Source organism: Molothrus aeneus, chromosome 14 (assembly GCF_037042795.1).
Source record: "Molothrus aeneus isolate 106 chromosome 14, BPBGC_Maene_1.0, whole genome shotgun sequence".
Taxonomy (NCBI): Eukaryota; Metazoa; Chordata; class Aves; order Passeriformes; family Icteridae; genus Molothrus; species Molothrus aeneus.
The window spans coordinates 11,290-132,199 of NC_089659.1; the positions used below are offsets into that span (position 1 = coordinate 11,290).

Genomic DNA, 120,910 nt, shown 5'->3' on the forward strand with positions numbered 1-120,910 from the left:
AACAGTACTTTACCACTCTCCTGCCTTTTCCATGGTTATTCTATTGGAAAAGAACGAGTTTTGGACAACTACCTTTCATTCTTGCCAAACTCTTTGCAGACCCCGTGCAAGCTTTAGAACAAGATTTTGGATGTTTTCTTCCCTGGCAGAGTTCTCCTTGCAAGATATGGTGGAAAAGCTTTTGGCTGAGTGTAGAGCGGCAAGACACGCAGAAGACGCAGATACGCAGCTCTCCGAAGCTAAGTGCCGGTCCCGGGCTTCTTTCGGCACAAACCGCTCTCAGGAGCTCCCTGCGCTCGCCACAATGCTCTGTGTGCGAAGAAGCCGCTTCTTCGCCTCCGGGAGAATCGGCGAGCGGCAGCTTCCCAAAGGCGAAGATGCAAGCTGCAGCACGCAGGCACAGTGTGGGCAGCCTTCAGACTTAGAGAAAACAGTACTTTACCACTCTCCTGCCTTATCCATGGTTATTCTATTGGGAAAAGAACGAGTTTTGGACAACTACCTTTCATTCTTGCCAAACTCTTTGCAGACCCCCGTGCAAGCTTTAGAACAAGATTTTGGATGTTTTCTTTCCTGGCAGAGTTTCTCCTTGCAAGATATGGTGGAAAAGCTTTTTGCTGAGTGTAGAGCGGCAAGACACGCAGAAGACGCAGATACGCAGCTCTCCGAAGCTAAGTGCCGGTCCCGGGCTTCTTTCGGCACAAACCGCTCTCAGGAGCTCCCTGCGCTCGCCACAATGCTCTGTGTGCGAAGAAGCCGCTTCTTCGCCTCCGGGAGAATCGGCGAGCGGCAGCTTCCCAAAGGACGAAGATGCAAGCTGCAGCACACAGGCACAGTGTGGGCAGCATTCAGACTTAGAGAAAACAGTACTTTACCACTCTCCTGCCTTTTCCATGGTTATTCTATTGGAAAAGAACGAGTTTTGGACAACTACCTTTCATTCTTGCCAAACTCTTTGCAGACCCCCGTGCAAGCTTTAGAACAAGATTTTGGATGTTTTCTTTCCTGGCAGAGTTTCTCCTTGCAAGATATGGTGGAAAAGCTTTTGGCTGAGTGTAGAGCGGCAAGACACGCAGAAGACGCAGATACGCAGCTCTCCGAAGCTAAGTGCCGGTCCCGGGCTTCTTTCGGCACAAACCGCTCTCAGGAGCTCCCTGCGCTCGCCACAATGCTCTGTGTGCGAAGAAGCCGCTTCTTCGCCTCCGGGAGAATCGGCGAGCGGCAGCTTCCCAAAGGCGAAGATGCAAGCTGCAGCACACAGGCACAGTGTGGGCAGCCTTCAGACTTAGAGAAAACAGTACTTTACACTCTCCTGCCTTTTCCATGGTTATTCTATTGGAAAAGAACGAGTTTTGGACAACTACCTTTCATTCTTGCCAAACTCTTTGCAGACCCCCGTGCAAGCTTTAGAACAAGATTTTGGATGTTTTCTTTCCCTGGCAGAGTTTCTCCTTGCAAGATATGGTGGAAAAGCTTTTGGCTGAGTGTAGAGCGGCAAGACACGCAGAAGACGCAGATACGCAGCTCTCCGAAGCTAAGTGCCGGTCCCGGGCTTCTTTCGGCACAAACCGCTCTCAGGAGCTCCCTGCGCTCGCCACAATGCTCTGTGTGCGAAGAAGCCGCTTCTTCGCCTCCGGGAGAATCGGCGAGCGGCAGCTTCCCAAGGCGAAGATGCAAGCTGCAGCACACAGGCACAGTGTGGGCAGCCTTCAGACTTAGAGAAAACAGTACTTTACCACTCTCCTGCCTTTCCATGGTTATTCTATTGGAAAAGAACGAGTTTTGGACAACTACCTTTCATTCTTGCCAAAACTCTTTGCAGACCCCCGTGCAAGCTTTAGAACAAGATTTTGGATGTTTTCTTCCCTGGCAGAGTTTCTCCTTGCAAGATATGGTGGAAAAGCTTTTTGCTGAGTGTAGAGCGGCAAGACACGCAGAAGACGCAGATACGCAGCTCTCCGAAGCTAAGTGCCGGTCCCGGGCTTCTTTCGGCACAAACCGCTCTCAGGAGCTCCCTGCGCTCGCCACAATGCTCTGTGTGCGAAGAAGCCGCTTCTTCGCCTCCGGGAGAATCGGCGAGCGGCAGCTTCCCAAAGGCGAAGATGCAAGCTGCAGCACGCAGGCACAGTGTGGGCAGCCTTCAGACTTAGAGAAAACAGTACTTTACCACTCTCCTGCCTTATCCATGGTTATTCTATTGGAAAAGAACGAGTTTTGGACAACTACCTTTCATTCTTGCCAAACTCTTTGCAGACCCCCGTGCAAGCTTTAGAACAAGATTTTGGATGTTTTCTTTCCTGGCAGAGTTTCTCCTTGCAAGATATGGTGGAAAAGCTTTTGGCTGAGTGTAGAGCGGCAAGACACGCAGAAGACGCAGATACGCAGCTCTCCGAAGCTAAGTGCCGGTCCCGGGCTTCTTTCGGCACAAACCGCTCTCAGGAGCTCCCTGCGCTCGCCACAATGCTCTGTGTGCGAAGAAGCCGCTTCTTCGCCTCCGGGAGAATCGGCGAGCGGCAGCTTCCCAAAGGCGAAGATGCAAGCTGCGGCACACAGGCACAGTGTGGGCAGCCTTCAGACTTAGAGAAAACAGTACTTTACCACTCTCCTGTCTTATCCATGGTTATTCTATTGGAAAAGAACGAGTTTTGGACAACTACCTTTCATTCTTGCCAAACTCTTTGCAGACCCCCGTGCAAGCTTTAGAACAAGATTTTGGATGTTTTCTTTCCTGGCAGAGTTTCTCCTTGCAAGATATGGTGGAAAAGCTTTTTGCTGAGTGTAGAGCGGCAAGACACGCAGAAGACGCAGATACGCAGCTCTCCGAAGCTAAGTGCCGGTCCCGGGCTTCTTTCGGCACAAACCGCTCTCAGGAGCTCCCTGCGCTCGCCACAATGCTCTGTGTGCGAAAAAGCCGCTTCTTCGCCTCCGGGAGAATCGGCGAGCGGCAGCTTCCCAAAGGCGAAGATGCAAGCTGCAGCACGCAGGCACAGTGTGGGCAGCCTTCAGACTTAGAGAAAACAGTACTTTACCACTCTCCTGCCTTATCCATGGTTATTCTATTGGAAAAGAACGAGTTTTGGACAACTACCTTTCATTCTTGCCAAACTCTTTGCAGACCCCCGTGCAAGCTTTAGAACAAGATTTTGGATGTTTTCTTCCCTGGCAGAGTTTCTCCTTGCAAGATATGGTGGAAAAGCTTTTTGCTGAGTGTTGAGCGGCAAGACACGCAGAAGACGCAGATACGCAGCTCTCCGAAGCTAAGTGCCGGTCCCGGGCTTCTTTCGGCACAAACCGCTCTCAGGAGCTCCCTGCGCTCGCCACAATGCTCTGTGTGTGAAGAAGCCGCTTCTTCGCCTCCGGGAGAATCGGCGAGCGGCAGCTTCCCAAAGGCGAAGATGCAAGCTGCGGCACACAGGCACAGTGTGGGCAGCCTTCAGACTTAGAGAAAACAGTACTTTACCACTCTCCTGCCTTTTCCATGGTTATTCTATTGGAAAAGAACGAGTTTTGGACAACTACCTTTCATTCTTGCCAAACTCTTTGCAGACCCCCGTGCAAGCTTTAGAACAAGATTTTGGATGTTTTCTTTCCTGGCAGAGTTTCTCCTTGCAAGATATGGTGGAAAAGCTTTTTGCTGAGTGTAGAGCGGCAAGACACGCAGAAGACGCAGATACGCAGCTCTCCGAAGCTAAGTGCCGGTCCCGGGCTTCTTTCGGCACAAACCGCTCTCAGGAGCTCCCTGCGCTCGCCACAATGCTCTGTGTGCGAAGAAGCCGCTTCTTCGCCTCCGGGAGAATCGGCGAGCGGCAGCTTCCCAAAGGCGAAGATGCAAGCTGCAGCACACAGGCACAGTGTGGGCAGCCTTCAGACTTAGAGAAAACAGTACTTTACCACTCTCCTGCCTTTTCCATGGTTATTCTATTGGAAAAGAACGAGTTTTGGACAACTACCTTTCATTCTTGCCAAACTCTTTGCAGACCCCCGTGCAAGCTTTAGAACAAGATTTTGGATGTTTTCTTTCCTGGCAGAGTTTCTCCTTGCAAGATATGCTGGAAAAGCTTTTTGCTGAGTGTAGAGCGGCAAGACACGCAGAAGACACAGATACGCAGCTCTCCGAAGCTAAGTGCCGGTCCCGGGCTTCTTTCGGCACAAACCGCTCTCAGGAGCTCCCTGCGCTCGCCACAATGCTCTGTGTGCGAAGAAGCCGCTTCTTCGCCTCCGGGAGAATCGGCGAGCGGCAGCTTGCCAAAGGCGAAGATGCAAGCTGCAGCACACAGGCACAGTGTGGGCAGCCTTCAGACTTAGAGAAAACAGTACTTTACCACTCTCCTGCCTTTTCCATGGTTATTCTATTGGAAAAGAACGAGTTTTGGACAACTACCTTTCATTCTTGCCAAACTCTTTGCAGACCCCCGTGCAAGCTTTAGAACAAGATTTTGGATGTTTTCTTTCCTGGCAGAGTTTCTCCTTGCAAGATATGGTGGAAAAGCTTTTTGCTGAGTGTAGAGCGGCAAGACACGCAGAAGACGCAGATACGCAGCTCTCCGAAGCTAAGTGCCGGTCCCGGGCTTCTTTCGGCACAAACCGCTCTCAGGAGCTCCCTGCGCTCGCCACAATGCTCTGTGTGCGAAGAAGCCGCTTCTTCGCCTCCGGGAGAATCGGCGAGCGGCAGCTTCCCAAAGGCGAAGGTGCAAGCTGCGGCACGCAGGCACAGTGTGGGCAGCCTTCAGACTTAGAGAAAACAGTACTTTACCACTCTCCTGCCTTATCCATGGTTATTCTATTGGAAAAGAACGAGTTTTGGACAACTACCTTTCATTCTTGCCAAACTCTTTGCAGACCCCCGTGCAAGCTTTAGAACAAGATTTTGGATGTTTTCTTTCCTGGCAGAGTTTCTCCTTGCAAGATATGGTGGAAAAGCTTTTGGCTGAGTGTAGAGCGGCAAGACACGCAGAAGACGCAGATACGCAGCTCTCCGAAGCTAAGTGCCGGTCCCGGGCTTCTTTCGGCACAAACCGCTCTCAGGAGCTCCCTGCGCTCGCCACAATGCTCTGTGTGCGAAGAAGCCGCTTCTTCGCCTCCGGGAGAATCGGCGAGCGGCAGCTTCCCAAAGGCGAAGATGCAAGCTGCAGCACGCAGGCACAGTGTGGGCAGCCTTCAGACTTAGAGAAAACAGTACTTTACCACTCTCCTGCCTTATCCATGGTTATTCTATTGGAAAAGAACGAGTTTTGGACAACTACCTTTCATTCTTGCCAAACTCTTTGCAGACCCCCGTGCAAGCTTTAGAACAAGATTTTGGATGTTTTCTTTCCTGGCAGAGTTTCTCCTTGCAAGATATGGTGGAAAAGCTTTTGGCTGAGTGTAGAGCGGCAAGACACGCAGAAGACGCAGATACGCAGCTCTCCGAAGCTAAGTGCCGGTCCCGGGCTTCTTTCGGCACAAACCGCTCTCAGGAGCTCCCTGCGCTCGCCACAATGCTCTGTGTGCGAAGAAGCCGCTTCTTCGCCTCCGGGAGAATCGGCGAGCGGCAGCTTCCCAAAGGCGAAGATGCAAGCTGCGGCACACAGGCACAGTGTGGGCAGCCTTCAGACTTAGAGAAAACAGTACTTTACCACTCTCCTGTCTTATCCATGGTTATTCTATTGGAAAAGAACGAGTTTTGGACAACTACCTTTCATTCTTGCCAAACTCTTTGCAGACCCCCGTGCAAGCTTTAGAACAAGATTTTGGATGTTTTCTTTCCTGGCAGAGTTTCTCCTTGCAAGATATGGTGGAAAAGCTTTTTGCTGAGTGTAGAGCGGCAAGACACGCAGAAGACGCAGATACGCAGCTCTCCGAAGCTAAGTGCCGGTCCCGGGCTTCTTTCGGCACAAACCGCTCTCAGGAGCTCCCTGCGCTCGCCACAATGCTCTGTGTGCGAAAAAGCCGCTTCTTCGCCTCCGGGAGAATCGGCGAGCGGCAGCTTCCCAAAGGCGAAGATGCAAGCTGCAGCACGCAGGCACAGTGTGGGCAGCCTTCAGACTTAGAGAAAACAGTACTTTACCACTCTCCTGCCTTATCCATGGTTATTCTATTGGAAAAGAACGAGTTTTGGACAACTACCTTTCATTCTTGCCAAACTCTTTGCAGACCCCCGTGCAAGCTTTAGAACAAGATTTTGGATGTTTTCTTCCCTGGCAGAGTTTCTCCTTGCAAGATATGGTGGAAAAGCTTTTTGCTGAGTGTTGAGCGGCAAGACACGCAGAAGACGCAGATACGCAGCTCTCCGAAGCTAAGTGCCGGTCCCGGGCTTCTTTCGGCACAAACCGCTCTCAGGAGCTCCCTGCGCTCGCCACAATGCTCTGTGTGCGAAGAAGCCGCTTCTTCGCCTCCGGGAGAATCGGCGAGCGGCAGCTTCCCAAAGGCGAAGATGCAAGCTGCAGCACACAGGCACAGTGTGGGCAGCCTTCAGACTTAGAGAAAACAGTACTTTACCACTCTCCTGCCTTTTCCATGGTTATTCTATTGGAAAAGAACGAGTTTTGGACAACTACCTTTCATTCTTGCCAAACTCTTTGCAGACCCCCGTGCAAGCTTTAGAACAAGATTTTGGATGTTTTCTTTCCTGGCAGAGTTTCTCCTTGCAAGATATGGTGGAAAAGCTTTTTGCTGAGTGTAGAGCGGCAAGACACGCAGAAGACGCAGATACGCAGCTCTCCGAAGCTAAGTGCTGGTCCCGGGCTTCTTTCGGCACAAACCGCTCTCAGGAGCTCCCTGCGCTCGCCACAATGCTCTGTGTGCGAAGAAGCCGCTTCTTCGCCTGCGGGAGAATCGGCGAGCGGCAGCTTCCCAAAGGCGAAGATGCAAGCTGCAGCACACAGGCACAGTGTGGGCAGCCTTCAGACTTAGAGAAAACAGTACTTTACCACTCTCCTGCCTTTTCCATGGTTATTCTATTGGAAAAGAACGAGTTTTGGACAACTACCTTTCATTCTTGCCAAACTCTTTGCAGACCCCCGTGCAAGCTTTAGAACAAGATTTTGGATGTTTTCTTCCCTGGCAGAGTTTCTCCTTGCAAGATATGGTGGAAAAGCTTTTTGCTGAGTGTAGAGCGGCAAGACACGCAGAAGACACAGATACGCAGCTCTCCGAAGCTAAGTGCCGGTCCCGGGCTTCTTTCGGCACAAACCGCTCTCAGGAGCTCCCTGCGCTCGCCACAATGCTCTGTGTGCGAAGAAGCCGCTTCTTCGCCTCCGGGAGAATCGGCGAGCGGCAGCTTCCCAAAGGCGAAGATGCAAGCTGCAGCACACAGGCACAGTGTGGGCAGCCTTCAGACTTAGAGAAAACAGTACTTTACCACTCTCCTGCCTTTTCCATGGTTATTCTATTGGAAAAGAACGAGTTTTGGACAACTACCTTTCATTCTTGCCAAACTCTTTGCAGACCCCCGTGCAAGCTTTAGAACAAGATTTTGGATGTTTTCTTTCCTGGCAGAGTTTCTCCTTGCAAGATATGGTGGAAAAGCTTTTTGCTGAGTGTAGAGCGGCAAGACACGCAGAAGACGCAGATACGCAGCTCTCCGAAGCTAAGTGCCGGTCCCGGGCTTCTTTCGGCACAAACCGCTCTCAGGAGCTCCCTGCGCTCGCCACAATGCTCTGTGTGCGAAGAAGCCGCTTCTTCGCCTCCGGGAGAATCGGCGAGCGGCAGCTTCCCAAAGGCGAAGATGCAAGCTGCAGCACACAGGCACAGTGTGGGCAGCCTTCAGACTTAGAGAAAACAGTACTTTACCACTCTCCTGCCTTTTCCATGGTTATTCTATTGGAAAAGAACGAGTTTTGGACAACTACCTTTCATTCTTGCCAAACTCTTTGCAGACCTGCGTGCAAGCTTTAGAACAAGATTTTGGATGTTTTCTTTCCTGGCAGAGTTTCTCCTTGCAAGATATGCTGGAAAAGCTTTTTGCTGAGTGTTGAGCGGCAAGACACGCAGAAGACGCAGATACGCAGCTCTCCGAAGCTAAGTGCCGGTCCCGGGCTTCTTTCGGCACAAACCGCTCTCAGGAGCTCCCTGCGCTCGCCACAATGCTCTGTGTGCGAAGAAGCCGCTTCTTCGCCTCCGGGAGAATCGGCGAGCGGCAGCTTCCCAAAGGCGAAGATGCAAGCTGCAGCACACAGGCACAGTGTGGGCAGCCTTCAGACTTAGAGAAAACAGTACTTTACCACTCTCCTGCCTTTTCCATGGTTATTCTATTGGAAAAGAACGAGTTTTGGACAACTACCTTTCATTCTTGCCAAACTCTTTGCAGACCCCCGTGCAAGCTTTAGAACAAGATTTTGGATGTTTTCTTTCCTGGCAGAGTTTCTCCTTGCAAGATATGGTGGAAAAGCTTTTTGCTGAGTGTAGAGCGGCAAGACACGCAGAAGACGCAGATACGCAGCTCTCCGAAGCTAAGTGCCGGTCCCGGGCTTCTTTCGGCACAAACCGCTCTCAGGAGCTCCCTGCGCTCGCCACAATGCTCTGTGTGCGAAGAAGCCGCTTCTTCGCCTCCGGGAGAATCGGCGAGCGGCAGCTTCCCAAAGGCGAAGGTGCAAGCTGCGGCACACAGGCACAGTGTGGGCAGCCTTCAGACTTAGAGAAAACAGTACTTTACCACTCTCCTGCCTTATCCATGGTTATTCTATTGGAAAAGAACGAGTTTTGGACAACTACCTTTCATTCTTGCCAAACTCTTTGCAGACCCCCGTGCAAGCTTTAGAACAAGATTTTGGATGTTTTCTTTCCTGGCAGAGTTTCTCCTTGCAAGATATGGTGGAAAAGCTTTTGGCTGAGTGTAGAGCGGCAAGACACGCAGAAGACGCAGATACGCAGCTCTCCGAAGCTAAGTGCCGGTCCCGGGCTTCTTTCGGCACAAACCGCTCTCAGGAGCTCCCTGCGCTCGCCACAATGCTCTGTGTGCGAAGAAGCCGCTTCTTCGCCTCCGGGAGAATCGGCGAGCGGCAGCTTCCCAAAGGCGAAGATGCAAGCTGCAGCACACAGGCACAGTGTGGGCAGCATTCAGACTTAGAGAAAACAGTACTTTACCACTCTCCTGCCTTTTCCATGGTTATTCTATTGGAAAAGAACGAGTTTTGGACAACTACCTTTCATTCTTGCCAAACTCTTTGCAGACCCCCGTGCAAGCTTTAGAACAAGATTTTGGATGTTTTCTTTCCTGGCAGAGTTTCTCCTTGCAAGATATGGTGGAAAAGCTTTTTGCTGAGTGTAGAGCGGCAAGACACGCAGAAGACGCAGATACGCAGCTCTCCGAAGCTAAGTGCCGGTCCCGGGCTTCTTTCGGCACAAACCGCTCTCAGGAGCTCCCTGCGCTCGCCACAATGCTCTGTGTGCGAAGAAGCCGCTTCTTCGCCTCCGGGAGAATCGGCGAGCGGCAGCTTCCCAAAGGCGAAGATGCAAGCTGCAGCACGCAGGCACAGTGTGGGCAGCCTTCAGACTTAGAGAAAACAGTACTTTACCACTCTCCTGCCTTATCCATGGTTATTCTATTGGAAAAGAACGAGTTTTGGACAACTACCTTTCATTCTTGCCAAACTCTTTGCAGACCCCCGTGCAAGCTTTAGAACAAGATTTTGGATGTTTTCTTTCCTGGCAGAGTTTCTCCTTGCAAGATATGGTGGAAAAGCTTTTGGCTGAGTGTAGAGCGGCAAGACACGCAGAAGACGCAGATACGCAGCTCTCCGAAGCTAAGTGCCGGTCCCGGGCTTCTTTCGGCACAAACCGCTCTCAGGAGCTCCCTGCGCTCGCCACAATGCTCTGTGTGCGAAGAAGCCGCTTCTTCGCCTCCGGGAGAATCGGCGAGCGGCAGCTTCCCAAAGGCGAAGATGCAAGCTGCAGCACACAGGCACAGTGTGGGCAGCATTCAGACTTAGAGAAAACAGTACTTTACCACTCTCCTGCCTTTTCCATGGTTATTCTATTGGAAAAGAACGAGTTTTGGACAACTACCTTTCATTCTTGCCAAACTCTTTGCAGACCCCCGTGCAAGCTTTAGAACAAGATTTTGGATGTTTTCTTTCCTGGCAGAGTTTCTCCTTGCAAGATATGGTGGAAAAGCTTTTTGCTGAGTGTAGAGCGGCAAGACACGCAGAAGACGCAGATACGCAGCTCTCCGAAGCTAAGTGCCGGTCCCGGGCTTCTTTCGGCACAAACCGCTCTCAGGAGCTCCCTGCGCTCGCCACAATGCTCTGTGTGCGAAGAAGCCGCTTCTTCGCCTCCGGGAGAATCGGCGAGCGGCAGCTTCCCAAAGGCGAAGATGCAAGCTGCAGCACGCAGGCACAGTGTGGGCAGCCTTCAGACTTAGAGAAAACAGTACTTTACCACTCTCCTGCCTTATCCATGGTTATTCTATTGGAAAAGAACGAGTTTTGGACAACTACCTTTCATTCTTGCCAAACTCTTTGCAGACCCCCGTGCAAGCTTTAGAACAAGATTTTGGATGTTTTCTTTCCTGGCAGAGTTTCTCCTTGCAAGATATGGTGGAAAAGCTTTGGGCTGAGTGTAGAGCGGCAAGACACGCAGAAGACGCAGATACGCAGCTCTCCGAAGCTAAGTGCCGGTCCCGGGCTTCTTTCGGCACAAACCGCTCTCAGGAGCTCCCTGCGCTCGCCACAATGCTCTGTGTGCGAAAAAGCCGCTTCTTCGCCTCCGGGAGAATCGGCGAGCGGCAGCTTCCCAAAGGCGAAGATGCAAGCTGCAGCACGCAGGCACAGTGTGGGCAGCCTTCAGACTTAGAGAAAACAGTACTTTACCACTCTCCTGCCTTATCCATGGTTATTATATTGGAAAAGAACGAGTTTTGGACAACTACCTTTCATTCTTGCCAAACTCTTTGCAGACCCCCGTGCAAGCTTTAGAACAAGATTTTGGATGTTTTCTTCCCTGGCAGAGTTTCTCCTTGCAAGATATGGTGGAAAAGCTTTTTGCTGAGTGTTGAGCGGCAAGACACGCAGAAGACGCAGATACGCAGCTCTCCGAAGCTAAGTGCCGGTCCCGGGCTTCTTTCGGCACAAACCGCTCTCAGGAGCTCCCTGCGTTCGCCACAATGCTCTGTGTGTGAAGAAGCCGCTTCTTCGCCTCCGGGAGAATCGGCGAGCGGCAGCTTCCCAAAGGCGAAGATGCAAGCTGCAGCACACAGGCACAGTGTGGGCAGCCTTCAGACTTAGAGAAAACAGTACTTTACCACTCTCCTGCCTTTTCCATGGTTATTCTATTGGAAAAGAACGAGTTTTGGACAACTACCTTTCATTCTTGCCAAACTCTTTGCAGACCCCCGTGCAAGCTTTAGAACAAGATTTTGGATGTTTTCTTTCCTGGCAGAGTTTCTCCTTGCAAGATATGGTGGAAAAGCTTTTTGCTGAGTGTAGAGCGGCAAGACACGCAGAAGACGCAGATACGCAGCTCTCCGAAGCTAAGTGCCGGTCCCGGGCTTCTTTCGGCACAAACCGCTCTCAGGAGCTCCCTGCGCTCGCCACAATGCTCTGTGTGCGAAGAAGCCGCTTCTTCGCCTCCGGGAGAATCGGCGAGCGGCAGCTTCCCAAAGGCGAAGATGCAAGCTGCAGCACACAGGCACAGTGTGGGCAGCCTTCAGACTTAGAGAAAACAGTACTTTACCACTCTCCTGCCTTTTCCATGGTTATTCTATTGGAAAAGAACGAGTTTTGGACAACTACCTTTCATTCTTGCCAAACTCTTTGCAGACCCCCGTGCAAGCTTTAGAACAAGATTTTGGATGTTTTCTTTCCTGGCAGAGTTTCTCCTTGCAAGATATGGTGGAAAAGCTTTTTGCTGAGTGTAGAGCGGCAAGACACGCAGAAGACACAGATACGCAGCTCTCCGAAGCTAAGTGCCGGTCCCGGGCTTCTTTCGGCACAAACCGCTCTCAGGAGCTCCCTGCGCTCGCCACAATGCTCTGTGTGCGAAGAAGCCGCTTCTTCGCCTCCGGGAGAATCGGCGAGCGGCAGCTTCCCAAAGGCGAAGATGCAAGCTGCAGCACACAGGCACAGTGTGGGCAGCCTTCAGACTTAGAGAAAACAGTACTTTACCACTCTCCTGCCTTTTCCATGGTTATTCTATTGGAAAAGAACGAGTTTTGGACAACTACCTTTCATTCTTGCCAAACTCTTTGCAGACCTGCGTGCAAGCTTTAGAACAAGATTTTGGATGTTTTCTTTCCTGGCAGAGTTTCTCCTTGCAAGATATGGTGGAAAAGCTTTTTGCTGAGTGTAGAGCGGCAAGACACGCAGAAGACGCAGATACGCAGCTCTCCGAAGCTAAGTGCCGGTCCCGGGCTTCTTTCGGCACAAACCGCTCTCAGGAGCTCCCTGCGCTCGCCACAATGCTCTGTGTGCGAAGAAGCCGCTTCTTCGCCTCCGGGAGAATCGGCGAGCGGCAGCTTCCCAAAGGCGAAGATGCAAGCTGCAGCACGCAGGCACAGTGTGGGCAGCCTTCAGACTTAGAGAAAACAGTACTTTACCACTCTCCTGCCTTATCCATGGTTATTCTATTGGAAAAGAACGAGTTTTGGACAACTACCTTTCATTCTTGCCAAACTCTTTGCAGACCCCCGTGCAAGCTTTAGAACAAGATTTTGGATGTTTTCTTTCCTGGCAGAGTTTCTCCTTGCAAGATATGGTGGAAAAGCTTTTGGCTGAGTGTAGAGCGGCAAGACACGCAGAAGACGCAGATACGCAGCTCTCCGAAGCTAAGTGCCGGTCCCGGGCTTCTTTCGGCACAAACCGCTCTCAGGAGCTCCCTGCGCTCGCCACAATGCTCTGTGTGCGAAGAAGCCGCTTCTTCGCCTCCGGGAGAATCGGCGAGCGGCAGCTTCCCAAAGGCGAAGATGCAAGCTGCGGCACACAGGCACAGTGTGGGCAGCCTTCAGACTTAGAGAAAACAGTACTTTACCACTCTCCTGTCTTATCCATGGTTATTCTATTGGAAAAGAACGAGTTTTGGACAACTACCTTTCATTCTTGCCAAACTCTTTGCAGACCTGCGTGCAAGCTTTAGAACAAGATTTTGGATGTTTTCTTTCCTGGCAGAGTTTCTCCTTGCAAGATATGGTGGAAAAGCTTTTGGCTGAGTGTAGAGCGGCAAGACACGCAGAAGACGCAGATACGCAGCTCTCCGAAGCTAAGTGCCGGTCCCGGGCTTCTTTCGGCACAAACCGCTCTCAGGAGCTCCCTGCGCTCGCCACAATGCTCTGTGTGCGAAAAAGCCGCTTCTTCGCCTCCGGGAGAATTGGCGAGCGGCAGCTTCCCAAAGGCGAAGATGCAAGCTGCAGCACGCAGGCACAGTGTGGGCAGCCTTCAGACTTAGAGAAAACAGTACTTTACCACTCTCCTGCCTTATCCATGGTTATTATATTGGAAAAGAACGAGTTTTGGACAACTACCTTTCATTCTTGCCAAACTCTTTGCAGACCCCCGTGCAAGCTTTAGAACAAGATTTTGGATGTTTTCTTCCCTGGCAGAGTTTCTCCTTGCAAGATATGCTGGAAAAGCTTTTTGCTGAGTGTTGAGCGGCAAGACACGCAGAAGACGCAGATACGCAGCTCTCCGAAGCTAAGTGCCGGTCCCGGGCTTCTTTCGGCACAAACCGCTCTCAGGAGCTCCCTGCGCTCGCCACAATGCTCTGTGTGTGAAGAAGCCGCTTCTTCGCCTCCGGGAGAATCGGCGAGCGGCAGCTTCCCAAAGGCGAAGATGCAAGCTGCAGCACACAGGCACAGTGTGGGCAGCCTTCAGACTTAGAGAAAACAGTACTTTACCACTCTCCTGCCTTTTCCATGGTTATTCTATTGGAAAAGAACGAGTTTTGGACAACTACCTTTCATTCTTGCCAAACTCTTTGCAGACCCCCGTGCAAGCTTTAGAACAAGATTTTGGATGTTTTCTTTCCTGGCAGAGTTTCTCCTTGCAAGATATGGTGGAAAAGCTTTTGGCTGAGTGTAGAGCGGCAAGACACGCAGAAGACGCAGATACGCAGCTCTCCGAAGCTAAGTGCCGGTCCCGGGCTTCTTTCGGCACAAACCGCTCTCAGGAGCTCCCTGCGCTCGCCACAATGCTCTGTGTGCGAAGAAGCCGCTTCTTCGCCTCCGGGAGAATCGGCGAGCGGCAGCTTCCCAAAGGCGAAGATGCAAGCTGCAGCACACAGGCACAGTGTGGGCAGCCTTCAGACTTAGAGAAAACAGTACTTTACCACTCTCCTGCCTTTTCCATGGTTATTCTATTGGAAAAGAACGAGTTTTGGACAACTACCTTTCATTCTTGCCAAACTCTTTGCAGACCCCCGTGCAAGCTTTAGAACAAGATTTTGGATGTTTTCTTTCCTGGCAGAGTTTCTCCTTGCAAGATATGGTGGAAAAGCTTTTTGCTGAGTGTAGAGCGGCAAGACACGCAGAAGACACAGATACGCAGCTCTCCGAAGCTAAGTGCCGGTCCCGGGCTTCTTTCGGCACAAACCGCTCTCAGGAGCTCCCTGCGCTCGCCACAATGCTCTGTGTGCGAAGAAGCCGCTTCTTCGCCTCCGGGAGAATCGGCGAGCGGCAGCTTCCCAAAGGCGAAGATGCAAGCTGCAGCACACAGGCACAGTGTGGGCAGCCTTCAGACTTAGAGAAAACAGTACTTTACCACTCTCCTGCCTTTTCCATGGTTATTCTATTGGAAAAGAACGAGTTTTGGACAACTACCTTTCATTCTTGCCAAACTCTTTGCAGACCCCCGTGCAAGCTTTAGAACAAGATTTTGGATGTTTTCTTTCCTGGCAGAGTTTCTCCTTGCAAGATATGGTGGAAAAGCTTTTTGCTGAGTGTAGAGCGGCAAGACACGCAGAAGACGCAGATACGCAGCTCTCCGAAGCTAAGTGCCGGTCCCGGGCTTCTTTCGGCACAAACCGCTCTCAGGAGCTCCCTGCGCTCGCCACAATGCTCTGTGTGCGAAGAAGCCGCTTCTTCGCCTCCGGGAGAATCGGCGAGCGGCAGCTTCCCAAAGGCGAAGGTGCAAGCTGCGGCACACAGGCACAGTGTGGGCAGCCTTCAGACTTAGAGAAAACAGTACTTTACCACTCTCCTGCCTTATCCATGGTTATTCTATTGGAAAAGAACGAGTTTTGGACAACTACCTTTCATTCTTGCCAAACTCTTTGCAGACCCCCGTGCAAGCTTTAGAACAAGATTTTGGATGTTTTCTTTCCTGGCAGAGTTTCTCCTTGCAAGATATGGTGGAAAAGCTTTTGGCTGAGTGTAGAGCGGCAAGACACGCAGAAGACGCAGATACGCAGCTCTCCGAAGCTAAGTGCCGGTCCCGGGCTTCTTTCGGCACAAACCGCTCTCAGGAGCTCCCTGCGCTCGCCACAATGCTCTGTGTGCGAAGAAGCCGCTTCTTCGCCTCCGGGAGAATCGGCGAGCGGCAGCTTCCCAAAGGCGAAGATGCAAGCTGCAGCACACAGGCACAGTGTGGGCAGCATTCAGACTTAGAGAAAACAGTACTTTACCACTCTCCTGCCTTTTCCATGGTTATTCTATTGGAAAAGAACGAGTTTTGGACAACTACCTTTCATTCTTGCCAGACTCTTTGCAGACCTGCGTGCAAGCTTTAGAACAAGATTTTGGATGTTTTCTTTCCTGGCAGAGTTTCTCCTTGCAAGATATGGTGGAAAAGCTTTTTGCTGAGTGTAGAGCGGCAAGACATGCAGAAGACGCAGATACGCAGCTCTCCGAAGCTAAGTGCCGGTCCCGGGCTTCTTTCGGCACAAACCGCTCTCAGGAGCTCCCTGCGCTCGCCACAATGCTCTGTGTGCGAAGAAGCCGCTTCTTCGCCTCCGGGAGAATCGGCGAGCGGCAGCTTCCCAAAGGCGAAGATGCAAGCTGCAGCACACAGGCACAGTGTGGGCAGCCTTCAGACTTAGAGAAAACAGTACTTTACCACTCTCCTGCCTTTTCCATGGTTATTCTATTGGAAAAGAACGAGTTTTGGACAACTACCTTTCATTCTTGCCAAACTCTTTGCAGACCCCCGTGCAAGCTTTAGAACAAGATTTTGGATGTTTTCTTTCCTGGCAGAGTTTCTCCTTGCAAGATATGGTGGAAAAGCTTTTTGCTGAGTGTAGAGCGGCAAGACACGCAGAAGACGCAGATACGCAGCTCTCCAAAGCTAAGTGCCGGTCCCGGGCTTCTTTCGGCACAAACCGCTCTCAGGAGCTCCCTGCGCTCGCCACAATGCTCTGTGTGCGAAGAAGCCGCTTCTTCGCCTCCGGGAGAATCGGCGAGCGGCAGCTTCCCAAAGGCGAAGATGCAAGCTGCAGCACACAGGCACAGTGTGGGCAGCCTTCAGACTTAGAGAAAACAGTACTTTACCACTCTCCTGCCTTTTCCATGGTTATTCTATTGGAAAAGAACGAGTTTTGGACAACTACCTTTCATTCTTGCCAAACTCTTTGCAGACCCCCGTGCAAGCTTTAGAACAAGATTTTGAATGTTTTCTTCCCTGGCAGAGTTTCTCCTTGCAAGATATGCTGGAAAAGCTTTTTGCTGAGTGTAGAGCGGCAAGACACGCAGAAGACGCAGATACGCAGCTCTCCGAAGCTAAGTGCCGGTCCCGGGCTTCTTTCGGCACAAACCGCTCTCAGGAGCTCCCTGCGCTCGCCACAATGCTCTGTGTGCGAAGAAGCCGCTTCTTCGCCTCCGGGAGAATCGGCGAGCGGCAGCTTCCCAAAGGCGAAGATGCAAGCTGCAGCACACAGGCACAGTGTGGGCAGCCTTCAGACTTAGAGAAAACAGTACCGGGAGATGGAGAGACCAGCTGCTTCTGAAGGTGGAAGAAAAAAGCTGCAAAGTACCGGCATTCTGTCCGAAGCTTTCACATTTATAGAAAACAGTACTTTACCACTCTCTTGCCATTTCCATTCACATTATATTCAAATAGAAGGGGTTTTGGACAACTATCTTTTCCTTCTTTCAAAACAGTCTGCAGACCTCCGTGCAACTTCTAGAACAAGATCCAGGATGTTTTCTTTACTGGCATGGTTTCTCCTTGCAAGACATAGTGGAAGAGATTTTTGCTAAGTGTTAAATGACAAGACTCGCAGAAGATGGAGATACGGAGCTCTCTGAAGCTAAGCGCCGGTCCCGGGCGTCTTTCGGCATAACCCGCTCTCCAGAGCTCACTGCGACCAGCACAATGTGCTATGCGCAAAGAATCCGCTTCTTCATCATCCTAGAGACAGAGAGAGCAGCAGCTTTTTTAAAAGTGAGGAAGGAAGCCTGAACAAGCCCTGTATAGTGAGGGCAGCTTTTAAACCTAAAGAAAATCGTACCTTGCCTTTTCCATTAGCATAAATAGTCGAAAAGAAGGGGTTTTGGACAACTTTCTTTTGCTTCTTGCAACCCGCTCTACTTCCTTCCCTTTCTCCCTCCACTTTGATGTTAATTTGCAAACTGTCAAGTAGTTACAGGAAAACACTCTTCTTTAAATATAATTTTGAAGCTTAGAAATGAAGAAATAACAAAATTGGCTCAAAACAGTTCATTTAAAAACAATTTGAAAGTGAGAATTAGCTATTGAAAAGTCAAAAATACAAAACTGAAATGATGGAATGGATGCTTTTAAGGGATATTCTTTGTATTGCTGTGATACAAACGAGGATCTCAATTTTTACACCTTCTAAAAACACATCTGGAAACTTACTACTTTCCGTGACAAAAATATTTCCAAAACAAGGAAATTGATTTATGCAGATGAAAATATCATCTTCCAAATAGTCATCATCAAGTCCAAAAGATTACCCTGCTTTTACATATTAAGCTTTATGGCGATTTCTATTCTCACACAAACACAGAAGAATCTTTTAAATTACTAGAACATCCTTAAAAACAAATTAACATTTAAGAAAAATGATCCAAAAAAGAGCAGGAAATTATATACATCCACACTTATTACATGTTGGTTACTAATATTGGCTCTAGTTTTTTGGCGATTACACTTCCCGTTCACACACGCAGATACCCCTCTTCCTCCTGCACTCAGATGTGTGATATTGGGTCTCAAAAAATGGACTATTTTGTCTTACATTGGTCTTGGTTTTCGCAGTCAAAGGGTTTTTTACCGGAAGGAAATGTGCTTCTGTCTGTTCGAATTTTGGAGGAGGGGAGAGGACAACTTTCTTTTCCTTCTTGCTGAAAACTCTGCAGGTATCCATGCAACTTCCAGAACAAGTTCGGAGATGTTTTATGTACTGGCACATTTTGTCCTTTTGAGATATAGAGGAAAAGTTTTCTGCTAAGATGTAGGTGGCAAGAGACAGAGAAGATGGAGATAAGGAGCTCTCGGTAGCTTACTGCCGGTCCCAGGCATCTTTCGGAAGAATCCGCGTTCCAGAGCTCACCACGACCGGCACCATGCTCTGGGCACAAAGAAGCCGCTTCTTCGCATTCGGGAGACTGAGAGAGCGGCAGCTTCTTTAAAAGCGAAGAAAGAAGCCAGAGAACACCTGTGTAGTCTGCGAAGCGTTCAAAACTATAGAAAACAGTACCTGAACACTGTCTCTACTTTTTCATTCACATTAACGTTCGAATGCAAGGATTATTGGGCAACTCTCTTTGGCTTCCTACTAAATACACTGCAGGCCTCCGTTCAACCTGTAGAACCAGATGGGGGATGTTTTCTGTTCTGGCACAGTTTGTCCTTTTGAGACATAGAGGAAAAGCTTTTTGCTAAGATATAGGCAACAAGAGATGCAGAAGACAGAGATGCAGGGCTCTCTGAAGCTAAGGGCTGGCCCCAGGCATCTTTCTGCAGAAGCCGCGCTGCAGAGTGCACCGCGACTGGCACAATGCTCCATGCGCGAAGAAGCCGCTTCTTCGCCTCTGGGAGACAGAGAGAGTGGCAGCTTCCGAAAGGTGAAGATCCAAGCCACACAACACTAGGATTGTTTGCGCACTTTTCCAGCTGAGAGAAAACAGTACGTTACCACAAATCCGCCTTTTCCTATAACATTACCATTCGAATGGAGGGAGTTTTGGACAACTTACTTTTTCTTCTTTCTAAACACTCTGCAGACCTTCCTGCCATTTCAAGAACACGATCGGGAATGTTTGCTCTACTGGCAGAGTTTGTCCTTGCGAGACATAGTGGAAAATCTTTTTGCTAAGATACAGGCCACCAGAGACGCCGAAGATGGAGATACAGAGCTCTCCTTATCTAAGGCCCAGACCCGGGCGTCTCTCGGCAGAAGCCGCAGTCCGTAGTGCCCCACGACCGGCACAATGCTCTGTGTGGACAGAAGTCCCTTCTTCGCCTCCACGTAACTGAAAAAAGAAGGACAAGCTTAAACCTCAATTGTTTAGTGGTTTCGGCATTTCAGCCGGGTTAATAGTGCCATTCGTTACGGCAGTTGTCGCTGCTGGGCAAGCTTTGACTCCCCCTAATAAGTTGGGATGCTGGATGGTCAAACAACTAAAGGTAAGTTCAGCAGTTTTAAATCAGTTGCTCAGTGATATAGATATCATTAGACATGGCAAACTGCAAAAGAAAACTCCTATCGATTTATCATTGTTAGCACATGGGTACGAGTCTGAGGATTTTGAAGGAATGAGTTGTATGAACATGTTTCACCATTCTGCAGTCATTCACAGGAAACTCAAACAATGACAAGATAACATGAAGAAATTGAGTGGGAATGAATGGGGTTTGCATGAGCGATGGGGAAGAACTGGATTTTTGAAAGATCTCGTAAAGGAAGTTTATTATTACTAGGAGTCATTATTATATTGCTTTGTGTTATTCCATGCATCACAAAACTGGAGAGCCTCTTGGAAGAAAATATGGTGGAAAGGGTTTGGCTGGTGCAAGAAGAAGAAGAAGGGGGAATTGTAGCAATGTATCTGAACCACTTAGACTACAGGGTGCACCAGCCATCCTGCTTGGAACTGTTCTTATCAGAATTTTCTCAGGGCCCTCTGGAATTCATCAAAGTTACTAAGACATAAGCCGTGCTAAAATAAGAAAGAGAAGCTGAGAAACCAAATTCAAAGACGACAAGAACTGGATAACGAGGGGCAGCAAAGCACCTGGACTGTAACCAAACACGTCTTCTGAGAAGTGCATGCAGAATGCGTGAACAAGACAAAGGCACCAATAAGAAATGCAGGCCTAGAGATTTAGAATGCAGAGATTTTGAATGTGTAAGTGCATCATGTCAACAATCAACGGCTTCTGCTTAATTCTCTTGCTCCGTTGTCCAGGAGTCCTGAATTTCCCACTAGGGATACTTACTAAAAGTGTTCCAATTTTCATGATAGATTTACTGTCTAGACGATGAATAATGGGAATAATTCTTTCAAATCCTTCACTTACTGGCATCTGTATGTCTCATCTTTTCCTGATTGAACTGGTGGCTATACATTAGTTATGACTAAAAGGGAATGAGTTTTAAAGATCTGTTGCAAGGAAATAGATTGGTAGCTCTACTTCCATTTCCATTGTCTAAGAAGAACTCCGATTTGTTTTGGACTTTTCATAGACCTCTGACTAGATTAGCATTTGTCTTTGATTGACCCCATAAATTTTAGGCTACTAGGCTTGACCAATGAATAGAAAGGGGAAAGTCACACAGCTTAGGTAGTTCCCTTTTCAGCAACTTCTCAGTAGTAGGGACATTTCTGCCCACAAGTTTGTTACTTCAGCTAGCAGATTATGCTCACTCCAAAAGAAGGTGAGAAGTTTGCTTCCCTAAATGGTCCAATAATTCTTCCTGCTTCTTTGTGACTCTTTTGTATGACTGGATTCTGTATTACTGGAGTTTGTTACAAAAAGTTGGATTAAATGGCGTGCGTCCGCTCTTGGGGGCAACAGTATTTCGCCAATAGCATCTAGGCTTTTATCAACCTGAGACTGAACAGACCGGACACTTAAAACAGTAAATACTGCTAGTTCAAATTCCATTTTTAGACTAGTCAAACCGAATGGTAAACCTGCATCAGTAGGGAGGGACATTGAACTTTCATTTTTTTGGAGAGAAGCTAATGAAAAAGTTTCACCAGAATCAGAGCAGGCTGTAAAATAAGAAAAGCATCATGAAAAGAGGCCAATCCTATCCTTTTAGTATTGCTAGTTGTGATTGGATATGAATGAAATGTGTCAACTCTGTGTTCCTGGGTATCATATCAGTAACAGGTACATCAGCTACTGTAGTTCTCTCCTAAAGCCAAGAACAGAATCCAAAGAATTGTGATTCCATGGTCACAATTCACCCTGTGATGGTGACAGGTGAAAAAGGAGTGGAAGGTGCATGGGTAAATTAACTTGAATGGCTTATCTAAATCAGCAGTCACTGAAGACTTCAACAGGTCAGTTGCCCATGTTTTAATGATTCTTTTAATCTTTGGTCATGTTTTTCTTGGGATTCTTTTAACCTTTCCCCATTAATTCAGCCTCTGCTCTCAAGCCTTTGCTGACATTTCAAGTATCTCGACAAGCTGGAAATGTGTTGTCTTTATTTATCATGTCATAATTCCCTTCAAAGGGTTGTTTGCCTCAAGTCTCATTTTTGCTGGTTTTCTGCTAGTTCATTGTCAGAGGGCAGCAGGTGCTTTGTAAAAGCAAGTACACAATCCTATAGCTTGCTTTTCTTTTGATTTGGCCTGTCTAGAAAACTGAATGACTGAACATTTCCGACAGGATTTTCTCTCCCCATTATGTTTCACCAGAAGGGCAGATGCAAATCATCTACTTAAACTCTTGGCACGGAAGAAATTAGTGGTTTGCTGCTGCATATAGGTAGAAGCTTACAAAAGGAAGGCCTTGGGCTGAGGCCCGTTACTTTGGCTAAGTAGAAAAGGACTATGCAAAGGTGAGGCTGCTGAATTAGAGGTAGAGCAACGAGTTCTGGAACCGTCTGTCATGGTTTGACACTGGCACAATGCCAGTGCCCCCATGAAGATACCCTCTCCCTGGCAGCTGCTGTGAGATGTGACCAGGAATAAGCAAAGCAGGCTCCTACTTAGGGAAGAAAGAAAACAAAACTTTATTAACTACACTACAACTACAGATAAAAAGGAAAACACACACAGGCAAAATGAAAACCTTACAAATACATTTCCTCCTCCCCCCACCAAATTCCCAACACAATACATCTATTCCTCAAATCACCAACTCTTAGTCCAGCACCACTCTTCAAACAATCAATCCTCAGTTCATCAAGAGGAGAGGAGTCCTTCTTGTACCATGGGCTTCCCCTGGAAACACAGCTGAAGCCTCGTGTGTTTCCATGTCACTTGTGGCACTGCCCGGAGTACATCTGCCGTCGTGACCTCTTCCTTTCATGTCCAGTTCTCTCACCACTGAACACGGACCAGAGCTGCTTCTAGGGTTGTCTTTTTAAGGATGCACTGTCCCGATCCAAAAAAGGCACACTCTCTCCTTTGGGACACCTGTCCCCACAATCTCTCCTTTGGGATACCTGTCCCCCCCATATTTTTTCACCCCCTGGGGCCGAGGGGCACCAACACTGAACCCTCTTGGTTCTGTGGCCATTGCCTCCCCCTAGAATGCATTCTCTGTGTCACAAGGAACATGGTTCTGTCCATGGCTATACAAAAAGAGTCCAGCAAAAGCCACTCCATCGTCTCTTCCCACCAAGATTCTTCTCTACTCTTCTACTATTTCTCACTCGCCCAGACCTCTCTCACACTTGCACATTTCCTTCCTCATCTTCCACTCTATCTTCTCAGAGAGGTCAATGATCTGTAAAGTTCTCATTCTCTGAAAAGGGGTTAAAAGCTCCTACAAGCGGCCGGCTGCATCCCCCCCTTTCTCTCCGTCCCAGCCATGCTGCCGGCACAGGCCCATGTTTATCCAGTTTCAAGGTTACAGTCCCAGGCAGCGGCTCTCTTTCTCTCTCTCTCTCTCTGTGTCTCTCAGGGGGGGCTGCCCGATGGCTCCCGGTGTCTCTCTCTCTCTCTCTTCCACCCTTCCACCCCCGGGCTCAGGCCTACCTCTCCCGGCCACATGGCTTTTCCCTCCCCCTGCCCAGCCAGCAGCTGGGCCGGGGGAGAGACCCGAACTCTTTCCCGCCGGAAACCCAAGAAGGACCTTCCCAGGGGAGAGCTCTGCTTTTAACCCCGTGTTCTCAGAGGTGGATCCATGTCCTAATGGCAAGGTTAAATGCCAATATTAAAGTCTGAATATCCATTGGCCCAAAACACAGCATCCCAAAAAACACATTTCCTGTCAAACCACCACAGGGTCGCCTGTTCACAGCATGGCGTATGATGGTTAGTTGAATGAATTTTGTTATGGCTTAAAGCTATGGAACTGATAAAGGCCTGAGTGCTTCAAAAGCCTGGTTTTTGCAAAAAAGCAGCTCTCCTCTGCACCTGCCTGGGGACTCTGCATCACTAGGGACCCTCACTCCCAGTTTGCCAAGGAGATGATCAGTAGGAATGTTGCAGAGCTGCTGTGTCCATATGAACGGAATGGCAAAGAGTGAAGCGGTGAATATTTCTGGGTTTTAATACAATGCTGCTGCATTGGTGCCAGTTTAGTCAGTTTTCCATCAGTGGCCTTTCTGTCTAGAAGAACACTGCCCAGAGTCTTTCTATTGTTTTAATACCTTTGTTCAGCTTAAAGGATGATACAATCTTTACATTTTGAAGATCCCTGTTAGGAAACACTATGCCAGAGGAGTCATTGCTCCCTTTTCTTCTGCCTCCGTTGTAATTTTCAGAGCCTCATTTCAAATTTCTGCTAATGTCAAGAAGAATACTGAGACTACTCAGCAGGGTTGACGCTCTCAGCTGCTTTCCTCATTCACACTGCTTCATACTGTATTTGATTTAATGGCCTGGTTTTGTCATCCGCATTTTGCTGTGATCCAAAGCTAAATATTCCAGGCCTGTGAACACAAAAATAAGTCTTTGTCTTTTGCAAGAACTAGCCCTAGGAGGATTTGTGTTCATTTTGATTTCTACGGTGTTAGCCCTATTGCAGAAAAAAAGGAGATTGTACTCTCTTCTTGTGTACTCTCTTCTGGTGCTCTCATTCCCTCCTCTCTGCTTTGCATGCCCTAGTTAATCTACAGGCATGAATCATTTGGCATCATCTCATAGTGAGTTTCTGCATAATTTCACGTACTTACAAAGGCCATTTGCCAAGGGGCTTATATAACCGTTCAAGGGGCAAAGAATTGTAGGGCTGGGCAAGTTCAAGTGCTGAAACTGTAAGTGGTTAAGTCATGCCATATTAAAGAGACAGAGCAAAGCAGTTGATCTAGGACTTTCAGCTGGACAGCTTTAAGAATAGCAGCTTGACAGCAATGACACAGTCATCTTCCTAGCTGTATTCCAGAAAGAGAAAAGAGACACCTTCAATGGTTAAGATTTTGGCATGAGAAAACAGCAAGAAATGTAGCACAAAATACTCTGGCCAGATAAAGTGCGTTTTTCTCGTGAGAATTTTGCAGTTGTTCTTTCTTGTCTGTGCCTTTACTTTTCACAGAAGACAGGGTGGCATTTAATTATTATTGTTGTGTTTTCTTTTGTTGGCCTCCCTCCTTCTATCTGCAATTAACAATTTTGCCTTTCTTTACTGGCTTCTGTTTTGTTACTTATAGAAGGTTACATGAGGTCTTCCAACCTTGTCATAAACAGTCTCATACAGTGGGAAGAAGTAGAAGGTACATCTAAATGGATAAAACAAACCCACAAAAATAGAGGTTTTTTACAGTCTTCTGTGAGAACAAGATATCTTTGAACTGAGTAATGCTTTAATCTTTAGTCCACTCATTACTATTATTACAAGTGTTTGGCCTTTAGTACATAGCCTTTGAAATCATACAGCCCAATATTTTTGGCTAATTTTGTTTTATTTCTAGCGAGGACTTGGTTCTTAAGGAATACCCCAGAGCGAGAGCGTCCATGGTAGAGCTGTGCTGCCATATCAAAAGTGTTGCAAATTCTGGTAGATTTTGTGCTGGTAATACGTCTAGGAAAGAAAGGTTTTACATCTTTTTTGACTTTCAAATGTAACCATTATTTGAAAAAGTTAAAAGTTAGGGGTGTCACCCCATTTCTGTCACCCCCCCCAAAGTACTTCTCTCTGGAATGTTACTCAGGGATTACATATAAAAGCCCACCCTGTAAAAAATATTGCAGATGCTCTGCAATAAGTGCAGCTTAGCAGCTAGAGATGATAACGTGGGTTAAATGACATTCCTTCTGCAGTGATGGAAACTCTGTCTATGCAGACATATTCAACAAAGGTTACCATGGCTTAGCTCCTCTCCTAAACTTCATGTGCATTTTAAAACTTCCCAAGAAGGTGAATTCATGCTCCTTCACTGCTCTGTACTGGACTCCCAAGAGAATATCAGTGTGCTTTTTGTCATTTACAGCTGTCATTGCTTAGCTCTTGAACATGAGACTCTCGCGTGACTGATGAAAGTTGTCTAGTTAAGAGTGGGTCAAAGACACGCTCCTGCTCTAGAAGGAGATGAGAAGGTTTCTGCAGTCTTTGTCATCTCTACTGCTTGTGATTTCTATCCAAAACCAGTGGGAAGTTTTCTGAAGGCAGTCCAGAAGCTGGCAATATGGACAGCTTACAACCAAACACTTGCTGCACTGCTACCACGGTGATACCAGGAAGGACTTAAAAAATTTAAAAGGGCAAACAAAGCAGTTGGAAGGAAAAGAACATTAACCATTATTCCATTCTTCTAATATATCATTCTTTAAATCATCATTTTCATGCAGTTTCACGGTTTGTGTTGGTATCCCTCAAAAGGAATCTGAGAGTAAGCTTTCCAAGGAAAGCTCTGGATAGCAATGTTTGTGTAAAAATAGTATTTTATCTCCTGTATTTGTTTGAAGCAGGTAAGCCTTTTGCTGTCACCAGTGTTGATTAACCTTTCCTGTCATATCTCTCTTCATATCTATATTCTGCTAAGGGTTATTAATCTACTTTAGAATTGGCACGTGGAATAAGATTACTTTTCCTTTTTGAAAGCTAATGTCATTTGACCTACTTACAGCAAATAATTCATTAATTGTAAGTCCCCAGCTAGCATCTTTTACGCATGTTCTAACCTTCTGAAGAAGTAACAAAAACACTCTCCAGTACTTTACTTTCTTAAGCACACAAAATGCTTCCCTCCTTTGCAGTTGGCATCTGGAAAATGAGCCACATATCTGCAGTATTTTGACGTGCACCATATTTAGCCAAGTAATTCAAAACAAACAAAAAACCAGTCCCTTCAATTTTGGAATATTTTTGAATTGTTTTTGAATATACAAAACATATCCTTACCTTACTTATTGCATGCAGATTTAATCGTCGTGAAAGCAACCCTATGTTTCTGTTCGGATAGCATGGTTTTCCACAGTTTTCCACAATTGTTCTTGGCACAGTTTTCTACTTATGTGACTGTTAGGACACTCGCAGGTACTTCTAAGGTACTGTAGTAAGCAGAAAAGGAGGAGAGATTGTGCCTTATTTCTGGCTTCCTTTGGTTTTCTTTTTGGTTTTCTGCCTCTTGCTCTTTTTCATGTCACATTTCTAGATACTGTGATTTAGATTTGCAGTTTACTAAGCTGTGCTTTCTGTCTGGAATTCTTGTAAATTCTGAAAGGAACCCAACCAGTAAATATGCATCTTTTTATGATTTGCTAGCTACATAGAAAATCTTCCTGCTGCTCTAAAATGCTTTTATTTGATATGCATTTTTGTCACCAGCCCAATGAAAAGAAAAGTTCCTCTATTCACTGCTTTTGTACTGGATTCAGTTCAATGTGCGCTAACGGTGCAAAAAAGTCCTGCTGGAAGAAAGGATCTGCATACAAATTGACCAAGACATGTGCTACAAGGGTCTTGAAAAGGTTCAAAGTTTCTCTACCTTTCTGGCAGTCTGTCTTCACAGCAAGACTTGATGAGGGATTTTGCTGGCGTTTCTTTGACAGAAAGCAATAACGAAGCAAGGAAAATGGAGCAGCAAAAGAAGATAGCAGCAAAAGGTACATTATCCCCTCTGTTATTATCATTGTCGAAAAAAAATTTTTCTCGCCATGTTACATCAAATACCTTAGTAGAGCTAAAGACTAGAAAAACGCAGCTCTGTTCTGGTTCATTAAAAGCAAAGCCATCTGTGGACAGAAGTGCCCAGCGTGATGCTGGGAACTCCTAGCTGGTTTCAGTAAGCTGTCTGGAGAACTGCATTTTCGGTGGGCTTTACTTGCATGTCTGTAAGGTGGGGAGTTTATGTGCAGCTTTGAACCCTGAGAGTGCCATGGGCACAGAGACCCATCGTGTAGCTCTCTGACTAGCCACAGCACACTGAGGCATGATGGATTACTCCCAGAGTTCACGTGGTAGAAAGGTTTTCTGCCCATTGAAGAAGGACACTTCCATTATCTTGCATAGAGCCATTCTGTATGTTACAATGGTACCTTAATTTCATCAAGTGCTATATGAACAATGGCTAGTAAGCGTAGATTCTTAAGCTTCTCGTGTTTGATCTGTTTCCTGCTTCAGTAAATAGCAAAACTTCCAAGGATTGCAACGACAAGAAGATGAAGCTGCTAGTGTATTTCAAATGTTTGCCTAATAAAATGGTGATTCTTGCACATATTCACAATGGTAATTTACTTTTGTAAATTGGTAATGTACCAAAACACCAGCTCTGCTCAGGGCAATTCTGAAATTGACTTGAGCTCTTTTCCATGTTTCTTAGCAGGTGAACTGAGATACTTCTAGCTTCAAGGCAAGGCGTTTGACAGCTGTCTCAAAAAGGCTCGGGCTGTTGGATGAAAAGGTGAAAACACTGAAGTGAATGGGGGTAAATTTCACTTCTGGTTTATGTCATAGATTCAGCCAGATGATCAACAAGCATTATTTTTATGAGGTACCAGCGTAGTCTTTCACTCTTGCAGATCCCCAAAAGCTTAAACTATCCAGCAGCTTCTTCCTTGCAACAAGTGCCACAGCCAAAAGCCAGGCCTGGCCGTCACCTTCTCCTCGCAGCCTACAAACTCTGCCAAACGTACCGGTGATTCTCACTTTCCTTCTCAGCTACATGGAAAGCACATCCTCTCCGCGTCACCGAGTCCTTAGTGAAACCAAACAGCGGTTCACCTTCAAACAGCTCAGTGTGCCAGGACAGAAAGCTTTCACTGACCTGTCCCCTTGCCTTTTCCTTGCAGCCTTTTATTTTCAGAGCACACACCGAGGCATTGCACTTTGCTTCTCAGCTGAGTGCATTGCCATATTGCTGGAGTCCCACACGTCCATTTCCTTCTCGCACAAACTGCTTCTGTTGAAACGTGCTCATGTGATGTGCTTTCCTGCTCAGCTATTCACACAGTCACATTCTATGTCCTGCTTGCAGTCTGAATCTAAAAGGAGATGTTTCTGACTATGTCTCACAGACACAGATGTACCAGGATGAAAAGGTTGCTTGGACCTTGCCACTTACTTTTGAAAACATCCATTTACTCCACAATCAAGAGACAGCTTTCTTTGCTTTACATCTTGCAAACTTCATACACACGCGTGCATAGACACACACACACACACAAAGAGACACACATGCATGACAGAGTTATGCACTTTCTTTCTTTCTTTCTTAGCTGCACTCACCTATATCTCACCTTGATCTCCCTACCACTTTTCTCTTGGCCTCTCTACCACTTTCTCTTGGCCATGGACATTTCCTGTTAAGATACCCATTGCATTGCCTATCCCTCCCCCACATTGCCTTGCCTTTCCTACCCAATCTTGCATTTCCTTGTCATTGCTGACCATTCCTTTCCTTTCCTTTGCCTTCCTGACCCATGCATGTCCTTCCCTTGCCCTTCATACCAACCCAGTGCCTTGTATTGACTTGCTCACCTATCCCTCTTTTCCTTCCCAGTTGTCCAGCTCCAATCTTTCATTTCCTTCTCCTTCTAGGACTCTGATTGTCTTGCCTCCCTCTCTTTTGTGTTGCCTGGCAAAGCCACCACTTGTCTTGCCTTGCCCTTGAACCCCTTCCTTGCCTTGCATTACCTTGCTCAACAGTCCCCCACCTGGAACTCACCACCCCTCTTTTTTTGTGGAATCTCTTCAACTTGCATTGCCCTGCCTGCTTCTCCTAGTATTCTCCAGGCTTCCACTGGCTTTTTTTCTCAAGGCCCCAGTGTTTCAGGGAGCATGTGAGAGGAAGCCTGGAGGAGGCCACGTGCAAGCACACCTATCTGTCCTGACAGCTTTCTTCTGACATCTATCCTTACATGTCTTGAATTTTGGACACTAAGTTCATCTTTCACCCTTGGGCTTCAGGAGCAGAATGACAGTTCTTTTGCATACAAAAGAAAGCAGGCAACCCAAGTGTCTTAGGTGCAGATTAGACATGACCCATGCAAGATCAAGGCTGGACAGAGCGGTCTGTCCGGGCCGCTTTTGTGTACCAGCAGTCTTTGAATGGACCTGCCACTTGCCTTGCTTTGGCAGCCAAACAGTTTCCTTGCCTTGTCCTGCTGATTCTCCATTGCTTTGCATTCCCTTGCATGCCCATGCCTCACATTTGACCTGCCTACAGTTTTTCCTTGCCTAGCCCTTCCTATTACCATCAGCTCCTATGCCCAGCCTTGCCTCTAACTTCTGGGACTTGTCTCACCTACCACTCCATTTGCTTTCCCCTCACGGCTTCAGTCTTGCCAACCTGTCCCTTGACTTGCCTACAATTGCCCACACTTGCTTTGCATTGCCTTACCTGCATGGAAGGCAAGGCAAAGAGTGGTAGGCAAGGCAAAGCAAAGCCAGGAAGTTATTTGAAGGGCTAGGCAAGGCAGACATTGGCAAGCAAGCAAAGCTAGGGTAGGGTAGGCTAGGAAAACTAGGCATGGTACTGAAGGCAAGGCAAAGCCAAGTGACTTGGAGTGCTGTCTCTGTCCCTCTGGGGAGCCTCTCAGGAACCCTCGGCCAGTCCCGAGTTGGCGGACACCGGGGGGACAACCCCAACACAGCCAACAGCTGGGAGATACTCTCTCGTGCCCCGAGGGTACTGAGGGCACCTAGGCTAGTTGCCTTTGCAGCAGAAGAGACACCAGAGACATCAGTAGGTGATAAAGGGCCGACTCTTAGCAAGGGTTAATCCAAGGTTTTATTCAGGGGCTCTGGGGAGCTCCTGCACCTTAGGGGGCCTCCTGCTGAGAGCTCTGGAAGATGTGCCAAGGTTACACTTAATAGGAGGTGGAAACCGAAAGTAGATTACATTTTACTAAACAATAAGTGACACTACGGGATGGGTACTGGGGGACATTTAGGACCATGTATGGGGCAAGGCTTGGGGGGCTGACCCCTAGCCTCTGGCTAATCACTCAAGGACCTGGAGCGAAGCTTCTAGATGGAGGGGATGGGATCCTGAGTGATTGACAGAGAGCCAGGGTGGGGGTTTGAGGATGATCTCATCCAGGGAGAGGGATTACACAGGTGAAGGGAGGGGAGTACAGTCTGGGATAAATCATTTGGGAAAAATATGGGGAAACAAAACAAAACTTCTTCAAAGTATTACAAAGTATAAAAATCACACTACAAGAGTCTGCCTTTCCTTGCTTGGGAAGTAAGGATATGATCGCAATGTTGGTGGGGGAGCTGATAAGGTATCGTGGGGAGGTATAGTCCAACATTTCTGTACTGGCCCCTTCTGTGTAGGAGCCATTGTTGGACAGAGTGATATTTACTTTTATTTTCCAATACTTTTCACCCATGTTGGCAAGTGCACCTTCACCATAAACCAATCTCCAAGTGCCAACATCACCACAGAAGATGGAAGACAAGAAGAAGAAAGAAAAAGGACGAGACATGCCCTGATCTCTCCATCTTGTCTCCATAACCCCCTTGTACCAAAAACCTTAAAGTTTATATTTATTTCACCTTATAAATGTGTCCCTTTTACACCTTTCACTCTAAAGTGATTCTCATGTCTTCAAACTGCTGTCACTTCTGTGGATGGATCAAAATCAAGCCACCAAACACTCTTGGCAACATTCCAGGATTTCCGAGACCCCCAAGGGTTCTCCTGGCAACTCTGGACATCTGGAGTGATGTGCTGAGTTCCCACATCTCCCCCTTCTAGTTGCACTAAGAATACTTCTTTGGCAACTTGACTCATGACACGTCGCATACATAAAAAGATGCATGGGACGATGAGCATGAGGATTAAGAGTATTATTAGAATATAAAATCTCATTTTTAAAAATTCTCTCTATAAGGGAGAAAGATCAAAAAATCTCGCTACATCATTAATCTATGATTTAGTGATTTCGCTGAGTTTCTTTATACTGTCTTTTATTTTTTGAATATTTTCATGAATTGATCTTGAATGATTTGAGAGATTCATGTAGCACATTCTTTCAAACTTTTCACATCTATGTCTATGAGTAAGCAATAGATAATCGATTGTTGCTCTATTTTGAAGAGTTGCTTCTGTCACACTACTTATGTCTTTTAACATATCACTCAAAGCGAGAGAGACTGATTGAGCATGCTTGCTCAACTAACAACTCATGTGGTCTAGTTGAGTCAAGGCCACCTCTGACGCTGTCTGAGGTGAGAAAATTGCTGCTGCAATTCTCTTTGCTTTGTCTCAGGTGTATACTTCATCATCACAATTTGCACTGCAATGTTGCAAGGACTTTTTCTCTTTATGTTTTTGCTCTTTCAATACTTTCAAATCTGGTGATAACATTGAAATCTTTCTAATGATGCATGGACTTCTTTTGGCATTTGCAGGAATGCTGTGCCAAATTTTGTCTCTACAAATTAAAAACAACTTACATGGCAATTGCACTGGGACTTGGATTGATCTTTTGGCTGTTGTCTCGGTGTGATTGCACTAAGCTGATGCGTTTTTATAAAACTTGTGATTTGGAGTGACATCAACGCTTTTGTTTGTCTTTGACACATTCGAAATTTCGAATTTCATGCATAGTTCTATTGTTATGGACTCGAAAATTTCTAATTCTTGCGGTTCGGTATAAGCCACAGGTAAAAGATGTGTCTAAGCACACTATTCATTCACAGGATCTTTGATGACTTGCGAAATCTCCATTGGAGAATGCTCTGGAATTGGCTATTCGTCTACTGGTAATTTAACTATGCATGTTGTGAATGGTTTCTCTGGTTTCGAATGTGTCAGGCAGATACTTTCTAAGTTCACTGCTTGGGTTAAAGTTTCTCAAACATTTTGTTTTGGTTGATTGATGGGTAGATTTGCTCTATTGCTTAAAGCAACAGATGAAAGCATAAGCATCATGAAGCTCATGACTTCATCTTTATGAAAAATCATTGTTATGTTTTCACTCAAAACTACAAAGGAAAAACTTCTAAAGTTTTTAGTCTTTTTGTCTCTCTTCTGAGTCGTTGTTCACAACTTGAGTTTCTTCTTCTGTCTGTGTGCTCGTTTCTTTGCTTCTGGGATCAGTGCTCTCTTGCTCTCTTGTCTGAAATGGCTTCACGTGTCGCGCTGACACTTACTTCAGACTTCGCTCTGTGGAAACACAAGGGAAACTCTTGCTCTAAGTGATTAGTTTGAAAGGACTTTCTATTTGTCTTGTCTCTGGGTTTCTGATCAAAACTAAAGGATTCTCTCTTAGTTTTGCTTGAGAGCGGTTTGAAAAATGCTTCACGATTGGTGGATTGGGTTTTGAAGATGAACTGTTGAGAAAATTCAACACATACAATGCTTTGTTTAACTTCATGTGTGGTGTCGCTTCTGGCTCCCCCCTTTTCTGCTTATCTAAAAGGGATTTCAGGGTATGATGTGTTCTTTCAATGATTGCTTGACTTGTGGGTGAATGTGGAATGCTAAATGTGTGTTTGACACCCCATCTTTTCAGGAATCTGTCAAGCACTTTGCTTGTATATGTTGGACTATTATCTGTTTTTATTTCTTGAGGTACACTTAATGATGCAAACGCTTGTAAAAAATGTCGACAAGCATGTTTTGCTGTTTTTCTTGATGTGCTGAAGTAAAGACTGCTCTTGAAAATGTATCTCCTGAAACATGAACATTTTTGAGTCTCTCAAATGATGGATATTTTATGACATTTGTTTGCTACAGCTGAAGACTTTGCAGTCTTCGTGGGTTGACTGCTCTTGTCAAAGCAGGTGGTTGCATGAGTTGACAATCTGGACAAGCACTAATGATTTCTCTTGCTTGAGTTTTTGTGAGATGAAAGGATTCTATCAGCGCTTGCGCATTTTGATGAAAAAACGCATGACTCAGTCGTGCTTGCTCAAAAATGTCTGGAAGTGTTTGTGAAATGGGCATTGTCAATCTGTCTGCTTGAGCATTCTTTTTTGCTTAGAAATCTTGGAAGTGTTGTGTGCGCTCTGATGTGAGTGATGAAATATTCTTTTTCTCTGCTTTCTAGCACTGTTTTCATGTTTGCTAGATAGGAATATAAAACTTCATTGCTGACTTCTTTCAAGAGCGAACTTTCTAATTGTTTGACTACACTTGCAACATGCAGAGTCCGTGACTAAATTGAGCGGTTGTTGGAACAACTGAAATGCTCGGACAACAGCTGCTAATTCTACAATTTGTGGAGAGCTTTGAACTGTCTTCACGTTCGATTCTTATTCCCCTGTTGTTGAGTTTATCTATGTGATCACTGACTTGTGTGTCTTCTCTGAGCTATCAGTGAACACTGTGATCTCGTCTAGAGGTTCTTCACTTATTTTTGGCTTTGCTCTGTAACATATCTGTGACTGAAATATTCTATGTTGCAGAAAGTTGATTGTGCAAGCTCTTGGAAAAGCTAATAACGCAATTAACAAATCTTTTGATTTCTGCATCGCCCAATTGAAATAATCTTTCTTCAAAGGTAGATAAATCTTTGAAAATTCTCGTCTCGCCATTGTCAGCAATCTTGTTCTTTCTTTTATGATGATCTGTGCTGCTACCTCTAAATCTGTCAGAATTGTCTTTGAAGGCTTATACGGTAAGAAAATCTACTCTATGATTACTAAAGGATCTCTCTGAGATGCATTTCATTGGAAGATCAAACTATGGAATTGTGCTTTCTTTCTTAACACTGCTAATTGAAAAGGCAACAATTCAACGAATCGATGTGCTTGTCACTTCTGAATGGCATTTGTAACTTTCTCTAACTCTTTCTTTGCTTCTTCTGTGAGCGTCTTGGGAGATCGAATGTCTGCATCTCTTCTCAAGAGATCAAGCAACGCTGGAATGTCATTGTTTGTGATTTTCAAAATCGACTTCATCTAGTTGATTTCTCTTAGAAGTTGTTGTAAATCATGCAGATTGTTGACTTTTGTGCTGATTTCTATCTTTTGAGGCTTTATTGTTTTCTCTGAGATCTTCTACTCTAGATATTTCTAAGGCGCGACTTCTTGAATCTTTGAAACACTGATTTCTAGACTTGGCTTTTGCACTTCTGCAATCACACAGTCACGAGCTTTTTGCAGTTCTTGTTGTGTCGATGCTGCAATGAGCAGATCATCTATATAGTGAATGATTCTCACTTTCAGGAATTTCTTCTGCGCTGGTGATAAAGCTCGTGCTACGTACTATTGGCAGATTGTTGGCGAGTTCTTGAGGCTTTGAGGAAGGACTACTCAATGGTACTGCTGCAGAGATGTTTCTTTGTTGATACTTGGAACTGAAAAGGCAAGCTTTGAAGCATCATCTGGATGAAGCAGAATGCTGAAGAAACAGTCTTTGAGGTCAATGACTACAAGCAGCTAATCTCTGGGAATCATCGAAACAGATGGAAGACTCAGCTTCTTCGAGAACTTCATTGATCTTCTTGAGATCGTGCAACAGCTTCCATTTGCTTGACAGCTTCTTTTTGATGACGAACACTGAAGAGTTCCAAGGGTTGTTTGTTGGCTTGATGTGTCTCTTCTGTAACTGTTTTTGGACTAGGGTTTTCAATGCACTCAACTTTTTTTGCTCTAGGGGCTACTGATCTACTCAGACTGGATCATCTGTTTTCTAAGTTAACTTCAATGTGGCGAGTGCTGCAGTGACTTTGACTAAAAATCTACTTCGATCTTCATGCTTCATTGTGCTAAGAGATCTTGTCTCTAAACTGTGATTGGCTTCTGCACAACGAAAGGACGAATGATCGCCGTCTTGTTTCTTGGTCCTGTGACAATGATGGCATTCTCGCTCTGCAGACACAGAGAAACTCCCCCTATACCTGAGAGAGATCTCAAGGGTGCAATCAAGCTCTAGTTGCGAGGCTAAAAGATGTAGGATATTACTGTAACATCTGCCCCTGTGTCAAGCATGCTTCTGACTTCTATTGTTCTGTCTCTACAAGTCAATTGACATTTGAGCATGGGTCGATTTCGACCTATGTGTTTTATCTATGTGGTATGTATTTCAACATGTTCTTTCAAAGGAAGCCCTTCTTCATCGAAGATTGACATGACTTCTTCAATGGCGTGTGGTGGCAGAGCAAAAGCTCTCGCGATCTGAGTGTTTTCTGCTACAGTCAATGGTGGACAAAGTGCTTTTGCTAAAACTGTCAATTCTGTGTTTTTGTCTGCGGAAACAACTGATGGATAAACAATAAGTCCAAGGATTCTGCTTCTGTCTTGTCTTATTATTAAGAAATTTTGGTTTTTGTATGAATCTTCGTGGATCTTTGTTGGAACTTCTGCATGACTTTCATCTAGAAAGCAGATTAATTTGGAAGTTGCCAGTGTGCACTGTGCTCCTGGTGGAAGGAGGTCTGGGTCGCTTGAGAATCGACTGAGGAGTTTGCTGAGGGCGTCTGCTTGATGATCTCTGATGACTGTCTTGTTGGCTGTTGTGTCACTGCCATCACTTGTGTCGACGCGCGCTGACGGTTTGCGGGTGTGCTCTTTCTCTCGTTTTTCGGAAGTGGTAAAGGATTCTCTTCCACGTCTGTCTGGGAATAACATTCTTTCACAGAGTGTCTTCTTCTGCACTGCGCACAGAGTGGCTTTGCAGGTTTTTGTGTCTGCACTTGTGGACAATTCTTTTTCAAATGTCTAAACGCTCTACATTTGTAGCATTGTCTTCTCGATGGATTGTTCTTTTTCTGGATGGTTGCAAGAAATTTATTTATGTTTTCATTTTGTTGTTGGAGTACTTTTTCTAGCATCTTTTCAACTACTTTGTCTTTATCTTCTGATTGCTTCTCTGGGTTTCTTCTTATCTGTTCTTCTCACTCTCTTCTCAGCTCATCTTTCACAATTGATGCGACGTGCTGAGGTGTTCTTACTCTGCTGCATGCCTCCACCATCTCTGCTAAGGATGGCTGTCTTGGCATTGCGCTGATGACTCGTTGACAATCTGGGTTGGCATTGCCGAAAGCTAGACTTTCTATGAGAGGTTGCTTCGCTTTGTCAATTGTCACTTGTCGATCTACAGCTTGCGAGAGTTGATCTATGAAAGATGAGAATGGTTCTGTGGGACTTTGCTTGATGCATGAGAATGGGACATCTGGAACTCTTGCCGGAGCAATCTGTAAGATCGCTTTGCGCGCTGCTTCTTTGATGTCATTCAACACTCGTCGTGGAAGCTGTGCTGCTTGCTCTACTGGATTGTCATCTAGAGGATCTTTTGCCAACTGTGCTTCTGTGAGATTTGCGTTTGGCCCACTTTGATAGCTGGCTCTTAACTCTGTGAGATATCTTCGCCATCTTCTGTCTCAGATGAGACTTTGTGTGTCAGTGAGAATCATTGACACAAGACATCGAATGTCATATGGTGTGAAATCATACATATTGAATGTCTCTTTTAAGAGCTGTTTGAAGAATTGTGAATTCAGACCATTGTTCTAAATGGCTTTTGATAAGTCTTTGATCACTTCATGACTCAACTTTTCCCACCTTGGATTTTGACTTTGTGCATCATATGTCACTGGCATTATAATGTCTCTTGATCTTCTGATCAGACTTTTTTCTTTTGATAACTCATTTCTAATTTCTTTCTAGTCTATTGGTTCTATCGGTCGTTCTTCTTCTTTCTCTGGAAACTCTATTGGCTATTGCCTGCACAATGGAATCGCGGAGGCTCTTGGTGATCTTTCGCTCTATGTTCTTTGACTTGAGGTCTTCGGTCTTGCTCTTAAATCTGAAAAAGAAACTTGAGGTTTTTGTGAACGCGTTCTTTTTGCTGCATCAAAAGACTGCAGGAAATTTCTTGATGCTTCTGCTGCTGAAAGCATCTATGCTGGAATTCTCTCTCTTGCTGTAATGTGTATTATTTCTTCTCTTTGAGGCTGTGCTTCATCGGAGCTGTCTTCAACTTCATATGATCTTGAAGTTGATGGAAAATTATCTTTTTGTTGTGTTGTTGTTGTTGTTGTTGTTTTCTTTAATGTGGTTTTCTTTTTGTATATCGTTGGAAAAAATTGTTGCATTGTTGCAGTTTGGCCAGCAGGTGATGTGGTGGCGCTGTCGAACAGGTTTGACATGTCTTGCAGTGTGGTCATCTCTCTACAAGGTGGCGCTGTCATCTGCTTGGACGACTGTGATGACTACACGAACTCGATCGGTTCTTGCTCAGCAGACTGCAATGCTTGCGATCGTGTTTTAGAATGAGTTTGCATGGCTGTTGACTGAGCTGGCATTGAGGGTTGAATACGTGAATGTTTTTTTTTGAGTGGAAGAGGTTTGAACCATAGGGATTGAGGCTGAAGGTATCAGGACCGGAGAGGGGGTGGAGCTTCGGGATGTCGAACCAAACCTCCTCTTTGCTTGAGACGTCACAGGAGATTGGACTTGCCCCCGTCTACGCTCTGTCTGCACTTCCTGCGCACGTGCGCCTTCGGGAACGCTTCTTGCCTCCCCTGTACTGACATCACTGTCTCTGTCTTGCTCCACTTCTGAAGTCTCTTCTCTAATGTCTGTTCTTGTCTTTCTCTCTTCTTCTTCTGACGCTGTATCTACGCCCCCCGCCGAAGCGCGCGGCCCTCCCTCTGCTGGTACTCTCTTTCGAGCTGCGATTCGAGCTGATCTCTGCGTCTAGACTTCTGGGTCTGACATCACTACTGCGCGTCTCTTGCGTCTCCCCACGGTAGCTTGCTGGAGCCTTGCAGCTGCTCTGCCTTTGCTACTCGTGTCTGACGCTGCTGCATCAGTTTGATAGCCTTCTCCGGCTTTCTTGGGAGCTTTGCCTGTCGCACGCACTTTTGGCACTGTGCCAGTCAAGACTGCTGTTGCCCTCGGCACTGCACTCGCAAAAGCCACACCAGAACTCGCGTCTCTCATCGCCTCTGTGCTCTTCTTGCCAGCCGCTGCTGCCGCTGTGCCGCCGTGCCTGCCGCGAGAGAGCGCATCTCTCCTTCCCTCTTGTTCTTTTTCAACCCCCTTCCCCGACTTTGCTACTTTTGCCTCCTCCTCTCCCTCTGACTCTTGCGAATCGGGGCGGTACGCTCTTAAAGAGCGACCTGTCTCTTCAATGTCGCTGGGAGAAAACTTTATTTCATCAGAGAGTGGAATGGTATCATCTGTGCCTGAGTCGGAGCTTGAAGCTTCTGCACTCTCTGGAGTCTCAGGACGCTTTGGGGTTCCCTTGGGTCTTCGGGATGGTGGGACTGAAGGCAATGACATTTTTCTTTGTCCCTCTTCTTCGGGCACTTTTTCCCCTGGGCCAATCGGGATCAGAGCCAATCTCTGTTTCAAGTCTTGCTCTCTTCCCTCTGTCTTTGTGGGATTTGCAACAAGTTGTTGCCTGGCTGACCCCATAAATTGAGTCGAGGTTGCTTCTAACATAATTCTTGCTGAAGACAGCAATTTCAAGGCTGTCTTATCATCATTGGTGGCTAAAAAATATAGGTGTCTATAAACTTCTTGCCAAAAACTTACTTCAAATAACAAACGTGTCTCTGAGTATGGGTAATTACACTGCACCCACAACAATAGCTCTCTAAGTTTTTTCTTTGGGATCTCCTTAGTGTGTGTGTCTGCCACGCCCTGTAGGTCGGACAGAATCTCTATTTGTTTTTGGGAAAGTGTACCTCCTATGTTCTTAATTCTTGACTTTCTCACCGAATTTGTCATCAGACCAGTCTGAAGGCTCTTGGTCACTGGCCCGCAGATTACAGGAGATGGATTCGGAGGTGCCTTTCCGATTCCGATCTGGGCTGTCCTGCTACGAACTTTCTTCGGCTGAAGTGGAGTGCGATGTTCTCAGTGGCTGCTGCGTCTTCAGACCCTCCTGGCTGCTTTCTGGCTGCTTTCCCGAGGAGTTATCAGTGCTCTCCTGGGAATGAGTCTAGCCTGGGAGATGCCCACTCGGCGCTTCAAGGCTGCCCCTGTGCAAGAGGTGCACACCAGAGCTCACCGTGGCTCAGCGAGTGCCCGCCGGATGTTGCTGGGTCGCCGGGTAGCCCCCCAGATCACCCACCGGGTGCCCACCCAGGGACGCCAAATGTCCGGTCCGGCTGTCTGTCTCTGCCCGGACACGGGTAGGGTGGTTCTTGGGTGGCACGCGTTTCAAAGGATGAGTCTGGACTCTTCAGCTTTTTGATCTTCAGATTGTTTATTGTTTCTTATCTACAAAATTTTCTGTCTGCCAACAGAGGTCTGATCTGCAAGGCAGCTAAGGGCACTCTGACCACCCACGGGGCGGTCATGTCTTTTTATACTAAAATCTACGTACATGATATTTACTTTTATTTTCCAATACTTTTCACCCATGTTGGCAAGTGCACCTTCACCATAAACCAATCTCCAAGTGCCAACATCACCACAGAAGATGGAAGACAAGAAGAAGAAAGAAAAAGGACGAGACATGCCCTGATCTCTCCATCTTGTCTCCATAACCCCCTTGTACCAAAAACCTTAAAGTTTATATTTATTTCACCTTATAAATGTGTCCCTTTTACACCTTTCACTCTAAAGTGATTCTCATGTCTTCAAACTGCTGTCACTTCTGTGGATGGATCAAAATCAAGCCACCAAACACTCTTGGCAACATTCCAGGATTTCCGAGACCCCCAAGGGTTCTCCTGGCAACTCTGGACATCTGGAGTGATGTGCTGAGTTCCCACACATTGCTATTCAGAGCTTTCCTTGGAAAGTTTCAATGGCAATCATGACAGTAAAATTCGGAGTGACAGTAAAATTCACTCAATAATGAGTAAAATTTACTCAGTCATGACAGTAAAATTTACTCAATCATAAGTAAAATTCTTATTTTGAGCTAAGTACCTTAACCAAAGGGTAGCTCAAGCATAATTGGCATTTGATGTCAACAAAGGCAACTTGGCCTGCATTTGTCACATCTACTGCATTAAAAAGCTTACTCTGTCTCAGATTCCTTTAGAGGGATACCAACACAAACCGTGAAACTGCATGAAAATGATGATTTAAAGAATGATATATTAGAAGAATGGAATAATGGTTAATGTTCTTTCCCTTCCAACTGCTTTGTTTGCCCTTTTAAATTTTTTAAGTCCTTCCAGGTATCACCGTGGTAGCAGTGCAGCAAGTGTTTGGTTTTAAGCTGTCCATATTGCCAGCTTCTGGACTGCCTTCAGAAAATTTCCCACTGGTTTTGGATAGAAATCACAAGCAGTAGAGATGACAAAGACTGCAGAAACCTTCTCATCTCCTTCTAGAGCAGGAGCGTGTCTTTGACCCACTCTTAACTAGACAACTTTCATCAGTCACGCAAGAGTCTCATGTTCAAGAGCTAAGCAATGACAGCTGTAAATGACAAAAAGCACACTGATATTCTCTTGGGACTCCAGTACAGAGCAATGAAGGAGCATGAATTCACCTTCTTGGGAAGTTTGAAAATGCACATGAAGTTTAGGACAGAAGCTAAGCCATGGTAACCTTTGTTGAATATGTCTGCGTAGACAGAGTTTCCATCACTGCAGAAGGAATGTCATTTAACCCACGTTATCATCTCTAGCTGCTAAGCTGCACTTATTGCAGAGTATCTGCAATATTTTTTACAGGGTGGGCTTTTATATGTAATCCCTGAGTAACATTCCAGAGAGAAGTACTTTGGGGGTTGGGGGGGAACCCCCAATTCTTAACTATTTCAAGTAGTGGTTACATTTGAAAGTCAAAAAAGATGTAAAACCTTTCTTTCCGAGACGTATTACCAGCACAAACTGTACCAGAATTTTGATGCTTTTGATTATGGCAGCATAATTCTACCATAGACGCTCTTGCTCTGGACTATTCCTTAAGAAACAAAGTCCCTGTTAGAAATAAAACAAAATTAGCCAAAATATTGGGCTGGATGATTTCAAAGGCTATGTACTAAAGGCCAAACATCGATAATAATAGTAATGAGTGGGCTAAAAGTTAAATCAATACAGCACAACTCAGTTCAAAGATATCTTGTGTTCTAATGTTCTCACAGAAGACTGTAAAAAACCTCTATTTTTGTGGGTTTGTTTTATCCATTTAGATGTACCTTCTACTTCTTCCCACTGTATGAGAATGTTTATGACAAGATTGGATAACTTCATGCAACCTTCTATAAGTAAAGAAAGAGAAGCCAGTAAAGAAAGGGCAAAATTGTTAATTGCAGGTGGAAAGAGGGAGGCCAAGAAAAGAAAACAAAAAAACAATAATAATTAAATGCCACCCTGTCTTCTGTGAAAAGTAAAGGCACAGACAAAAAGAACAACTGCAAAATTCTCACTAGAAAAACACACTTTCTCTGGCTCAAGTATTTTGTGCTACATTTCTTGCTGTTTTCTCATGCCAAAAATCTTAACCATTGAAGGTGTCCCTTTTCTCTTTCTGGAATACAGCTATGGCTGTGCCATTGCTGTCAAGCTGCTATTCTCAGAGGTGGCCAGCTGAAAGTCTTAAATCAACTGATTTGCTCTGTCACTTTAATATGGCATGACTTAACCACTTACAGTTTCAGCACCTGAACTTGCCCAGCCCTACAATTCTTTAATCTTTGAATGGTTATATAAGCTCCTTGGCAACTGGCATTTGTAAGTACATGCAACTGTGCAGAATTTGCACTATGAGACTATGCCAAATGAGTCACGCTGGTAGATTAACTAGGGCATGCAAAGCAGAGAGGGGGGAATGAGAGCACAAGAAGAGAGTACACAAGAAGAGAATACAATCTACTTTTTTTCTGCAACAGGGCTAACACTGTAGAAATCAAAATGAACACAAATCCTCCTAGGGGTAATTCTTGCTAAAGACAAAGACTTCCTTTTGTGTTCAGAGGCCTGGAATGTTTAGCTTTGGAATATCAACCCAGTTACAAATGAAACTGCAGGAGGGAGCCACCATTCTTACAATGAACATTGATATGTGTATAACCTTTCATAGGGATCCATCTTTGTAACGCACATCACATTTTATAAGAGAAGAGGCATTGTTGAATGGCTTCAGTGAAAAAAAATCTTAAATGCAATCCGAATGGAGTTAGGATCCAAAGGAGCAAGTATTTCAAGAAAGCCTGAGATATTGCCTGTGATGAGATCCCTTCTAAGAGGTTCATTTAAGGTACCGAATTCTCCATCTAAATACTGGCAGATTAGTCAGAGGTGAAAAATCAATCTTTTTAAATGGTCATTTTGGAAGACAAGGCTTGCAGGGAATTTAGTACTTGCTGCTATATTGCCTACATTCCTGGAAAGAGTATTAAATACTGAAATACGACTCATGGAAGATGAAGTCTTTGTGAATGTGAAAGTCCACTGCATGGCAATCTCAGAAAGGAACCCATCAAAGCCCTTGAAATGCCAACACACAAGTTGTGAGCTGGCAGTGCATGCCAGTTTTTAGCAAACCACAGCAAAATGCAGATGACATAACAAGGCCATTAGGTCACATACAGTATGAAGCAGTATGAAAGAGGAAAGCAGCTGAGAGCATCAACCCTGGTAAGTAGTCTCAGTATTCTTCTTGACATTAGCAGAAATTTTAAATGAGTCTCTTAAAATTACAGAGGAGGCAAAAGAAAAGGGAGCAATGACTCCTTTGGCATAGTGTTTCCTCAAAGGGATCTTCAAAATGTAAAGATTGTATCATCCTTTAAGCTGAACAAAGGTATTAAAAAGACAGGAAGGAAATGGCATCAAATAATAGAAAGACTCTGGGCAGTGTACTTCTAGACAGAAAGGCCACTGATGGAAAACTGACTAAACTGGCACCAATGCAGCAGCATTGTACTAAACCCAGAAATGTCCACTGCTTCACTCTCTGCCATTCCATTCATATGCACACAGCAGCTTTGCAACATTCCTACTGATCATCTCCTTGGCAAACTGGGAGTGAGGGTCCTTAGTGATGCAGAGTCCCCAGGCAGGTGCAGAGGAGAGCTGCTTTTTTGCAAAAACCAGGCTTTTGAAGCACTCAGGCCTTTATCAGTTACATAGCTTTTAAGCCATAACAAGCATCATTCAACCAACCACCATACACCATGCGGTGAACACGCGATGGTTCTAGAACTTGTTGATCTACCTCTGATTCAGCGGCCTCACCTTCCCATAGTCCTTTTCTGCTTAGCCAAAGTATCGGGCCTCAGCCCAAGGCCTTCCTTTTGTAAGCTTCTACCTATATGCAGCAGCAAACCACTAGTTTCGTCCGTGCCAAGAGTTTAGGTAGACGATTTGCATCTGCCCTTCCAGTGAAACATAATGGGGAGAGAAAATCCTGTCAGAGATGTTCAGTCGTTCCATTTTCTAGACAGGCCAAATCAAAAGAAAAGCAAGCTATAGGATTGTGTACTTGCTTTTACAAAACACCTGTTGCCATCTGACAGTGAACTAGCAGAAAACCAGCAAAAATGAGACTTGAGGCAAACAACCCTTTGAAGGGAATAATGACATGATCAATAAAAAGACAACAAATTTCCAGCTTGTCGAGATACTTGAAATGTCAGCAAAGGATTGAGAGCAGACACTGAATTAATGGGGAAAGGTTAAAAGAATCCCAAGAAAAACATGACCAAAGATTAAAAGAATCCCAAGAAAAACATGGGCAACTGACCTGTTGAAGCCTTCAGGAAATCAGTGGCTGCTGATTTAGGTAGGCCATTCAAGTTAATTTACAAATGCACTTTCCACTCTTTTTTCACCTGTCAGCATCACAGGGTGAATTGTGACCATGGAATCACAATTCTTTGGATTCTGTTCTTAGCTTTAGGAGAGAACTACAGCAGCTGAAGTAGCTGTTACTGATGTGATACACAGGAACACAGAGTTGACATATTTCATTCATGTCCAATCACAACTAGCAATACTAAGGGGATAGGATTGGCCTCTTTTCATGACACTTTCTTGCTATACAGCCTGCTCTGATTCTGGTGAAACTTTTTCATTAGCTTGTCTCTAAAAAAGGAGAAAGTCCAACTCAATGTCCCTCCCTTCTGGTGCAGTTTTACCATTCAGTTTGTCGAGCCTAAAAATTGAATTGGAACTAGCAGGAATTACTGTTTAAAGCGTCCGGACTGTTCAGACACTCTCAGGTTGATAAAAGCCTAGATGTTATTGGCTAAATACTGTTTCCCCCAAGAGCGGATGCATGCAATTTAATCCAACTTTTTGTAACAAAGTCCAGTAATACAAAATCCAGTAATACAAAAAAGGCACAGATAGGAAGAATTATTGGACCATTTAGGGTAGCAAACTTCTCACCTTCTTTTGGAGAGAGCATAATTTGCTAGCTGAAGTAACAAACTTGAGGACGGAAATCTCCCTACTACTGAGAAGTTGCTGAAAAGGGAGCCACGTAAGCTCTGTGACTTTCCCCTTTCCATTCATTGGTCAAGCCTAGTAGCCTAAAATTTATGGGGTCAATCAAAGACAAATGCTAATCTAGTCAGAAGTCTATGAAAGGTCCAAAAATAATCAGAATTCTTCTTGGACAATGGAAATGGAAGCAGAGCTACCAATCTATTTCCTTGCAACATATCCCTAAACCTCATTCCCTTCTATTCATACCCAGTGTATAGCCACCAGTACAATCAGGAAAAGATAAGCCTTAGAGATGTCAGCAAGGGAAGAATTTGAAAGAACTATTCCCATTAATCATCCTCTAGACAGTAACTCTATCATTAAAATCGGAGCCCTTTTAGTAAGTATCCCTTGTGGTAAATTCAGGACTCCTGGACCACGGAGCAAGAGAATTAAGCAGAAGCCGTTGATTGTTGACATGATGCACTTATACATTCTAACTCTCTGCACACGCTAGGCCCGCATTTCTTATTGGTGCCTTTTTTATGTCCACGCTTTCTGTGTGCACCTCTCAGAAGATGTGTTTGGTTACAGTCCAGGTGCTTTGCTGCCCTCCGTTATCCAGTTCTTGTGATCTTGGAATTTGGTTTCTCAGCTTCTCTTTCTTATTTTAGCACGGCTTATGTCTTAGTAACTTTGATGAATTCCAGAGGGCCCTGAGAAAATTCTGATAAGAACAGTTCCAAGCAGGATGGCTGGTGCACCCTGTAGTCTAAATGGTTCAGATACATTGCTACAATTCCCCCTTCTTCTTCTTCTTCTTGCACCAGCCAGACCCTTTCCACCGTATTTTCTTCCAAGAGACTCACCAGTTTTGTGATGCATCGAATAACACAAAGCAATATAATAATGACTCCTAGTAATAACAAAGCTCCCTTTATGATATCTTTCAACCATCCAGTTCTTCCCCATCCCTCAAACCGGTCATGCAAACCCCATTCATTCCCACTCAATTTCTTCATGTTATCTTGTCATTGTTTGAGTTTCCTGTGAATGGATGCAGAATGGTCAGAGAGGTTCATACAACTCATTCCTTCAAAATCCTCACACTCCTTCCCATCTGCTAACAATAACAAATCTATAACAGCTCTATTTTGCAGTGTGCCATGTCTAATACTATCTACGTCAGTGAGCATCTGATTTAAAATAGCTGACCTTACCTTTCGTTGTTTGACCATCCAGCATCCCAACTTATTAAGCATAGCCAAAGCTTGAGCAGCGGCAACACCTGGAGTAAGGAATGATTTGTGCTGGAGTGCCCCAAAACTCTACACGATTGTCACAATCCAGTCTTAAGCTTGTGTTTCTTTTTTCAGTTCTCTTGCTATGTCTTGCCCTCCAAATAGTCTGATTCAGCATTTCATGCATGCTAGCAGCATGGTTATTTTTCCTCAGTAACAAGGACCACCAAACAAATTACTTGGAATTATGGGTCTTGCCCTATCCCCACAGATTCAAAAGACACTTGGTGGAAGCTTCCTTACAGTCACATTTGCACCAGCACTTCCAGGATAAGTCCAATTGTGGCAATATTTGGTCATGTAATATTTGGTCACTTTCTGATACCATGGAGAATTGGGATTGAGGATGACACTATTATTTTTGGGTCATGGGATTAGGACATTGCTCATATAAGTTGATTGTGGGTTTAAAAAGTGGTTGAAAAACAGGCAATAATTTCCAGGTACTGATCCTAACAAATCTAATTCTTGGGTCTCTAGTCCACTTTCATTCTGTGATTGTGTTATTATACTTGCTTGGATGCCCTCGCCGTTTGTCTTTATCCCCAACCTTTAGCATATGTCCAATTTTGTAACACCACTGGCTATGTTACACTAGCAATCCTTCACGTTTGGTTTATTTGCTTCCATCTATGGTTTTCCTTCAACTCCTACCCATTCTGCAAAACCAGTAAAGTTACTTATTGGGATACCAATTAAACATGTCTGGAATGGTTTTCCTGGCATGGTTAAGAATAAACAAAAGAAATCTACCCCAGTAGCATTGGCCCAAGTAAGCCACATATTCTGTCAATGCCATCTGCACTACAGATGTTGCCACATATCACAAGGAACAGAGAGAAACCTCCAAAAACCCACATAACTAATTTAAGACTATTCTTCATCCTTAACATCGGCAAAGAACCTTTCCCCTATGAGATTAGGGAAAAAATCCAAGCTGATTGTGCCTCTTGCTCTTTGTTCTCTTCTCCTATTCTGTCTCCTTTGGTTCTTCTCCTCCCACCTTTGCTTTGTTTGTTCCCCATGCTAAGGTCTAACTCCCCATGTCCCAGGAAGAAATACTCCTTTTCTGCATTAAATGGCCTTGATCTTATTTTCTCTCTCTTTTTTCTTGAGCTCCAAAGTTCATTATGACGAGGATTCATTATGCCCATTTTTATTCCACTTATGGCTAGTGAAGTAATAGGAGAAATTCTTAGTTATAGAAACTGTTACTAATCAACACAGACTGTTGGTCAGCCAAAGCTGTGTTAAATTCCTGAAGCCAGAGCAAGAGAACAGAGACTTCATAGAATTAGGAAGTTTCTTTTTCTTTCTTTTATATAGCAAAAAGGAGAGTGCATATTAGAGTGGGGCACAGAGTAGGTGATTCGGGAAGTCTGTACTGTCTGATTACCTCAGACAATGGGGCAAAGAAGAGGGGGATGCAGTGGGAAACTTGGATAAAAAGGGGGCTACATCCCTCAACCACTTGAAAGAGCCCATGGAAAATGGCCCATGGCCTCTCCACTTATTCCAATAAAGTTACAGGACTCCTCTGTCTCTTTTTGGGACAAAAACCTCTGGCATCAGGGATTAATTTTCCTAAGAAAATGAGCACTCATCCAGGGTCCTCATCTCATGGCAGTGAGTGGGAGCCCGAGGCACCCCTCAGCCAGCTTTGGTGATCAGTTCCCTTTGGTGGCAGCCAGTACTGGGCAATTGGTTGAGTACCTGTGGAAGAATGGCTACATGACAGGGACCACGTTCTGGACCAAGAATAGGGAGGATGCAGCTAATCTGGGTCCCTGCACCTGCAAAACACTGTGTCCTTGAGCATAGCTGTGGTACAATAACAAGTAGTGAGAGAGACATGAGAAAAGAAAGATGTAACCCCCAAGGTATGAGGAAGAGCTGACCTTGTAGTATAACCAATAGATTGCTTAGCTTGCAGAATATGTATGAGCTTATTACTTGTTGTGCATAAAAGTCTGATGCTCTCTTCAATAAATGAAGCTTGCTAAACACTCATATTGAGCATCCAAGTTTCCCTCACCGCAACAAATGGCGCCCGAACAGAGACCCTACAGAGGGCTTGAACCTGTGAGCTACGGTCCGGTGCAGTATTCTGTGTCAGTCCCGATGCAGCACGGGAGGCAAAAGAGCAGGCTCCGCGTCCCCGAGCGACCTTCGAGAAGGGTCTCGGCCAGCGAAAGAGCAGGTTCCGTGCCCCGAGCGACCTCAGAGAAGGGTCTCGGCCGACTAAGCGCCGCCAATGTCTTGCAAGGGCTGCAACAGTGCTGACAACTAAATTAGAAGGTAATGGAGAGACAAGCGGCGTATGACCTTTTTAAATGCTTTTTACAAAAGCGGGGATTATAGGGTATCGACCTGGGAAAAGGACTCCTGGGATTGATTGCATATGGAGTTGCAAAAGGGTGCTTTGCAGATCCCAGTCAGGTTTTTGAGGAGTTAGAGTGGCGTAGGTTTGGGGATAAGTTGTGGGAAGTTGTGTTAGATGAGTGTAAAACTGCAAAAAAGTTGTCTAAAACTTGGCAGATAGTTGCTAATGCACTAAAACAGTACCAGGCAGAGCAGAAGGCTGCTTAGGCAGCCTCTGCCAGATTGGGAATGCCTGTTCCTAGTGAGAATAGCAGGGCCTCAGCGTCTATGACCTCTTATCCTCTGCCCCCAGCAACTACCACAGTGTATCTGCCAGTGGGGACAGCCTCCGCAGCAACCGCCCGAGCCACTCCTTCTGTGCCTCCTCTGGCAGCAAGGGATTGCCCCCCCCCCCTGCGGCTGGAGTGGACGGTGGGGAAAGAACAAAGGAAATGCTTGACCCCAAGGTGGTGCGAATTGCTAATGAAAGGCATGAGGCATGGCAAGAGATTGCAGGAGAGGCGATAGTTGCAGGCGACCGGCTGCTGATGCCTTGCTTGAGGTGGCTTGTCTGGTGGTTTACGCACCAAATCCTGCTGGAGGCTTGCAAGCAACTATCACTACCTTAGATTGGAAGTGGCTAGCACAGCTCCGTGCCACTGTGAGTGTGGTATCCACGGAGAACCAACTCATCAGATGCTCAATTATTTGTGGGGAGGAAACATACTGTTGCCATCGGATATTAAAAGCCTCATGAGGCTAGTGCTTACCCAGCATCAACAGTTGTTGTTTAATGCTCACTGGCAGGCTGTGTGCCAAGAGTCTGTGGCTACCCAGAGACAGCCACAGAGATCCACTATATGGAGTTACTTTAGAGGAACTTATGGGGATAGGGGCATACCTAAGGACAAGTGCAAGCACTAATTGGGCCTGAGAAACTGAGGGAGGCTATGAGATTAGCCCGGGTGGGGCTTGACAGGGTGAAATCCCCAGGGGGTATTCCCTCATACATGGGAATTAAACTGGGAAGAGAAGAGCCATTTGGGTTGTTTATTGACAGAGCGGCGAATGCTATTCAGACAGCAGGGGTCCCTGAATATATGCACGGAGCACTACTAAAGCAATGTGCCCTACAGAATTGCAATCCCACCACTATGGTATACTTGTCACACTCCCTGGTTCCTGGACTGTTGAGGAGGCTTTAGAATGAATGGCTCAGGTGCCGGTGGGGCTGCAGGCTATGTTAGTGGAAGCAGTAAGAGATTTGGGAAGTAGTTTCAGGGAGCAGGTGCAGGTGACGCAGAGTCAGGTGTTGGCTGCCCTTGCCACCTTGCAAGCGTCGGTAAATCGGCTTCAAAGAAAAGGACCATCGCAATTCCGATGCTTCCGCTGCGGAACTGCTGGCCATATGCGACGGGATTGTACAATGGAAGCTGTGTGGTGCTGGCGCTGCAAGTCCAACACACACAATGAGTCAGCCTGCCAGCACGTCTTGGGAAACGGGAAGCCCAGTGGGAGGGGTTGCCCCACTCTGACACAAGTGGCGGCCCAGAGCCCAAGCGCCTTCCCAGCACAAGCGCCTCCTCCATCTGCCCCGCAACTAGCGTAAGCCTTGGTTCGGACCTGGCAACCTCAATAGACTGCACCTTAATAGACTGCAAACTGCAGCGTATCCCAACGGGGATTAAGGGCCCTGTTACAGCCAGCGGACAAACCGTGGGAGCTTGTTGATTGGACGCTCCTCTGCCAGCATGTCGGGACTTACTATTCTTGTTGGACTAATTGATGCTGATTATACAGGTGAAATACAAATAATGGCACAAACACTATTCCCACCATTTTTTATTCCAGCCAGATCGTGAATTGCTCAATTAATCCCCTTGCCTCAATTAACCGGAGGGACTGTACCACTTGGCAAGTAGCAACGTGGTGAAGGTAGTTTTGGTTCCACAGGAACAATGGCATTGTTAACAGTGGACTTAAAGCATTGTCCTAAAAAAAATATTGACATCCAGTATCAGGGTCAAACCATCACGCTGGTTGCACTCCTAGACACCGGTGCAGACGTCAGCATCATAGGGTCGCAGAAATGGCCACCCCAGTGGCCCACTCTTGCGGCAAATGCCACAGTCACAGGAGTAGGAGGACTCATGCTTGCACAGAAATCCCCTCTGCTGAAAATTATTATAAAGGGAAAGACCGTCACCTGTACAGTTTCTGTAATACTGCTCCCTGAGGTATTACAGAAACTGTACAGGTGACAATCCCTGAGGGTGTCCACGCCTTGCTGGGCCACGATGTGTTGGCACAGTTGGGAATGGTCCTCACCACAGATCTCCCTTTATAGGGATGGCCGTTGCATGGACTTTCCCAATCCCACTCTGATGGAAAACAGAGGACCCAGTGTGGGTTGAGCCGGTTGGGCCTTTAAAAGGGGAAAGTCTCATTCAGGCACACAAGCTGATACAGGAGCAGTTTGACCAAGGACATCTCTGGTTATCTGTTAGTCCTTGGAATACTCCTATTTTTGTGATCAAAAAGAAATCTGGCAAATATCGGCTCCTGCATGATCTACGCGCCGTCAATGATCAGATGCATAGTATGGGAGCCCTGCAGCCCGGACTGCCTAATCCTGCAATGCTCCCTGAAGGAAGATCCCTCCTCATTATTGATCTAAAAGACTGTTTCTTCACCATCGCCTTGCATGAGGCAAGATAAGCAGCGCTTTGCTTTTATCCTGCCTGCGCTGAATCGAGAAGGGCCTGCCCAGAGATATGAGTGGATGGTACTCCCACAGGGCATGCGTTGCTCGCCCACTCTTTGCAAACTGTATGTTGATGCAGCCTTGCAGCCAATTCAAAAGGCGTGGCCCAAAGTTATAATTTACCATTATATGGATGACATTCTTTTTGCTCAATCATCACTGTTCTCTCCAGAGCAAAAGCAAAAATTGGCTCAACAGCTCCAACAGCAAGGCCTGGTGATTGCTACAGAAAAGGTGCAGGAAATGAGCCCTTGGAAATACCTAGGGTGGAAAATCACTGACCAACATATTCAGCCTCAAAAACTCACTATTATGATTGCTCTTCAAACACTCCATGGTGCTCAGCGACTATTAGGAGATCTGCAATGGCTTCTCCTGGTGATTGGCATTCCCAACAAATATCTTGAAGAGCTGCGACCTCTTCTAAAGGCTATGGACCCTGCGGCTAAACTATCCTTAACTTCACGAGAAAGAAGAGTACTGCAGGACATTACCTCCATGGTTGCCCATCACGTTACTCATCGCCACCAGGAGGGCCTTCCATTGAATCTTACCGTCCTGGCAGGAGACAGGCTCCTATTAAGGGCAATCATGCAGCACAAAAAGAAAATGGGGGAGAAGCAGGCAGCCAAACAGATCGTGTTAGAGTGGATTGCCCCTCACCCTACAGCCCCGAAGAATGGTGCAGGAAAAAGTACGGATATTGGCGGAGCTGATTAAGAAGGGCAGACTCCTAATTCTGCAAATTACAGGAGAGCGACCAGGTGAAATTCACATTTCTATGCATGAAGAAGACCTAAAGTGGTATTTGCTCAACTCCACAGCCCTCCAGACTGCATTGATAGAAGATGGAGCTGCAATTCGCATTGAGCCTTTAAAATCATCTTTATTAGCATGGATGGCAAATCAGGGCTGGATAACTATTCCGAAACGGGCTGATCAACCACTGCTGAATGCTGTTACGGTGTTTACAGATGCTGGGAAGCAGTCTCGAACAGCCGCCACCACTTGGAGAGACATTGACGGATGGCATCATCAAATCTGCAGGCAGAGCAAAATGATTCCCTGCAGACCCTTGAGCTGTTGGCAGTAGTATGGGCCCTGTCACATTGGTTGCACAAACCCTTGAATATTGTTACATTGTATGTGGCAGGGGTAGCAAATTGCATTGAGGACGCAAGTATTAGGGACGCAAACAACAAACCGTTAGGAGAGCTCCTGATGCAGCTCCAGCGGGCCACACGGCAAAGGACTGCCGGCTATGCTGTTTTGCACATTCGCAGTCATCAATGGGACCAAGGACTTGGAGAGGGCAATGCGAGGGCAGATCGTCTAGTGATTGTGACATAAGAAGCCCCATTTTCGCCTCATTGCCAAGCTAGAGAGACTCATGCAATATTCCTCCAGAATGCTCGGGGTCTCCACTGAGCATATGGTCTTTCCCTGGAAGAGGCTAGGGCCATTGTAAAGGCCTGTCCTATATGCAGCCATCATAATCAAGGTTTAGGGCTTGGAGCAGGAGTGAATCCGAGGGGGTTGAAGGCCAATGAAGTGTGGCAGATGGGTGTCACGCATGTGCCTGCATTAGATCGGTTAAAATGCCTGCATGTTACCATTGACACAGCCACATGATTTGGGCTACCCCTCAGCCTGGTGAAAAGTCAAGGGACGTAAAACGGCACCTTACAAGTTGCTTCGCTGTTATAGGGGTGCCTCGTTGTATCAAACTGACAATGGGCCTGCCTACAAAAGCAAGACAGTTGTGCAATTCATGCAAACATGGGATATAACGCACGTAACTGGCATAAATCATTCCCCTACAGGTCAGGCAATAGTGGAACAAGCTAATGGAACTGTGAAGAGGTATCTTGAGAAATTCCAGAGCATAGTGCACCCACGCGAAAGGGTTAATAAGACCCTGTTTGTAATGAATCATTTGTGTGTGTTTGGCGACCACCAAGAACCTCCTCTAATTAGGAATCAAGTTGGCCCTACAGAAAAGCACAAACAACCATCCATGTGGGTCTTTTACAGAGACCCCAAGACAGGACAGTGGAACGGGCCTGCAGAAGTGGTCTTTGTGGGCAGGGATTACCTTTGTGTGCTTACCCCAACAGGCAACATCTGGGTCCCGAGCCAGTGGACCAAACTTGCCATCGGCCATCCTGGATCCAGCAGCCAATGAGGAGAAGAGGTGGTTGCTCCGCCTCCACCTGGCAATCGACCCACTTCTCTGGCCAGCGAGACAGCTGATTGACCCTCGATTACTCAACTGGAGGACTCTTGACCAGCTGGCACAGCTGATTGCTACCTTGCCTATTCTAGCACCTTGTGGCCTTGCGTACGCTATTTGTACAAGCTGTGGGGACAAGCGTTTTTGCCCTTGGATAAAGATTTTCTGTGGTGGCTGTGAAAGAGATCTCTGGGTGCGTCAGAGTGTGCTGACAGGATTGTGGTGTGTTGAGTGTGATCGTGAGTGGAGAAGGAAAACAGTACTTGCTGCATTACAGGAGAAAACCGGATTACCTGGAATCCAGGGGTTATCCCTATATGAGAGTTGGGAGCAAAGGGAGATTGCTAGGTTAAAGTGGGAAGTACAGTGGCAAGTTAGCAGAATTAAGAGCCAAACAAAGACAAGCATCCTGCAGGAAATCTGTGGTAAACATGTTGACCTGCCAGGACATTGGATGGTTCAGCCAAGGCAGATGGAAGAGCTATGTCATCGCCTTAGTATTCTCCCTCCTCCTAGTAGAGACAACGAGCCACGTAGAAGGCACAACAGGAGGAGGAGGGCTAGGAATTCCCCGTATGGCCCCAACTCAACCTAAGACCAATATTTGGGTCACTCTCGCAAACCTGATAAATCAAGAGGCCATTTGTTTGTCCTTGTCTTCTCCAGGTAATCCATTTACAACCTGCTTGGTTGGGCTACCAGCGGATCCTTGGCCATGCCCTTCAAGTACACCCACCTGCAGGACCAATGATGCTAGGGCAGGTGTAGATAACTGGGACCAATGGGTTTCCCATTTTTCCATAGCATTGCAGGAACCCCAAGAATTGGAACTGTTAGGCTCAGTGATGGCAGATGCATGCCTCAATTTTAACCATATAAGCCGGATGCCAGCCAAGAACCATTCCACTATTGTAACCTCCAGCATGGCTGTCTACCGAAATGCAACAGCCTGGTGCAATTATACCACAAAGAAAGTATCAATCTCATCAAATTACCCCATTCAATTGCCAGCAGGTTACATTTTAATATGTGGAGACCACACCTGGCCTGGTATCCCATCTATGCTGCGAGGGGGGCCATGTACAATTGGACAGCTGTCTCTACTTATACTCAACACTTCCATGATACTAAACATGAGCTACCACCATCGTCGAAGTAAAAGAATGGCCCATGCATTTACTGCTAACTGCAAAGATGATGTTGGTCACCAAAAAATTTTGGTCCCCAGGGGCCATGATTGCGGCATCCTTTCTGGCTCCAGGGGTGGCAGCAGCAGGCACCCATGCCACCCTAAATAAGTTGGGATGCTGGATTGCGAAGCAAACCAATGCCACTTCTGTGGCGCTTTCTAGCCTTTTGATGATGTTGATTCTATTTGCAATGCAACGCTTCAAAATAGAGCTGCAATTGATTTTCTTTTGCTTGCACAAGGCCATGGTTGTGAAGAATTTGAAGGCATGTGTTGCATGAACCTTTCTCACCATTCGCAGTCCATCCACTCCCAGCTCTCTGAGTTGCAGAGGTTAACCGGAAACCTACAGGTAGAATAGGGCTTTGATATTGATGGATGGCTCAAATCTTTAGGCCTGGGATCATGGCTACGCTCTATTGTTAAGGCTGGCATTATAGTAGGCATTATAGCTTTGTTGGTAGTATTAGTTTTGCCTTGCTTTTGCATATGCTTACAAAATATGGTGCAAAGGATGATATCTGCTGCATTTAATCAAACATTGCTTGTGCAAAAAGAAAACAGGGGAATTGTGGAAGAATGGCTACGTGACGGGCCACATTCTGGACCAAGAATAGGGAGGATGCAGCTAATCTGGGTCCCTGCACCTGCAAAACACTGTGTCCTTGAGCATAGCTGTGGTACAATAACAAGTAGTGAGAGAGACATGAGAAAAGAAAGAGGTAACCCCTAAGGTATGAGGAAGAGCTGATCTTGTAGTATAGCCAATAGATTGCTTAGCTTGCAGAATATGTATGAGCTTATTACTTGTTGTGCATAAAAGTCTGATGCTCTCTTCAATAAATGAAGCTTGCTAAACACTCATATTGAGCGTCCAAGATTCCCTGACCGCGACAAGTACCCAATAGTGTCCACTCGAGACAGGCAAGTAGTGGACTAGAGGGTCCATTGTCTCTGTATCTCTGCGAGCCTCTCAGGAACCCTGGGCCAGTCCCGAGTCGGCAGACACCGGGGGGAGCAGCCCCAACACGGCCGACAGCGGGGAGACACTCTCTGTGCCCTGAGTGTGCTGAGGGCACCTGGGCTGGGCGCCTTTGCAGCACAAGAGACACCAGAGACATCGGTGGAAGAGAAAGGGCTGACTCTTAGCAGGGGTTAATCCAAGGCTTTATTAGGATCCCAAAGGAGCTCCTGCACCTCAGGGGCCTCCTGCCGAGAGCCCCGGGAGATGTGCCAAGGTCACATTTAAAGGGAGGTGGAAACCAAAAGTAGATAACATTTTACCAACCAATAAGTAACTCTAAGGGATGGGTATTGGGGGATAGACATATTGGACAGCGTATGGGGCAAGGCTTGGGGGGCTGACCCCTAGCCTCTGGCTAATCACTCGACGACTTGGACCGAAACTTCTGGATGGAGGGATGGGATGCTGAGTGATTGACAGAGAGCCAGGGCGGGGGTTTGGGGATGATCTCATCCTGGGAGAGGGATAACACAGGTAAAGGGAGGGGAATACAGTCTGGGATAAACCATTTGGGAAAAATATGGGAATACAAAACAAAACTACTTCAAAGTATTACAAAATATAAAAACGCACTACAACAGTCCATGAAGAGTCCACATGGAAGGATCACTGAAAATGTCACCAATGAGTGGGATTTTTGGAGAGTAAACCTGAGAGGGCACCCACAGAGGGTTGCATAGGTAAAGCCAGCAATGGGTCCTGGAAAAAGGGATGATGATCCAGAAAGATCTCTGAAGAATCCCTAGGAAGAATGTTGAGATAGTTTGCACCTTCTCCCAGAGGTAATTAAAGACAATCCATGCCCAAGGAGCAATAAAGAGAGTTGAGAAGGGGTCTCGGCAACAGGGGACAGACAGTGCTGGTATGTTGGGAAACAATTGGTTGAAGCGGAATGTGGGGGAATATGGTTAAGGCAAGTAGTAGCAGAAGGCATTTATCATTAAAATTTCCCAGCTGATTCAGCTGCAGGTTCTTTGTATCCCCAGCTTTTAGGACAGGGAAAATAAGGAAGTCAGGATGAAGTGGTGTTTCTTTATGGTGGGAAGTGGCAGGACCAGGCATGGAAGTGCGGGACTGTGAGCATGTCTTGGGGCTCGTGGGGAGGTGCGGGCCAGGGCTGAGGCTGTGGGGCAGCCAGGGCTCAGCTCCAGGAGGTACCTGGACAATAAATAAATAGACACCTTTGAAGCTGTGGCTGTTTTTAAGGGGGGCCCGGCTGAAGGGATTTAGGGAGACCAGCCACCTTCAGTTACACCGGCACTCCCCTGGCACGAAGCCAGAGGCATGTGCCGACCGTGGGTGGGGCAAGAGGAAACAGTCACCAATATTAAAGCAACCACGCCGCAGGAGTGAAGAAAAGAGACGGCCCTCCTCTGCTGGGTGAATTAACTTGGTTTAATCCAGGGTAGGGGAAGTGCAGGGTGGCCACCCAAAGGTGGTGAGCGGAGGAGGAGCCCCGAGCCCCTCCGGGGACCGGGTTTTACAGGGAAGGGGGTGGGTACACAAGAAACCAATCATAGAACGAAAATTTGCATACATTGAAGACTGATGGGTGGTGTGGATCAATGGGGATAGGTCAGGGGAGGAGCCCAGGCCTACCAGCCAATCACTCGACACCCTAGCTGGAAGATTCTGGAACTTGGGGTGGAGTGCCGGTGACTGGCAGAAGGCCTGGGGAGGGGATACAAGGACAAATAAGGGATAATGAGGGAAAAGAAGGAGGGGAAAACCGTGACTGACATAACTGGGGGTTTGAGCCAGACCAACTTGCCAAGCTAGCAGAGGGGAGAACGGAACAAACCAAACACAAACCACAACATCTCCCCCTTTTTTGTTTTAAAAAGAAAAGGAAGGGAGAAAACAAACAGTCCCTTATAATCAGGCGGCAGTTGTCTCTTGTGCTGTTTTAAAGTCCAGGCTTCCACCGCTCACGCTTTCAGAGTCTGAAGTCGAGGCAGGGTCCTCCTCGATATCTGAAAGCTCCAGATGGTTTATGTTGGCCGCTGAGGCATTCAGCAGAAGTCTCTTAACCAATCCCCACAATAGGGAGCAGGCGATGACAATTACGAATATAACTAAAACAAAATATAAAACGGACCGAACTATGGCATCGGGTCCATGCAGGCGGGAGATCAACTAAAGAGAAACAGAAATATAAATTAAGAAGGTCTGGCTTGAGGGGGGGGGGTCAGGACCGTGGTCAATGGTGGCTCGCCCACCAGTTCCTCCGTTTCCGCCGCCAACACGCCTCTGCTACCTGTGGGACCGGTTCTGGTCTTGCACCCCGCTTAGGGCGGAAGGGCTTGACCCACTTTGATGGAATCCATCTCGGACCTGAGGGAGTGGACACGCAAGCGTATCCCCTACCCCAGGTCACGAGATCAAATGGCCCTTCCGTTTTCCAGGTCTCCGGATCCTTAATGAGGACCGGGGGCCTGGCCCTAGGTCGCAGCTCCTCATGCTTCCCGAAGTGTCGCACTATGGGCGGGTTGAGATTTTCAAAGGAGCAATTTAGAAAGTTGATAGCATACAACGCCCGTGCGAGACGGATGTGAGGGGACTCCACCTTCACTGCTGAATGCTGTTGCTCCAAAACCCTTTTAAGGCTCTGGTGGGTCCTCTCCACCACGGCTTGGCCTGTCGGGGAATAGGGGATGCCGGTCTTGTGTTCTATTCCCCATTGCTGCAGGAAGCTCCGCAGTTCCTTGGATTTGTAAGCTGGGCCGTTATCTGTTTTGATTACCTTAGGGATGCCCAGGACCGCGAATGCCTGAAGCATATGCTTCCTGCAATCCACAGCCCTCTCACCTGTGTGGGCAGAGGCAAAGACAGCACTAGAGAAAGTATCCACCGAGACATGTACAAACTTAAAGCGGCCGAATGATGGATAATGGGTTACGTCCATCTGCCACACCTCGCAGCTGGACAAACCACGGGGGTTAGCTCCGAGAGGGACAGAAGGGAGCTGGTGGGACTGGCAGTGAGGACATGTAGCCACAATGGCCTTGGCCTGTTCGCGCGTCAGATGGAACTGCCGAACCAGGCCAGGCGCATTCTGATGGAACAACTGGTGGCTGATCTTGGCTTGACTGAAGATATCAGGGAGCGGGGCCGCTTGAACAGGGGCAGCAAGGGCATCGGCACGCCGGTTGCCCTCCGCTATGAACCCCGGCAAATCGGTGTGTGATCTGACGTGCATGACATAAAAGGGTTGCTCTCGGTGGGAGACCAATTGAACTAATTTGGAGAGCAAGTTATACAGTGTCGGGTTTGACACCTCCTGCAACACAGCATTTTCAGCTCTGGATACTACTCCCACTACATAAGCCGAATCTGTTACCAAATTGAAAGGTCCAGGGAACCTCTCAAAGGCTCTGACGACTGCGTCCAACTCGGCAATTTGAGGTGAACCTTCAACCTCGGTGACATCGGACTCCCACTCCCGAGTTTGGGGATTCCTCCAAGTCATGACTGACTTGTGGGATCTTCCGGACGTGTCAGTAAAAATGGTCATTGCCTTTAGAGGGGTTCTACTCTGGATCGATTTCGTAGATAACACAAATTCCTGATTGAATAATTTGTGGGCCGGCCGATCAACACTAATTTGGCCGGGGTAGCTGTCCAGAGCGAACTGCAAAGATGTATTCGTTTGCAGGAGGCTGTCAATTACCTTTTGTTTTAGGTGGCCCGAATTTAATTTAAGAGGAATGTGTATGCACGCAAGACCAACGCCTGCCAGCTCTCTGATCCTCAGCCTAGCTTTCCGGATCAACTCTGCCACCAGTTCAGCGGGCTGTGTCATTCTCTTGGACCGATGGTGGCTGAGGAACACCCACTCTATGATTAAGAGGGGGTCACTCGAGCCTCGGTCCCTGCCTTTAACGGTGTTGTCCCACTGAAAAATCACCCCGTGGAGGTGTGGTAGTTTGCCGCAAATAATGAATTTAAATGGCAGGCCCGGATGACAACGGTGGGCCTGCCTAGCCGAAATGAGTCTCTGGATTTTCTCCAGTGCAACCCTTGCCTCTGGGGTAAGGGTCCTGGGAGAACTTAGCTCCTCTCCCCCTTTCAATAAATTGAAAAGGGGGGCCAGGTCTTCTGTTGGTATGCCCAGCCAAGGTCTTACCCAATTCAAAGATCCACACAGCTGGTGGACATCCGCCAAAGTTTTAATAGTTGTTATGATAGCCAATTTCTGAGGAACAATGGTCCTCTTAGTAATCTCCAGACCCAGATACTTCCAAGGCGGCACCCTTTGAATTTTTTCCTGCTGGAGCTTGAACCCTGCAGCAACCAGCGCATCGACTGTCAGGTCAAGGGCGTGGCCAAGTATGTCAGCGGTCGGGGCACACACCAGGATGTCATCCATGTAATGGTAAATGATGGCATCGTTTACCACTGCACGTATTGGGGACAGCAAGGAAGCGACGTACCATTGGCAGATCACTGGGCTGCACTTCATGCCTTGCGGGAGAACCCGCCAATGGTAGCGCTTGCTTGGGGACTCACGGTTGATGGAAGGAACCGTGAACGCAAAACGCGGGGCATCGTCTGGGTGGAGGGGAATTTGAAAAAAGCAATCCTTTATATCAATCACAGCCAATTCCCAATTTTGTGGGAGCATCGTTGGGGAGGGCATCCCTGGTTGGAGAGGCCCCATATCTTCTATAATGTTGTTGATCTGGCGGAGGTCGTGGAGAAGCCGCCACTTGTCCTTATTGGGCTTTTTGATGACAAACACGGGAGAATTCCACGGCGACGTGGTCTCCACGATATTGCCCTTAAGTAGTTGCTCCTCAACGAGCTCCTTGAGCGCCGCCAATTTCTGTTTATTAAGCGGCCACTGCACTACCTGGACTGGCTTATCTGATTTCCAATTGAGCTTCCAGGTAGGGCGCTCATCAGTGACCGCCGCCCGAAAAACCTGGGGAGCTGCTGGAAGGTCAATTCGGGCTCCCCACTGGGCTAAGAGGTCTCTCCCCCACAGGGGCTCCGTATAATCCAAAACGAATGGGCGTATAGAAGCCAATTGCCCATCCGGCCCCGTGATTTGCACGATGCTCTTAGATTGTCTGGCCAATTGTAAACCCCCAACACCACGGACGTGTCCAGGCGCAGTTTGTAACTCCCAATGCAACAGCCACTCCCGAGAAGGAATGACCGTGACATCTGCCCCAGTGTCCAACAGGCCTTTTAGTTGTTTGCCTTCCCCCCCTTTTGTAATATAACAGTCGAGGCGAGGTCTTTCGTGCCCCAAAACCTGGGCCCAAGCGATGGTTGGCGTGGAGTTTCCTGGTGTTTGATGTAAATCCCAGGTTATTTCAGGCACTGGGATTGCCTGAGCTACAATCTGCCCCTTAGGCAAAAAGATGGGGGGCTGGACACAGTGCAGGCCGACGACGAACACCCCTGGGTCCGATGGTAAGAGGCCCGGGATAATGTTCACCGTCGGTGGTGTGTGCTTAGTATCACCGACCACAACATACTTGCAGCGAATCCGTCCCCAGTTACCTGGGCACTCCGGGTCGACAGCAACGAGTTGAAAGTCGGAGGTCCTCAGGTGGAGAGCCTCCGAGAGCCGCAACCTATAGGGTGCAAAAGCAGAAGCGGTCGTTAGCACAGGTCTTGTTTGAATTGGTAAAACAGAAGTCAAGTCCGGTAAGTATTGGTCACATTTAGTTGGCGGCGGTCCCTGATCTCCCTTCCCCCTACGCGATGATGATAAATGGCCCGCCTGATTTTTGTCAGCGCGCAGGGGGGCACTGCGCTCCGATTTCAGTTTTTTGGGGGGTTGACCCCCAACTGTCCCTGCTCCCTTTTGAATTTGTAAAATTCTGCCCGTAGGGGGCAGTCCGGCATCCAATGTCCAGTCCTCCCACACAAATGGCAGGGTGCGGAGGACTTCGACGAAACAGCTGCTGCAACACCCTGCTCGGTGGAGGGCTCTTCTGCCGCGGCGACCCGGGGAGGTTGAGTCCTCCTCTTATCGCTGTCCCTGGTGGTCAAAAGCGGGACCTTGCGCGCGCACACTTCCAACATATCGGCCATCTGCGGTGCCGGGTGGAGGGGCAGGCTGAGGATGGCATCCCTGCATGCCTGGTTGGCATTTGAGGACGCCACCTCCCGCAAGATAGTGCTTCTAGCTCCTTCGTCCGACACCTGATGTTCAATGGCCTTCCTCAACTTCTCCACGAAGTCAAGGAAGGTCTCGTCTGGACCCTGAAAGATTCTAGAAAAGGCAGTTGGGGGCGCGCCCCCCGGCAGCAACAAAAAGGCTTTTTCTGCGGCAGCTGCCGACACTTTAAGAGCCTCCCGGGGAAGGGTACTCGCCTGGGAGTACCCATCTTCCCAGTCCCCGGTCCCCAGGAGCTGGTCGATGGCCAAAGGGCGACCCGTGAAGTCAACTCCCGATTGGGGTTGACTCCACAGGCTCGGGAGGGCTTCAGTCACCCCCCTCCTCCAGGCGGCTTCCCACATTACCCGCTCGGATGGATTCAGCAGGCAATTGAAAAGCCGCCGGACATCGAAGGGGGTGATTTCTGCTTCGGAGAGTGTCGCTTCCAACACTCCCCGGAAGTATTCACTCTCCCGGCCGTACTCCTTTTGGGCTTTGACCAGTTCCTTAATTTGTGAATGACTCAATGGGACCCATTGGCGACGCACTCCCCCACCCGCTTCTGGCTGGTAAACAACCGGAGCCGCCGATGGTACAATGGCCGGCTCCGGTTCCCGGCCCTCGACCTCCCCCCCCCCGCCCCCCCCCCGGACCCCGAACCGTGGGAACCGGAGGGAGGGGCGTGGGAACCGGAAGAAGGGGAGGAGGGGGTGTGGCGGGAGACTGGGTGGCCCGATGACGAGGGGCCCTCCCCGGAGGCGGGGCACAGTGGCAAGCGGTGGGCGGGGAAAGGGGCGGGATTGTGGGAGGAACGATGGGAGGAGCTATCATGGGAAAGGGAGGCGGGGAAACGAGATGGGAGGGGTCAGATAGAGGGTGGAGCTGGGGGGAGGTCGGGAGGGAAGGGGCGGGGAAAGGAGAGTGGCCGAGAGGCAGGAAGGGGTTGGAACTTGGAAGAAAAGGATTCTGGGATGAGAATGGGGGTTTTCCCGCCATCTCGACCATGCAGTCGCCTCCATTTTGGGCCGCGCCGCGGCCATCTTGTGAAACCAGAGGCGACCCGGGGCAAACTGGGGATTCAACGAACTGGGGTACATAACTCTGGGGTTTGGGGACAGGAGCAGGGGAGGCAGGACAAGTCGAGGAGCCCCCGAGAGTTTGGCCAGAACTCTCGGGGCGGGGGGACCGGGTATTCTGGAGAGGGCCAGGGGATGATGGAACGCCCTGCGCCTGGCTGGTCTGGGGGGGTGCCCCCTTCAGAATCCCGGTTTTAAGTTTGGGCATACGGGAAGGGGTATTCGGGACAGAGGGTGAGGAAACCGAACTGGGGTGCGAAACCGAACTGGGGCAACGTTTAACTCGAACTGTGGCCTGTTCTGAGCTCCCTTCTTCTTTTAATATTTTTCTAATTTGGGCAACAAGCCTGGCCAATTGTATGAGGGAAGCGTCGCCTGGCCTGATCAACTCCGAGAGTCGAGTTTTGACCCTCCACCAAAAGGCAGGATTTTTGATCAGGTCAGGCGAAACCTCCGGGAACTCAGAAGAGACCCATTTTATTAATTTTTCAACAACAGGTTTTTCAAAAACAATTCCCCCCCCAACAAGGATTCCCTCAACTTGGGTTTTGAGTCTCTTTTGGGCAGTAGACAGCCTAGCACCCATGGCTCTAAAAGACTTCCCACGAAGTCAGATGTCTACTGCCACGAACTTCGAGCCCAATCTGCCACGCAAAAGGAAAAACGAAAACTAAAAGGTGACCACCCACCGGCCCCTGCCTGTAAAATCAAGGGAGGGCGGCAGAACACCCTGGGGACTGGGGAGGACGACAGGGAGAGCGGCGAAACACTCACGTGTCCGGTGGGCGATCAAAGGAAAGCGCGGCGAAGCGGGTCCTGCGGCCGGACGGCTCGGGGTGCTCGAGGTCCCGTCCGGTCCCCGGGGAGCGCTGCCTCAGAGGGCCTGCTCACCTCGGGGTGCTGCTGCGTCCAAAGGACGGAGTCCAAAATCCGTAGGGTCCTTGCGAAGATTGTAAGTCCAGGCTCTACTGGTCCCGAATCCGGCCGACCAGGAGCAGGCAATCGATGCAGAGGGGCCCCACGTGGGCGCCAGCAACTGAAGCTGTGGCTGTTTTTAAGGGGGGCCCGGCTGAAGGGATTTAGAGAGTCCAGCCACCTTCAGTTACACCGGCACTCCCCTGGCACGAAGCCAGTGGCATGTGCCGACCGTGGGTGGGGCGAGAGGAAACAGTCACCGATATTGAAGCAACCACGCCGCAGGAGTGAAGAAAAGAGACGGCCCTCCTCTGCTGGGTGAATTAACTTGGTTTAATCCAGGGTAGGGGAAGTGCAGGGTGGCCACCCAAAGGTGGCGAGCGGAGGAGGAGCCCCGAGCCCCTCCGGGGACCGGGTTTTACAGGGAAGGGGTGGGTACACAAGAAACCAATCATAGAACGAAAATTTGCATACATTGAAGACTGATGGGTGGTGTGGATCAATGGGGATAGGTCAGGGGAGGAGCCCAGGCCTACCAGCCAATCACTCGACACCCTAGCTGGAAGATTCTGGAACTTGGGGTGGAGTGCCGGTGACTGGCAGAAGGCCTGGGGAGGGGATACAAGGACAAATAAGGGATAATGAGGGAAAAGAAGGAGGGGAAAACCGTGACTGACATAACTGGGGGTTTGAGCCAGACCAACTTGCCAAGCTAGGAGAGGGGAGAACGGAACAAACCAAACACAAACCACAACACACCTTAATCTTGATATCTTAATATTGTCCAGTACCTGGACAATAAATAAAAAGACACCCTAATCTTGAAACTAAAATCCTCTTATAACAACTATTAAAAAAACTCTTATTCCCTATAACACATAAAAACCATTAAAAAAAAATTCAATTTAATATCAAACAAAAGCCTCCATAAAAAAATAAACAAATATTAAAATAACTATAATCCTATAAGAAATTAAACAAACAAAAAATCCTATACACTCAAGAAAAAAAAAAACTCTATTCCCAAAAATAAAATTAATTTTTAAAATAAATAATGTAAACTTTTACCTTTAAACAACTCATCTTTAAAACAATACCCCATAAGTTAACATAACCCATAAACAGAACTATTAAAAACACTTATAAAAAATAAAAAAAACTTCACAACTACAAATTTTCTCAGGTGGTTACTATTCATAAAAAACCCACAAAATCCCTATTTTTTTCTTACAGAGGTCTCCATAATATTAGCAAAAGAGTCTTCTCTCCCAAAGTAAACTAAAAAAAAAATATTCTAAAAATAATTAACTAAAATTTTAAATTTTACTACTCTACATTATCAGTAAAAAAGAAAGTTACAAATATACAAAAAGTATTCTAAAAATTTTAGTCTCATTCTTATTACTCTTTCTTTAAATTACTATTAATAATTTTTTCTTTATACCCTTTTAAAATTTCAAAGCTACTTTACCTTTCTCCTAATCCTATTTCACAACAAAAAATGGATACACTAGTTGAAATAAAGGCAGGAGACTTTTCATCTTTTTAATCCTTTATTAAAAATGATCAGCTTGGGTGGGGGGAAACCAATGGGTCCACGCTCATGCTGCCACCACTCCCAGGAGTGACTCTGAGGAGGAAAAGTGCAGCTTTGTCCACTAGTCTGTGGGCAGAGCTGGGGGTTCCATCCTCACAAGGGCATTGGGAAATTCCCTTGCTTCTCAGTCCAGCCGAAATTTTTTTAGGTTAGGGTGAGGGGTAAAAAGGTCTTGGTGGCTACCAGATTCTGTTCCTCACATCTAGACATTGCTTTGATTCATCAATTTTGTGTTGACTCATTGTTTTAGGGGTTTTTGGCTAGGTTTGGTGAGGGGTCCCTCCCATTGCATGCTGGACCCGATGTCATTTGCATGTCGACTCGATGTCCCTTCCCCTTCACTGTCTGCGTGTCATCCTCCAGGAAGCAGCAGGGTGTCACTCAACAAAAAGGGGGAATCCTTGACCATCAGTGACAGTTAGTTAACAAAAACAGGTGATTACAGTAACAAACAGTTAGAACTCCACCCTGGCAGCAACTGGCTCAACTTGTTAACTCTGCAACATTTTTTAAAAACTGGGCAGCTTTTTCTACTCATGACATTAGTAATTAACCAACTACAAACCCACCACACTCTTTATTATGTGCGAAAAATGCCATTCACTTCTGTTAAAATTTTAGAAGTTTAATAGTAATGAAAATAGTAATAAAAATTAGGACAATAAGAAACAATCAAAAGCAAAGAATTATGGACGTCTGGGTGCCTGGCACTCTGCCACAAAGCACACCCCGCTAACAAAGGATTACCCCCTAAAGCAATAGCCTATTGCATGTTCATGTATCTCATACATGATTCAAACATTCCTTTCACACAAGGGCATTTCTGCTTAATTTTAGCTTCCTCCCCCTGTCTTGTAAACCAGTCTTCTTGGTTCCTCAAAGTCTGAGCTTTCCCGATAAAGAAACAATAATTGTTCTCCTGGAATCTTGGTGTCTGTTTGCTGTTATCTCTATCCAGATAGAATAATGCGAAGAATTTCTTGATTATCTTTTCCATTCCTTGAGCTAGCTACAAAAAGTATCTTACATCACACAGTTTCTATTTTAATATTATGCTATAGCCTAAGAACTATACTTACCACACTATTTAAAAGAGATTAATACAGCACTACTTAAAGGAGATTAATACAGCATAACTTTCCAACATAACACATATTCATTTTAATATTTGCAAAGAGCCAATATTATAATATGTATCTATAACAATATATTACCTAAAAAATCTCAAAATTAACAAAATCTCAAAACAGCGAACCAAAACCACTACACAAAATTAATATTTCTACCCAATTTCAAATTAAAATGGGGAAATATCGTGAGGTCTTGAGATATTGTGAGGTCACGCAGAACACCTCCCCTTTTACTGTTACTGACCGTTACCCCCTGTTATAAAAGACCCTGTCTAACCGTTAATAAACGCCAGTTACTGTCCACCACATTGGTGTATGCATGTGCTTGGCCCATGTGGCAGAGGCGCCGCCACTGAACCATCCTCGACCCGGGATGCCACGCCCCAAGCGGCGGCAACAAGTGGTGCCGAAACCCGGGAACAACCCGGGAAGCGGGAATCGCCTGGGCAAGTGGACGGCGGCCGGAGCAGCAGGACTGTCTCCAGCAGGGAGGATGCTCCCAGAGGACTGGCAAGAGGGAAGGGTCTCCCACTGGCATTCGGCGAAGGAGGAGGGCTCGCGCCAGGAGCGCCGAAGGAGGAAGGCTCGCACCTAGGACCGATGAAGGAGGAAAGCTCATGCCGGGGCAGCGAAGGAGGAAGTCTCGCGCCAGGACCTGGTGAAGGAGGAAGTCTTGCGTCGATAGCCAGCGGTGGAGAAGATGGAGCCCCTTGCTAAGGTCATTTTTAAAATTCACAGAGATTGGGGCATAGATTGTGAGCTGGGAGATTTTGTCCTCGCAGTGTCGAGGCTCCTGCGCGCTGGGGTGATCAGGCACCCGGAGGATATCTTCCGCCCAGAAGTATGGGATAATTGTACTGGGGCCCTAGCGGAGGAGGCTATGTCCTCAGGCTCAGGGCGGAGTCTAAAATCATGGGGCAGGGTCATGAGGGCACTGAAAAAGGCTCAGCCAGTCCAGCGGGAGCAGGGAAAGTGGAAGGCCACCCAGGACTGCTTGTGGGAGGGTCCCTGGCAGGGTGCGGACGATCGTGGGTCCGCTGAGTGTGGGAATTCGCAGCCGCGGGAGCGCTCTTCACAGCTCCCGAGCCCAGGCACCCCATCTACCGGGAAAAAGCTGTCATTTTGGGACGGGCTGCTAAAGGAATCACGGAACGCGGCCGTTAACTCAGAGGCACAGAGCACGGCCATTGGTTCAGAGGCGCGGGGTGCGGCCGTTGGTTCAGAGGCGCGGGGTGCGGCCGTTAGTTCGGTGGCGGAGAGTGCGGTCGTTAGCTCAGAGGCGCGGAGCCCCGCCATTAACTGGGGGCCGCGGGGCGCCACCGTTAGCTGGGAAGCGCGGGGCGCCGCCATTGACTCGGAGGTGCGAGGCACCGCCATTGACTCAGAGTCCAAGGGAGCCTGGGCGAGGCCTCCGCCTTACACGCCGCAGGGTGACGAGCCCCAGAGGGGGGGGGTGTCACCATGGCGACCCGTGGCCGGCGGGGCTGGCGGGGCAGCGCGCCGGGGATTGAGCCGCCGGCCTCCCAACCAGCCGCGGCCAACAGCCGCCGCCTCCAGGGGCCGCGCCTACGCAGGGCCGGCGGGCAGCCTGGGCGGCGGGGGGTGGCCGGACCCTTCTGTGGGCTGGTGGCGAGCGGAGCCGGGCAGCGCGGTACCGACGTTGGGGCAATGCATCGCACCGGAGAGAAGAGCCGTGCGGGGCGGCGGGAGTCCTGCCCCGCCGCCCTCCACAGCAGCGGTGGCCGGGCCATGCTGGGGGTGCTGACAGAGAACGGGCAGCAGCAGCAGTGGCCCGGTGACCAGGGTGCTGCTGTTATCAGTCACTTTTCTGGCTTTGAAAACACCATCACTTCATGTAGAAAAAATGAAGTGCCCAACTGCATCATCAGTATGAATTTGTCTATATAACAGATGATACCTACACAAAGAAGCAGCTGCTAAGAACGGAACACTTGCTTCTCAAAGTGCTGGGTTTTGACCTAACAGCCCCAACCGTCAACCAGTTCCTCCTTCAGTACAGGGTTGGAGACTGGTACTCACAGGGCGAGGGTACACAGCCGTCAAGAAAAATAGTAAAATCAAATGGTGCCCGCTTAAGTTGATAAAACCATACCTTCAGGGCAAAAACTAATGAAATTTGTAAAGTTTGTTTTGCAGGACTGAATCCTCAGACGCCCCCACGGCCCGTATACCCGGCTTCCTAAAGGCCACAACGAATCATCAAGCAGCCCGATGGCAGACCACACCAGGGTCGTGAAAGACATCAGTGACCGAACTAAAGGAGCGGCTGGCACAGAGAAGGACGGGGGGGAAAAACAGCTAAGCAAAAATGTTAAGAGGTATCCATCAAGTAGAGTTCGAGCTCTGGCCAGGTTCTGGCTCTACTTGGATGGAATGCCAAGTAACCCAGAGTTCTTCCCTGCGTCAGAGGATCAAAGGGCGATTTGGAGGGAACATAAGTCCGGACATGGACTCTCCAAATCCTCTCTAGTTTAAGATCAAACAGGTTGCAGACTCTGGGAAAATAATTCAGTCCTAGGAGGTTAACTAAAAAACAAACAAACAAAAACAACAACAAAAACTCCAAACAAACAAACAAAAAAAAAAAACCTGAGGAGGTCCTACAAAGATATTCAAAGGCAGGGTTCAGTCAGTCCCATGAATGATCGCCTTACATTTTAAACAAGTTTGTGTTGTTTTTTCTTAGAAAAAAACAGTTAGAGATAGCCTTTTGTTTGTTAAACATTTGCAGTTACAAGTTTATTGCAGTTGTGTTATGTTGTTCAAGTTAATTGCATTTTGCCAGTTACACATGTTTCCTACTTGTCAGTTTTGCTTCATGTTTTTAACTGGTCATAAAAGGGGAGGGAAATGTGGGGAAATATCGCGAGGTCTTGAGATATCGCGAGGTCATGCAGAACACCTCCCCTTTTACTGTTACTGACCGTTACCCCCTGTTATAAAAGACCCTGCATAACCATTAATAAATGCCAGTTACTGTCCACCACATTGGTGTATGCATGTGCTTGGCCCATGTGGCAGAGGCGTCGCCACTGAACCGTCCTCGACCCGGGACGCCACACCCCAAGTGGCGGCAACAACCACCACATAGCTCTGCACTCTAAAGAACTTCTAATATGTGTACTTGGAACAGAATTGTTCTTCTGTAACAGCATAAATGAAAACCCATTATACACATGAAAATTTGAGAGAGTGAGACCAGCTTACCACATATAAGAAACATACTGCATAATTACAAATCAAAAGCCAATCTCTGGGATTTTGATAGACAGCATTTAACTGCATACAACTATACCAAAACAAGACCAATTACAAAATAACCAGGTTGTCCTTAAAGAGTTAAGAATCTTACTACTGCCAACAGGCTGTGAAGTTATTTTCCAATCCCTAGTTGCAGACTTAGATCAGATCTTTCCCCTGTTGTGGGAGCCAAAAATATATGCAGGTAACCAAGATGGCCAAAATCCATATCTGAAGTATAAAGAATAGATTTATTCCATCACCATGCTGGCAAAACATCAGACACAGACACTGCTAAGCTTATTCTATGTTAGCAAGGACAAAAACTGCATGCAACAGGCCTGTGCTCCGCTTTAATGCAACATCAGGCCTGGCACAGGCACACTGCTTCACAGGGCTGTGATTTTACAATCTCTAAGCTTCTTTATCCCTCTTCCCCCACCTCCCCCCCACCACAAGTAGGCTTAAGCATATGGGGGAAATGCACTAAAGTCTTTAACATGCTGTTATCTTCTTTGAGTGAATTCTATTTCTCTTAGCTGAGAGAAAACAACCTAAAGCAAACACAAATACCTAAAATTTCCACACTGAATAATTTTAGGATCTCTCAGGGACGAGGCTGGTCTTTGAGGGAGAACAATTCTAGAAACAACTTTGTCATCACCAATCCGTTTTGAACCTTTTCCTCCCAAGACTTGCCCCATAGTGAAACATTTTTAATGTTGAATAGCAAATTAATAGCGATACCAAAGCCAGTATACCCTGTACAGGTGTATCTGACTGCAATCTTAGAAAGCTTTTTCTAATATTTTTATAGAATTAACCTTCCTTTCATTAATATCACTAAAATTACTTTCAAAGGAATCACTTACTGCTTTTCTGGACTGCTATTTTGTAAACAAACCCAGCAGAGGTACAACAGCCATCAAGAGCAGCATTCAATAAAACGTTTGCATACTGCACATTTGAAGCAGTACCGTCAGTTCTCGCAGCCGCTCCTCTCCTCTGCTCCCCGAGCACTGCGCGGGAGAGGCCGAGAGCGTGTCCCGACAGTGTCCCGAGAGTGTCTCGAGTGTAGGGCGGCGGCGCTCGGTCTCGCCCCGAACTCCAACTCCCATCAGGCAGCGGGGCGCGCGACCCCGGAAACGGACGGAGCTGTTTGTCCCTCGGCAGTTGCGGCGGTGGGCCGGGGATCGCGCCGGGCCGGCGGGGCGGTGAGTGGGAGCGGCTGCTCTTCCTCCGGGCGCGGCGCGGGGAGCGCGGCGCGGCCGCAGCTGCTCGGGGGGCTGTGGCACCGCTCCCTGCAGTGGGCTGTCCCCAGCCGGGGAGCCAGCCTGCGGCGGAGCTCGTGAAGCGGTAATGTCAGGCCCGTGAGGCCACTCGCGCGCAGCTCGATGCCCGTGGGAAAGGCAGTGCCTCACTACTTTATTCAGAGCAGCCCGAGAGGCCTTTTCGGTTGCAGTGTCTATTTTGTACGTAAAAAGCGGGAGTTGGCCACTGGATTCAAGCGGAAGGTGTGTTACCCTGCCCGAGTATGGGAAAATAGCAAGAAAAGCATCATTTTGGTCATGTACAAGACTCATGAAATTCTATATCCATATCGAAACAATTAGATGTCGTAATTTTCAAGAACCTCCTTCCCTAGAAGTGCTTCCTACCCCACTGGCTGAGTACTTTTAAAAATGTAGGTAATCCATTTTTAGTTTTGCTACTTTGGAATGATGCTAGTGCAATAGTTTGCTTCTGTAACCTACATAAAAATTTGGACCTAAAGCATGAGGTTTGATTCTCTAGTTTTAAGCATTCATCTCCTTACAGGCTGGTCTCACATAACTCAGCAAAGTCATACACAGTGTTTTGTAATTTGTCAGATGGTGATAGAAACATTAAGTACTGCAGTATATAAGAAAATTAAAGTTTCTTGAACTCCAGTAACAATAAAATTCTTCTTTATATCTAACTGAAAGTTCTTATAGGATAATTCTAGAGATATGGAAAATTTTCCTCTCTTTGTATGTGAAGTTCTTTTCACTTATTTTTGATTAACAAAAGTGCTGAAGTGACTGTATGGTTACTTTTCTTAGAAATAAAATCTGATTAAAATTTTTAAGATTCAGCATAGGATCTGGATCTGTCCAGGTATTGTTATTTTATTCTAAATTTTAGTGATGAAAAATATTGAAAGCAAGACTGACTTGTTGGAAACCGAACTTCCATTAATCCTTTTTGTCCCTTTAGGACAAAGCCTTATGGACACTAGTTTATGATAGATGGATTTGCTGGTAGAAGAAAGGCATCACATAGGCAGTAGTTTTGATGAAAAAATTAAGAGATATTTCATGGAATGTCTATGGATTATACTATGTCACTTCTGTCTTCAGTTCCAAGTCTTTTTAACATCACCGTTAATATACCAATAGATTCCTAGGTATTTTTGGATTCACTAACGAGTTATATCATCTGAAGGGTGTAACAATGTGGGGGGGAAAGGCCATCCTAAGAACTTCATGTGCCTCCTTTTTATGTTGTTTCAGCATTTCTTAATTCTCTGGCCAACATCTAATTTTCTGCACTGGAAGACAAGAAAAAAACAGCAGTATCTTCATATATTACAATGATTAATACTCTAATTAATACTTTCTTAATCTCACTTTGTCATGTAGCTGGTCTTTCTGTTGTCTTAAAAAAGAAATGTGTTTGGATTTATGAATATCATTCATAGGAATGTCTCTATTTTAAAAAGTAATTTCTCTTAGAACAGTGATTGAAAGAAGACTAAGAGATTGGTGATTGTTATAAATGATCAAATTGAGAGCCAAACTTATAAGAAAATTTAGCAAATATTTAATAATTTGTCCGCGAGACCGAATTTCTGTCGTCAAAAAAACCACCACAGCCAAGGTCAGCGTGGAGCCGGGGATCGGCGCTGGGTGAGCACACGGATCTGACCTCCCGAATGTCAGAGTCTCCCCCTGTTCACGAATGCTGCTTTGCGCAGCGAGTTCTTATACAGTTTATTCTGCCCGAGGCAGAGATGACCGAATGTTCTTTGTGTCTCTTCACATGCATAACCGTGGCTTTAGGTGTGCAGAGGTAGACAAAGATCCAGTCCAGGTGTCTAGATGATGTCAGAGAACTTTGGGGAAGTCAGCATTCACATGCGTCAGGGTGGCGCCATCGATCATCGTGGTAGATGTAATTGTTGAGGCGATAATCACTCTGTGTGACCTGGGGAAGCCGGTGATTATCACCCTCGAAGCTTCTATTCTTGCGTTAAAGAAACCGATGTTATCTCAAGTAGTCCGTGAATAAGACACTGCTCCCAGCCAGGGTGGTCAAAAGAGATTAGATTGGATCTTACAATATTTTATATATTAACAGCATGAATTATCTCTACCATATACTACAGCAGGTAATACTGAAATGATTCCATAACCCCCAGCACCTCATTTTAGAGTCCTTTTAGAATCCCATTCAAAATGTGAAGGGTATCATTCACCTACCAGTTGATGCCTTAAGCTTCAACATGACTTAAAATGAACAATTTAAGAAAACCAAAAACCCACAAAACAAAAGCAAAACAAAAACACCCCCAAAAAACCCAACTGAATAAAACACCCCAGAAGTAAAGACACAGAAGAAACCCCATCAGATCCTCCTCCCACATCCACTTGGAAATATGGCCTTAACCCAAAGATTGCTGAAGACAATCTAGAACTTTAAAAGCTCATACATTCTGCATGCATTAAATACAATTGGAGCTAGCTACTGCATAACCAAATAAGCCATATTTTGTGCATGGATTAAAAATGGCATAATGTTAAACTTGAAGGTTTTGATTGTCCTCTAAGGAATTCAGTTGAGATAGGAACATTTACAGCAATACACGAGTCAGTCATTCCAGTGAATCTGTCATTACTTTTGCCATCATTTTATATGATGTTTTGTACTTCATTCTAGTCTCACAGTTTAAATTGCAGATGTAGAAGCATTTGAATTTTGTTATTCCTAGTTAAGCCATGCCTGTTTCAGCTGATGAAACTGTGGGGAACCTGGCTGTGAGAGATACAGTCCTTACTCCAGCTGGAATTGAAGGATTACAAGGTTTGTACCAGATGCTATTTATTGCAATTGCAGACTTTGCTCAGTGGCTTCCTTAGCTTCTTTCTAAAAATGTTTCACAAAATGAAGATCAAAATCTGGGTTAAATTTTGAAAGGTACAGTGACTCATTCTATATTCAAGTAGGTTGTTGTAAAAGAGAAGTTGCTGTGAGATGCTAAAAACTGGAAAACTCATCAAACTATAACATTCACCCTTCCAGAAGGAAAGAGAATGCATTTTTGCTGAACTGAGGACAAGGTCAGATCCATTTAAAAAAATGGGAGCCAAAAGTACTATACAATTCTTATATGTTACTCAGCTGCTATTAGAATGAGACTGCTGGGCTTAGTCTTGTATTTGAGTTCATTTTCACAACTGTGAGTTAATTCTTTCAAGCTTCAAGAGAGTATGTTCACTTTGAAACATTAGAAGACATCTCAATGGTAATGTTCATCCTATCTTTTAATTATGTTTGACCGTTCCTAGTTGCTTGCTAAATTGTTATCTTTGCATTGCCTGGTAAGTAATCAGTTTGCTGCACCATTTGAACTATGTTTTTTTTTAGTCTCTTAGAGAAAGGAAAAAGGAAGTGATTAACCTGCCTATAAGTCTGAGGAAATTAATCAATAGACTGAAACAAGTGTAAAATACATTTTACTTGAAAATTTTTGTTAATTTTTTTTCAGAATTTCAAAGTGATTTAGACTTTGAATTTTGTTGTTGAATGTACTGAAGGTAATTTAAAATTGCCTTGGTTTGGGTAGAATCATCATCTACACAGAATGTAAAAGCTCGACAAGTCATATCAAGAATCAGTCGAGAGGAACTGGAAGACAGATTTCTTCGTCTAAGTGATGACCACATCCTACTCAAACAGTATGCCAATAAGCAAGAGGAGAAAATTAAAAGGTATGGGGTTTAATATTTTTATTTCAACTCACAGTACCTTCTTGTCTCTTTAAAGCATCATCAACAAATTAAAAATTGTGCTGATTTCTCTCAGAGCACTTTTTAATACAGTACCAAAAATCACCCACTGGACATGATTTTTGTATTGATTTCTACAATCTGTTGTCTCTGAGTATGTGAGATGGTTTTTTTCTATCCCTATTAGATCTCCCTGTACAGAGGTACACTGCTGTCTACTACATGATTGATTGATGATACCTTGGATTTCCAGCTGTGATGGTGGAGTGTTCTGGGAATTGGAGAGCAGGCTGTAGAAGCCTAATTGTTCTTTGGGCTTTTCATTCTAGAATCAGAATGGTCTATCCAGAGAGATTCTGCCCCTTTTTTGTCCCAGTATGTCTTTCAAGAAGTTGAATAGCGTCTAGCTTTGTATTGTTGAATTAGCACTAAAATGTCTTTATAATCATCACTCCTTTATTCAGTAGATAGCTGTCACATTATGTCACAGTACAAGCTGGCTTGTATTGGGCAGTTAATTCATCTATAGATAAGAAGCCCTGCCAGCTCCATAAACCTGGCCCCTGGGTTGACTGACAGGAACCTCAGCCAATTATGTTCCATCCTAAGCTGCAGACATCTCACTGGTCCGGGAGCTTGGGCAGTGTCAAAGATCAGACCGATGAGCTATCCAGACTGGGTTTTTCAAATGCCTTTTTAAAGAGGGGCTTGAAGAATAAACGCACTCTTTTGCCTCATGGCGTCAGGGTGTGCGTTGTCCCTGTCTCCAACCACTGACACCATGAAACATGTGGATATTAAATGTAATAGATAACTTCAGGGAAGAAGTCCCAAATAGCATGGGGAGCACAGTACCCAGTTTACCCACAAATATATAAGCAACCGCAGGCTGATTATTAAACTCAGTATGCTAGGATTTGTGTGCTAATCTTTGCCAGGACTTAGTGTAGCGGCAAACTGATCTGGACTGTGACGAGCTGTTTGTAGTATTACGATATTGCAGAAAGGCTGAATGCTGTGACTGTGTTTGCATTGTGCTAATTGTTAACAAAGTCTTTCTGCATCTAAGCCAGTTTCTGGTGAGGAGCTATCGCCAGCCAGGGGCTCTGTACAAATCACAAACAGGATGGGACTGCCAGGAACGTGTCTTGAGCTGTTTTATTTTCCAGTATCAGTCTCATTACATGGTTATGACAATGGGAAGATGCCATCAGCTCACATCCCAGGCAGCAGACCAAGGACTTAATGGTTACTACTTACTTCAAAACTTTTTTGACCAATCACACAAAGCAAAAGCATATTGACAGTAGTTCCATCCAACCACTATAAGCATATGTAGCTTCGGTTAAAACAATGCTTTCTTATTTCAAATACAACACCTGCTTGTAAGCCTTAAAACACAATGCACAGAGCTCCATTATTAAGCTTAGAAGTTCCTAATATCTCGCTAGATATACTTTCTGCAGCTTAGGGAGTTATTCTAGACAAGCGTTAATACACAGAGCATTGTTCTATTCGTCCTTACTTTTCTACTTCTTACATAATTTTTCTGTTGACCAATCTTATGGCGTCTGCTTAGCTCTAATCATAGTTCTGCTATCTCTGATGCCTGCCTTTTGCAGCTTTCCCAAAACCCTCTGATTTTATGGATTCCTACAAGGAGCTAATGAATTCATCAAAGGGTAGTTGAAAATAGTGCCTATTTCATACTTTAAAATCCAAAACATTATTTTCTTTTGACTCAGTATTCAGTGAGCCACTGTCCAGTTGACCAGCATTACATAATTTCCATCTTTTCTGTCAGGTTGTTGTCAAATACAAGATTGTAGATGAAATGAGTTGTTTCATGATTTCAAATGGCAGTTCCTATGTTTCTGTGCACAGGAAATACCACTCATCATCCACTTACACCAGGTGGGTGTACTCATAGTCCACTTAGGTAAAAATACAATGTAAAGGTGTCCTTCCTTCACTAACCTTAAATGATTAGCCTTAGGAAACTGTTATTTGTCAGTGCTATAATGCAGATTGCTGCTCAGTGGTATCAGTTATCTTCAAGGAATTTGTCCTAGGCAACAATAGTTACATCAAAACTTGAAATTTATTATCAAGGTTCTATGCTGATGTCTCCACAGTGGTTATGTTCCTTTCAACAGAATATTTTTTATGCTAACTTTTCACATTATTTTTCTTTTTTTTTCAATTGATTTCCCCAGAATGACCACCAAGTTAATACGGCTCGTTAATGATAAAAGAAAATGTGACCAGGCTGGCTGTGGACCCAAGCGGCTGGGTCAGGCTCTGGAGCTGGAAGAAATGATTGAGCATTTGCGAGAAAAAGTTTGTGAGCTTGAGAAACAAAATGAGAGCCTCCGCAACAAACTCATTTCAACTAAACAGCAGCTCCAGATTCAAGGCCATAGGCCTTGTCTGTACAGCTCTGTTCAATCTCGTGTGAACACTGGTCTCAAAAAAGAGAGTGAGACTGCTGGCATGCCAGAGAACACCAAGAAGGGTATAATTCACATTTATTAAAACAGCTGACTCTTTCATTGCACTTGAAACCGTGATTCTGAATTTCAAAACATTTTTAGTGCAGATCAGAAAATATGCAGAGCAATTGTTGAAAAATAAAATGCCTGGAAAAAATAAGGATAGTTTAGCTATCTCTAAGGTATTAAGAGACAAGAAAACTCTGCAAATAATAATTAGAGGTTCCTGTATCTGCTTTATATTTGGCTGATTTAAAAATACCATGGAAAGCTAATCAGGTATGGATGTTCTGGAGATACTTGCTTTCTTTGAGTGCAATTATGTAAGAAGTACCTTGAGTTGAACAAAAGTAAACAAAAAAAAACTTCTAGGCATATACACACACACGCGCATATATATATATATATATGTGTATATATATATAGCATCTATATCTATATCTATATTGCAATTACCAGTACCTTAACATAACACGTAAAGATCAAAATTCTACATAGGTCAAGTTAATGCACCAAAGTAGGTAAGTTTTTCAGGCATTTTGGGAAACTGCTGGTGTCATTGTACCTTAAACCTAAGTGATGCAGTTCTGAGGACCGAGGGATGGCTGCCTTAATGGTGTCTTTCAAATGAAATGTATTTGGTCCCACCACAAAACTTGGATAATTTCTTCTTGCTAAGAGTAGGAGAAAAATGTGGAGAAACCTCTGCATTTGCTCCTAAAGTTATAACTCTTCCTTAATTACTTTCTCACTTCTTTTCTTCACAATGGGCTTAGGATGCTTCTAAACACAATGAAATTATCTGCAATGCTACTAAAATACAGGCCTAACAATTGCATGTCTGGGTGAATGTCACTTGGGATTTTGCAAAGAAAATGGTGAGAAAAAGTGGTTACAAGTTCATGTTCCTGTCTAATAATACTGATATTTATTTTCCTTGAAGACACAATCTCTGTTCTCTTTGAAAGTAAAATGTTCTAAAAATCTTTCAGGACATGTTTTTAACAGTTTGCTTTAACACTGTTTGGCATCGCCCATCCTTCATATTTTACAGCCGCTTATGTTGTGTATACTATGATTATTTCTATGTCATTTTGATGTAAAAATACTTCTTTTGACATCTATATAGAAGTTGCAATTATTTGTGCTGTATTAAGCTAGTTGGCTTGTTAAGAGCTTTCTCATTCAACAAGTCAAAAATTTATCTTTGTTTTTGTATTCAGGAATGAGATTTCAAGGTTTAGAAGTGAGATCATCTGACCTTGTGCTTCCCAAATGTGGACAGAGTCTGCTCGAGGATTCAAGAGCTGAAATCAGAAATTTGTATGATTTTCATATTACTTCTTTTTTTGTCATTATAGTTCTTAGAACTTAAGGTTTTCTTGAAGAAAAAAAGTATGTATTTTAAGAAGTTTTCAGTTCAGAAAATAAAACGGCTGGTTCTGACAATAATAACACCGGTAACAATGCAGAATGTTAAGGAAAACAGGAAATCAACTATTTAGAATGCAAAATGTAGGTACATATGAATTTGGCTACAAGTTAAAACTGGTCTCCAGTGGTGAGGCTTTCTTTGCTAGGATGCAATGCCTGCCTTGTTTGTTATGCGTCAAAGCTGACAAAAGAAGAACCCTAGCTGCAAAATTTTTACCAACATAAGTCCTGAAATGTGCACCACCATGCAAGTGGTAACTATGTGAATGTGTTTCACTGATGCATTTAAATTTCATTCCTAGAGGCAGACAGATTTTATGGATAAGCACAAAAAGCACAGTATTGGGATAGTTAGGTAAAATGATTCTGATTCACTTTTGCATTTTGAAGTGTGGTTTGTAATTAATCTGCACGTTTCAATTTAAATTGAAGCTTAGGAAACCCTTACAACATCCTTGATGTAGAGATAGCATGAGAAATAGAGAGGTGGTTTATAAAAAAGGTAGTTAGCATTTAATTTAAAGATATTGAGGTCTGATTAGAATATTTTTCTTCTCTGAATTGTGTTTAGAACCTGGGTTTTCTAAAAGCTATTAGTTTATTTTCACAGTCATTTACTTAAATCAGATTATCGATTACCTTCTCTGGCAATGCTAAATTTCCAATTAATGGGCAAGCTAAGTTTAGAAATACATGGATTAATGTGCAATCATTTATTTTGTGCTTGAAATTTTATAAATGCAATGATTAACTGGAATAATAAGAAACAATTTTATGGAAATATTCCTATAAATTACTTTTTAATGCATTCATTGGATAAATTCCACTGTTTAAAACACATATTTTGATTTTATTTTCTTTTTTGATTTTTTTGGGGGGTTAGATTCTTCCATTTCAGAATAAAAGTTTAAAAATTACTTTCAGTGCTCCATCCATTGAAGATCTAATTTTGTGATAGCTAGTGATGGTGTTTTGCTTTTGAGAAACCATTTGTGCTAATGGATGAGGAGGATACTTCTAATATAGAGTATAAGAAACCGTAAACAGCGTCTTAGTGAGGTTCTGCTAAACGTTATTCAGTCCACAGAAACATTTATTTTGAGAGTTTGTGTTGCGCTTTCATAGAAATTTGAACTCATAAGCCTCTCTTGTAAGGTATGTTAATAAGAAATACAGATTTTGCTGAATACGTAAAAGTTTGGCTTACTTGAGTACTCTTCTTTTTTTTCTTTGAAAAAATATATAGCTGGTTTTAGTATGTAGGATGCTTGTACTTGCAGGGAGACTGTCATTGAGTCCCAAAAGAACCAAATTGAGGAACTAGACCGTGCCAGAGAGATTCTTGGGAGTCAACTAAGAAGAAAAGAAAAGGAAATTGAAGAATCCACCCTACGGTTGAAAGAGCAGGGTACAGCAAGCCAAAGGTATTGTGAAAAATTAAAATCTCTGTGGTGGAAACATTAGAAGAGTTATATCATAATGTTTGTAGGTAGCTGTGGAAGTTACTACTTCTGTAAAGAAATATGGGCCTTATTAATTTTTGTCCGATTGGTGAAACCAAGCCATAAAATGCTTTGCCAAATAGCATGGATAATTCTAGGCAAGAAAATAGTTACAATGATAAGTTATGATGTTTCTTCATAAATAAACAAAAAAGTTCATAATTACCATTTTAGAGAATTCTTTTCCAGCTGATACAGGTTCAGTTGAAGTTCAAGTCATAAAATTTTAATCACCTATTTTTCCTTCACTTTAATTCTTATAAAATTTTAGGTGTAAGTTCATAGTGGACAATTTAATGTTCACTAGTACTCAATAATTTGGAGTCTACAAATAGTAGAAAAATACTGGCTCTACTGTTGCAGAAAATGTTGAGATAAATGAAAGTCTCTAACACTGTTTTAGTATTAGAGAGTAACATTGCTTTATTCACATACTCAGCTCTTTCCAGATGTCTAAGCTTTGTAGCCCCTTCACTTGCTCCAGCATGGGATTGTGACAATTTGTCCTGTGTGTCTAAAATAAACAAATATTGGAAGAGAAATTGCCTTTTCAGATTTTGAAAATCTATTCTGATTTTATCATAATTTATATTAATAAAAATCCCAACTAGTTTCTTCTCTCATACTTGTACAAATAATGGCGTTTAGTTGCACCGTTTGAAGTAAGGAAAAACATTTAAGTAAATATTTTTTTCAATTTTGAATGATTTTGAACATCCTTTCTAATAAACAGTACTGGCTCAAATTAATCTTAGAATTGTAAGAATATCTGCATAGATATTAAATGATTTTCAAGTAATTAAGACACACTGGCAGCTTGTTTGAATGCCAGACTTAAGATGTTATAGTCTAAATTGCTAGCTCTCGTTTTCTTTGCTGTGTTTGATAGGTGGAAACTTCACAAAATGGTGTTCTACTGGAACCAAATATTCTGAATGGTGGGAGAGAGGGAAAACAATCTCTTTAGGCATAGGATTGTTTTCTTTTTCTGTCATATACAGCTTTATACAATAAACAAAGATGTATATGTATTGATTGAAGTTGCTGTGTCATCAAACAGTAAAATGTTTATTTACCTAAACTGTCTAGTGTGAATTATAGAAGAACAAAATAATTTGGCTATTATACACTACATCTTCTTCAAGTATGTGTTTATGATGCATTTCTTTTTAATTTTGAAGGCTAAACATTCAGGACAATGTGGAAATGATCAAGGTCCGTAAACAGCTGGCTGAGAGAAGCAATGCTCTTTCAGCAATGGAAGGAAAATTTCTCCAGCTTGAAGAGGTAATTGCAATTTGATCAGTAACATTTCTATGCTCTTATCACATAAGCATGCTAAACAGAAGACAAATTGTACACAGTTCTTGATTCTAAGTCAATACTGAGTACATTAAAATGAACCACATCCTAGATTTCACTCAAACTACTCCAGATGGAGTAGGGATTTTTAGTCTTAATCTCTCTTTTTTTCAGCAGGGTCTAGCAAGTCTTAGTGATTTCATCTGCAAAGTCATACCAAGCAGATTATGAAGAATGAACTGAGTTGTCTGGCTATGGAAAGAGATCACTGATCATTTAAAGAGAGGACTTTGACTTAGATGGACTGATTTACCAAAAAAGGCTACCAAGCCCCCTTCACTTAATACTCTTTGCTGAAGTTTGGGCAGTTTGGCTCTTCTGTTCTCTTAGGATTTAACCTCTGCTCGTATGTTCTTGGAAATTAATTTATAGGGCCACTTTAAGTAATAATTTTCCTTATAAAAAGAGCAATTTTATGAAAATATCTCCAGAACATGCAATTCCATGGTAGATTATCTGTAGGTTTTAATTATACCGCTTTTTTTCTGCTTTTTTCCTGTATGTATATGGAAAACTGCATATGCATACAAAGGTGGTATGATAATATTTTGGAAATGGGAGACTTCCTGTAAGGAGGAATCCTACCTGCTTTATTACGTATCCAGCCTTAAGAAGTGGAAGCACTGAGTATCCTTAAAAACACTTGTGTGCTTATTGTTAGCATGCTAAATAACACTTGTGCCATTAGATTTTTCTTTGATTCCTTTTTTTGGCCATGTTTTTTTGTTTCTGCATTTTGTTTTGCTTTGCCTCCTTCCCCCTCTTCAGTGTAACTCCTGTATCTTCTCTGCCAAACTGAGAAACGGTTTAACATGGCATTTTGTCTTCTTTCACTTTAAAAAAGCTAAAATAGAGAGAGGTTACTCTAGAATTTAGAGTTAAATTCTCTCTGTTTATAAATAACTAGTTATAAAAACAGCTATAAAAATAACTCTATTTCTTTTTGTTAGACTGACTGCTAATATTGTGTATTCTCTGTGATTTTTGTCTTCCTGAGAAATGAATATGAAAAGCTGAAGATCAAGTTGGTGACTGATTTTTCATAGGTTTTTTGTTAATTTCCAGTCTGTTCAGACTGCATGTGAACGTAAACGATTTTTACAGGATTAACATTTAGCTTCTCCATTTAACTACTTAGTAGGAATGCTGTATGGAAAAAAATGAAGCTAACTTCTTGCTGTCTAAAAGCATTAAACATTAACTATATTCACATATGTATTTGGCATAAATTATCATCCAGTCATTTTATGAAACAGGTGATTGGGTTTTCAACTATGTTGTCTCAAATCGTAATTTGAATGTGATTTACATGTGAATTTTTAATGAATGAGGCCTAATTACAGGATTGTAGGCAGTATAATATTAACTAATATTTTGGAATAGTGGCTCTATTGGCATCCTCCATTTAATTTTAAAATTGGTTAAATGTGCCATGAAAGTGAATGAAAATACGATGGAAATCAGAAGTCTCTTATTAAAGTTCTTCTAGCTGGGAAATAGAGCTGAATGCATGAGGGTTGCAAAAGAATCATATATCTACAATTGTGTGTATATGTGTATCTATAAGTATAAAGATTTATATGTGTGTGTGTATATATGTATATATAAATATAAGGGTTAAGAGAGCTGTGGCAAGCTGTATGATTAACATAGATGTGGATGACATTGATTTCTGCTTGCTGCTGCAGTGGTTTTTGATTAGCATGTACAATCACTGTAAGCACTGCAAAATCTTTTAATTGCTTTACAGATTTATTTCTTTGTCATTTTCATCATGAGGAAACTGAGGTTTTGATATTCCTGAGGGCAACCAGGTCACCTTCTGCTGGCCATGGGAAGTGAAAGTTACTTTTAGTTATTTAGTTCAAGAATGTGTCCTGCTGATCCCATTGAGAACATCTACTCAATAGCGCCTTGAGAGCCCCGTGTTGAAATACATACACAGTGTGTGAACATTCTACAAGGTTTATTTTGATATTCCTTCCTTCCTTTTCACAGAACCTAAAGAACTTGAAGACTAACCATGATGCTTTATTAGCAAAAGATGATGAACTGAATGTTCAGCTTAAAGAGGAGCGGTTAAAGTGCTTTCATCTTCAAAAAGAATTGCAGACGGTAACTATTTCAAACAGAAGGACAGAAGAGGTGAGATTGTGTTCAAGAGATCTTGAATCTGCTTGAACTACATACAGATAAGGGAAGAGTTAATGATGAGATACCTTTTAATTGTGAAAATGTGAATAGATGTTTCAAACACATTTAGAAGACTGACATGGTGATATATATACTAGTGATATATATACTTTTATCCCATTAAAAAGAAAAAGACAGTGGCTGCTACTTTGCATTTGGTAGAATATCAACCACACTTGATGCCTGTGCCACATAGTCACTGCACCAGTGTTTGGACAATATTTGAGGTTAAGGTATAGGATTCCATGCCAATTCTGATACTGAACAAGTGGTTTGTTAACTGAAAGAAAATGATACTTAATTTATTGATAATAGTTTTTTAGTATTCTTTCAACCTGATTTAATTCCAGTACACTATAGTGTTATATCTGATTCAGCAGTTCAAATCAGTTACTTCCGTTTCTTTGTCTAGAGGCTCTCTGTGGATGTCATCCACACTTAGGGCTAAAAATCAAGTGGTTTATTTCTCATTCTCTTCAATGCATGAGGAGTAAGAGTCTGCAGTCTTACTTGTTTTTTCTGTTACATTTTGTAGTAAATTTAGTTTCACCACCTGGTTTACCTATTTTAAATGTATTTTGCATGAACCAGGTTTACCAAGAAGTAACTCAGATACTTCCTCCAAACCTTTCAACTATTGTAATGCATGAAGGTATCTTCTTGCTATCTCATAGCTTTAAAGTTATGTCTTGCTTTAGTGAATGTTTTGAAAACAAGAATGTGTTGTTTTTCATGTCAGTAATACACTTAGACTTTTAGATTTTTATTTTATTTTGTATGTATACCCTGAGATTGGCTCTTTTGGTTAGAGCAGGATGCTAATACTGCCAAGGTTCTGGTTTTCATCCCCAAACGGGTCATTCACTTTAAATTGGACTTGATGATCCTTGTATCCCTTCCAACGCAGAATATTCTGTGCTGCTGATTTTGTATAAAAAGAACAAATAATAGCTTGACAATGCCTACAAATAATTAACTATCTGTCTTCACACATTCATTGTTATTTGCTTTTGTGCTGTGCATCAAATAAAACTTCCTTCTTCATTTTAGTTGCAGGAAAGAATAAATGATCTAGAAAACGAGAACAAACTCTTGAAGGAAAACTGTGATAAGCTGCATAACAGGTGAGTTATGGATTCTGTATATGAAAAATTAGGTTCCTGTCCTGTTGAATAGGACTTCATACACTAAGTGCTGGAATGTGCCTATTAAATGTTTGTGCACACATGTAAATATGTTCATGCTCCAGTTTATCATATCAGTAATTGTATATGGAAATGTTCATGGTACTCTGCATGTGTTTCATCAGCCCTGTTTAAATGGACCAACTTGTTCTAATACTCTTGAAACAATAGGACACAACTTCTAAAAACTTAATTAAAAATAAGTAGGAGTCACTTTATTTTGAACATAAATGAAAAAATTTTTAGTTGACTTTCTCATTATTTTCTTTAGAGTTATTTTTGAAAGAAGGATACTTCTAGATAGATATATATTAATTTGGATTTGTTTTGGGTTTTGGGATTGTTTCTTGGGGTTTTTTTTAACAAAGAGGTGTTTGAATTTTTTGTCAATGGGATAAAAGTTCTTCCAGCACTTCACAGTGGACCTATATAAAGTCTGATATTTAGCTTTTCCACTTTTTTTTTTTTTTGAGGCGTGGTTTGTTTCTTTTGTAATAGCTATTATTTCACTTCTACTGATACAGAAATAAGTAATTCTAGCCAATTGCCACAAGCATATGAAAGAAAAAAATGACCTTCAAATGAGCTTTTCCATTATTGTGAAATTGTGATTTTATTGCACTAAAGAGGGTTAGATAATAAGACAGGTGTCTTAGAGTTAATAATTGTCTCAGAAAGTATGTAAAATGCTTAACATATTTTCGTGTACTGAAATTATTTCTCCTCTTAAAGTGTTTGGCTTGTCACTGTGATGGCTGTCAAAAAATACCAATGACTAAACACAATGTGAGTGATACCAATTTTTGTTTATAGAATTCTTACAATATTTCTTATACTTCCTGTACTGTTTGTAGTGAAATTAAAAATTGTAGAAGTGAAAAATGGTGAGTACAAATAACTTAAAATAGTTTTTTACTTATGAGATGTAACAGTTGTATTATCACAATACTCAGAGATTTGTATAGGGGCAGTTGATCAGTTGTCTGTCACTTAAGTTCATTGTTGTAGATTTCTCCAAAATTTGATCATGTTATAAATATTTCCGATTATGATTTCTTTCTCTCTTTTATCATTATGCAGAAAAGAAATCAACTTATGATATTCCTGTTCTACTTAAGTCATAGAGAATTTAAGATGTTTAAATAAATTTAAATATGCTTCTGTTACCACATAGTAACCTAAAATACGACTGTTCTTTTATCTAAAATGATCTGTCTTTTCATATAGTCCCATTTAAACATTGATTCATGTTTCATCATTCCATATTGTGGTTTTACTCCAGCCAGCCACCAACCCCCTCACAGCCCTTGCTCACTTCCCCATCAGTTGACTGGAGAGAGAATTTAAAAAGTAAAAGCTAGAAAAACTGTGCAGTGAGATAAAGACAGTGTAATAGGGAAAGCAGAAGCTGTGCACACAAGGAAAGCAAAACAAGGAATTCATTGCTGGCTTCCAAGGGGCAGGCAGTTGTTCCACACCTTCAGGGCCCCATCACACATTACAGTGACTTGGGAGGGCAAACACCATCACACCAAATGTCCTCCCTTTTCCTCCTTCTTCTCACTTTATCTACTAGAAAATATTCCTTTGATCTGCTCTCCCAGCTGTGTCGCCTCCCAGTTTCCCACACTCCCCCAGCCCTTTCCCCAGGACAGCAGTTTAAAAACCAGAAAAGGCCTTGGTTATCTCCAAGCCCTGCTCAGCAGTAACAAAAGCATCTCTGTATTTATCATCACTGTGTTCAGCACAAATCCAAAACACAGCCCCATACCAACCACTAGGAACAAAAAGTACCTGTGCCTCAGCCAAAACCAGCACCTTGAGTGACAAGAAATTAGGAAAATGGATAATTTCATTATAACCACTGTTTAATGGCTAGCTTTTCCAGTTTCTTATTTTCACAATGGAACTCTACTGCAGCTTACTTTTTGCTAGTGATGAGTAGGAAGTGCCCACAGGTGCTGGATCATTAATAGAGGAAAAGAGGCACAAATCCATCCTTTACTGACATTATTTTTGGGAAGTTGATAACAATTTTGCCAAAGACAAGACTGCAGAACTGCACCTGAAAAGTTTGCAAAGAACAAGTATGAATTTGTCAGTTGACTCTTATTATTTACTCTTTGCCCAAGAAAACAATACATTTTGATAAACGGTTTGGAAGAGTGGTTTTCATATGACCTTGTAATGCAAACCCGACAATGCCTAAATTATTTCAAAAGAAACAGTGCCCAGTGTGATTGACCATTATAGTTTATTCACATGGCTTTAACTCTGATGAAATACCATAGATGTTACAGATTTACCACGTGAATCTTAAATTCAAATGAAAAAACAACACAAGTGGACTCAATTCAAACAAAAACGTTTCATTAAGCATAATCATTAAACATCAAACATTAAATATAATCATTAGCATTACATAGGCTTGGAGGAAACCTGTCTTCTGAAATCTTCTTCATTTAAATACTGAGATCTTGAACTGCCATCATAGTAACTCTTAATGGTTTCTCTGACAGTATAGTCTTCCAAAAAACTGAATCTTTATGTGAAATTATTGTACCTAAAGCAAGCAAATGCACATAGAGTTGTCACTGAAATGTGAAAATACTTTCAGAAGTGTGAAAACTACGGGTATTTGATACCTTTTTTAATATGCTTTGTTCTTTCCTTATGGGACCAATGAGACTTTGAGCAGTTAGAGAACACACTGTATCTTTTTTATACCTAGGCAGTACTATGGAATGATAGTGGGTGCAGTGCATTATATTCCCTGCATATTATCTTCAAAATTATAGGAGAGTAAAATGAATCTTATTTTACTGCAGGACTTAGAAGCATTCCTTAAGTTCATGCATGCTGTAAAAGACAATCCGTCAACGTGTAAGATGTTCTGTGACTGGAGAAATGTATTAAAGAGTTTAGGTATACTATGAAGAAACGACAAAATACAGGGAAATAAAACAGTTTTTAAGAAGAGCACAAATCCAGAATATAAACCCTCACCATGTACTTCAGAGTCTACAGTTCATGCTGTAATAGTTTTTTTTCCTTTAAGGTCATTCTTCAAATATTTTTGATGTAACTGCACTTACAAGTACTCAGAATCACTGCATGTAGTCACCCATCAGAGCAGGCATTATCTTTGAGTCTACAGGTACAGTCTACAAGGCTCTGTGGGCTGTCCCTTCTGCAATACTTCTTTCTTCTCTTTTTTTTTTTTGTTGAGGCTTGTTACATAGATGTCTGGGAGAGATGGGGTGCAAAATAGATTCCAGAAGATTTTTAAATACATTTATGTATATAAAATATAATATTTGTTAACTGGTGAGCTTCTGCAAAGGAAAGAGTTGAGGAACTGATGCCTTTGTTTAAAGAAAACCCCATAGTTTATGATTTTTCACAGAATATGTAAATGAATAAAACTGGTTTATGATTTGTTAAGATGGACATTTTTCCAGTCAATAAGAATGCGAGAATTGAACAACAGTAATATGAAGAGCATAGTACTCACTGGCTAAGAAAGCACATTACATTACTTTTTCTTTTTACCTGCAAGGAATTGTACTGTAAATTATATAATAGAATTTCTTTTATTTCAGTCTGAGTTACACATTTTGTTATGGTTTCAGCAGTTCTGATTCTGTACCCCTGCAGTCCTTGCAAATAGATTGGCAGTTTACAAGCAAATAATGTTAAAGCCAAAATAGTCACTCCAATTTCTTTTCCCACTTTTTTTTTTATTTCTTCAAGTAGGAGAAAGATTACTTTATATATGCTTCTTAAGCAGTAGCAGAATTGCTGTTTTAGAGTATGAGAAAACTGTTGTCACTTTGTGGTCAACATTTCTTTGACCAGGCAACTGACTTGAGGTTCTGCATGTCTCACAAATTTAAAAAATCAGGTGGATGATTCCAATTCTCTAATTAAGAAGGTTTGCACACAAAAAACCCCTAGTTTTGTAGTTGTCACTTGCTGAATTTTGCTGTTGTGGATTATTCTGAGATATGCATCTCAGTTGCTTTCCTAGTCCCACAAATGTTGCGTGCTACCAACTTTTTTTAACTTTGGAGCTGTAAATTAAGGTCAGTTCCTTTGCTCATCCCACAAATCTTTCATGGTTTTTAATTGCATCCTGAGAGAGCCACCTGGGTTTCAAGAGCAGCCGACCAACATGTTTACATGATTCCTCAGCCACAATGACAGTGGTCTCTGTGCTGTTAAAAGGTTTTCTCCTTGATTATTTTCTGCTGGAGCTGATTTCTAAAAGTTTTTCATATAACATATGTTTTATTGCAGTGTCTTCAGTCCGCCCCATGAACAGCAATGGAAATCAAAGGAACAGCAACTGAAACTGCAAATTGCAAAACTAGAGGCAGCTATCAAAAATGATCTAGCAGACAAAAATGAAATCCTTGACAAGATCAAATTAGAAAGAGGTATATTTCTGAGAAAACTAGTATTTTCTCAAAATGTGAGATTATACCCATGTTGGAGTTGAGATATACTACCCAGAAAAGTGGAATCTCTGTTGCTGGTGTTTTCAAAGCTGCATTTTAAGTATACATTTGCTAAATACACCTAAGTTATGACTATCTATTAAATGCAAAATATTACCCAATACAGAATATGAGCTGAATGAGGCTCATATAATTTCAGCTGCATTTATCCTTCATCTGTTGTGTTTTCATATTTACTCTTTATTCAGTATTTCTTCTCTTCTCTACACTGAAAGTTCTTGTGGAAAAAGAGACCCCCTCTGACAGTCTCTCTCAAATTATAAACCACTATTCTGTTCACTGTACAAAGCTATGTGAAGCCCATATAGGCCCTTGGCAATGTTTGTCTTTCATTAATTCAGATTTGTTTTTATTTTCAGTACATACTAATTTTTATTTACAGCATTGTACATTTAAAATAACAGTTTTCTTTTAATCTAATGAACAGATTATTTCATATGTGTTTTCTTCATACTGTAGGACAACTTCTTAGTGAATACTGACCTTGCAATCTTTATTTTAATCTCATTACTGGTTACTGTAGCAATATGAAGTTTACAAAAGACAAGCACAGACAGAAAGTGAAGATACTTAGTTTAGAGTTGATTCTTCAATTTTTAAGAGGTGTATTTCTGTGAACAATTTCATGGAATGAAGTGGGCCAACTTGTTGTGAATAATTCTTATGATAATGGGTTGAGTTCAGCACATGCGTACCATTAGGATTCTCAGTAGCTCTGCTGACTTCACATACCAGATTAAATATTTAAATATTTTATTTGATCACAGTAAGTGTTTGCAAAATTAGCCTTAATTGATACTAAAATAAAGATGCTTTAAGCTACATTATTATGAAGTTATGACATACTAACACTTGTTACTTGTAGCATGATTATGAAAAAACTGGCATTCCATCTTCTTTCCTTCCTGTGGCCATTATGTTTAACTGTCAGGTGTTTACCATCCCTTCCCCAGGTAGCTTGTTGTACTCCTAAACTGAAACACCAGAGTACTACACTTCTGATTTCTATTGAATTGACTTGCTGCAGCTGGAGTAGATGTTCTAATATCCTTCTAGGCCTCTGTATATAGGATTTGATTATAGCTCCGTCTTTCACAAAACATAGGAAGTATAACTTTCTTCAGTCACATATTTCAGAGTATCTGATTTGCTGCACATTCCTCTTTGAAGTTCAGTACAAGAATTGAAATTAATGCTTGTCTTAAACTACTGCCTAGAAGTAGTGTAGAAATAATGTCTTGTCTACCCTTTGTAGTTTGGCATATGAGTCTTTTTCCTAAGCTTTTCCATGTCTAAGATGGTAAAATAAGTGAAGCCTTGAAAATTCTTAATGCTACAGGAGTCCAACATCATCTTGACATTTTCTTTGTCCTCCTTCTGTATTTCCCTTTTACAATGATCCTGTAATTTGATCTGATTGTTTTAGTAGTATTTTTCTGGCCATAACATCATAATGTGCTTTGTAATACTTGAAAGAAATGTATTTAGATAGAAAATAGAAAACACTCTAACTATGTTTTCTGGGGTTTTTTTAATATAGTACTTTCAAAAGGTAGATCACCCTTCCACCAGCCTCATTTCCCTTAGACATTTATACTTGTGTTTCTTGTCTTACCAGTATTTTCCAGATTCTCAGCCATAAATTACAATATCTGTTTGGTTCATGTTCATTGAAGCTTACTAACAGTAATGTTTCATGCAGGTTTTAAAAGACTGAGATGAGCTAATACAAAATCTAAGTTTAAACAATTCCTATAGCAAAGATTGTTGTCACTCATAAATTCATACAGTGTATGTATTTACTTAGTTATGTCTAAGTACTTTTTATTTTACATTAATAAAATCTCATTATTGCTGCATTTGTTGTTCTTATTTATAGTACTGTTCTACAGAGTAGACTATTTAATAAGTACAGTTTTTTTATGATTGTCTTAATAGAGAAGTATTGATTGTGTCAGTAAAAGTTGACATCTTGCAAAAATTAACCCTGTCCTAACCAGAACAAGGACACAAAGGTTTTCACATACAAAATACATTAGTTTCTGCATTTTGCAATGAAATTTTCATGCATATATGAATATGAAAAAATCAAGTTTGTAATTTTCTTAACTATGTTTAATTAAGTGTAATATTTTGTTCTTCTATATCAAGACCAAAAGGAAAAGCTAATGCAAGACAACAAAGACCTGCAGTTGCGCTACCTGGAACAAAAACAACAACTAGATGATCTGAAAAATCAAGTGAAGTTTTTAACCAAGGTGAACTGTATTTTTGTTTCAAATATGAGGAAAAAAACACCCTCTATGTTTTATGCATAGTGCAGATACTTCTTTATACTTTCTTCTAGTCAAAGAATATAGAAAAATATGTGTTTATTTATTCATGCTATCAAGCAAAATGTCTAGTGAGAATGTATCTTGTTATTCTGAATGTATTTCTTCAATTCACATCTGGTAACAACTTTCCATTAAATTTCAGGAAAGTGATGTTGGTGTGGCAGAATTCAATGAAACCCTCTTACTTATAAAGGTATCTTACAAAGAATGCGGGGTAGGAACTAGATAATATTTAGGATCCATTTCAACCCAAACCATTCTAGAATTCCATATTTTGCATTCTCTTATTTTCTCATTTGTGCAAGGTGTTTTTGTTGGTTTGTTGGTTTTGTTGGGTTTTTTCTTCTTTTGTTAAACCCTTGGCTGACCATTGTATGCTTTCTACACACCTGGAATTTTCAAGGGCTGAATAATTTGAGCATCTTTCAGTAGTTAATGCCTCTAGCTCAAATGAGGCATTAACTACTGGTCTTGTTATTTTTTTAGTTACAGTTAATCAGAAGGGAAGATGAAAAGATTGCCAGGATTAAATCTTAACTTATGTAAATAGTTCATTATAACAACAAAAGAGAATTAAATCAGATTCACAGCCATTTAAAAAAGCTTAGTTTCTCTTAGTTAAATGACTTATCACAGCATCTTGTGATCCCTATAATGTTTACTAAAACCAATTTTGTTTATGAATTCTGTAATTGATGCAAGTGTACCATAAGCATGGAAATTCCAGTATGTGGTATAGCAATACCACAGGAACTTATCTTAGGAACTTATCTTTGATTATTAAAACAGAAAAACAAAAATACTCAGAAAATACTGTATTCTTTTTTCTTTTGCACAAATTAAAAATGGAGTGAGAGGAAGAAATCAGTGAACAAATAATTTTGCAATGCTTCCACTGTTTGGGTAATTTATGTTTTATTTTCTTGAGGAAGTGTTTACTGTAATGATGATTATATAATGATAATTTTAAAAAAACCCAAAAATACAGAAAACGTCAATGAAAACTAACTCCCCAGTATTAATAACAGAAGGAATGTAGACCTGAGAATAATAATTTGCAGTTTGTATATTTATGGAGGTAGGATTATTAATTATGAGAAAGGCAAATATATCTGTTTGTATTTTCATTGGATTGACAGGAGTGATTGCTTCTGATACATTTTAATTGGTTCCTGATAATCATGAGATTACATTGCTGAAAACAATCCTGACACATTCTAGTCTACCTCATTCCTATTTTTGTGTTACCATGTGCTTAAAGTTTATAAAGTTCTGCTTACTGCCTTACTGTTGTACCAAAAGTATATGCCAGTGTTGCATTAAGCCATGCACAAATACATGCAAATCTTTTGCAAAAATATTTTCTTGTAATTTTTCTAATGTGCTCCAGGATCGAAAGCAACAAAAGAATGTGGACCTTCTGTTCTTGGAAAAAGTGGAAGATGATATCCATAAAGAGGTAGAATACTCCATGCAGGAGCTGCAGTTAACACATGCGGAAACTGTGCAAGAACTTGAAAAGACAAGGAATTTGTTACTTGTGCAGCAGAAAATTAGCAAAAATTACCAGGTACTAAACTCCACTCACAGTAGGAAATAACCCAATAATAACATTTTAACCTTTGTAGCTCTGACACTTGTAATAATTAAAACTTGCAAATTCAGCAACAAAGCCAGTCTGTGCATACAGAACCAAACATAAAATCTGTTGTTGTTTAAGGTATTGTTTAAAAAATGTGAGATCCAAGTGACTAAATTGTACTCTTTTAGCTCATCCTGCCCTTGAATCTCAGACTGTTCCTTCTCTCTGAATGTTATCTCTGAGCTTCTACCAGGTCTTCACAAGAAAATGTGCTTATCAAATAAGCTTCCTTTTCCATACCTCCACTCTGCTTTCACTGTCTTCTTTCTACTTCCACTGTTGGAGTAGTGCAGATCATATTTTGACTTTTCATTCAATTAATTAGCATTTAAAATAACAAAATCGTTAAAGAAGCTGTTGGGTATATTGCCCTAAATAAAAGCTACTCTGTTTTTCTATTGATGTTTTTAGATTTTGCTGACATTAGAACTGATTTGTTGTATTGATAAGTAAAAAACTGCTATTTTTGCATACTCTAAATGTTCTTTCCTCAAATCTAACTGTATTTTAACTTGTAGCCGAAAGCATTTACAACATCAGTACAGACAATCCTCAGAAGTTCTTTTTACATGCAATTGTTTTTCAGACTGAAGTAGAAACCATGACAAGAAAGATGGAAAGTCTACAGAAAGATTATGAGTTAAAATTGGAACAGTATACCCATCTTCTCGATATTAGAGCTGCACGTATCAGAAAACTAGAAGGTATCTTTAAATTATATTCTTCACTAATTTTTTTTATATTTTATCTCTTCCAAATTACTGTTTTAAATTTATTCTCCAGGTGAAACACTTTTCCATTCCTAAAACTACTAGAAAAGTCAGTTCTTTAATGGAAAGGTATCTGTTCCAGTTAATTTTCATTGACTTAAATGACAGTTATTAATTAAACCAAATCCAGCAAAGTGGTTTTATACTGCAGCTATTGCTGAATAAGAATAAAATTACCAAACTTGTTTTTTTTAATAAATCATACTTTTATGGTCAACCTTTTACTTTACCGTACTATCACTACAGAATCACTTTGTGTTACTAAAATCCCCCAAGCCTTGTTATAATAAACTGACATAGTATTTAAACAGGATGAATTTCAGGTATTTTTTTAGTGGCTTCACTGTGTAAAAGGCGCATAGGAAGCCTCAAATAGGATATTTTACAAACTCTGATGTTGAAACAATTTTCACATTTTGTCTCCAAGTTGCATCTATTGCATCATGGTTTATGTCCTAATTCTGTAAGCATGTATTTTGATTTCTTAGAATCATACAATTCCAGAATGGCTTGGGCTGGAATCCATCTAATTCCAAACCCCTTCCAGGGTCAGGACTCAGAGCCCCATCCAACCTGTGTTAACCACTTATTAACCACTTATCACCTGAAGCTGGGAAACATGTGAAGGTCTTTGCTGATAGTTCTATCCACTCAGAATGTAACATATGTTAAAAGTCAGATGTATTATTTCTTTCTCTGGCAAATTTAGATCAGCCCTACAAAAATGTGCATCTTAAATCTCTGCTACATTTGCACAGTGATACTTACTTTGAATATTGCATAAGACTTCTGAATTTTACTTTTTTCACTCCCTTATAACCTGATAATAACTGTTAGAGGCCTGTGTCTATGCATACTGAGGCAGATCCATTGAGGAAATACTCTTGATTGTTGCCAGTGTGCTCAGTGGGCATTCAGTGTATGAATATTTTTGATAATGCCTTTATGACAGTAACATTGTTAATATAATTGAATTATACTTTCGTCCTTTCTTCTCAGTCATTAATTGTATTTGAGTTTTTAAAAAGACAATCATATTATAACTTTATTTTATATGTTGCAGCCCAACTAAGAGACATTGTGTATGATACAAAACCACTTAAGTCCAGACAAGAAGTATTGCCGAATGATCCAGTGGGTGGATTTGTTGAAACTGTTCATTTAGAAAGAGGAGAGAACCTTTTCGAAATTCATATCAGCAAAGTGATCTTCTCTTCTGAAGCTATACACACTTTCGGTGACTGGGAACCTACAACCTTTTGTACTTACGCATTCTATGACTTTGAACTTCAGATAACCCCAGTAGTTCATGGGAAGACTCCATCATATGACTTCACTTCTCAGTTTCTTGTGCAGTCTGATGATAGCTTCTTTCACTATATACAGGAAAACAGCATCACACTGGAGGTTCATCATGCGTATGGCATAGATTATGAAACAATTGCTTCTTGTCAGCTTAAGTTCCATGAAATCTTGGAAAAGGAAGGCAAGATCTACAACACAGCAAATTTAGTTGGTAGTTAAGATCTCACAAAGTATTCTGTTTGATTATGTGTCACTATATTGCAAGTGATAAATAATGCATATTTGACCAAAAATTAATTTGTGCATTACTGTTTCAAAAGGGAAAAAAAAGTGTTTACAATAATGCTATTTTCTGTTGGATGTGCAGCATGTTTTTGTGGTTCTGCCAACATTTGTGGAAAGCTGGGATGGGTACAATTTTGTCCATAATGGCATAGAGCCACAGGGCAAGAGGGAAAAAACCCAAAAAAGGAGGCACCCCCACTTTGCCCATCAATGCTTTGTATGTGGGCTGAATGTCATAAGTATATCCTCTCTTTCCTTATCCATAAACAAAGGAAGAAATGGTTTAATCTAAACTGGTAAGACAAAGATTGCCGTATAATAGTGAAAAAGGTACAAATGATGGTGATTATGCTTAATAATATATATATATATATAGTAGCATAATCTAGGAGGGTGTTTATTTACATTTTATGGATTATTTTAGGCAAATTCATACTCATTATATTGAAATAAATTTAAGGTATCCTGGACAAGACACTTCTAAGATGTCTTGAATGTTCTTTGCAGCTTACTTTTTCTTCTAGAAACATTTTGTCATATCAGCATATTCACTGACCTCTTAACTGCCTACTGTTGTAGAGAATCTGGTTTAATAAGGCATTGTAAAATGGTACCTTTGCCAGTAATTTAAATTGCATACCACTTCTAACTGTTAACAAACAAAAGTGTCCTAACCTTTATTTGCCTTAAGGAGATAAAAATATTGAACTTTGATTTGGCCTTGTAGTAAATATTTAAGTAGGGAAAAATGGCTGTGTTTTGATTTTGGATCATACAGTGGGAACCTGAGGAATTGTTTCTGTTTCTAACATGAACTACAGATGTCACATCACAAGCACTGGTGTAATGCCTAGGCACAATCTTTAATTTGTGGCTGTTCTATAAATCTTGCATTTGTGGTTTTTCCTAGCTTTTGAGTAACATACCTCAATGTTGAAAAGAAAATTAATGCAATCCCCTATTTACTCCTTAGGAAAAACAGGACACATTCAAAATTATGGTACCGTAGAATACTGGATCAGGTTACAAGTTCCTATGGACCAAGCTATTCTTCCCTACAAACAGAGGTCAAAGGATCTGGGATATATAATGACCAGTTTTAGGGAGCATGAACAACCATCCAAGGTATGTTTGGGTCTGTACTTGATAGAGAGAATTACTTCATGGAGAAGAGAAGCTTCAAGGTGACCTAATTGCAGCCTTCCAGTATCTGAGGAAGCCTACAAGAAGGCTGGAGAGAGGCTTTTTACGAGAGCACAGGACAAGGGGGAATGACTTCAAATTTGAGGGAAGTTGATTTATATTAGAAGGCAGAAATTCTTCATGGAATCATATAATTGTCTGAGTTAGAAGGCACTCATCAGAATCAATGAGGTGACCTCCTGGCCCTGCACAGACACCTCAACAATCCCAAATGCTCCAAATGCAAACTGGGACAATCCTAATTGTTCAAATGCTCCCGGAGCTCTGGCAGCCTTGGGACCATGACTGTTCCCTGGGGATCTTGTTCAGTGCCCAACCACCCTCTGTGCAGAGAACCTGCTCCTGATGTCCAATCTGTCCCTCTCCTGACACTACTCCAGCTGTTCCTTCAACTGGGACAGGTTGCCCAGAGGAGCTTGGGTTTCCTCCCCCGGAAGTGTCTGAGGCCAGATTGGATGGGGCTTGGAGCACCTGGTAGAGTGGAAGGTGTCACTGCCCATAGCAGGGAGTTTGTGACAAAATTTTAAGTTCCCTTCCAATCCAAGCCATTCTGTGATTCTGCGATAATTTTGATAAAATAAACTGTTCAGTTGTTTCTTTTTAAGTTCAAATAGCTTAGGTCCAGGGTTGATATGTTAAAAGTGTAATAAAGTTAAAGGTTCTTGAACTGGAAAACACGTTAGCAGTTTTTCATATAAAGAAATCAAGAACTAGTTGAATTATCCCTTGTCTGAAGAGGCAAAGTCTTAAAGTTATTTATTTTTACTGAAATTGTCACTATAACATTTGACATTTTATTTAATTTTCTTGAGCTGTAAGTGGCAGATCATACTCATAGTATCATACTCATGAATTTTAAACCAACTAGGTGTCGGATACATAGAGTAGGTGAAGCAGTTGTTCAAAATGTTTTGAAGTCCTTAACATTGGAGTATTACGAGATTGAAATTCCTTCACAATGGGTTTTTTACTTAGTTTTTTAGCTGGATGTTGAAGAGCATTTTGAAAATAAAATTCACTTTACAATCACATTTAAATTAGGGCCATGGGAAAAAAAGGGACTTTCAAACATCTTTAACAGTCATTTAAGAAATAAAAGCAAACAGGTTGAAATGCAAAAATTAAAATACTAGAGTTTTTAGTGGGCTTTTTTTAACCTAAGCTGTTTAGAATATTCTATGTCTGGAGTAACTAATGTTTTATATTATTCCATAATGTAAATTTATATTATATATAAAATCTCCATGGGTTCCATGATGTAATCTGAGAAGTATGTTGTTTATGAATTCTGTTAAATTGTATCTGATTAGAATTAAATTTAGTGCCATTAGATTTGGCTTTGAAAAAAATTAAGAGTTCCTCATAATTTGCTATAAAATAAGATGGCAATAAATGTTCTTCAATATATTTGTTTATTACAGACTCCAGCACTCAAAATGAAGCAGCGTGCAGCTCAAGCACACAAGAGAGTCTCTTTTCTGGATCTTAGTGCAGTACAGATGGCAGTAAGTTCTAAGTATTTCTGTTATGCACGATGAAGCATGAAAGGCTACTTGTAGCTCCATATGGACAATTTGTAAAACTAATAATTAAGAACACTGGATTATTTTAGCAGAACAATACTGCACTGTCCCAGGCAATGAATGATAGCATAGTACTGCATAGAGGTGGAGGACACAATGCAGTGGTATTTGTGTGACTCCCTCAGAACTGCGTGATATCCTCCACAGTTTACAAGTTTCAATTTCCACTGGCTTAGGGCAGATTCTAACAGGACCAATCAGCTCGCTCTACACTACGTTTCTCAACTCTCTGCATTATTCAAGTGTCTTTCTACTGAATACCACTTGCACTGCATATAAGTGCCTCTATAGAAACCAGCTTAATCCAAGCAGATCCTGACTGTTGGGCTAATGGGATACACAATTTGACACAGTTCAGAGTCACCTCTAAAATTAAGTTTATCAGCTGAGATTGCACACATTCTGAAACTAATGATACTTCTTAACTTGGCATACACTGTCATCTGTACATCCTTCCATAGTCTAAGAGAGTCTACATGGAACTAACTCAGATGTATTTGCTGCATTTTGTAAATTTTCTTCTGAAATAATTTGCATTCGAAGTACTAAAAATAGGTTGTGTTTAGTCTTTTAAGTAAATCCAGTAAGTAAAGGTATGTTCTTCAACAGGCAATTATAAAAGGATATATTTATCTATTACATATGATTATTATATTAATAATATTGCATTAATTAAAAACTAGTGGGTTTTTTTCCTTTCATAAATGTCTTAATTGGATTTATTCTTTGGAATGTTAATATCAATTTTTGATTAGCAGATTCTGTTACTGTTTGGTTTACTCTGACTAGAACTTCGTTGAGAGCTATAGAGTGTAGACTGGAAATAAGAATTAAGTCGATCCGTTGCATTTATAAACTTTAAAAACCAAAAAGTCAAATGTCGGGGAATATAATCTTTTGAGAGCTTAGATATGAAAAACTGAAATGTTAGTCAGATAGTTGCACACACAAAATATCTTCAGCTGTCCAAACAGTAGCTTCTCAAAGTTTGACAATTTTTCACAAACTAGGATTTGCTAAGTGAGACAGCTACTTAGTCTCCATCAGAAGTCTTTGTTCTTGGGTGGCAGCTCCTCTAGCTGTTTTAAAAATCTAAGCCTCATTGTCTGGTTAAGGACAAAGTACTATTAGGCCTAAATAATGAAACAGCTGGACTTTCTCTGCTGTCTAAGTCTTGTGATGAAGTGGCAAGAAAGTGTCCTAGCAAGAAAAACAAAAGTTCAGCAGATTAAAATGGGAAGTCTATTTCATTTTCCAGTTCATTTTCTCAATAGCAGAGAATCTAGCTCTTAATAAAATTTCTTGTCAATGTGATACATGCCAAAGCAAATAAAAAAGGAGACTCTCTAAAAGGTGGGATAAATGGTTTGTCTCACCCAAACTGCTTATGAGAATTGTCCAGCCTCATACGTAAAAGTTCTAGCAGAGGATAAGAACCAGTAACGCTAATGCAGGGAGGCATAGGAGGCATTTTCTATCCAAATGTTTTTCCACCAGTAAATCTATACCTACTTTTGTATAATAATTATCTACTGCATATTAAAGGCTTCCCCTTGTTTTATTCCTAACTTAGGGATCTGTATTTGAAAATAATGCGAAAGTACTTTGACATTTAAAATGCAGTTCCATAGGGTTCACTACAGTTATAATAATGGCTTAACTACAGATTTGAGATAGTAACATTGATACCAAAATCAATTCACATGCACACAGGTAAAATTATGTGCAGGCCTATGTGTGTAAATTTAGCTATCTTCTTGGGTACAGTGTGTGTTTTGGGGTTTTTTGACTGAGTCTTGTAGAACTTGTAGAAAAAGATTAAATATAAATTAAACTGGAAATCAAACAGGCTGTATATATGTTGATAGGAACAAAATCATTATAATAGTTATGTTTTCACAAATGCAGTTAGATAAATGTCCTTCTGCTGTATATGAATTATATGTTACAGCAGTTGACACCTTCTCATTGTTTCCTGCAGTGTGTAAGCAATACAGTAGTTAAAAGGCTCTGGATAATGAATGTGGGTTGTAACTCTTCAAGTTTTGAACTTCAGTAACTTCTGCTTTTCAAGGAGTTTTATAAAGACTGTAAGTTTCTCTTTTTCTGTAGCATGTGGTACAGGATGCTAAACAGCTGTTGGGTGACAAAGTGAAGCACATGGCCGAAGAAATTCAGCAGGAAAAAGAAGAGCTCTCTCATCTGTCAGAGGAGCTATTGGCTGACCAAACATTGATTACTTCTAGAGATGAGACAGAAATAATTGAAGAATTGGAACCAGAAGGTAGAATTCATGGTTATTAATAAGTAGCTGCATTTTCTGAAAAAAACTTTCTCTTTCCATTTTCATAAGCATTTCTTACTAGTAGTGGAAGCTGCCTCATTATGAGAAACTTCATGGCATAAATTATATTCTGGCATAGGCTACAGGTGAAGCTGGGTGGTGGATAAGGTGTATTTTCTTCCCAAATGGAAACCATATTGTAATTGATTTCAAAAATCTGATATATGACTTAGACTAGTAAAATAATTAAAGGAAACCTGGCTTCTATTTTAAATGTCTTCATATTCTCCCTTGGATCTATGCTGTTCCAAAGACTCTTTTAATGAATATGCTTTTTTTGTCTGCAGATAACAGCCCATGCTGATACTGGAATCCTTTCAGAGAGTGAGAGGGCTAGGATGCTATATCCCATGTGTGACGCAAAGTTATTAGATTTATTTAAAGATTATAAAAGCCAGGTGAACCTGTTCGAGCTCCAAGCTTGAACTGTTTATTATAGCAATAACCAAGTCCATGATACCAAGTTTAAAATAAAAGCAGAAGTAGAATGCTAACATTTTATGTTTAGTTGTTGGCAACTTTTGCATAAGAATTCATTAAAAAGATTGGAAAAACTTGTTGAATGTTGATTTTGAATACCAGTTGTCTTTATCATTTGCTTCATGGAAAAAAAATGCTCTGCAGTGTTCCAGAAAGTAATGCACCTGCATATAGAACTACTTTTTTACTAAAGAAAAAAGGTGCATTCTTCTTTTACATGTGCATGGTGTTAAAGGAAGTCAGAGGAAATTCAGACCATATTCTTAAATAAAGCTAACAGTTGTGCATACTTAGTTCGTTTCAGGACTTACTCTATTAACCAGTTTGCATCTGGAAAACATTTTTTTAACTAACCAGAAAAAATACAGATTACATGACTCTAAATGTCATCAGTTCACAGTGTTAGTCTTCTTCAAAGGAAAAGAAAATTTACCTGGCACTTACTCTTTTTATATTAGAAAAGGAAATTTATTGCTATCAGATTTCTTATTAAGTCTTAAGTGGCCTAAAATATAGTGGGCATTACCTGCATTGATTTTTATTTTTTTTTAAGATCAAGAAGATCATCAAGAGGATGATGCTGTTGAATCAATAAAAACTGATAGTGATGACTGTATTATTTCAAGTCCAGTATCCACAAATATTAAACAGCTGAGTCAGAGTATACATGGCAATTATTTGGTAAGACTAAGAAAAATATTTTAAGCCTAATGTCCTCTAAGAGTAGCTTTGCTGTATCTAACATCAGTTTTCAATGAAGCTGTACGTGTACAGTATCAAATCTCTTGACTTATTCTTAAAACCAGCAATTCAGGACTAGAAGTCATATATGCAAAATAGCACAGCATGATATAAATTTGGAAAACTTACTTTGAACAGTATTTCAATAGGATAGTTCTCAAAAAAAGAAAATTCACACTTTTAGATCTAACATTGACTGAACCATCTTAGCCATAAAACTAGTACTTAAAATTAACAGGTTTAAATATTCTGCAATGTGATATCCTAGAGGTAGGGGGGTTTTTTAAGTGCTCTTTTTCAGGCTCGGTGGTGTCTTACAAAGTAACTAGTAACGAGAAACATGTATAAGAAATACTGCTCCTTTTTTAAAGCGGTAGAAAGTACATCTTTAAGAAGTACCTATCTTCAACTACAGTAGATTTGTAGAAATGCTGTCACTTATATGTTCTTCAGAAAAATACAGAAGGTACTTTTGAAGATTGCAGTATTTATAAGTAAAATGTAAAAAAAATTCAGGTGTAATTTTGAGAACTAAAATGAATACTAGTAATCACTATTAAGTCAAACTATAATACAGTTGCTCTATACCTTTCTAGTCATCCTGTATTTTATTTTATCAAAATTATTTAAAAACAATTCTGAGAGGATTTTGTATGTAGATTAATTTCAGGTTGATAAATTTCTGCGTTCCTCCATTGATCTGTTTTTCGGTAACAATGTGCATGTTTGTGAACAGTAGATAAAACCAGTAAAAGCTGTACACTATTAAGGCAACGTATGATAAAAGTTGGATTTTAAAAATATGTATTACTTTGCTTGAATTCTTGGGTTGATTATAGAATACAGCATGTCAAAATTGCTGTTGAATTATTTTTTGTTTGGTTAAGATCAGAAATCACTGCCTTTTATCTTTTGAGATAATTATCCTGCTGATACTCAAATACTGTAAATAGGTTTTGTGATTTTTGGAGATCATTGTGCTAATTGTCCTATAAATATTAATTGTATGCTACACTATATAAGTAATTTAAGATCACACCAGGGTTATTTGTATGTTGCAAATTAGACAGTTCATAGTTATTTCTTAGATATATTGATCATAAGGCATATCTAAAAGATTTTCCAGTATCAAACTATACCAGTTGCTTCTTTATTTTTTCTTCTTGTCTATGATGTATGATTGATTATAAAATACTTCATTTTGTTTAATTTCATTTATAAATTTGAATATGAAAAGCATATTCAAGTCAAAGATCATCACTTTAATGACATTCAGTAGCCATTTAACTTATTAGATTTTAGGGAAAAAAAATTTCTAAAGCCATGAACCTTTATTAGTAGAGACAGAATGGTGTGGATTTTTTTCTCTCATCCTGGTAGAATTTCCATGTACCTGCTGAATAGTGAAAGAACCTTATTGAAATATTGATCCAGATTTGGATTTTTTGTTCAAGTGTCATAGGATACATAATAAAAAGAAAAGTCTTTTGAAAGGAGGGGGTAAAATTACATAATCAAATACTGAAAGGACTTGACAGCAATGGAAATTATTCTGTATGGTGAATATTTTTACAATAGGATACATTGCTTTTCATTTTGATTAGTTTTATAATTTTCTCAGCAAAATGTAAGCTATCTCCATATTAAATAAGAACATTAGTTTGGAATTCTGACTGAATATAGAAAGCTAGTACTTTGAATGTGATGTAGTACTTCAAGTGAATAAAGTTTAGAAATTAAAATTGTCAAAATATTTCCCTATAGAAGAAATATTTTAATAAAGTTATGAAAAGAAAGTAATATATTGAAAAGAAATAAGTTTTTAAAAAATCAACATTTCTGTATCCAGTGTGTTCTCTTTGCTCTTTGAAGAATATCATCATCGAATGCTCACCTACATTTTCCAGTTTTGAAACCATTGTGGCTTTTCTTTCTTCCCAGAGTAATTTCAGGAAATCTTTGTGACTCTTTCTTTTGAGTCTGACATGCCCACCTAAATAAAATTTACTAAAATTTATCTGTACATAAATATTCCAGACTTTGCAGAACAGTATGAAACCATTTCATATAAGGAACAGAAGAATGTAATTTCAGTTAAAGATAATAAGAAAAGGCTACAGTGAAGAACAACTGGGATGTTACTTTTATTATCACATGTTAAAATTAGCTTTGTAAGGTGTGTTTGACTTAACTAGGAAAGTTCACTATATGAAGTTGAATTCTTTACAAATACATTATTACATTACACACCTAACAATTTTGTGATTTGATGGATTTTAATTGAACTGTTTGTAGTATAGTCTACAGTAGGTACTAACAATTCTCTTTTATTTGGAAAACTTCAGTACCTTGTATTACTGACAGTATTTTAAGCAGTTACAGGATCACTTTGCTGTGTAGGTAAAAATAATGACAGCTGGAATTTGTGATTCAGGTAGCATTTTTACCTAAAGATAACCAGCAGACTATGACTACTACAAAAACGTTTTAATCATTGAATGGAAATCAGTATCTCTTGCAATAACAGTCTTAGCTACAAACCCTGGAGCTTTAGATTCTCATTTTGTATATGTCTGTCAATCAGTATTAATCATATAAAAAGCTGATGATTTACATACACACATATATATATGTTTGTTTTGTGTTAACACTTAAAGAAACAAAAAATAATTTGTATTATGTTTATATTTTGTTTTTAAATAGGAAGTTGAAAAAATCCAGATTAAAATTACATCACTTGGTCTTACTGAGTCACGAATAACAGCAGATGAAACAATACAGCAGCTGTTTGTAGAATGCAGATTAAACAATTTCCTTGCAGAGGAGACCCCACTGTCACTTCCAAAACCACCTAGTGGTCAGAGGATTCACTATAACTATAGCACTGGTAAGTCTGATGTATTTCTGAGCAGGCTTGGTTCTTCTCTTAAAATCTGTCTTATGAAAATACCTGCAATAAAGCCTGCTTTCTATATATTATAGTTGCATTTCTCTATGTGCCAACTCTATTTGCCTATTTTCCCGATATTTTGGGAAATACTAAAAGTGATTTTTAAGAAATGAGGTAAGTATGCAATTATCTAGTATACAATGAAATGCCAAAGGAGGCTGGTATATAAAATGGTAACAACACAACACATTTAAATATGCTGGTAGTGTATAAATTTCATAATTAGACTATACATAACTAAAATCTATATATTCTTTTTAGAAGAGCATGATGATCTAATTTTTCTATCAGTACATGATGATACATCTTAGCAAAAGAAAACATTCTAACCTGTACATCTAAAACTTAGTTGAAAAGAGAGAATATATAATTGGACTTCTACACTACTTGCAAATACTCAGTGTTCTTTTAATGACAACTTTTTAATAGGGGAACTAATTCATCTTTGTTTCATACTAATACATTGCCAATTAATACTTTATATTTACACTACTGGCATACATAGAACTATTGTAATAATTTAAAATTCTCTTGTTAATTATTTCCCCAGCTATGTCATCATATTTCAATTAACTTCTTCTTCCTGGTAGAATTGTCTTTCATTTAAGATTCAGCCTAAGTGCTTCAGTCTTGGACTTTTAGCTGAGAGTATTCTGTATGAATACTCTCATCAAGGTGATGAATCAAGGTTAGGGTTAGGGTTATTGCTATTTGTGACAAACCCTTAGTACAGACATTCAAATTAAGCATTCTTTTAAAAATAATTACGTGAAAGTGGCTTTGCAGAAACGGTGTCTTAGATCTTTAAAATTGCTACCATCTACAAACCTGATTTTAGAATGCAACTTCCCAAATAATTCACTCATTTAGATCTTCCTCTTACTCATAGACTATTGGATTGTTCCATGTGTAGCTGAAGACTGAAATTAATCAGAAATGTCACATCAACCACTTCTATGTTGGCATTGCCCACTTGAGAGGGAATATAGATGACAGATTTTCTCCAGTCCATTGGTCTGAAGATTTCTTCTACTGAAATACTGTGGCCGGAAAGGAGGATTGAATTACTGAGGCTGTCAAAAAGGATAAGCACTTTGCCATACATTCTCATTATCTCTAGCTTCCTTAGTAGAAGAAAATACAGTAAATCACTTCAAATACAAAGCAGTAAAGACCCTTTTAAAATCATGGCTTTTAAAATCATGGCTGCTATTGCCGTTAATAGAAAGTGGCAGCTCTGTGACATGCTTAGATGCTGCCTTTGTATCTTTTTTGACAGTGGTCATATAAACCTGCCAGTGACACACCATTAGATTATGATTCTAACATTTGATTTTAACATTGTTGTTCTTCCTTAGAAAAGAAAATTAAATAAACGTTTATTTTATTTTGTTCTTCTAATAGGTGAAAAAATGTTTTTTTTCTTCTAATAGGTGAAAAACAATTGATAACCAGTTATATTAATTTATTTACTTTGCAGCGATAAATGTGGATAAGGAAGATAATCATGCAGAAAGAGAGTATCTCAAGTCAATTCTTCTAAAGCCAGATCTACCTTCTGACAGGTAAAGATTAATACTAAAAACCTCTATTATAGGTCTTTGTAAAAAATGCTCATGGTTTGTCTTTTTATTTGTCCTTACTGACAGGGTAACCCTAAGTAGTTAATACATAACTAACAAGAAAAAAAAATAATTGTTTTAGCTAGGAATGATGCCTGCATTGTGATCTGGCTGCTGCTGGTCTTATTTCTCCTCCGAGTAGGTGCATATGGAATGGAATATTACAAACTTATCTAATGTTTGTTTAGTGCTGTGGTTTAATTCTGGGGGGTTGTTTCTTTTGCTGGTGTTTTTTTTTAAACAACTTTGTTTTACAAAACAGAGTTTCTAGAGTCTATCATCAGTAGTCTATCAGTAATGAATTTGGAAAGCACATATCTGTGCGATGGTAGAGTAGTACATTTGTTGCTTTCTGAATTCAGAATACTAAAAGAAGTCTTAACTGCAGGAAGTGTTCCTTGGCCCCAGAATTTAAAATAAAAAAAGGTATATGTGTATATATGGATGTAGCAGACATCTATTATATGAATACATACGAGAAAGACTAGAAATTAGACTTGTTCAATTTTATAGTAATAAATTTGTTCTTATTAATTTTTTTTCATTGAGGTAGCCATGTGTATTACTTGGAGAGAATGAATGACATACTTTGATTCTGTTTCTTCTTGAATATCAATATTCATTAAAATGGAACAACTATTAATTTAAAGATCCATTCAATGTACAGAAGACTAGGATACCTGCTGATTAAATTTGAAGCATCAGAGTCATTTGTAAATCTTACTCACAAATCACTGATTACTCCAAGAAGGAGTGATCTCTCTTCATTCCATATTCCTTATTTGGCATCTATATCAGGGATGTTGGTAAACATATTCTACTAAAGCATGTTTTACTAAGATTTAACAATAATGAGGATAAAATACTCCTTTTTATTTCCCTGACAGATAACTTAGTTGCTAAAGAAATTTCCCTGTCCAACCATCTAGGACCACTGTGGCAGTTTTACTTCACCACCTGATCTGGGACTGAGGTCCCTTGGCAGCTACACCCCCCACAGCTGTCCCAGTCAGACCAGTTGCCTTCACCAACTCCAGCGCAGGTGTCCAGTCACTGAGTCTTAGAGGTCCCAAGCCTTAAAATAAGTTTTTGGTGCAGTAATTAAATAAGACAATAACAGTTCAAGTTGGAGCCTCAGAGTAAGGACCCTGAACAAAGGAACCCCTGGGCTTTCACACCCTTACAGGACAGTCTGGGGGTCACCGGCTCCTGCCACATTCCGAAGTGTCCCTCCCCTGGCTGTACCCAAGGTCTGGGAGTTACTGGCTCCAGCCTGTATCTCTTGAGTGTCCCTCCCCTGGCTGGGCCATGGGTCCCTGGGCCTTTATTGTGCTAAGGGATAGTAGCTTCACAGCCTCTTGCCTTGGGCTGGGCTCCTCCAGTGCTCAACCTGCAGCTGCTCCTGAGCCACCTGCACTGGATTGATTCCTCAACACAGTGAAACAATAGCTGGTCTGTGTGCTGCAATTTCCCCTATAAATACTTAAATAACTATAGTAAATATTTTACAAACCTGAGGTAAAAATAAGGTAAAATAACAGCAGTGAGCTTTTTCTCAGAACAGAAGCATTCATCTCTTACATGTGCCATCATGTCACTACTGTTCCCTGTGTTACAAGTAGGTTGTTTCCTGCAGTTATCAGAATGTCTGGTTTGGCTTGTGCTGAAATTTCAGTTCTGTATTGAATAAATAGGAAGGCAGAAGTTCATCAGTAGTCCAGTTTCCCATTTTTTGTATCAAGAGGACCACCAAGAAACAAAATTTATGGAAATATTCTGCCCATAACACCAAGGATGTTTCTGCATTTTAAACTAGTAAAATAGTGTGGTTTTTTTCTTTTTTCATTATTTTTTTATTTGACTTTTGACCCTTTTTGAAAGCAAAATACCTTTTTTTTTTGTGCATGTGTGTTTAGCCTAAAATTTACAGTGGTCAGTGATCCTCCAGAAGATGAGCAGGATCTTGAATGTGAGGACATTGGGTTTGCTTATGTCAGTTTAAAAGAGATATTCCAGAAACAAAGAGATATCATTGAGCAAGATATTGATGGTAAGTTTTAAAGATCGCTTTCTTGTAAACTTCTGTAGCCTAAAATTCATTGAATTTCTACTTTGCTTTGTAGGCGTTACTGTGCAAGTAATTGTTTCAATAAGAAATTATTTAATACTAACTAATAACTTCCACATTTGTTTGCAAAAGTCTGCAAAAATACTATCTGTTAGTATTATTCCCTAAAGTTTTTTAAAAAAACCCTAAACCAAATAGCATTCTCACCTCATATAAATTAGTTGATAAAACCTAAGAACTTTCAAGCTATGTCCACTGCTATAATTCTGTCTTTTCTACAACATACTTCATTGCGGTATGACAATAAATATGTATTTTGTATAAAAATTCGTTTTGTATTAAAATTTTCATCAGCAATTTGGTATTACTAATGTCTGTATTTTATTTGAAATTACGTTATATCCCCGAGTACCTCAAGTTTGTTTCCTCCATATGAAACATGTATGATACAATGTGAAATACTGGTGTTTTTGATTAGGAATCAGTTTTAGTGGGCACCCTTCTGTAACAGACTGACCAAACTCATTGTGACTCATTAGAGCAAGGTGATGTGATTAAGAAGTGTGGAATCTTCCTTTTCCTAAGGTCATAGGATGCGTTTTTATAACATTGATAAGAAGACTTAAGAAGGCTTTTTGGTCCTTTTGTCAACTGTGAGGATAATATTCTCCTTGCTCAGTTTCCTGTTCCCCGTGGTAGCAGAGACACGTTTACCAATGGTGCACTTTTCTCTTTACTTTTTCCTCTCAATCCTCTTTCCCCCTTGGGGTGAAGCTCGGTGAAGAAGCTGAAAGCACCTCTCTTATAAAAGAGTAACTCTCCTTTCCCAGTAAGTGAACTAGTTCAGTGACTGGATGCCAAGCACCTATGTTCACAAGGCTCCTTTTGCAATAGCAAGAGTTCTAGTGAGCCCCAGCAGAATGCCAGGGAAATGTAACTTTACTACTTCTACTGTTGTGTCTAATTCCTGTACTTGAGCAATAGGGAGCTGAATAATGAGGGAAAAAAGTAGGCTTTCTTATCCATATCCATTCTTATCATGCATGATTTGCATCCACACTGTTGCTAAAATCAATTTACAGGAACGCGATAAGGAAAATTCTAAGAATCATCAAATTTCCATACTCTGGAAGAATAATATACAGATTTGATGCATTTCCTGCTGTGGCTGAGGAACTTAAGCTTTTCTCCACTAATAATTTTTCTCCAAGTACAAAAACTCCTCCAAAAATGTATTTTGTACTCTCTCACTGGAAGATTGATTTTTGTTCTGGAATTTATGACCATACCTCCACTGTCATAATTCCACTTGATAAGATTGATTAGTTAGGTAAACATAATTCTTGAAAGTCACTTTCACAAAACTCTTAAAATTCCTAATCATCATCTGAAGAGACTTATTAGGACCATAAGGACTGAGTTTTATTACTAGTTACTGTAAGCTATTCATTACCATGTAATGACAACTACTGTAATATTGTGAGGAGAATTTCTTCCCCTAACTGTCAGACTAATTTAAACCAATTTTTGCTTTATGTTAATTATATATATGAAAATGATAATAATAGCTAGAAAGACTTTTATTCTTTTTCCCTTCTGCATTTCTCCCCTTTCCTGCATATGCTGTACAGTTTTTTGGGGATTTTCATTGCATCCATAACATATAAAATTTTATATTTTCTGAAAATTAAGATGTTTCAGAGGATTTAAATTAATTTTATGTTAAAATATGTCAGATCATGGCAAAATAATATATCTGTATATTTTCTTAGATGAAGTAATTGTAAAAGGATTAATTCTTCAGATCTGAACACAGATGTCGATTAAATGTAAGGGCACAATAAACAGTATTGCTAAGTAGTGTTGTACACATTCTCTGAGTTGGATATTTGTTTAAGGAAAAATAATAAACCTAGACACAGGGAAATTCATAGGACACTACTGCATGAATATAAAGTCATTCTTAAGTTAGATACCAAACTTCCTTTATTCTTTTTGAGGATTGCAACCATATATCTTTCTCATCTTTTGTTCTTTTCATTGCTGTTTGTGTCAAAGTGGTTTATGTGAAATTTGAAGCAAGTAAGTGAATGGCTAAGCAAGAAGATGGATGAAAAATACTGTAGTCAAAACATCTAACAGTATGTCTCAGGGATAATAGGACAGTATAAGAAGTGAGAAAATAGAATTAGATGCTATCTTCTGATATAATTAACTATAATTATCCTGCTCTTCTGTTAAATAAAAAGGATACAGTCCCCTGAAGTCTGCTCTTGAAGCTGACAGTTTACTGAGTGATTTGTCGAGGCTGATTTGGATTCATCCATCATACACAGTGTAGAAAAAGCATTAATGTGCTGTATTTTTACTTAAAACTATTCCTATGTATGTAGATAGAAGTTTAATAGAATTTGGAAAATCTTTATTTACATATTGTGAAAAATAATTGTTTTATATAAACAATTATTATATTGATAGTTTCCTTTCTAAATTAATTTCAACACGAATACATTTATTGATTTATATTCTACTTCTAGGAGTGGTTAATTTCCAGTAGCCTGAGGGCCTGAACTGCAAGATTATTTATTTATCTCTCCCTTTTTTTTTCATATGCTGGTTGCTCTTTAATCTGTCCAAACACTAAAGAAAACTATCAAAACAAAAGTGAAATCTTAAGTTGAATAGCTAATGCTGTTTTCTGATGTTTCCTTTCTAGTTTTTGATTCACAAGATGCCAGTGCAGTAATTGGAAAGCTCACAGTGACAGTGGAAGCCCTCAATGCACTGCGTTCAGTCCATGAAGAATGCAAAAATGATTAGGAGGCAGGAAAGGGACATTTGCCTATTGATGTTCTTGCTCCCAGTGTAAAGATACAAAAATTAGATCTTTATCATTCTCACAGTATACTTAATGTAAAATGTATATTAAAAAGATGCTTGATGTCCAGATATAAGGCTTTGTACATTTTTCAGTCTGTTTTCTTTTTTTTAAGGTCCTTGCTGAATTATACTTCAGGCTCTCGACACTTGATAGTGTAAGAGTCTAACTTAGTTCCAACAAAGTTTGGTTTCAAATGCAAGCTTGCTTGTAAATTATCAGATACTATTTGGGGGTATTTTGTCTAAGGAAATAAGTGATGGTGAACCTTCAAACAGAAATGCTTGTAGATTTTTACTAGGAGTAGTTCTGTCACAATACTATGTCAGAATACAATAATTCCTGTTAGAAGTGACCTCAGGTAGTTTTTAGTCCAGTCACTGCAGGATTAGGTATTATGTTAGGCCATATTGCTCAGGGCTGTATCCAGCCTGGTCTGAAAACTTCCAAGAACAGGCACTGCTTAACTGCTCTCTGCACAACCTGTTCCAATGCCTGATTGTTCCCATAGTGAAAAAAGGAGACACATTTCTACACCTTACTTCAATCCAAATTGAAGCCAAAGCTAGATCTCAGTACTTGGAGCAGCTTTTGCACTTAATGCACTATCTAATAATTTAATTTGTTGGGGGTTTTTTTAATTCTAGGGATGGCATATTTATCATTTGTTTCGGCCATTTATATTTTGTGCAGAAATAAAAATAACAAAGCATTTTAGTGTTGATTTTCATGCTTTGTAACATACCATCACATTTTTATCTAATTTTGTAAAGCAGTTGACAAAAAATACCTGTTATTGTTATCAAAGTGGTTTGCTCAGTTAATGTTTCTGTAGATTTCAGTGGTAAACAATTTGTTATGGCTTATTCCTGGGTTCAGAGTTTTTTTATATTAGGCTTAGATTATTTTAAGAGTAAGGACAGCTGCAACAGTGCAAGACAGGTCTTCCACACAATTAGCAATTATTTGTTTCACATTTTTATGGAACTGTCATTCTTGTTAAATGAAGAATTATTTCCATATGTATTAAAGTCATATGTATTAAAGAACTGAACCATTCATGAAAAAAAGTTGCAAAAATGTGGTCCTTCTACTGCTACAAAAAAATCAATAAAGTAAACTCTGTTTTGCTTGTTATAGACCAGTGGCTATTCTGATTACCTACATATAAGTATAAATAGCTACACAAGCTGACAGCCTTTGACTTCAGTGGTAATGAACAACCAAACTTCACTATAACATGAGGAAGACCTTCTTTACATTGAGGGTGGCAGAGCACTGGGACATCTTCCCAGAGAGGGTGTGGAGTCTCCTTCTCCAGAGACATTCAAGACAAAAACCTACCTGGACACTTCCTGCGTCACCTCCAGGTGACCCTACATTGGTGGCGTGATTGGACTAGATGATCTCCAAAGCTCCTTTCCAACCACCAAATAACTATTCTGTGAATTTATTTCAAATCAATGTTTTTTATTGAGGATAAGTAAAGGTAAGAGGTTGATGTAGCTGGGCCCGTGAAATATGCAGCTACTTAAAGGGCCGTTGCAAGTACAGTGGAGCCAGCCAGACTCCTTTCAGTTGTGGCAGACAGTGTAGAAGGGGCACAAAAGCCAGACCTTGCAGTTTCAGTGGGCTCTGGTAGGGTTTTGGGGAGAACTTGTTCCCTAGGGGTCTGGTGTGCTGGGAGGGGATGCAAAGGGGGACAGCAGGGAGGGTGTGGGTCCAGCTGGACTCCATGACCCTTCTGACTCGGGATATTCTAAGTTTGTATGCATAATGCATTTCACAAATACTATGGATCTTGATCATTCCGTCTTTAATAAAGTTCAAAGATGAAAGCAAATATAATAATAAAAAATATACAGTATTAATATGTCTTTTTCTTGGGGTTTGGTTTTTTTCCCCCAGTCTTGGCCACACTGTCTTTGTCTCCTTTTATTCTCTTCAGTACTAGTCATTGTCACAACTTTGCCGTCTTGTCTTTCTTTCATCCTGCTTGGTGCACTTCACAGTCACTTGGATGTGGAAAATTCAGGATAACTCCGTGCAGTCTTGAATTGTGCAGTTTGATTCTGATAGGGAGAAAAGGATAAGTCTGAAGGTACTGCTAATAAAGAAATTGTTAACCCATTGGACTCTGTACTGTATACTGCTATGCCAGAACATGGTACATTTAGAGAAATAGAAACTTGAGTTGTTTACATTGTGAAGAGGAAATTTTAAAGAACTTCATTTTGCATGCATCATGACTTAATGAATTGAAATATCAACAAACTATAAAATAACACAGAATACTTGAGAGTAAAGCTATTTTATTACAACAACTAGTATAGTTCAGAAAAGTAGACAAATTTTTCATGGCAAGGTTAGAACAGAGACAACCTGATATAATGCTAAATTGCCAGGTAGTCCTCACATAGGGTAAAGAAAGATAGTATTCCTTTCATTTCTTCATCTCTATTTGATAAATATTTGTAACTGCAGTGCCTGTTTGTACTGTAAAGGCATGCACATCTGCAAGTTCTTCAAACCCGGTTAAATGAATTTTAAATTCGATGTGGAACAAAGCATTCCAACAAGGACATTGAAAGATTCCCAAGTAAGCAACCTGCCTGGCAACCTGCCAACGTAAAGTGAGGTAGATTTGTTAAGGCATACTAGTGCTGAGAGACTTCTGCTGAAGCTTCAACAAACTATCATGTGAAACACTTCAATACCATCTTCTCTGGCAAGCAGAAAATGGGATGAAGTTGGTTGTGTGTGCTGGTCTACTTCCTTGTTACTGAGGAGTAGGTTCATCAGCAAGCACAGAGGGTAAGATGGTGCACTTGAGCCTTCAAAAGGGAGTAGAGGAGATGGGCAAGTTCATACAAGTACTAGCTCTTCTCAGGGCACAGTGTGGGAAGATGGGAGGGCAGGCCCCCACCCCACAGGTGGAGAATAGATGCTCTCCATTTTTGTGCTCAGACTGCAGCCAACAAGGGTAATCTTGTACCAACAAGGGTAGTCTGATCCAGACTGCTCTCCTTCTCTAGTTCCAAGGGCTGGCCAGTCAGAATCGGTGAGGACTGTCCACAGTTGGTACCTCACGTTAAAGTTGGTACCTCACGTTAAAGGCTGAGTTTCTTCAGCCCCATCAGCCCACAGACTCATCAGATTCAGAAGCTTCATGATGTGTTTGGGGAGTAGGTTTGATGAACAGATTTCCACCTGAAGAGACCAGTTTCCTTGCTTTGTGGAATATCTCAGACAAAAGATTTAGGGTGAGAATGGTCTGATGCACCAGAGTCTTGTAGAGGGGAAGTGAAGTGTGGGTTCTTGTCATCTACTGCTGTGAAAGTAAATCATGAAGGAGAGACCTACACAGGCATGTGAAGGTTTGGCCAGAAAACCTCAAACTCTTGTTTCCCAAACTTGGTGATTCACTGAGTTTTAGATTAGGTTTTAACACATTTTAAACTTCTGGTGGTCATTTCTGAATTAAGAAGAATTAAGAGGTAGCTATATGTGAAGACACTGTTGCTTGCATGGTTGTAGTCCAATGAGGTCAACTTGTCCCACCATTTGGAACACAGTGCAGGAAAGAGTTTCATAGACTTCACTGTTTTTAGCTTTCTTAACCTATATACCTTTAAGATATTCTTGCAGGAAGAAAATAGTTTGGTTTGGTAGATTCCTGTTATTAGAGGATCCTGAAGTGTCCTAATATTGTGCTTATATAGCACATTTTGAGACCTAAAGCAAGCATTGGTTTTTGCAGGAATGCAAAATGCATTCAGCTTCATAAAAGCTCCCAAATTTTTTAACTTCTAACACTAACTCACCACCTCTTGAAAGCCAGGGTGATCATGAAGTAAACTGTTGTTCACTGGCAAAGGAGTAACAGGAAATGGAGGATTTCCAGAAAGCTCTTGATGCCTAAAGAAAAAACAAGCCAATGTACAAAGGCTGAATGTCCACCACATACTGCTGATCAGAGTACTGAGACTTAACTCTTGGGCTGTAATGGTAATATCCAAGAGGACAATTTATGTAATGGTAATGTCCAATGGTAATATCCAACAGGACTTACATGAAAAATAAAGACAAAACAAATGAAATATACCCAAAGGTTTAATTAATGAGGAATCCTCTTATGAGCATGCACGAAAGGGTACTAGATTTCACCATGGGAGTTCAGCTTAAATACTGAATCTGGGGTGTTCAGACTTCCATTATAACAGGTTTATAACTGTGCATTCATATGTATATGACAGCTGCTTGTGCATATACACACAAAAAATGCAGGTGTAAACTTGGTGGGGTTAAAAAAAGACTTGTCAGATTTTGTTCCCCAATGACTGAAAACATTGTTAGTACAAGCCCCAGGGTTCAGCATGTTCTCATGGTTCTGAATATTGCAGAAACAAATAAAGTATGGAAAATTGAATCTAACTAATCATCTGGTAAGCTTAACAACCAAACATTATAATTAACTGCAGCCTGTCACAAGCCCTCAGTAAGGATGCAATAGCAAGATGCTGTTTCAATGAAAAATCTTGAAATTGCTCTTTGCTCTACCACATCAACTCACTTTCTTTATACAATTTTTTTAAAATTATGATCATAAGGTTCATTCACAGGCGATCTTTGTTACCTGTCTGCAGGAGACTCTAAGTCAATATAGTGTTCAAAACCGTCTGTACAACTGTCTGGTTGTGGTGAGGGAGAACTCCCTGGAAATAAGAAAAGAGCATAATGACTATTCAGTTATGACAATTCAATTAACCAGTTAAAAACCACAGAAAGTGTTTTGTGTCATCTGTAGTCTCCTAGTAGATCGAAGATAGTATACAAAGGTATGGTGCCATTTTATGGCAGATAATCAATAGCATCACCTTACAGCTTGAAAATGTTCATTTCTCATTTATTCACTTAGAGAAGCAAAATTCAGGGTTGTTGAAGTAACCAAGAACAATATCGTCACCCAGTTACAGACACAAGAGATGCTTCTGATTTTAAGAACCACAGACATTCTGCTTAAACCCAGCAAATGCTCTGTAGAGCCTTTGAAGGAAGCAGTAGCACTGAAGGAATGTGAGTCCTTAATGTCTGGGTTGCAAACGATGCCTGATTAAGAATATAATATAAACTACAATCTCTTACCTTTAAAACAAAAGCACTGAAAACTCTGTGGCTTTAGTCTAAAAATTATCCAAGAGTTCAATAGTGGATGGCCATACTGAATCAATTTTTTCTGTCAGACTGCAAGGCAAAGTTACACCCCAATTCCTAAATGTAATCTGGCATGAAAACCTGGATTGCTGTTTTCCATACAGTAGTGTCTGACACAGCTTGCAAGTTATGATGTTCTGAACCAATCTTTTGTATTCTCTTAGCAAACAAAAAAATACAAAGACTGAATCTTTCCCTATGTAAAAGCCACAGGAAGTCTTTGTTTCTTAACAAAAAAATTAATTTTCCAACTACAAATTTTTATCTTTGTAAAAGGCTTTAGGATTCAAAACTGTTCTTAAGAAAATATAAACATTTACACTGTACCATTAGGACTACAAAACATACCCCTCCAATACTGCACGGTAATTGGTCTTCCATACAAACAGATTCCATCCAGCAGAGCTTTTGCATAAGGCACTGATACTTTGTGTTTAAAGCAGACATATCCAAAAGACTTAGGTTTTCCTTCTTTGTCCTCACAAATCATCACTTTGGTTAATGGTCCAGCCTGAAAGAAATTTCTATTATTTAGGAGGAACTGACACTTCATTATGTTTTGAATATTTAATTATTTCTCTTCAGCTGTAGTCAGAAACTGTAAGTTTCTTACTTTGAAAATGTCTCTCCACATTCCCAAAGCTCAAATTTGGAGCCTTCTACAAACAAAAATCAGCTCCAAAAATGTTAAAAGGGAACCAAGCATCAATTCCTGTTTAATCTTTCATAACCAGAATTTTTATTATTTTTAGAATACCGTACCATAATAATTAGTTTCCCAAAGGGGAAGAATAATTTGCTGACTCCATAGCAAAAGTTACCTTCCAGTTCATAAATAAAAATATTAATAGTTTAGAAGTAGCAGTAGTTACGTGCTCATCATTTGATGGAGGGGAAGAGCTAGAGGTCAGGGATGTATGTTCAGGACTATGCCATAGCAGGAATATTGAACTGGATATTTTCAATGATAGGGCAAGACTAAAATGAGAAGCATAGGCTGTTGCAGCAAAAGGGAGTGAAAACAAGATAAAACAAGGGAAAGACAAGTTACTGGGATGACCTAACGACCCAGATAAAAGCTGGGAGTTGGATGGCTGTTGCAGATTATGCAGAAGAATAATGCAAAACTGTGTTCTAAGACCATCTTTATCACTTTTACATTTTGTCTTGTATTATTTATGTCCCCTAAGAAGATAAACTTCTTAAGCTCATATTTACAGTTTACAGTTATACAGCAGACTACTTTTTAATCTTGAAAACAGGCAGGAATTAAGCACGGGCTTCAAACAGGTCCAACTATTTTGTGTTTCTACACTGTTACTGAAAGGTCAGGGTTTGAAGGGACCTCTGGAGAGCATGTTGTCCAGCTTTCCTAACTGAACATCCCGCTGGTCGAATTTTTCTTCTCGAGCATTAGAACAGCATTTTGATATATAAGGGTACCCGTCTGCTACCTGCAGGAAGAGCTCGTAGAGGATCTCCTCCCTGACCCGGCTCTCCAAGTTCCCCACGAGCAGAGTCTGCTCCGCCGCCTCGGCCCGCCCCAGGGATGACATAAAGCCTGTGGGAGCCCTGCGGGAATGCGAGAAGAGCGTCCCAGCTGCGGGGAAGCTGCACTCGGTGTGAGGGGCCGGGCCGGCTCTTGGCAACACGGGAACGCGGGAAGGCAGGTGTCGCGTCTGTTTGTGACACCACCCCCAAAATCTGTGACACCGTACTTAATCGTTCGGTGTGTAGTAATGATGGTAAATACAAACATGAAGGTTTTCTCCTGTATTTTTGCCACTGAATCTTAAGTTCTAGCAGGGCTAACTGGTGCAAAACAAAGTGACCAACCCTGAAAAACAGTCCACCTTCTCAGACTAGTATTCACAAGTGTGTTCACACCATCCACTCCTGCTATTACCATTGCAATGGGCCCTTACTGTAGAAGAAGCTGCAAACAGAGCAAGTGCTCAGCTCAGGAGCAAAGAGAGAGGGTTTTATCAGATAGAAATCCATGCCAGCCTTACAGAAAACCTATTTCTGCACTGTGTTACAATGTTGGCTGATATAAACAGGCGAAATGAGGCCAAGATCTTTTAAAAGGCTTGGGCCTGTTTATTAAAAATCAAGACAACTGAAGATGAGACCTCAGGGTAAGACTGGGGCCTACGTGGCAAGTCAGAGATACAAACTAACAAACTCTGTCCAACACAGGGTGCTTCCTTGGACACGAGTTTCGAAGAAAGACGCCAGGTGCAGTGCTTTCAATCCACTTGTTGATCGGTCCTTTTCCTGGTTGCTGGTTGGTCCACAAGATAGTGCATTCTTGGCCAGTTATTCTAGAATTCTGAGGCTTCATTGGCTGACTAGTCTTCCAATCATAGTTCATATTAATGTCATCATCTCATGAGGTAGCTTTCTAGAAAATTCCCCCACTCATTTCATCCCCCCCCCTCTAGTGGGCACACATTTATACTACAGTACATTTAACTCTATGTTATTACTTCATAACTTACTACATAAATTAGGTATGACAATCTATTCAATTAATTAACAATTCAGAATAAAATTACATCATTAACAATTCATAACCCTGCCTACAATAGCCCACTTTATTTATAACATCGGCTTTGTGAAATATAAAGCTGTGATTCGTATCAGGTACAAACAGGTGACATGGGTATTTGTGAGTGCGAAATGTGTGGACGCGGACAATGGGAGAGCTGTGAATTCTAACAATAACTGAGGAAAATAAAGCACGGGAAAAGGCCTTTGAACCTATCTTTTGTTTGCAATTAACCCCGGTTGATTTAGGAGCATTGGAATTAAAGCGTTAAGGATGTTGCTTTTTGCTTGCAGTTAATCCATAAAGAGCTCTGCAATAATAACCTTTTGAAGTATAATTTTAGAATATTACTTATATCCTTGAAACTATAGCTTTAGAATATATATAAAGGAAATATGCTTATCTCACACCTTATTGAAGCAGAGAAAAACAGCTTGAGAAAGGAAGATGAACATCACCTCAAGGATTTATGGTTTTGACCAAAGGGAAGCTGGACATCACTGTTATTAGATTTATAGTCTCTGCAATTAAAAGGTGGAGCCACATCTGGGGAGCTGGATTCCACCAGATGGGATTCGTCTTTCTTCTTTCAGAAACTGGACCGCCACCATCTGGGATACTCCTTTGAGATACATCCTGAGAGAAACTAAGATCACAATAGTGTATAGAATTGTGATGTTATAATTTGTAAAAGAAATTGCTGATGAGTAAAAATTGGAAATAGAAACTGCTGAAAAAGCTCATGAGTACCCCTATAAATACCTGTAACCCTCAACTATCGGTGTGCAGTTGGAGGGAAAACTTCCCCCACTACCCAGCACTGTATTGCTCATACTTTACCATATTAAATAATAAATTGATTGCTGCTTGAATATTGGCCTAGTCAAGCTTCTTATTCATAACAGCTTGAACAGCGGAGTGATTTTAAACCATGGAGGAACAACGGACTGACCTAATCTCTGGAATAAATTGCTAGAGTTGTCCAGTCACAGCTCGGCAAATGAACAGAGACTTTTGCTCCTGATGAGCTTCCAAAGGCAGCTGGTCACAGGCAGAAAGCTGGGGAAAAGAGTGTACCCAAAGCCATAGGAGCAGCGCCTGGGCAAGGGAGCAGAACTCACGGCACACTGAGAATTCCTGATCCAAACTTTTGTTATAAGTACATATTATGTCGTTGGCCTTTCACAAATACTAGGATGAATGTTATATGCAAAATGTTAAAATAACTTTGCTTTTATTTCTGCTATTAACAAAAACGTAGACATAGTAGTAGTGGTAGCTGATAGCTATGGGTGAACTCTCTGTTTGGTCGGGATAACATCCAGTGAATATGTAATGAGGACCCTGCTATTGATATGCCAACTATCAGCATCTGCGATCCGAAGAAAGTATGGACAAAGGCCCAAACTGGAAGTGACAAGGAGGAGCCAAAACCACATTCAAGAAACACACATGTGCTAAAAAGGCAGACCCGAGGAGAGGCCATGTTAAATGGTTCCTGGAAAATGTAAACTAGTTTATGGATATGCATGAGGGTCTATGAATATGCAACAGGTTGTGAAAACTGCATATTTTATG

At 42.3% G+C, this 120,910-nt stretch overlaps 2 protein-coding genes and 1 long non-coding RNA gene across 9 annotated transcripts; 1 reads left to right on the forward strand and 2 right to left on the reverse strand.

Moving 5' to 3' along the window:
• Positions 1-55,675: 55,675 nt before the first annotated feature.
• On the reverse strand, positions 55,676-64,466 carry LOC136562722 (uncharacterized). The gene is made up of 3 exons (XR_010784549.1): positions 63,515-64,466; positions 61,061-61,134; positions 55,676-57,685 (listed from the first exon to the last, which is right to left on the reverse strand). It is a non-coding gene; the product is annotated as an uncharacterized lncRNA (long non-coding RNA).
• A 6,347-nt stretch (positions 64,467-70,813) lies between these two features.
• LOC136562675 (protein fantom-like) lies at positions 70,814-112,708 on the forward strand. 7 transcript variants are annotated; one of them, XM_066559639.1, is made up of 24 exons: positions 70,814-70,857; positions 73,656-73,747; positions 74,511-74,655; positions 76,558-76,587; positions 76,890-77,188; positions 78,389-78,488; positions 79,880-80,023; positions 81,283-81,388; positions 83,462-83,608; positions 84,707-84,780; positions 89,140-89,279; positions 91,512-91,618; positions 91,839-91,889; positions 93,087-93,266; positions 93,925-94,042; positions 95,172-95,624; positions 96,672-96,823; positions 98,323-98,406; positions 100,597-100,768; positions 101,862-101,989; positions 104,753-104,936; positions 106,480-106,564; positions 108,538-108,671; positions 111,406-112,708. In XM_066559639.1, exons 2-24 carry the CDS (start codon positions 73,663-73,665, stop codon positions 111,507-111,509), a joined length of 3,222 nt encoding a protein of 1,073 aa, XP_066415736.1. In that variant the 5' UTR covers positions 70,814-70,857; positions 73,656-73,662; the 3' UTR covers positions 111,510-112,708. The 7 variants fall into 7 exon arrangements, with proteins under 7 accessions (XP_066415736.1, XP_066415735.1, XP_066415734.1 ...); XM_066559638.1 differs by lacking the exon at positions 70,814-70,857 and adding an exon at positions 70,904-71,327; XM_066559637.1 differs by lacking the exon at positions 70,814-70,857 and adding an exon at positions 70,904-71,157.
• A 658-nt stretch (positions 112,709-113,366) lies between these two features.
• Positions 113,367-118,337, reverse strand: RBM11 (RNA binding motif protein 11). The gene is given in 9 exon segments (XM_066559465.1): positions 113,367-113,520; positions 113,522-113,562; positions 113,564-113,603; positions 113,605-113,671; positions 113,674-113,719; positions 115,392-115,485; positions 116,204-116,282; positions 117,130-117,292; positions 118,236-118,337. Coding segments are annotated over 9 exon segments (759 nt in total). The 3' UTR covers positions 113,367-113,393.
• Between the last annotated feature and the right edge of the window lie 2,573 nt (positions 118,338-120,910).

Coding starts and splice junctions, on each gene's coding strand:
- LOC136562675 (XM_066559639.1), top strand. CDS start 73,663: ATGCCTGTTTCAGCTGATGAAACTGTGGGGAACCTGGCTGTGAGAGAT. Junction 94,043..95,171: donor ACGTATCAGAAAACTAGAAG/GTATCTTTAAAT, acceptor TATATGTTGCAG/CCCAACTAAGAGACATTGTG. Junction 95,625..96,671: donor CAACACAGCAAATTTAGTTG/GTAGTTAAGATC, acceptor TTTACTCCTTAG/GAAAAACAGGACACATTCAA.